This window comes from Leguminivora glycinivorella, chromosome 1 (genome assembly GCF_023078275.1).
Source record: "Leguminivora glycinivorella isolate SPB_JAAS2020 chromosome 1, LegGlyc_1.1, whole genome shotgun sequence".
Classification (NCBI taxonomy): domain Eukaryota; kingdom Metazoa; phylum Arthropoda; class Insecta; order Lepidoptera; family Tortricidae; genus Leguminivora; species Leguminivora glycinivorella.
The window spans coordinates 32,827,365-32,942,610 of record NC_062971.1 but is presented as its reverse complement, the minus strand read 5'-3'; the positions used below and the strand labels follow the sequence as shown (position 1 = coordinate 32,942,610).

The window sequence follows — 115,246 nt, the reverse complement described above, 5'->3', positions numbered from 1 at the left end:
AACATATTATAAACGGAAATAAATGCAGTAAACTAAAGAAAAGTGACCAAGGCCTTCAGTTACCCGCGGCTGGAATGCTGTCGTATTATGGAAGATTTTTTTGTCAATAATCAATATGTATGTTGTTGTATTGACGTATCATAAAATTTTAAACTCGAACCAGAGGGCCCTGTGGCATCATCAATGGCCGTATCGATAACCGGAACAAAATGTATCTAAATTATCATTAGATAATTCCTGTTTTAGTACTAAAACAAATTGTTTATTTCACAATGTACAATGTCAAAAGTACTAGCGCATTTTGGCCAGTAGTCATAAGCAGAGTTTGGCACTGTGGTTTGTAACGCCGCTTACTGACTGAGTGTAGTACTAGTATGGTCTGGGTTCGATTCTGGCCTGAGGAATATTTTTTTGGTTTTTTTTTTTCAAAACCGATAAGTTTCTACATTATAAAGGTTTATATCTCCCGTTTACAATATTTATGGCAAGATTCATTGTTTTGTATGTTTTTCCTGATGTAAATTAATTGTAGGTTCACATAAAAAGTATCTTTTTTTTGCAATAAAACAGAACGCGTAGCAATAAATATAGGTACCTATTATAAATATTCACTTAAGCTAATGCATGTGCCTTGTGTTTGGGGTTGCGTTGCGACTTGCGAGTTGCGAGGTAGGTAGTCCGCAGCGCCGAGCCGGCGAAAGACTGCATATAGTCTAGAGCCAATTTGGCCACAAGTCGTCTCCTTCACGATTTTCGTCGACATCTCTTCTAAATACCTAAAACAGGTATGGATATGTTCCTCGTTCTCTCCAGATTACGAATTGACCTGTTTTAGTTTAAGGAGGGGGGGACGGGTCGAGAAAAAGAGGGGGAAAGATGGCGACCGACCATCATAGATATTTATTCACATCTCGAGTCCTATGGCACCAATCTGTTCGTGCGAGGTGTCATTTGAAAGCTTATTAAACCTACTTTAATTGTTTTCAAATAACTATGCTCATAAAAGTAACCGTTTAGGAAATATTTGAAAATATGTGTTTTTTTATCGCGCATGAATTGCACAAGTACTAGTAAAAAATGCGTCTAACTCAATAAACAATAACTTTACCGCAATTGATGTTATTATAAAATTTTTGCGTCTATTCATGTTCTTTCTAAAAATATAAGTTTCATTGGTATATGATAATATATAACCATATAATTAAGAATTTTGTTTGGCAGGGGTTATCCTCCAGGTCGCATAAACGGGCGCTGACCGTAGTAAAGTATTCAATATTTTTGAGGTCTTATTTTACGGATCCATATGTGAGAGGTATCGTTTGAAAGATAATTAAACCTGCTATAATTGTTTACACATAACTATAGTATTTAAGGTAGTTGTTTACATAATATTTGAAAATATGTGTTTTTTATCGAGCATGAATCGCACAAGTACTGGTAAAAAATGCTTCTAAGTCAATAAACAATAACGTTACCGCAATTGATGTTATTATAAAATTTACGCGACTATTTTATGAGCTTTCTAAAAATATAAGTTTTATTGGTAAGTGATAATATAACCATTAAATTACGAATTTTGTTTCGTAGTGGTCATTCCGCCGGTCGCATAAAAATGAGCGCTGACCGTAGTAAAGTATTCAATATTTTTAAGTTCTTATTTTACGGATCCATATGTAAGAGGTATCATTTGAAAGCAAATTAAACCTACTATAATTATTTTTGAATAACTATAGTTATAAAGGTAGCTGTTCACAAAATATTTGAAAACATGGGTTTTTTTTCGAGCACGAGTTGCACATATACAGATAAAAAATGCTTCTAACTTAATAAACCATAACTTTACCGCAATTAATGTTATTATAAAATTTACGCGAAATTTCATGCGCTTTCTAAAAATATAAGTTTTATTGGTGTATGATTATATATGACCAAGTAATTACGAATTTGGTTTAGCAGGTGTCACTGCGCCCTGTCACGATATTGGGTGCTGACTGACGTCGCCAAATTTTCTACGTTACTCAGATCCTATTTTACTGATAAATTTGTGAGAGGTATCATTTGAAAGCATATTATGCGTACTATCTTTATTTCTAATATTTCAAGTCGAAACTGTAGAAGTTTACAAAATATTTGATTAGTAATATGTGTATTTTACTGTGCATGAATAGCATTGGCATTGATAAGACACGCTTCTAGCTCAATAAATTATATGAACAATTAATTTGAATTTGTTCAGCTCACCTACTGCGCACCATCATATAAATGGATGTCCACCGTCGTTGCCTTTTTTCATGATTTTTCAGATTTTATTTCACTAATCGTATATTCATAATAAATATAATCTATCACGTATCGAATTTACTTATATACTTAATTGATCAGTGAAATAAAATCTGTAAAATGATGAAGAAATTAAGGGAACGGCGGTTCACATCCGTTTATATGACGATTGACCGTGCGCAGTGGGTATGGTGGACAAATTAACATTAATTGTTTAAGCAAATCTAACAAAACTCATTTTTTGTAAAGGCCATACATTTTGCGGTTCATTTCGTTATTATATCAATTGCGGAAAAATATAATTTATTGAGCTAGAAGCATGTTTCACTCGTATCAGTGCGAATGCTATTCATATACAGTAAAAATACACATATTGTCAAATATTTTGTAAACTTCTACAATTACGACTAACATTATTAAAAAGTAACGATAGTACGCATAATATGCTTTCAAATGATACCTCTCACAAATTGATCGCTAAAATAGGATCTGAGAAATACATAAAATTAGGCGACGGTTAGCACCTATTTACGTCACGGGGGTGCAGTGACACCTGCTAAACCAAATTCGTAATTACTTGGTTGTATAATATCATACATCAATAAAACTTATATTTTTAGAAAGCATATGAAATGTCCTGTAAATCTTATCATAACATTATTTGCGGTAAAGTTATTGTTTATTGGTCATGCACCAAGATACAATCTTAAAAATTATGAAAACGGCAACGAAAATGGTCATCCATGTATATGACGGTGCGCAGTGAGTATGATGGATAAATTAACATTAATTCTTTATACAATACTGACAAAACTTATTATTTGAAAAGGTCATACATTTCGCCGTTTATTTTGTTATTATATCAATTGCGGAAAAAATATAATTCATTGAGCTAGAAGCATGTTTTACTCACATCGGTTCCAATGCATATTTTCAAATATTTTGTTAGCTACTACAGTTACAACTAAAATTATTGAGAACCAATGATAGTACGCATAATATGCTTTCAAAAGATTCCTGTTAAATAAAATAGGATCTGAAAAATATAGAAAATTTGGTGACGGTCAGCATCCATACGTGGCCGGGCGCTGTGGCCCCTACTTAACCATATTTGTAATTACTTGGTTATATAATATCATACACCAATAAAACTTATGTTATTAGAAAGCGCACAAAATTCCGCGTAAATCTTATACTAACATCAATTCCGGAAAGTTGTTGTTTATTGATTAAGAAGCATTTTTTACCAGTAGGTACTTGTGCGACTCATGGTCTATAAAACACATATTTTCAAATATTTTCTAAACAGCTACCTTTATGATTATAGTTATTTATAAAAAAATATAGAAGGTTTAATTAGCTTTGAAACGATACCTCTCGCATATGGATCCGTAAAATAGGACCTCAAAAATATTGAATACTTTACTACGGTCAGCGCCCATTTCTGCGACCGGGCAGAGTGACTCCTGCTAAACCAAATTCGTAATTACATGGTTATATATTATCATATACCAATGAAACTTATATTTTTAGAAAGAACATGAATAGACGCGAAAATTTTATAATAACATCAATTGCGGTAAAGTTATTGTTTATTGAGTTAGACGCATTTTTTCTAGTACTTGTGCAATTAATGCGCGATAAAAAAACACATATTTTCAAATATTTCGTAAACGGTTACTTTTATGAGTATAGTTATTTAAAAACAATTCAAGTAGGTTTAATAAGCTTTCAAACGACACCTTGCACGAACAGATTGGTGGCATAGGACTCGAGATGTGAATAAATATCTATGATGGTCGGCCGCCATCTTTCTCCCCCCTTTTTCTCAACCCGTCCCCCCCTCCTTAAACTAAAACAGGTCAATTCGTAATCTGGAGATAACGAGGAACACATCCATACCTGTTTTAGGTATTTAGAAGAGATGTCGACGACTTTTTGTAAAAGAGGTCGTTTGGTCCCTGACTAATACAGGCAGACTGCATATTTAGCACGCACAGTACAACTCAAGTACCTATAAGTTACATTTTGAATAACGAGACATTTTAAAATTATATGATAATTATTACGATCAAAGATTCGACCTACCATAGAAACGTTGAATTTTGTTACAAATATCATACAGGGAACCAAACTATACAGGCAGTAATTTTTATAACAAGCAATATTTTCTGCACATGGGCTGCCGGCTGGCTGTGTGAAAAAAGAATAGAACATCAAAATTCATCATCAATTTTGTTTATTACTTATGTACATTTTAAATCTTCGATTCTGTCTTCAAAACACTCTTCTCTCTCTAACGCTCCTCTATCACGAGGCTATTCAAATGAAGCGCCACTGACGGGTCTCTATTGGTTCCCATAATTTTTTAAGTCCGATTTTTACTATCCATAACGTTTTCCGTCATAATTTTTCTTAGTCATATTATCACTAGTCATAAAATTAAACGTCAGAAATTGTAGTTCTGATTTTTGAAAGTCATAAGTATTGTTAGTCATAAAATTTATTAGCCCTAATAATCAAAGTCCATAGATGTACAAATCCATAATGTTGAAGGAAATAAACTTATTCGGAATAATTGATCTAAGGATTTATCACAAGTCATAACGATGAATAACCGGGTTACCCTCATCTGGTAGAATAATTTTAGTCCGAAACACACTTCGCATAACATGTTTCGCAGAAACACTTTCAGTCGAATGGTAATTTTGCAGAAAATTTAGTTGGCATTATTACTACCATGCATAAGACACATTTGGCAGAATATTGTTTTACAGAACATTACTTTGGTCGACTTTGATTTAGCATAATTGTATGTACCATAATAATCTTATAGCATAATATTACATTAGCAGAATTATTACACGCTATCATAAGAGAAAAACTGCCCCAGAGTCACCGTTAGGTACGACGACGAGCGAAGCGAGGAGGAGTGTTAGGTATCTTGCATCCCCAACACATCCAACTCGCTATCAAATAGCAAATTGCAACTTTGTGCCACCTAAATATTATGCACAAATATTATCTGCAAAAGCAAATGTTCGACTAGAAGACTATTATGGTCATCAACATTATGACAACAGATGATTCGGTATTACAAAAATCTGCGAAATGATTTATGCCAAAGCATATTCTGCGTAAGGTGTTTCTGCCAAACATGACTTCTGCCAAGAACTATTATACGAATCAAATATATGCGTAAAAAGTTTCTGCCAGATAATAGTGAACCTTAATAACCATGTGTTTCTTCACTAATAGCATTAAATGGTTCTCTATTGTTTCCCATAAAAAATGTTGCAATGTTTTTTTCGTCTGCATTTTCGAAACTTGTAATTTGGCTTACTAACTTCCTCAGTGTTTATTAAATTTTCATGGCACTTATTAAACCATTTGGTCTCGCCAAGGAGCCGACGTTGACAATTTCTATATCCGCTTTTAAGGACAAAATATAACTAGCAAAAGGAAACTAACTACACGAGGTAAAGGGATACTTTTTGAAACAATTTTGTTCCGCCAATAAACCGACGGAGCCCCGCTACGCGGGCCTCCTATTTCCGCTCTAAGGTAACTAACGAACCTACACGAGGAAAAGGGTTATTTTTAAGACAATTTAGTTCCACCAATGAGTAGACGGAGCCCCGCTACTCGGGGCTCCTATTTCCGCTCTAAGGAATCAAAGGAAACTAACAACCTACCCGAGGAATAGGGTTACTATATTTTTTTTCTGTGTAATTATATGTATGTCTGAAATATAATATACTTTAGGAATTTTAGACATTAAATCTATATGCAGAAAAATCAGTAGGGCTTCAAAATATATGCCTAATAATATTTCTGAATAATTATTGTTATACTTTTCAATTTTATACTCATCAACTTTATGACTTTTGAGATTATGATATCCAATATTATGGTTTGTTATTGTTAGAACCATGAAACGTTATTCGTAACAAAAATTATGACTAGTGATGTTTATGACCACAAAATATGTGAATAACAACTTCTGACTAACGAAATTATGAACAATAAGTTTATGGGAAAGAAAGGGATCCCGCCACTGACATGTGTGCTTAGTCCGCCTGCGCGCGCTATGTATCTGCCCATTCCATGAATTTCACATTTTATCTTATTTATATTTTAGCTTTTAGAAGACAAACAAGCGGTGTACACCATTTGAGCGACGACTAACACCAGTACTGGATATTTCACAGAATGACTGATAGGATGCTTGCGAGTATCCATGATAACGCTCGCGCACAAAACATAGAAGGTTTTGAAAGAGATTTCTCAAGGAATTGTATCTAGCATAATGACGAATACATGTATACAGAGGGTTACGGTGATCGCTTTCCATCAGGCGGACCGTATACCTGTTTGCATATCTTTACGTTTGCTTTTATAAAAAATGATTATACTATTCTACATACGTTTTTTGCGTTGTACTTTCCTCGCTATAAATAGTGGAGGGGAAAAGTTTCGTGTTACAAACGGGTGCAAATGTATTTTACTTTTCGTGTGTTGAAAAACTCGCCAAGTTCAACTTTGCACCCTTGTATAACAAATAACTATTACTTATTAGCTTTTATCTACGCCTTACTTTTATTTGATTCTATTGATGATTTATATTGCTTAAAATTATCAAAATGGGTAATTATTCGCAGTATCCAATGCCTGGAAAAGGGGTGACACCACCTCCGAACCGAATCAATGTACAATATATTTAATCATGGGATAACGGTAAGCAAAAAAATAACATAGTGCAATACATATTAGGTTTCTTTGAGTTTGAAAGTATTATTTTTTTTTAAATCAATAATACATACTAAAACTATATTACATTTACTGTAATTTTGTTCTTTATACTCACTCCCTCGGCAATAGTTCCGGAGATATGACCTTTGAAAAAAAAAACGAACCACTGTCGACCACTTCACCCTACACACACAGCGCGCACAGGCGAGGCGGACGAAGCACAAAGTTCAGTCGCGTACCATCTGAATAGTCTCGTGAGAGAAGAGTGTTTTGGATACAGAATGGAAGGATTAAAGTGTATAAACAAACACGATGTAAAAATTGTTCTTGAATAAATAAACTGAAACTGAAACTATATAAAATTTAACGAAATATAATATTACATTTTCAGGTTCCATTATTTTTTAACATATTACTTGTTATAAAAATTACAGCCTGTACAATTTGGCACAATATTTTTAACTAAAAATGAATAATATTTGTAATAAAATTCTATGCTAGGTACCGTATCTTTGATCGTAATAATTATATAATTTTAAAATATTTCGTTATTCTAACGGAAACTACGAACACCTATCTACAAATTTAGATTTTTGTTAGTTGCGGCATACGGTACGTATTATGGTCACGTTATAATATAAAGAATAGTTCAAATTTATTTATATATCACCTTTCCTTGTTACCTATATCATTTCGTGCTATGTGCGCGAAGCCGCGAACTAAAACCTACCTGCAGGGGTTGCAAGGTCAACGACCCCACCCGAGCGCGCGCGCCGGCTCGCAGTAGGTACTGTGGGTACCTAACCATGCCTGCGCGCTCGTTTACAAGGCACATGCATTTTAGCTTGTGTGTATTTTATGTATATAAAATAATTATGTATTCATTTTCATATTTATTTATTGCTTTTTTTTACACAGCCAGCACATGTAAACTATACAGGCTTCCTGTATAATATTTGTGATAAAATTCAACGTTTGTATAAACTTTTACATATATATGAAGCTTCAAATAATTTTCATCAGCGAGAAAATACGAAACAATGAATTTTGCCATAAATATTGTAACCGGGAGATATTAAAACCTTTATAATGTAGAAACTAATCGTTTTTGAAAAAAAAACACAAAAAGATATCCCACTGCCCGGGCTCGAAACCAGGACCGCATTGATCAGTGAGAGCCGTAAGCGGTGATGAAACCCACACGGCCAAATTCTACTTGCGACTGACGGGCAAAATTCGCCAATACATGTCACATAGTACATTGTGAAATAATTTGTTTTTGTCCTAAAACAGGAATTATGTAATGTACACTCGTAATAATGAAATGATAATTTAATTTCATTTTGTTTCGCTTCTCTATTCTAAGAAAAAAAATGGCTCGGCGCAGCGAGCGGCACAGCCCCTCCGTCCGAGAGCCGTCAGGCAACTGGCGCACGGTGCGTGGCGCGTTCAAAGGTAGCCCCTTAAAGATACTGATGAAAATGCTTTACGTTAGAAACTTAAGTCCTTGTCGGTTCTTCTTATTGGTGTTATCCAGTTGTTAGTGACGCCTCGGGACGGTATGTTTACATTCCTTTTACTATAAACAGATGGGCATGACACGGCATGGTATTAGATATAAATACTTATGTAATTTATAAAAGTTCAGTTTAAATATGTTCACGAAAGTTAACCCCACGTATGCTTAGACACGGATCCGTTCGTGGGAATTTTAATCTATTGCTTTAAATGTCAAGGTCACTATTTCAATGACCAAAATTGACAGGCCACATACGAGGGGTTAATGAATAATGGTATTTTCGCTTCGGCCTCGAATGACTCTTATATACCTAATACTACATATATATCTGTGACCACAAATGGCTGTCCATGTCCGATGTTCGAAGCGAATATGTCGATTGTCTTTGCTATTACTGAATAATATGTCTGTCACTGCCATCTTCATAAGTACATAATATATCATGTATCTAACAATATTTTAAAATATTGAAAATATATATTTATTTCATGTATTTTAATTGAATCTAAGTCTTTGACTTGCATTATTTATGTTTATACAAATAATGCCATTGAAATAATCACGGTGAAATAATTTGTGTATCTCTAGATCTGTATGTGCTATGTTGTATTAGTTACCCACCTAGATGTATTATCCACGTATCGGACGCAACAATCAAGTCTAAAAGTTACTGCCAAATTATTCCTATATACAATTATGTATGTATATTCTTACTTTTCATAATATACAACTTTATCTTGTACCCATTATATTATGTGTATAGTTGGTCTCAAAAGTTGTTGAACATCTATCATTTTATAATATATTTCCGAAATGAAAAAAATCTCGTATCTCACGCTGCTCCTCAAAGTTAAAACGTAGTAAGTCTATATGCATTCCATACATACTTAGGTACTACAATTTTCTTTTCATTGACAGACGAAAATACGAGTTTTTTTTAACAGTAGTGACGATATCATTTATATCTACCATTTAGTTTTGGTAGTTGTCAGAGATTTTTGGTAAATTGTTATAAGCTATACCTAAAATAAATTATTATTAAATCAATAGTTTACAACTTAAGACAGATAAAAGAACTATAAGATAGCAAAAGTGCTCAATAACTTTCGACTCTTGACTATACCAAAATGTATTTCATATACGTTTTTTATTTAGTACATAAGAAACACATATCGTCATTTTATCAATGACTTTTATATCGTTTACTTTACCTTTGGACTCAAAGTGACTTAATTTTCTAAAGTTCTACGTGAAAATGAATAATTAATAATCAAATCAAGTTAAATGGAATTAACGAGACGACATATCAAGTGAACTACAACCATTTTGGATTTATAGTGATACTTACACAACAACACAACAATTTAGTTATTTTTAAAGCTTAACATTCCCTTTTATTTTGGTCGACTAAAGCATAGTTAATTTAGAATTGGTACGCGATGGGAGGAATTTAATTTTTAAATGAAAAGATAAAAGTAAACAATATTTTTTATTGCAGAATATAAAAGATCGTTTATTAATTTATAGCGTGTCACATATATTTCAATCATTCAGTATGTTTATGCACAAAATTACGGACTTTTCTGAAAATAGTATTCATCATCCTCTGAACAAGATTTTCATCCATCTTTTTGTCTGTTGATTCTGTGTGGACCGCAAGGAGTGGATATTTTGAATTATTTTGCCACTATTATTTAATTGTCCTTTAATGAAATAATGATGTGGGCAATAATTATTGCCTAGTAGTTTTCTAGAAATTCAACAATTTAGCAATCATTGACCCAGACCAAGGGGATTTTTCACGTATTTGTTCACAGTGCATTTTCGCCGGTCAACGTCCATCATCAATAACTTACAAACGCAAAAAGTTAGATCAACCAAATTTCTAATATAGAGTTATCAACGTATTAAAATTAAGATGTGATTATCAGTTTTTTTTAATTTTTAAATATATTTTTTTTATTCGTCGCTAAACGCGTGCCAATACTATGTTAACTATGCTTTAATGTGTATGTGTGTTGGACTACAGCGGTTATACATTATTGGCGCGTTGGCTTGCATAATTTTGATTCCCAGTGTATGTTGTATTATTATTAATAATTGATCTACTAACAACAATTTCTAGTGTCAATTTTTTGTTAGGCCTAATGAGCATTACCTACTGAATATTGAACACTCGGTTTTAATGTAAGTAATTTAAACACAGATTTCTATTGTTTTACGAACATGGATAATTTATCAATTAAACTCAAGACCGAGAAGTAAGAATGAAATAGGATGTCCACGAGTTTTTAAACGTGCCACACTAATCAAACCCGTTATACAAAGGAAGTCCGTCAATCGGAATGACCGAATTTTGAATTACATGACAGATATCCCACTAGCATTATACAGTTTTACAACGAACATTGAGCTTTTTGTTTCAATATAATGGTCAAGATTTCAGTCTCGTAGACTAGCATTAAATCGACGTCTGTGTGTACGAGGCTACGTTGTATAGTAGATAAACGTTATTCAAAAGTTCAATACGGATTAGGTATATGCGCTTCCAATTAAATAAATTGTTACATGCAATCATGCACAAAATGTTGCCAGATGATTGTTTCAAATATATCGGTAGATGAGAGGAAATATTTTTTATTTATATTAATCCGATTGTGAGTTTTAATAAAAATTTTAATGTTCATCGAATTGAGAGTGTTATCGGTAATTGTTAAAGTATAAATAATCGAAATGTACCTAGGTAATAAGAATAATAATTATGCTTCAGATAAAGTAACTCGAAAATTGCACCAATATTTATTAGAGTTACTAGGATGTATAGTTGATCACTGTACGAGTAGCTTAGGGAGAGTTGTTAATTAGCTTTGTACGAACGACATACGTACAGATACGAACATTTATCGTCAAGAGGTTTTACCTGCATGTTGACGTTGTTTTTGTTTTACAATATCTTCAACTCACCCTAAGCCTAATGATAAGTAACAAACTATACTGTTTGCGTTTTGAGAAATTATAACTATTATAATATAAGTCAAACATCGCATTGTGCGATAAGTACTTTAACAATTAAAAACCTTTAATTATAATAGCTCAAAATGTCACGTACTTAAGCTCATTGTTTGTAAACTGTTAGAGTAAATTCATTGCTATATATTCGGTGTTAACGTTAATCGGTTTATGAAGGTAAACGCGTAGATAATTTGTTGTTGAATTGGTTGTTTAGAAGGTTATTCTCAGTGGTTATCAACTACGCCTTATGCCACCAATCAACTTCTAGCTTAACTTCTTAAAGGGCCTCTGTTCTTTTCAGAAGTGCATTTCAGTAAGGTTCCGGTTTTAAACTGTGGGTACAAATGTAGTGCGAAAAGGGTTTCCTTCGTATTTTCCGGAAACGTTCGTGTTTGTCATGCTAGTTCAGTCAATGTCAGTACATCTTGTACTGAGACTGACTGAAATGGCAAGACACGTTCGTACGGTACGTTTCCGTAACAATACGTAGGCAAATATTTTCGTACTACATCTGTATATTCTGTGTGTAGTGAAGCGACATATACAATTTTAATACGCAACCGTGTTAAACTTGTATGTATATGTCGGTGGCCTATCATGGGATCTGGCAGATAGTGAAATTCTTAAACACGGAAAAAATAAAGTGTGAGCGAATCGGTCTCACTCGCCGACTAAAATTTAAAAAAAAAGTAAAATGGTGTCAGGTTGAAAACTACTGAAAATAATATATTTAGGATAAGGCTTCCGGACCTAAGTTGCCGGCGGGGCGGCGGAACCTCGGCGAACAAACAAGTTAGTAATAAGGCTATTATACCCGTGATATCGGACCCCTGAGCCATTCAACGGCTCTATGGAGCCCATATTATTTCTCATTAAATTAGTGTTCCAGCATTACAAGTTGGATCTACAGTAGGTTCTAGTGGGTTAGTAGTTTTCTCATGTTTGCATGATAAAACTACGTAAAACCTAGTTGCATCTATCAATGAGTTCAGTTAATGATTATTTGTTTATTCAAGGAATTGAGTCTTGAAAGACTAGCAAAATGTTACAATGAAAGAGTTAGTTCTTGTTTTATTTTTGAAGCTAGATATGAAATCTTGGTACAGGCGAGTACATGAATGTGAATGTATTTTATAGGTATTATTGAAGAAAAAATAATTATTAAGGTACCTACTTAACGTACATTTGCATTTCAGTATCATGGGCTCGCTTGTGCACTGATTGTTGTCTATCTATTAGCTGATTTTCCCATCTAAATAGTATTTAATGAAAATGTTTAATATCATTTTGTAAGCTTGTGATTAATTCTACCATTACCTAAACATAAATTAATTTCACTAGAATAACTTACCTACCTACCTATTTAAGTATGATCATTTATTGTATTAATAAATTTAATTTTTACTCCCTATGCCATTGTTTTTATTTAATTCCTATAAATATCCGTGTGTACTTAAATACTTTGTGTTCTTTGTGTTTGTGTTTAATTTAAATACTTTGTAGTTCTGACATTTAGGCCTGTTTTAGACGGCGTGCGAACTCGCATGCGATTTTCGTTATATTGCGGGCTGTTGAGAGTGTTGAGGTTTGGTACATACAATTTTGCCCAGCCATCAAATACCGCAATGTATTAAAACTAGTTTACGAGTTCTCGTGCCGTCCAAATGGGCCCTTAAGCTAGACTCTATTTAACACAACTTTGCAAAGTTGGATAGGACAAAATGGGAAAGTGTCTCATCATCTTGATGTGTATGTTCTGCATCCATCTGTTCATAGGAATTTGATGACAGTTATTGGCACACCCGTTGCTAATGCCATGAATCAGATTGGTTTGACTCTAATAGACATCCTGGGGAAAAGAAAACATTAACTCGTTCTTTCATATTTATTGGTTTCGTTTGACTGTACTTAAACTACCTACTTATTTTATCAGTGTGTTTAGGGAAGAAAAAAGAAAGATACATTTAAATTTGATCGCTTCCTTGATCTGGCAGGCAAGCATGGTCGCGCAATAAGTGATAAAACATCTGGGACGATAGGGACGGCCACATGTTTTATCATTTATCGGACGACCGTACTTGCCTGCTTGATCACAATTTCTAGCACAGATACCTACTTACGGCTATCTTAGTCTAAGGCAGTGACATTAAAAAATGAAGTTTCATGACAAATCATAATCGACTGAATGTTAGGTATGATTTCACTAATAAGTTACATTATATTCTATAAACATGTGAAATGTTGTCTATTTATTATTTACTTAAATATCTATTTATTTAAAAAATGGCACAATTCTTATAACGTATGCTCACATAACAGTTTTACATAGTTATGAGAGAGAATGTTTGTGCAATTTTTAAATCAAATCAATGAACGTTATAAACAAGGCGAACTACGTAATATTGCTTTACAAATGCCAATACCTAACTGCCTAATGTGAAATAAATACGCTACATGCTCACTGATAAAACAGCTATTACCTCCTGAATGTGGACGATATCGAGTTCCTCATAAGGCCTTATGTTCAATACAATGTACATTCCATGTATAAAAAAAAACTAGATTGACTTTTATAAGTTGGAACTATTTTTCCATCACTAGAACCTCGAAGTCTGCAAAGGGTCATTTTATTCATCATGTGTGCAAAACAGCGGATATAAAACTCATAAATGGGGGTCAGTCTTAATAATTTATAGAAGCGTTTTGTTTGAGCAAAGACGGTTTTTTTCCACTAATGATTATTATGATTAAGTTCCTACTACTTTTGGATAACTGACTTTTTAATCGTTTCACAAAGAATGTTCAAGACAGAACAGCGGCACACAGTATATTTGAATTGGTCGAGTAATACGTATGTATGTGTCGTAATGCGTGTTCAGAGCTGCAGGAACTTCATGAGCGCGTCGTAGATGAGGCGGGGGCTGGCGTCGCCGTCGGCGGTGTAGCGCACGCCGCGCAGCGCGCCGTCCTCGTTGCGCACCACGCCGTACTCGCCCACGATGAACCCGTCCGCCGTGCGCTCCTCCACGCGGTACTTGCGGTACTGCCGCCCCTCCACCACGTACCCCACCTTGCAGCTGTCGTCCTTGCACTCCTGACCGCCCTCTTGCACCCCGTGCGCTTGACCGTCCGTCAGCACGCTGTCCTTCTCGTCCACTTCGTAGTTCTTCTCCGGCCCGTGCTCCGGCTGTGCGGTCGTTGTGCTCGTCGCGGCATCTACGACTGTGGACGGGAACGTTTGTGTTTCCTGCCACGGTGTAGGGACCGGCGCTTCCTGCGGCGGCAGATTCAGCGAGGCGTGGGGACTGTAGAACTTGGCGGGTTCACTGTATATCTTCGCCGGTTCGCTGTATACTTTTGCTGGCTCGCTGTAAACTTTCGCCGGCTCACTGTAAATCTTTGCCGGTTCGCTGTAAAACTTGGCGGGTTCGCTGTACACCTGCGCCGGCTGGCTGTATATTTTCGGTTGCTCGCTGTATACAGGCCGCTCCGGAAACGCCGGGGTCGGTTTGCGCTCGTTATAATTAGACATCGGTTTGGGCGTGTTGTGTAGTATATTAAAACTAACAGTTGTCAATCTCGGACCCTGCCCCCTTTCACCGAGTGATAGACCTTGGATATAGTTTTGCGAGGGTGGCGAGAGAGCTACTGATCTACCTAATGGTATATTTGCAATGTCTTCGTGAGTGTCTGTGATTTCTTTTACTTCTGCGTGACTCGTGTGTGCGTCGGAGTCGTTCGTGGTGTGATGTTTGATCTGCAACTGGAATGGGTGAACTTGTTCTAGATGATGGGTTCCTCGAGCTTCTTTTTTCGAATGAAGTTGTTTGATGAACTCTATATTGGCGCCAGCTAAGGTGGGTGCTGGTTCTTCGTGAGTTTCGTTGCTGGGAGTGGTGGTTTCGATGGTTGCTATGGCGGGAGTCACTGAAGCGGACTCGTGGGCGATCAGATCGTCGTCCGGTTCCAGGATCTCCCTCGGCTTGCTCCTGCCCCTGCCGACCGCGACGGAGGACGTGATGCTCACGGATATCACTTCATCTTCGCCGTGGTCGAGCTCGCTGGGAGGGTTGAGATCGACTTTTTCCTCTTCTCCATTGTGGTCTTGCACTGGTCGCGGAGTCACAATCACCAACGGAAGAATCTGTAATGAAAACAAAACATGTGTGAGATTATTTATGGAATAGGTCTGCCCTGTAGCTTTAGACAAAGTACTTAACATAATAAAACTGAATTGCTTCAATAATTAATATATCTACTTAACGTCCTATTTATTTATTGCGTGACTTTGTCATAAAAATGATGAATAATGTATTGATTCAATTGAATGCATTGTTTTTTTTTTCAGTACTAAACTATTTATAATCTTGAACCAAATAAGTATGCTAGATTTTGCAAACTCACTACCTGAAGTTGCACGTTGGTCTTAATCATACCAAGTGACCTTGAATATGTAATACTAAGAATACAAAAAACTCATTCTTACAAAAAAAAATGAAACAACTAAGTAGGTGTAACTATAAAGTTGTAGTCGTAGGCATGTTTGTTAGTTTTCTAAGGGCCAGTTGCATCAACCACATTTGACAAACACATCATCGTCACGCAGCAGACGTCTATGGAACTTCCCATACAATAAAATTTAACGAACGCTTTAACGGTGACAGACGGTTTGATGCAACCGGCCCTAAATCCTTTACGTTAAAATAGGTACGTACCAGATCGGGTCAAACACGAAGACGCATGCATTGGTTCGTATTATTATGCCATTAAAGGTTAAATTTGTCGAATTTGCGCGTCATATTGAATCATCCGATTTAAGTACCTCAGCAATTCCCGTCAACCTTGTACAAAAATTAAGGGAAAAGTTAAATTTGTTTTTATTAATTCCTATTTTGTTACCAAGATTTTGTTGATTAATTGAGATTTTATTAAGTTTTATTTCGTCATTAATCTAGTATCTATATTTTCTTAATTATAACAATTATCCTGTATATATCTTACGAAAGTCGAATTATATTACTAAATGTTGGTAACAAAATAGGATCAATTAAAATTTACTGACGTGGCATTGTACAAAGTTGACGGGAATTGCTGACCTAATTAATTTTTATTTGTAGTGGTGAAGACGGTGAAGCATCATAATTTATATTAAATATTTAGTTATCGGGATGTATGTATATGTATACTGGTTTTATGATGATTATACTCTATTAGGACACTTACATAATTACTTACTAATTAATTAACAAAAACGATTAAAATACAATAAATAAATAATTATAAATATGACAATAATTGGTGAAGTTGACTGACATTTGGGTCATAGAGTATAGTATGAATTTTTTGAAACGAACGTTTCTAAACAAAGGCATTGTTCCTTTTGTGTTGAGCAAGAGCTTCTGTTTAGGCACGTGCTAAGACAACAAGTTAATTTAAAAAGCAACTGTATCCTGATAATTGTAAGGTTCAAATCTGTGCAGGAGCAAATTTGAGATAGATTGTTTTGGAAATGTGAAGCGATAGACCACACCGGTATAGTTGCAAGTACACAGCGCTTCTAATACTTTGATACTTGGTGGTGGTGGTGTAAGTAATGAAACACGTAGGTATATCACTGTTATTTTTTATTAATGATTTTGTTAACAATCAACAATTGTATATAGCAATATATAAATAATTAATTACATAAATATTAGGTACAAGTCTATAGACATACACATTTTTTTCGTACTGTATTATTTATACTTTGAAATTTAGATTTATTGTATGTAACTAAAGTATTTATTTTATTTGTTTTTACTGTAGTTATTACAATTTAATTTTTTTTATTGATTTTTTTATATTCCTAATTGTTAGACAAACATTCCTAATAATTTAAATTACGGTTTGTTTAGTTATTTATGTTATTTTATATATCAAGACTTGTACCTAATATTTATGTAATTAATTATTTATATATTGCTATATATAATTGTTGATTGTTAACAAAATCATTAATAAAAAATAACAGTGATATACCTACGTGTTTCATTACTTACACCACCACCACCAAGTATCAAAGTATGTATTAGAAGCGCTGTGTACTTGCAACTATACCGGTGTGGTCTATCGCTTCACATTTCCAAAACAATCTATCTCAAATTTGCTACTGCACAGATTTGAACCTTACAATTATCAGGATACAGTTGCTTTTTAAACTAACTTGTTGTCTTAGCACGTGCCTAAACAGAAGCTCCCGCTCAACACAAAAGGAACAATGCCTTTGTTTAGAAACGTTCGTTTCAAAAAATTCATACTATACTTCTATTAGATCCCGCAATATGAATCCTTATAACTTTACGATTACCACACAGTTTAAGCAGTAGATACATGTATTATATATCAATAACCCCATCCTACACTATTTAGTAGTACCTAGTGACTTCAAAAATATAATTATGTTAATAGTCCTTTAACAAACGTATCGTTTAAGAATAGATTAACAAATCATTCCGCCCATTTCAGGTTAAGAACAATTTCCACGAAGATCAATAGTTATAATTACAACAATCATCAGTTCTGTGCGCACGAGGCGGATGCGTGTTGAACAATTACTGTCAGAAAAAAGTAACCGCGGCTCGACCGGCCAGGTATGCTGGCATTGCTGGCCTGGCCGGCTGAAAGTGGATTTATATGTAAAATGCTGACGTAAGCGCACAGTTAGGGTTGCCAGATCGAATGACCCTATTATGGGGTTGATTTGACTTTGGAAGGTACAGAAAACAAAAAAAATGTTTTAATTAAAACTGTTTTTCAGGTGACCTGTCTCTGACTGATAAACAAGCGTACTGACTTGGTGACAAACAAGCGCACGGCTCGCCTGATGGTAAGCTATCTCCTTAACCTATTGACCTGCAACTCCATGCGTGTTGCTGACTCTGTCCATTTTCACATTATCCGATCCGATATCGGATGTCGGAAGGATTTCAATAGAAAAAATCCAAGATGGCGCCTGTAATGTATGGGATATCGGTCCGACATCCAATATCGGATCGGATAATGTGAAAATGCACTAACAGTCTGCATTCTCGGTGTGCTCTCACGAGCAGAAAAACGTTATATGGCTGCGGTTTTCTATAAACTGTGGAGGTATTTTCCCAGACGGGCTCTTCATTAGATTTGGAATGACATCCGCTGTTCTGAGCCGTCCAGAAAAAGCTGACATTTACATACCCTTAAAACATTCCGAATAATCCCGCCAAATCCCGACCATCTGGCAACCCTAACTGAAGTGCTATCGGTGTTAAACCGTGTTGATTAGCTGTCAAATTGGTCATTATGTGCAACATAATATTAACCCAACTGTACGATTTAACTGTCTAATTGCTTTTTACGTTTGCGTGTAGGCACTGTGCTTGATTGTACCTAATGATTATTCATTAAGAAAACATTAACTGAGGTTATATTTCGATCAAGGGAGTTTACTCTTGGTATGCGCAGACGATATCCATTTTATCTTTTAATCACGGATGAGTAACGGGTTATTTCAATTTTAAAGTAGGTATTTATATAAATTCAACGCTTAAGTATAATAGGCAAGTTTTAAATTTATTATGACGAGTAGAAGAGGGTTTTAGGATATTTGGGGCAACTTTGATAGTTTTAAAATTGAGCGTGTAACTAGTTACTTAAATGACTACTTTATAAATGTATTTACTCGTAGGTAGGTAAACCTTCGAGACATCTGTTGTAAAATAATCTGGCAGCAAAATATAAATAAGTATTAATTGACTGAAATTATAAAGCCTCGTTTTTAACGTTTTCGTAACAGTACCTAAATAATAACGACTTACTCCTATAGCATACGAGTATCTATACCTACAAAAAAATGCATAACAGACAAATGCAAGGATTTAAATGATTAATTGACGGCAAGGTTTTCGGGGTTTTCCGCGCTTTCAACGGTAATATGGTTGAGTCAACCGAGTTGCAGAATACTACAATTCACCGCATCATTGATGATCTAGTTGCAGGTTAAGGATAAAAAATATTTTCCTGTTGCTGGCTTCTTCATGACGTGTACCACTACCACTATCTACAACACCCATATTCTAAGAATTTCAATTTAATTGGTCACATTTTACCATATTCTCTTTATTGATTTTAATGTACTAGGTGGATATGGGGTAGGTAGGTAAGTAAAAAAACTTGCAATACTCAAATAGGTATATACCTGAGTCTATAACTACTTTAGTGTTTTAAGTGGTACCCAAATTAGTAGGTACTTCTCGTTGATGCAGTTTTTGCGGCTTTTCTTAAAAAATACGAATAGTTCCGGGTGTTGCCCCACTTATCAGGTGATTAAGTCCACAATTAAGTAGGTGTAGTTCACTTGTCCAGAGTCGGAAGATACCTATATTGAAAATTGTTTATTTTGGTTACAAGTGTTACAACACAATGTATCTGTACCTAGTGTTTTAAGCACCTAAATGACTACTTCTGGTGGTTTATTAAGCGTTTTTTGCGTCTTCACCCACGTTAAAAGAGTGCATAGTTCCGGGTGTTGCCCCACTTATTAAGGTGATTAAGTTCCCAATTAAGTAGGTGTTGTCCACTTTCCCAGTGTCGGCAGGTATCTATATCTGCACGTAGTGTTTTAAGCACCTAAATGACTACTTCTCGTGGTTTATTAAGCGTTTTTTGCGTCTTCACGCCACATTAAAAGCACACCTAGTTCCGGGTGTTGCCCCACTTATTAGGTGATTAAGTCCACAATTAAGTGGGCGCTGTCCACTTGTCCAGTGTCGGAGTGTCGTGGTCCGGGAGTAGCGCCCGCGGCGGCGTCGTTGACCGACGCGACCTTGTCGCCAACACCGTGAAGTGCACAAGAAAATGCTTTAACAAGAAAAGGGTGCGAAATCGGTCTTTGCTTTTCGAATTTCTAGTTAGGAGGAATATTTTCAAAAATTGTATGAAATCTGTTTTTGTCAAACGTACCTGCATTTTCTATAATGTAAAAATTAATCAGGGAGAAAAAATAAGGACACAAGTTGTGAGAAATCGGTGCGAATGGATTTTACGGTGCTGTTACATGGGCAACACAATTATTACCAGCAATCCACATACAATGCCGCGTTTGTTCAATACGCACCACTAACTATGGAGTAAACGCTGCAATGGTATACGAATTGCTGGCAATTGTGTTTCCTGTATAACATCACCTTTAGGGAAGAATAATGCCTAAATACTAGTTCACGCCGATTCCATACTCACATAAGTAAAAGAAGTGGGCGTACCAGACTATACGGTGAATGCCATTTACTAGACGGGTACTAAACTACAGTAAGTATTAGCAGATCTGATCGTGAACTATTAGATTATCTGATCAAGAGTACGTAGCGAGTAGCCCACCTACGCTACGATCTACGCTGCCGTCCTTGACCGCCGCGGCCTTGCGACAGATAGCGCATGCGCATGCACACCATGCACACACCGATCGAGACTCACGTGTTCGACACTCCTAACTTGGTGATCAATATATTATCGGCGTTCTGGGTAGCCGAATGGCATTCCTGCAACGCGAAACACCTCCGAGACGCCGCAGAAATGTAGTCTTGCTCTGTCGCGCCAATACGCAAGAGCGATAGAGATACTTAGATAGCTACGAAAGGGATATTATCACGTTTCGTGAGCGTTTGTGCATTCGGCTACGCACACTGGTATTGCTACCTGACACGTGAAGAAATTATACCAAGTGTGCATTGCGTTAACTTCACACCGCCGAGTCAGTAAGGGTTGGAAACTAGTGCATCCTGGACAGTGGACACTTTCAGAATGGGATTCATTCAAGAATTGGGTATGCAGTATGCACCTTCGTAGTGGGTATACATATGTAATTATTAGTTACCTACCTAAACTTGGGGTCACTAAATTAAATGGTCGGTAGCGCCGCGCCGGCGTCAGTGACCGCCGCGGCCTTGCCGCGACAATCAGCGCCGCACGCGCAGAAACTGAAGCAAGATCACGCACTATAACTTTATAATTTACACTTAGTTTACGTGCCTGCCGGTAACCACTGTCTATTTTATACCTCTAAGTGAAACAGGTAAATTTTATACCAATGGGCACCTGGTTTTAAAGTGCCGTCATGACCATTGCCTTGTCATTGTCATAAGCATGTAGATATTGTAGATTGTGTCTGATAAGGACACGCCTCTGGTTTTTATTATTTTTTATTGAATGCTTGGAGAGCACTGTATTCTTTTTTATTTGGTAGACAGAATGCCCTTTTAATGTCGTTTTGCTACATAAAAAAATATTTATTATCTAGGTACTTTTTAGGGTTCCGTAGTCAACTATAGTTTCGCCATGTCTGTCTGTCCGTCCGTCCGTCCGTCCGCGGATAATCTCAGTAACCGTAAGCACTAGAAAGCTGAAATTTGGTACCAATATGTATATCAATCACGCCAACAAAGTGCAAAAATAAAAAATGGAAAAAAATGTTTTATTAGGGTACCCCCCCTACATGTAAAGTGGGGGCTGATATTTTTTTTCATACCAACCCCAACGTGTGATATATTGTTGGATAGGTATTTAAAAATGAATAAGGGTTAACTGAGATCGTTTTTTGATAATATTAATATTTTCGGAAATAATCGCTCCTAAAGGAAAAAAAGTGCGTCCCCCCCTCTAACTTTTGAACCATATGTTTAAAAAATATGAAAAAAATCACAAAAGTAGAACTTTATAAACACTTTCTAGGAAAATTGTTTTGAACTTGATAGGTTCAGTAGTTTTTGAGAAAAATACGAAAAACTACGGAACCCTACACTGAGCGTGGCCCGACACGCTCTTGGCCGGTTTTTATGATTGCAAATTGCAACAAAGTTGGCTAGCTCTTGATCTAGATGCTTCTTGCACATTTACAATTGAAACACCTACCTACAATTTTTTGATAAAGTCACAGATCAAAGCTTATGTTGGTACAACCTAGTCAACACGTCACAATCGTTTACTCTATTGTCGTTATTGTAAGCAATTTTGACGTTTGCTAAGTACCTGAGCCGGATTCTAATTTCTTCTCCTTGTGGCAATTGTCTAGTGATCGATATTTTGATAGGCGGAAAGCCCCTTATGTACCTGTAACCACAATGTCTCACGTTTGCAATCAGTGATCAGACGCAGTCTAAAGCTATTAGCCGTCTGTGGAAAATGTTACAGTAATTATGTAAGCAGCAGTTGTTTGCATAGTCATTAGGAGCATAACACGGCCGACGTTAATTGCACTAAACTATTCAACAGTCAGTAGTCACAAGTAGGTAGCGTATCAAGTTACGTATCTAAAGTATCTACTGTTCTCTGATGTGCAGACACCTACTATATTTATTTGATAATAATGTGTATCAATCAATTTTATTTACATATTTATTTGTTTTTTCATTAAGTATGTCTTTGCCTCGTTCGCTCGCTTGCATCGAACAACAAGATTGTAGCCTTACACAGCATAAAAAAAAAAAAATTAGATACCTACCTATTGACTTTCATGAACAGACAGGGTAGCAAAAACGATGTTGTCTGAGCCAATTTTTTGTGGGATGAACACAAAATAACCCACTTAGACCATAACAAGTATAACGTCGTCAAATCACTCCATCATTGGAATGTGTAGCAAAAACTAGCATTTCAACTGACAGAGCGCATTAATATTTGGTCCAGTACACCCACCGACAGCGGAAGCAACGTCACTCGACCTTAGAAGGCTGTCAGTCTGTCTATTCACCATTATATCTCGACTAGAGCCACTGGTATTACTTGACCCTGACTTTCGTAGCAAGAATGAGAAATCGGAAACAAAGTTATGCTGGTATTCTTGTGGTGGGAATAACAGCGTAACACGCCCACTGTAGCTGATGCACGATTATGTATATTTTATTATTGTTCTAATTAAAACACAATCAAACTTTTATTACCACGTCTACAATTCATCTATGTCAGTATCGGATGGTCAATAAAACCTAAGGCCGGCAACAGATAGTCTTAAATTTCATAATCTTAAAAAATCATAATCTTATAAAATTATATCGACTGCCTTGCAACACACATTCTTATAATTCAGATTATTTGCAATCCGTCAGATCAATCTGAAAAAAATCATAATCTTAAAAAATTAAGACTGTGTGGACAGTTGCGAAATTCGTGGAAATCCGTGCACATAGGGGGTTACTTTTAGGGTTGTTAATTACCGTGTCCGCCGTTCTGTATTGCCATACCAGGGCCGATTTTTGAATGTCGATCATTCGATTTCGTGAATTTCCTTCAATAATATCTCCATTACTAACGATTTAAATTCTTCTATCGGTATCGAAAACAAGTGGTCATTAGCACTAGATTTAAAATTACTAGCCGTCCTTTGTCAAAAATAGCATTACGTCGTTTTTCACACATTTTCGAACGGCGAATTAGTGCGTACGAAATTCAATAATCGGTCCCCAGATTATCAGCGTAAGTACAAGGAATAATGTTATGCACCCACCCCGTGTGACTGGATGAAATAGATTAAACTGGTAACCCGGATCTGTTAGCTCTTCTATCTACATACATAGAAAAACGTACAGAAATCAAGAAAATACTAAAGATTTTGTTTTTGACTTTATTATAATATTAGTATGACGAGTGATGACGATGACTACCTAGTTAGTTACTATATGTTCTGTGAGCAGAGTTTTTACTCATAAAAACTATAGGTAGTAAACATTTCAAAATAGAAAAAAAATTATGATTTGAAAGTTTATTTATATACAGATCAAAAACAATTTATCCGCGTACATACTTAAAAAGTTTATTTCTATTAAAGTAGAACTTATTTGACACCAGTTGGTATGCAGTCTAGAACACGCGTCGTGAGGAAGTGATAGTTCGCCTTCAGAACGCTTGTCCGCGGCTTTGCTGCTATCGCCATCGCTAACCGAGAAGCCGCCTCGAGCGCACGCCTAAGGGCCCATTTATGATGCGAGAACTCGTTTGTGAGTTACATTGCGGTATTTGAATGTTGTGCTGAACTTACTGTACGTCTCTAACCATTTTAAGCTTCCTTTAGTCAAGATAAGAACGATTATCCACACCAAGGTTTGACTATATGGGTAGGTAAAGTTGGTATTCCTAAAGATACAGTCTTAACAATTAATGGCACGTTGTAAAATCCCTCCACTCCACTGGCCCTGGGGCCCGTAGGCAAGCCATCAACCGCTAACGTTCCGTGGCAAACAATACGCAACTGAGCGATAGGCGACTTGTCTACGGGCCATGCACTCTGTTAGCAATTGTAATGGCAAACATGTGCGCACGCCGTGACAGTGAAAACCAGAAGGTCGCAACGCATAACCCTCCCCGTCTCGACTTCGTACCACGTTTTACCAACCATTATTCACTTTGCGCGAACTATATACATGTACCAAGTAGGTATACATGATATAAAGCCTGACCCAAATTTTCTTCATACTATAGTGGCCGCATACATGAGAATAAATCCCGTCTTGATAATAGTCATATATTTCTGGTTTTACACACTTACGTATATAAATTGTGTCATGCTTCATGATAGATATTATTACTTACGCATTTTATTTTCATCAGTTCTTCAAAGCATACAGCTTAAAGGGACGAGTTAGGTACATACCTGTGGGACCTATAACATCGGCAAATAACGTATCGGCGTTAACGTAAAACGTTGGGAATGAAATAAAAGTTGGTTTATTTATTTATTGCTCCTGTTACAATGGTCCACCCTGTATATTATTTACTCCAGATGAAGAACTTGTACTCGTAGATATGTTTAATTGCCTTTTTTTACTAAATCATTAAACTTCAGCTACTTTCGCTAATGATAGTTACGAATTAATGAGATCAAACTATGAATGTTTTACTAAACAAGTTATACAATATGTTGGGGTTATTAGAGGTAATTACCTGCTTGATTGTTTTAATGAAGGTATAAGGATAGTGGAATATTTCACTTTATTTATATTTTGGCTCTATAATGAAAAAGGGTTGCGCGAATACTTAGAAAGTCAAAAAAACTCGGAAAATCGCAGAAAGCTTTTTCGTAGCTCGGATGATTCTGTTTCAGCATAGAAACATAATTATTGACAACAGTTATGCCCCATCGTCCATTTAAAATTTGTAAGTAGCCATTCGCGTAGAAAGTTATTCAAGTCATTAGATAAATATAAACAAATATTTTCATTATTCTTTTGTAGATGTTCGAATTAAGTTTAATGAGTTAACTAAGCAATCGATGTCGGCGTCTTTGAGCGGCGCGGATTCATTCCACGAGTGAAATAGAGCGTAAGCCGCTAATTAAATACATTTGGTTCGTTAGTCTTATCATCATCCACTTTGTCGGCCCAGTGCTCTCAGATGTTAAGAATTGCGGTTAATACTGTGGGCAAATTCAGCAAAAATTGTACCATTGGTCTATCCAAGCTTTTTTTACAGAATATTAAACAGCAAGGTAAGTACACCGTTTTGTTTGTTTGCTAATAAGTAATTGTAAATATTTCCTTCATTAAGGGCCACTTGCACCAGCCGCTTAACTCATAGGTTATAGTGGGCTGTCATCTGTCAAATTCCATATAAAATGGTGGGTTAACCTCGGGTTAACCGTCCATTTTCGGTGGTGCAAGTGACCCTAACACGATTAATATTATAAATTACCTTAAAAACAAACGAATTATGTTAATTATTCCATTTTATTAACCAAATAACCCAAATAATTGTCGCCTGCGGTATTTCCGGACCGATACGACCTTCAAATCTTCAAGAAAAGAGCGTACACCCATCTTAAAGGCCGGCAACGCACCTCCAACACCTCTGGTGTTTCGGGTGTCCATGGGCGGCGGTGATCGCTTAACATCAGGCGACCTGTCTGCTTGAGTCGATTTTATTTCAGATTTTTTCATAAATTACTAGTGTGTATTGTATCTAATTAAACACTACTGCCAATTATCAATCAGAGCTATTATAGTTGCAGTAATGAGAGTCATTACGTACAACTCACGTAACAACACCTTTCCGACCTTGACACGGATTGATAATGCAGCGTAGGAAGAATTCTGTTATCAGCTATTATCTTTACATCCGGATCTAGCCTCAATGTAGGTATAATTACTTAGAATTAAGAGTAGGTATAAAGCAAGTTTAAGTAAATAGGCTACTAGGCTCATATCGAATTTGGCAGAATAAATGATTAACATGACTGTGTTGTTTTCGCCTGATTACGTAAAAGTATACTTTAAAAATATTTTTTGCTGTTTTTAGGTCATAATAAAATATGGTAATATTTTATTTTGGTTAACTGGACAGATCATATAAGACAGACTTTAAAAAAGAGTCAAGTAGTCTATTAACAGAATTCGGCTAATGACGTCTCCGGCCTACCGGGCTTAAAATTTTAGTAGAGTTAAGAAAAAATTAGAAATGTTTACATGTAACGTCATAAATAAGTATAAAGTCAATCGACGTATTTTGTGTCTAGTGAGATAAATTTTATTATTTTGAAGATATTTTCTAAACGGAAAATATTAGATAGCCGTATATAAATTTGGTGACCATACATCTAACGTAGAGGGTTGTAGATAATAGTTCTAAAAATGTTCCGTTTAGAAAATATCTTCAGAAAAGACGCAATTTAACCCACCAGACGCAAATATCTCGGTTGACTTTACACTACTTCAGCTATTATTTTTCATAAATAGAAAAGACGCCAGTTTTACCGAACGTTTTCTTTCCTATATAAATCACTAGCTTTTGCCCGCAGCTTCGCTCGCATTAGAAAGAGACAAAAAGTAGCCTATATCACTCTCCATTCCTTCAACTATCTCCACTTAAAAAATCACGACAATCCGTCACTCCATTTTGCCGTGAAAGATGGACAAACAAACAGACACACATACTTTCCCATTTATAATATTAAGTATGGAAGTATGGATATCAAATCATAGAACAAAAGACATCAACGACTGACTAGTATTGGCAACGTGCGTGACAGAGTGGATTGTCATAAATACATGTCATCTTATGGACATGTCCAACAGTAATGCTAGCAGCGGCCGTTGGAAATAATTTGACATCATACAATTTTATACAATATAAGGAAAAGCCGATAAAATTGTTCGATTTGAGCCGATAGTTTATTCATTTCATACTCGTTGCCTCGAATAATCCCCGTCGACAGTATCTGACATTATACTACATAAATATCTGTATATCCTCGCTCGTAAGGGAGGACACTAAAGAACCCAGTTCTATCTTGATTCTTGATGTACACTCGTCACTGTATCTGGATTACCTTGCGATTTACTTTTACTTGGCCGTGCTGGATGCGGTCCGCATTACACTACGTATCTAAAAACATAATTATTTCCGATAAAGAGCGTTTCTTGCGATAGTATAAAAGGCTTCGAAGGCCGCCCTGTGCTGGCCCTTGTGCCCGTGGAGATTATTGTGAATTATTCGCAATTTGAACTTTACTGCAGCTTTTCGATATCGGAGGCAGTGACATTGACTTTCGTGGTTCGTGCAGTTATGTAACGCAACAGGTTCGAAGTGCAGCCGACAACGAGATCGAGCATGTGATAGTTGAACTCCAACTTTATCGCGAATTTATCAGATTGCAGTTGGTACCGATATGATCGTTTTTACTAAGTATTTAATCATTATCATCCCACTAAGTCGCGGAAATAAGCACTAGCCTATTACATATCCATACTAATATTATAAATGGGAAAGTGTGTGTGTCTGTTTGTTTGTCCGTCTTTCACGGCAAAACGGAGCGACGAATTGACGTGATTTTTTAAGTGGAAATAGTTGAAGTGATGGAGAGTGACATAGGCTACTTTTTGTCTCTTTCTAACGTGGGCAAAATCTAGTATTAGATAAATAGAAGATATTAAATATACTAGGTAAATAATGTATTTCTGGAGAATATAAAATAGGTGCAATTTCTTCATATGCATAGTCCTCGTATGCCAGAATTTACGTAAATTTTGCGTTATCTACAGGTTAAGATGATGGGCAACTTAAAAACTTCAATATGCATAGGGTATATCGTCACTACTTTAAAAAAATAACTTGTATCTTCGTCTGTCAATGAAAAGAAAATTGTAGTAAGTAATATGTATGGAATGCATATAGACTTACTGCGTTTTAACTTTGAGGAACAGCGTGAGATACGAGGTTTTTTAAAAGTAGTGACGATATGTATAATAAAATTAACAAACTCTACGATACCCGTAGGTGTTCATTTTAACAATAAGCTGTCAAATTATACCTACAATACTAAAAGTTAAGATAATAATCGTTAAAACTGTCATACTTAAACTTTATCACAAACGATAACAGGTAGGTATAAAATTTCACTTTTAATATAATATAGGTCACACGCTCCGGATTATAAAAATGTGAAATATTTTCAAAATTATGCACAATTTTAGCATATTAATAAGAACATATGTGGCTTTCAATACAGAAGGCTTCAATCACACAAGGGTTACTTCAAGTGCAATACAGTTTTTATTCGAAATGCCAACAATTATAGTTCTGATTGCACTTCAGCAAAGGATCCTTTTGAGTCGAAACGGAAAGTAACATATTATTTCTTTGTCTCAGTTTTTCTGCGTTTGCATTAAGCACCGACAGGGATAGGAGGGGTGCGGTGGGAAACCAGTTCTGATTTACCAGATCGTGCGGTATTTTAAAGTGCATGCAAATAAATCGGCCGATGATAACGAACTTGATCACCGCACAAAGAAATGCGGGCGGTCAGTGCAGTAGGTTAGGTATGGCCCTATTCGACTCGGCCTACCTGTCAATGACTCGAATACAATCGTGACAAAAGTGGTCAGAATTAAAAAACGGATATAGATGGGGTTGACAAACACTATGGCAAGAGTAGGTAATATTTGTAAGTACCTATGTATAGAGATTTCCATACCGTTTGTCTTGTCCCGGGCAAAATAAACCACAGGTACGTAGGTACCTACGAGTATTTCTCTTAACCCATATGTCCTTAACAAAATGAATTTGGACTAGAGCACAGTATAAATAATAAAGAGTACTAACGTACAATATGGCCACTCCCCTTCCCGCTGAAATTGCCGCCCACCCCCTCTCGGTTACCTCACAGTTACCGCATGTCAAAAACGAGAACAGTCGACCTGTCATATCTCACTCATACAAGCATGGTACGCGTTCACCTACACGAGCTTAGACTGTGTGCTAGGAACGCGCCTCTTTCATATATTTGATCGCCAGTCTCCTAGGTGTGACTAGAGTCTAAGGATTTTTCCAGATGATCGATAAATTACAGTCTGAACTGCAATAAAACATAAATCGATACATCGGCACGCAGGCGCATGCATGTGGGCGCAGTAAAGTGTAACAGGAAGTATACCAGTTTCGCCCTGCGCGGTGCGCGCCGCATCGCTCGATCCAGTTTGATAAAGATCACACTGACATTTTAGGGTTTAAGCATCCTGTAGTTAGTATTTACTGGTCCTGCTAAAATTACTATAGCTAGTCTTTAAAAATAAGGACACTCCCGTGGATGGAATATTATTTACCTACTAAGTACCTACAATTGATCAGAATTCTTGTTATAAAATTGACCTTTGCTAAGATAAAATTTCATTTGCTGTATTTATCTGAATACATTTTATTTACTTGTTAAAATAAGGTAAAGCTTAAGGATTATAATGATGTAAAAGAAATGTATTATTTATAGAATTGATTTTCAATTTTCCAGCAACTTGGTTGTCACTGCATGAAATCCGAGTTTGTGCAATTCTGGGTAAGAGCATTTTGATATCGGATGTAGGACCGATATCCCATACATTTAAGCCGCCATCTTTGATTTTTGCCTTTGAAATCCTTCCGACATCCGATATCGGATCGGATAATAACGATTCTGACGCTTTATACCAGGAACGCAGAATGTCAGATTAGCAGAATGCCAGATTCGCAAAAAGTCAGATTCTCAGAATGTCGGATTCGCAGAATGCCAGATTCTCAGAATGTCGGATTCGCAAAAAGTCAGATTCTCAGAATGTCGGATTAGCAGAATGCCAGATTCGCATAATACCAGATTCGCAGGTTGCCATACTCAATGCCAGGTGATTACTGTAGGGACCAGTGGGACCACGCGATGGAATACTTACTTAAACAGAATAGGTAACATTACTTAATTTTCCTATAAAATAATAGTTATTTGTTATACAAGGGGGCAAAGTTGTATTTTAACGCCGAGTGTGGAATTGAAAAACGAGCAAGTGAAAGGATTCTATAGTTGAACCACAAGCGAAGCGAGTGGTTCGAGAATAGAATCCTGAACTTGCGAGTTTTTTTAACACACGAGAAGTAAAATACATTTGCACCCGTATGTAACACAAAACGTTTCCCCTCACTATAGCGAGGAAACTACCTCTACAACGCAAAAAATGCGTTCCATAGGTGGTAAATCATCTTTATTACTAGATTCACCTACTTTTATCAACTTTAAAGCAGTTAATTTGACTTTATTCAAGGTCAAATTACTTTACCCACTAGTGGATAAAATGCGTTTTTACCCGCTGGTATTAAAGGACAAAACACGTGTTTCCGAGCAAGTGAGGGGAAAAATAATTTATTCCATAAGATTCAAAAGATACAAACCATCATCGAAATCCACAGCGCGGGCTTCGTCAAACGCGTAGATACAAAATAGCATCCGCAACAAACTTCGTCCAAACTACATCAGTCATACCTAATTATAATTCACCACAGTCTTCGTCAAAAGTGTAAAAGGTAAAATTTACAACAAGCATTAAAAAAAAATATTTCGGGCAATTAAAATTAAAATCCATATATCACATTACATTAAATTAAAATTTACAGTCTACATTTGGTCTACATCACATTACATTACTTATATTATAGTTATAAATTAAATTAAATTATGTTAAATTAAATTAAATGTATTAATTTGGCTCACATGCATGGAGCACCAATGCCTCAAAAGGCAACTGTCACACCGACTGGCTACTACAGTTAAGAGGCTGTGACGGCTACCCCGGACTCTACCGAACTTCGCGGCAGAACGCTTGCGAAGTGTGGCATGAAATCCGTCAACACTAGCGTCAGCAAACATACCGGACGCACTACAGTACCGCGGCAGCCGCAACAGCACCCTAAACGCATCGTTGTATTGGACCCGCAGAGCATTTAGCGAACGATGAGTATATCTTGTCCATAGGCTACAGGGATACAGCGATGTACAGTACGGTACGATCTAAACAGTGTTATTTTCTAATGGCATTCTCTATCAGTCAACCATTAGGCCACACAGAGACATATCTAGAGGTATACGAAGAAATGGTGCAATGGGAGAATTAAGTAATGTTACCTATTCTGTTTAAGTAAGTATTCCATCGCGTGGTACCTACAGTAATCACCTGGCATTGAGTATGGCAACCTGCGAATCTGGTATTATGCGAATCTGGCATTCTGCTAATCCGACATTCTGAGAATCTGACTTTTTGCGAATCTGGCATTCTGCGAATCCGACATTCTGAGAATCTGGCATTCTGCGAATCCGACATTCTGAGAATCTGACTTTTTGCGAATCTGGCATTCTGCTAATCTGACATTCTGCGTTCCTGGCATAAAGCGTCAGAATCGCACCACACAATATTTATTTGAATTAGATCATACTCTGCTGAAAAGACGTTTCTGTTTCTTCACAAGAAATTCCATAAACTATGTGTACGATCAAATGTGTCTTCAATTTCCTTGCACCTTTTCGTTATAATTGGGTTATAAGGCGAAATCCCTTAACTTTGACGTCAATAGTACATTAACATATGATATCAACTTATAGTACCTACTCAAGTACTAATTAGCCAGGTACCTACAATACCGATACAAAATACTTATTAAACGAAGATAAGCATTTTGATTTTTAATATCTTCATTGAAGTATCTTACTCCGCAATAACAATCATCGTAGGTATTTATACTTTTATCCCGAGAGCGAATCGCCATTGTTTATGAGAGTTTAAGAGTATTTACACTTAAGGTTTAAACGCTGTAAAGGCACTTCTGCAATTTAATCCGACCACTCATTGAAGGAACTTCATATTCATAATTAAATGTTTATAATATGGGTATTATGGATACAATTAAGTACCTACCTAGTTAGCGTGGTTGTGCTTTCAATCTAGATGTGCAAATATTTCAAAAATAGGTAACTTATCTCATGTCTACAATGAAAACTGTTACGTCACAGCTAAAATTTTGCTCTGAACATAAAAATTACGCATTCGCCCTATCAAATTGATTTCGTGTAACGGCGAGATATGTCACAAGGTTTGTCATGTCAAGTGCTGTCAAAAAACAATATGGAATTTAGTAATTAACTACTATCTGTTTGTCATTAGTTTCAAGGGACACCTTGCCCATGAATGGACATTTGGCGGTTACCTCACAACAACGGTTAGATCACGGCGGGCACTGCCGACCAAGGCTATATTTCATAATCTACCGCACTGATTATTGATAAGGTGTGCCCTCATTTGCCTATATCTTTGATTAGTGTAGAAATTAATATTTTTTTCACCACACCAACTGGTAAAGATCAATTTTGCTATTCGAAAACTGATAGCAAAATTGCATTTTATCCACAAGAGTGCAAAGTAATTTCATACAAATTTTAACTTGATGCCTTGAGCTGGCTGGTAGAATTTACCTATAAATAATTATTTTGAATCATAAATATTCAATAGATTGCTGGATTTGATTTAGTTTGATGTTTTATGGTCAGTATTTTGTTCGTGTTGGTGTGGTGAAAAATGTTGTGTTTCACTCGGTGGCAAAGTTTGTTTAACCTACGTGCCTTGAAACCCTCGCAACGCTCAAGATTCCACTTTTTGAACCACTCGCTACGCTCGAGGTTTAATATTGGAATCTTTCGCTTGCTCCGGTATCAATATTGGCACGTGCGGTTAAACAACAACTTTGCGCCCTTGTAAAACTAATAACTATTAATTACTCCAAACCCAAACTATAGTTAGGACATATGCATAATGCACACTATCCTCAGTAACTGTAGTGGATATGCATATGAACATTGCACCTATTTAAAAAAAAAACGTCCTTTGTCCCATTCCCATGAGTGCTCATGGCCCGATATGTTTAAAGACCTTGCGAATGTAGTGCAAATGAATGTCAAATATAGCAATATAGCTGTGTCCTACATTTGAATGTTATTGTACAGTTATTATAACCCGCGCCTGCAAAATATTCAAGCTAGTTTTCCTCATAATACTTTTGTGCAATTAATTGTAACCGAGCAGGCAATAATCGGATAGACGCAGCTGAACAAACCGATTTTAAACTTGTAATGTACCTAACTAATTATGGAACCTTGTGCAGATAAAGTAGGTAGCTCCCAGCAGTACCAGTCTAACATAATAAAATTAAACACTTTAGATTAGAGCATGGAGATGTGGGTTAGGTTAGGCGTAAAGAATTTCATTTTGTCCATAACGCAGCAATAATTATGTAATGTGGGTAAATTTAGGAAATAGTTATTTGTTATACAAGGGGGCAAAGTTGTATTTTAACGCCGAGTGTGGAATTGAAAAACGAGCAAGTGAAAGGATTCTATAGTTGAACCACGAGCGAAGCGAGTGGTTCGAGAATAGAATCCTGAACTTGCGAGTTTTTTAACACACGAGAAGTAAAATACATTTGCACCCGAGTGTAACACAAAACTTTTCCCCTCACTAAGTATAGCGAGGAAACTACAACGCAAAAAATGCGTTTATCACTGCTTCTAAGTAGTTCCACAGGTGGTAAATCATCTTTATTACTAGATTCACCTAATTTTATCAATTTTAAAGCAGTTAATTTGACTTTATTCAAGGTCAAATTACTTTACCCACTAGTGGATAAAATGTTAAAGGACAAAACACGTGTTTCCAAGCTAGTGAGGGGAAAAATGAAAAACCCAATATATACCTAACTGGTAGGTCGGATGAAATCCCTCCATGCCGAGGTTTTCGAGGTTCATAAGATTATATGCGAGTATGTACCTACATAATTATTTGTATACAAAGAACTGTAGTTAGAGGTTTGCCAACGTGCCGTAGTGCTATCGCTGGAGTTGACATATATGTTTCATATAATTTCAACATACATAGTGTAAAAATAGGTTACTCGTGATACAACTAAAAATAGAACAACCGAAAATGAATAGACATATCTATTATGTGTGACGAATTGGAATTTACGAAATAGTACATAACGATACAAGTGCGGAAAAGAAAAAGTTCGAAACGAGTGAAGATCAATTAAAACTCGACCGAAGGGTCGAAGGTGTCGTTTTAAATCGCACGAGTTACGAATATCAATACCGATAAAATTAATTACTTTATTAACATCCTCGAATACTACCGGTAACACTAATTTAACATCTCGAGTCTTATCCATTTTACTGCACACACATCTGTAATTTTACTTACTAAGTTTTTATAAGTTCTTACATTTCCATTTGGTGCTGTGTTTGGTAAATAAATATTTTTTTTATCTATTAGGTAAGTTATTATGTAAGGTGTCCTAAAATAATATTTTAAACGTAGGTACCTATCGCTTTACGTTGCAAAAAATTATCTTCCGGAAACTTCAATTGATTTTTTGAATATATTTAGGAAAGTATATACTCTGTTAATTAAAATATGAATGATGTTTTATAACCACAGTTACTTTACAGTAAGTATTAATAATTTTTAGAAAGAACAAACGCATTGTGTCGCTTAACTTCAAACCTGGGTAAATCCATGGCTTTGGGTTGGCTTTAAGGTTGAATATATAAAATAGTTATTTGTTATACAAGGGTGCAAAGTTGTATTTTAACGTCGAGTGTGGAATTAGTGGTTCGAAAATAGAATCCTGAACTTGGCGAGTTGTTCAACACACGAGAAGTAAAATACATTTTCAGTACAGATGGTGTTTTTTAAACGCACTAGTGCAAGAAGTGGTTCATTATATGCTAGGTCGAAACTTCGGAGGCTCATCTGTACTGAAAAACGTCGTACGATACACGTGCGAAAAGGAAATTCGTAACTCGTGTCGATTTAAAACACTCCCTTCGGTCGTGTTTTAATTTATCGCCACTCGTTTCGAACTTCCTTTTTTACGCACTTGTATCGTAATGTACTATTGCACCCGAGTGTAACACAAAACTTTTCCCCTCATATAGCAAGGAAAGTATAACGCAAAAAACGCGTTTATCACTGCTTCCAGTAGTTCCACACAGGTGGTAAAACATTTTCATCACTAGATTAATCCACTTTTATCAATTTTAAAGCAAACATTTTGGCTATATTCATAGTCAAATTACTTTTCTCAAACATGGTATGAAATATTGATGTTATGTGCCTTATATTGGCAGCGAAGTATGACGTTGCAGGTGCGGCTAGGACGATTGATAGATAATGGAATTTCATACAAACCTTGCAGGCCAAGGCCGGCAAAGTCCTCTTTTTTAATTTCCAAACACAGATAATTGTGACATAACATCCAGGTATTTAGCCAATTAAAAAAAAACTATAAGGGGCTTTATAGACGTGCCGACTGCAACTGGTACGGGCCCTAGACAATATTTGATTTTGGGTGCGTTTTCATACAAAAAAAATTTTTTTCGTTTTTTTTGAATTTTTTTTAACTTTGTTTTTTTTAGCGTAAGGGGACAAAGGGGAACGAAAATTGATTATTTTTGCGCTACGACGCACCGTTTAGGAGATACAGCCATCCAAAGTTATTTTCAGTAGACTTTATTTATTTCATACCATGTTTGAAAAGCACTATACATACCTCGGCGAAATGGGATTGCCCGCCAATATCGCTGATATGTCTTCGGCGGCAGCTTTGTCCCGGCCTCTGTAGTAATGTACTATTGTTACAATGGGGCAAAGTAGTTGAACCGGACGGCCAAATGATTGAGCAAGCGAAAGATTCCAATATTTAGCGAGTGGTTCAAAAAGTGGAATGTTGATCAAGGTATCAAGCCACAAAGGTTAAACAAACTTTGCCACCGAGTGAAACACAACATTTTTCACCACACCAACACGAACAATTTTTACTGACTATAAAACATCAAACTAAATCAAATCCATCAATTTATTCAATATTTATGATTCAAAATCATCATTTATAGGTAAAATCTAGCAGCCAGATAAAGACATCGAGTTAAAATTTGTATGAAATTACTTTGCCCCCTTGTGGATAAAATGCAATTTTGCTATCTGTTTTCGAATAGCAAAGAAAGCCTTTACCAGTTGGTGTGGTGAAAATAACTTAATAGTGGATAATTCCACTAGTGGATAAAATGCGTTTTTACCCGCTGGCATTAAAGGACAAAACACGTGTTTCCGAGCTAGTGAGGGGAAAAATATAATATGATCTGAAAGATAGTCAACCTTATAGCAGAATGGATTTACCCAGTTTTGAAGTTAAGCGACACAATTAGTTTTACCAAGTTTTAAAATACTTATTATTTCCGGCTCTTACCAAGACAACACCTATTTATGAAAACATCGCATGTTTTCTGATTGGTGTGCGCTATAAAATAACAAAAGATGAACTTTGGGTCCGTACCAAAAATAGCATCCAAGTGACTTCCCTCATCTCGCATCGGCAGCACAGACTCCTGGGAACTACTGGATCGACAGCGCCATGTCCACTCTCTCGGGCAAGTACAACAACGGCATCTCGAATATAATAAACTATCGTATGGGTATAATCCAAGAGTCCGCGGCTCCCGCACTTGGTACAACTAAGCGAAGTCTTCGAGTCCTATATTCGGATTTCGAACTAGAGGAAGCGGTTCACTTCTAGTACGCGAGTGCTTCGCGCGCGCGCTGCGGCCAACTACGCGGCTCGCTCCGAGGTGACCTTCCCAATTAAGAATTAATTCATTACTGCACTTTCTTATGACACGGCTCTGGCGAGAGAGAAAAACATTATAATACAATAAACTTTTTATTGACGCAGACATTTTTTATATTAAATAAGTTACATTTTTATGTTAAAATCGTTGAAAGCCAAAATGTAGCTGAAAAATATTTCATCATTAAAATAATTACATCAAATAAAAACTCTAGGCGCAATCTTGAATTCCAAATAATCCAAAAAGTATCAAATATTTTCACGATCTTCATTTACATAATTTCAGTCCAATGGAAAATTAAATGAGTAAAAAATCTTAAAATTTTCGGCATTTAGGTTTAGGCACTGGTCCCACCGCGAGCTAGTAAACTATGAGCTATCGGCTATAAAAACGAACAAAAGATAAGCACTCCCGTGTAAATAAAAGAGACACGGCGATGTTTATAGTTACTCGCCCAGCGGTGAGCTATCAATATCGCCTTGTCTCTTTTATTTGCACGGGAGTGTTTATCTTTTGTTCGTTTTTATAGCCGATAGCTCATAATAGCTTACTAGCTCGCGGTGGGACCAGTGCCTTAGGACCCCAAAATCACCCACTGTTGAATGTTGACAGTATGTCTACTCTGTCTTCTTACAGTAAAGAAGAAGAGAGAAGAACTAGGAATAAATGAAAATATGTATCTAATCTATTTACAACAGTCATTCATTCGCAAACATCGAAAAATCGTAAATCGTTATCTGCCTCTCAATAGATATTTCATATCGAGCGACCGAAGAATCTATTTTTCGATGTTAGTGATAGCCCTCAGATTTATCCTAGATGACGATGCGCCAGCGCTTAACGCCATTATACAGGGTGCCCGGTAATTAATGGACAATGGAATTTCAATACTACCTAAAATTTTAAAGTGTGAAAATCTCGAAAACCTGGCGACTTTTACTAAACCTTAATGTCGATTTTCTGGACCAGTATAAGGTGCCCTCTTGGTGGTTAAAAGGTTGTCCATTAATTACCGGGCACCCTGTATATGCTTCAGTCTCCGGTTTGTGCACTTTTATATACGTATCTGTATCTACCATAGAAATATTGCAGTCTTTTCATACAATGTGATACCTTGCTCAACCTGAGACCGACTACCTTAGGAAGTCCGAGGCAGATCGAATACGGGTAGTTTCCAGAGTCAGTGTCCGTAGTAAGGGTCGTGGTGGTAGGCGGGCGGCGGCGCCGCGTATTGCGGCTCATACTGCGGCTGCGCGGGGTAAGCGGGGGCCTGGAACAATGTTACTAAGTCAATATTTTGACTATTGAAATGGAAACTGAAATACCATCATTCATTAAGAAAAAGCGTCCGAACCGAGAATCGAATCCCGGTCACCGGGTCTAAAGCTTATGCGGCTAACGTCACATAACTACAAGTCAAAGACATATGTAACTCCGTATAGACAGATAAAGTCTAAGAAAAAAACGTACCTCAAACCATACAGAAAAAGGTACGGTGAGCTAGATGGCGATAAACCTTTGGGGAACGCTCGGCTAGATGGCGCTAATATTAAGATTTGACATTTAAACACATATCAAGCTAAGAATATGGTCCAAATTGTCAAAACTGAGGTTAAAAAAGAAAAAAATGTTTTAAGCTACATGTAAAGTGGGGGTGATATTTTTTTTCATTCCAACCCCAACGTGTGATATATTGTTGGATAGATGAATAAGGGTTTACTATGCACTGTGATTAACTTTTGAACATTTTACTTTGACAGTAACTTTCTAGGAAATTTATTTTGAACTCAGTAGTTTTTGAGAAAAGAAAACTCGGAATAATACTCGATCCTCTTTGCTACAAGTCCACCCTTGGCCGGTTTTTTTTAAATTGAAATTAAACCATACTGAAGCTTCAAGGTTTTTACGCTCGGAGTAGTTAGTTGGTGGATAGGTAATTACAAATTACAGCCCTTACATAAGTAACTTACCTTTCAGCCGCGTAATCTGTTACAACGTTACATATGGAAGCATACCTGAGGGTAGCTCTGGTAGACTGGCTTCTTCTTTTCTATCACCAGTTCAATGGGCTTCTTCTTCAAGTGGAACTCTAGGAGCTCCTTCAACTTGAGCTTGGTGGTGAGCACGTTGGCCGCCAGCGCCTTGTCGAAGGCCTTCAGCTCCTTGATCTTGGCCTTGATGGCCCACAGACCGTCCTTCAGGAGATCCAGCTTGCCTGGAATAGTGATAGTTTATTGACAAGTACAAATGGCACAGTCACAGTATAATTGGATGTAGTTACGCAATAACGTTCCAATCCATCTGAAATTGTCATTGGAATGAAAGACTTTTGTTTTTCACACAAGGTCTAAAACTTAATGACAATTTCATGTGGATTGGAACGTTCTTGCGTAACTACGTCCAATTAAGGTATTATAAATAAAATATTTATAAGTTAGTAACCCATAAAATGTTCTGCTATAACTATACCGACGAACTGTTTATCCCTTTTTTTATCGATACCTAATAACTTATGATCTCTGACTGACCATTCAACACAGGAAGTATCTATCTATGCACTATTCTTTATTTCTTTTTTAAAAGCTTTTATTCAACACAGTGGCAAACAAGTAAACAGCTTGATGGTAGACAAGTCACCGCGTCCCATGTACGCCTGCACCTGCAGCTCCGGGGGTAAACGCGTGTTAACAACCCTTTAATCTTCCATAGAAATATTATTTCATTGTCAGCCGAAGTCAACAAATGAGGCTCTCTTATTTCCTGGCCAAGGTGTATCTGTATGTGTATACTTTTTCTGTTCTCTTTATATTCTGTAAAGAAAATATTATTTTTGTCATACCAGTCTCCAGGTCCTTCTGGTACTCGTCGTGGTCGTAGGCGGCGCGGTACAGCTGCTGCTCCTCGGAGCGGGCACGAGAGCTATAGCGCTGGAACACCTGGAACACTGTCATACCCGGCTCCAGGTCCTCCTCTTGGTACTCGTCGTGGTCGTATGAGGGTGTGTCGTAGGCGGCGCGGTACAGCTGCTGCTCCTCGGAGCGGGCACGCGAGCGATAGCGCTGGTACACCTGGAACACTGTCATACCCGGCTCCAGGTCCTCTTGGTACTCGTCGTGGTCGTATGAGGGTGTGTCGTAGGCGGCGCGGTACAGCTGCTGCTCCTTGGAGCGGGCACGAGAGCTATAGCGCTGGAACACCTGAAACACTGTCATACCCGGCTCCAGGTCCTCCTCCTGGTACTCGTCGTGGTCGTAGGAGGGCGTGTCGTAGGCGGCGCGGTACAGCTGCTGCTCCTCGGAGCGGGCCCGAGAGATATAGCGCTGGAACACCTGGAACACTGTCATACCCGGCTCCAGGTCCTCCGCCTGGTACTCGTCGTGGTCGTGGGAGGGCGTGTCGTAGGCGGCGCGGTATAGCTGCTGCTCCTCGAAGCGTGCACGCGAGCGATAGCGCTGGTACACCTGGAACACTGTCATACCCGGCTCCAGGTCCTCCTCCTGGTACTCGTCGTGGTCGTAGGAGGGAGTGTCGTAGGCGGCGCGGTACAGCTGCTGCTCCTCGGCGTCCAGCTCGCTGAAGCGGGGAACATGCCGCGATAGCACTGGAAGGGGGAGGAGGGGGTTGAAAGTTAACCCTTAAATGCATGGTGATGTATATATGTATCATATATTTGATGGCCCGTGGCTCAATATGTAGCTATCCAAAATCACATTTATTGCTTAATTATTATTCGTTATTTATTATTATTTAATATACAATTAAATAAATTTGGCGCACTTTGGCGCAGAAATACAAGGAGACCCGACCCCAGATGAACAGGAAAGAGGGACAGGCAAAGAAGAAGAAGAATTAAATAAATTAAATAATATAATGATTTACTATTTATTATTTAAGAATTAATATGAAATGGCGGAAAAGTGTAAAAAAACAGGACAATGGCGATTTTTAGTATGTGATTTAGGCTGATTTTTTCGGAGTTAGTAATTAGTTTATGTTTAAACATTTTATCATAAAGGTTTCACAAATAGTGTACCTTTTAATAGTAGTATTTTTTTTTAATAAAACTTACCAATTACGATATATTTATATAAATAAGATTTGGCCTATTTAACTTCTAACACTGATTTAGTATAAAAATCGATCTTAAATATTTTTTTTTTATTATTTTTCCGAGAGTCAGAAAACCATTGTCTATCACATATATTAATATCTCGTTAAAAGAAAAATTCATGCATTTAAGGGTTAAAACGTACGAGTAGAATGTTTCCGGCATTGAACAATTGCTTCTCCTTCTTTTCAAGTGATATACTCTAATATGCTAATGACGTTAGTCGTGCTATCTGGTTTATTACGAAAATAATTACTTCAAAGAACTACCTGGTACTATTTAAACCGTATTTAAAAAGGACTAAAATGACTAGTTAGGATTAGGTAGTCTCCGTAGGGTAGGCTATTGACCACACTATTGACGCTATTACGTACGAAAAATGTAGGTACCTACCTATCATGAGTTCACGATTCACGACACGCAGGGTCAACGTAAATACTAGTAAAACTATTGGAAATGAGAGATTCCAGTATAGATTTTATACATATGACTAATCAGTAATCACTACTTAGATCACGATTTTCTGTCATTATTTTATTCCAAATACGTAGGTGCTAAACTGAAAAATAACACAAATACACGTACTTACTACAGCTTCAGCCATCGGTGAAAAGCTCGGAAAGAAATTCTATGTTCTGAAAATACCTATATCCCACTTGTTTTCTGCTTACGAAATTCTTACTTATTTAGTGAATAGAATTTCGTATACTAAATGTATACAAAATAGCATTTACCTGGAACGAGCACCAACAACACCACACAAATAGTATACCGCAACATTTTCAACATGTGGAAGCACCACGTCACCGGATCAGACTAGGCGGAATGTGAACACAAAGATTCTCGTTTGGAATGGCAGGCGGGAGCATTCATTTCTACCCTCAAATTTCGACAACCTCGAAGATATGAATGAGATTACCCGCCACTTTGGCTAATTCAGTGCTTGAGTATTAAAACGAAAAAAAGATGCTCGTTTAGGTAGTATTTTTTACTGGGTCGGATCTTTATTGCATTTGCGCGTGTTAGAAGGTTCGATCCGCCCCCTATGAACTACATAGATACGTAAACTTGACACTACTACAACACGCCTACGTACCTATGCGGAGCGGCGCGTATGTAATACACGCACACTCCTTGTAGTCGTGTACTAAATAACGCCATAATAGTTAGTTTTATAAGAAATAGGAATAGTTATTTGTTATACAAGGGGGCAAAGTTGTATTTTAACGCCGAGTAGTGTGGAATTGAAAAACGAGCAAGTGAAAGGATTCTATAGTTGAACCACGAGCGAAGCGAGTGGTTCTAGAATAGAATCCTGAACTAGCGAGTTTTTTTAACACACGAGAAGTAAAATACATTTGCACCCGAGTGTAACACAAAACTTTTCCCCTCACTATAGCGAGGAAACTACAACACAAAAAAATGCGTTTATCACTGCTTCCAGTAGTTCCACAGGTGGTAAATCAGCTTAATTACTGGATTCACCTACTTTTATCAATTTTAAAGCAGTTAATTTGACTTTATTCAAGGTCAAATTACTTTACCCACTAGTGGATAAAATGCGTTTTTACCCGCTGGTATTAAAGGACAAAACACGTGGTTCCGAGCTAGTGAGGGGAAAAGTAATTTAATTACTATAGGTATTTATCTGTTTTATCACATCGCTACTGGCTGGTGTCAAGTTTAATCAATCGCCAAATCTGGCAAGATGTTACTTTAAACGCATCTTATCGCTGTTTAAACCAGCAATATCCTTCACAAAGGTGTTGGGAGAAATAAAAGAATATAAACGTGATACATTACTTATATTTTTATCATAACTTCTCATCTTTGGTTTGTCAGCTTTAAATAATAACAGGTAACGAGGCTGCAAAGAGCGTGACTTACACCGTACCCATACATTTAATACGATGGGAGATTAAAGATAAATGAGTGCGCTTATATTTTAACATTTCTTCAATATTTAATACCCATAGGTACTGTGAGATCTTTTTTATTGGAGGAGCTACATTTAATCTTGTAGTTTTTCCACATCGTGGATATACGTGGGTATAGGTAATATCTATCCCATATAATAAATATGTATAGTCGATTTGAAGTTTTGAACACATTTTCAATTTTGTTTTTAACCCCCGACGCAAAAACGAAGGGGTGTTATAAGTTTGACGTGTCTGTCTGTCTGTCCGTCTGTCTGTCTGTCTGTCTGTCTGTCTGTCTGTTTGTCTGTCTGTGTGTGTGTGTGTCTGTCTGTGGCATCGTAGCTCCCGAACGGATGAACCGATTTTGATTTAGTTTTTTTTTGTCTGAAAGCTGAGTTAGTCGGGAGTGTTCTTAGCCATGTTTCATGAAAATCGGTCCACTATGTCGCGGTCGGGGGTTTTTTCAAAATTTTAATTTTGTGGTTAGGTTATAGAGACAAAATTACTAAGTGACGACTTACAACATTATTCACTTATTTGTTATAGTATAACAACTTACAACATTATTCACTTATTTGTTATATACTTAATATACATTATAGATAGATATGACAGGCGTTACTTAATAATAACGTTTTAACTAATTCATCATGTCTTTAGAGTAAAGTAAGGTTTTCTTGTTGTTACATTGCTCACAAGTGGAAGACTGTTAACATAATAGGAACTAAGTAACAACCAAACTAAACAACAACCACTAGTTTGACATCCTGCCTTAATAGACCAATAGACTTGCAGAAATTACAATTAGACTAAATTCACACAACAACTAATTAAGGACACTCTACGCGTGATATTACACATACATGCATACAATCACGCCTGTATCCCATGAAGGGGTAGGCAGAGCACATGAAACTATTCAAGTTTCAGTGCGTGATATTAAAGACCAATAATCAGAGGGCGGAATCGCTCATGGCAAAAATCAAACGTCAATAGAGTTCGAACGTTAAATTTTATCGACATTTTAAATTTTTCAGCTATCGATAAATTCAGTCACCTTTTACATTTCTGACTTTAACATGACCTCTGATTAGCTATTCGACCATTTGATTTTGACCTCTTTGATTAGATTGATTGTATGACCTTTGACTTTGATTATCATTTCTGTCACTAGGCTTCTTAATTCACGTTGAAAATAATTTTTGTGTTGTTGTATTGTTAATATCAAAACGAAACACAGACAACATATGGATAAAAATGTTATGGTTGACTTACTTACGAAAAAACCACTCAACTGTATACTGATAATTTCAGTTTTATCGACAGTCGATAAAAAAAGAACGTGCCAACTTTATTGACGTTTTATTTTTGCCATGAGCAATTCCGCCCTCTGCCAATAATACTTAGGTACATACAAATACAATGTAAATACATAATTAAACAGAGGTCACACAGATCCGCTTTCTTCAATAGACTTGCGTGCTTTTCCGAAATATCGGAAGAGGACTTTGCCTTATATCAAAGAACACGGAACATGATTTATACGAGTAGGTAACTGTATTACTTAAATCAAATACATTAGGTTAGTGGCTTTGTCGCATACCTACGCATGCCTACGCAAGGCAAACCAGTAAAATTACTTTTTAAGAACAATAACCATTAGACACCACAAAAAAATAATTGGCTGCATTTAATTACAGTTGATTCCCAGAATATTGACCAAAACCATTAGGTTCCGTGTAAAACATATGACGAATGCTTACCGTTGATTGTGTATTGTCATTATGTGAAAGCGTGATACTTGTAGGTATTTAAAATACAATAGTTCGGAAATGGTTTAGAACGATCAACGGGGACTTTGATTATGATTACTTGCCTATTTGTCTGTAAGGGTCGGTTGCACCAAAACGTCTGTCACCGTTACAGCGTTCGTTAAATTTTATTGTTTGGGAAGTTCTATAGACGTCTGCTGCGTGACGATGATGTGTCTGTCAAATGTGGTTGATGCAACTGGCCCTAAGTCTATACTTTAAAACACATTGACAAACAGTCATACACATCACTAAGATAAGATTAAAAACGATACTGAAGTTTTTGAGTTTTTTCGTAGTTTACTATTGATGTTGTTGCTGATTAGGTACCTACTTCAGCCAAATCTTGTCTCCATCGTTTCGGATACGATATACGTACTCAGACTTGATGTATTGTACAATTACTTAATACATTATTTATGAGGACATACCTAGGCAGTAGGCAACATAAAAATAGAACTAAGGAATAATAAATGATGTAAGTATTTGGGGCATATCTTAGTAATGCGTTTGATTATTTGTCTGTTTTTTATTGATTTCCACGTAAATGGCTAAAACTATTTCGTATTTTAGATATAAGCTTGTACTTCTATTTCGAGAAGCTTTACGGTTGGAGTTTTATAAATTAGATAATCAAATGAACTGCGATAAAAATTAGGCGCTAATGTAACAAGTCGATTGATTTCATGATTAATTAGCTTATATCTGAGAACATTAATGGAATGGGTTAATTTCACGTACCAGTAGTTAACCGATTTGATAATGGCCCACTTTATATCTTGTCATGGACCCCGCACGGCTTGTATATTTATTATTTATGCTAAGTTGCTACCGTGTAACTTTGTATAATGATGTATATACGATGTAAATAAATTTGTTGTTAATTTTTATTTTAAATTCAATTTGTAACTTTGTAGCTTGCGGTTATATTAGGTAGGTACATTATATTGGCTATAAAGCTTTTAAACGCGCATTAGGAGTAGGGTTTGCAAGATCCGCCGATTTTTCGGATCCGGATATTTCGGCGGATCCGGATATCCGGATATTTCGGATAAAACGGATCCGTGTTGAAAAGGTCACTTTTTATAGGGGTTTCGTATTATGTATGTAATTCGGGGAAATGTGGTCATTCGGGGAATGGGGCCAACAAAGAATTTTCACAGTGGCCGTTCGAAGAACGTACAACGTATTCTATGATGATATTGATGATGTATACGTTTACGATGTGAAAATAAATGGAAGCGCGCCTCCAATCCTTCTGGTGTTTTGGATGTCCATAGGCGGGAGTGATCGCTTACCATCAGGCGACCTGTCTTCTAGTTTAATCTTATTAAATACAAAAAAATTGGATCTGGATTCAGCTCACAAAATAATTACGTATATACATACATAAAAAAAACTAAGTGTTAATTTTTATTTTAAATTAATTTTTAGCTTTGCCTGCACTGTCTTTGACGATTCTATCTTTATTCTTCTTAGAAACGAAAGCAGTTTTAAAAACAATGATTTACGTCTTTGATGATGTATCAAGCTTGCGATTCTATTGTAATTATATTGACAAGCTATAAAGGTTTTAAATGCGCGTTAGCAGAGACATGACAGTTGCTCGACAAATAAAGTTTCGTCCGGCTTGACATGCAGCGTCTGAACCATGTTGATCGCAAGACCCCGTGTAGCTACAGGTCCATTTACGGCCATCCCCATCCATTAACAATTTAATAAAGATTTGGTTCTAAACTGAGCTCGGCGACGACGGGAAGCCTTGTGCAAAATCGTCTTCTAAATAAGTAACTGCCTGTATAAAGTGGAACTCTGCGGACGACTCGGCTTAGAAGAGCGTCAAGGAGCGCGTGTTAATACAGCACTAGCCTTGCATACAGGTCGTCCTCTAAATAAAGTGCCAGGTCAGCGCATCATTCACCAGCTGTCTGTATAATGCCGAATTTTACGTCTAGCACCATCCATTAACAGTGTAAAGATGCTTCTAGAAGCGAGCGCGACGACGGGAGCGCGAGGGTCACAAGGCAGCGCGCGCCTTGTACAGGTCGTCCTCCAGGTCAAAGGCCGGGTCCGCGTACCCTGAGTCATCGTAGCGGAGTGATCTGGAAACAAATGCTTTTTGAAGTGATCGCAATAAGTTGGGACAGCGTTGATTGGTGTGATTGAATTAGTATATGGTTTACGAAAACGTTTGAAGGTGAGGAAGTATCTCAAGTTGAATCTTGTCCTGCTAAATACTAAATGTCGAATAGTAGATAATGCCAGCACGGCGGTGTGCGTCTGGGGGGGGGGGGGGGACCATCTGTACAAGAGAGGGGTAAACCTGTCAGGGGTCCGCGTGCGACAGCGCGACGGGGGCGGCGAACGAGACGACGCCCGAAGTAGCGTCGGGTCGTCGTACCGACGCGACACGATTGTGAAGTCGTGATGGGCGTCTATTAGCTTCTGTAGTCGGGAGACCATCTCGAAGTCCGACACCGATGACGGCACCAGGATACCAAGGAGTTTGGCTATCGAGTTCCTAAATAATTGAAAATTTTAAATATTAGTTACAATATTTTTCTTTCACATAGGTACTACAAGCGATGCTTAGTTTGGGGCTAGGCCGATCTATGTACAGGTATTTAACACCTTGTATGAAGGAGCGAATTCCTCCTAACACAAGTCGCACCTTTAGTCATACAACTTGTATGAACATTAGGTCGGTACAATTCTAAAGGTGCGAAGTGTGAAACTTAAAAGGAGGATTCGACACCTTAAGAAACCATGTTTGATAAATAAAAGAATTTTGAATTTTGAATTTTTTTGAATGTAAGGTGTCCCCAAAAAATTAGTTATTATTTATTAAATATCAATTAGAGATAATAGGTTACCTAAAGCTGGTGAGTTGCGCCTCTCTCCTGTGACTTTCGGCCAGCGCTTCTTTAGTGCGGGCCAGGTCATCGCGCAGCATATTGATCTGGTGCTCTGACGTGGTCCGTTCTTGCTCGAAGGTCTCTCCAGTGTTCCGGACCTTGGATGTAAGTAAACATAGTAACAAGATAAACAATTCCACAAATTATGCTTGTAGGTCGAGCAAGGGCTCCCGAAATTAGGGCGCATAGGAATTAGGAAAAAAGGATTAGAGTATCTTTATTTGCAGAGTTGCTGTTAGTTAGTTGCTGATAAAGATTTAGTTGTTGCAGATTGCAAGAAATTTAGCTGCACGCCGATATGAAAAATTTAAAACAAGTTTTAAAGACAATTTGAGACTAGGTATAAATAAAGGGACTATCTGAACGGGCAAGAGTCCCACCTGGTCTTTGAGCACGTTGACCTTGCGGTTGTACCGCGCCCGCAGCAGTTCCGCTTCGTCCAGCTTCTTCTGCAGCTCCTCGATCTTGCGCGCTCGTTCTAGCGAGGTTATCTGTAGCCAATACATTTTACTAAAGCCTACATTATTTGGACCAATTACTTAATTCGTATACCTAATATGAATTTTATGTTTTTTACTTCTTTGTCCAGCAGAATATTGTAGCAAACTTTATAGGCGACATGTCATAATTAAAATTAAAGCTTTTATATATCTATAGCAGGTATAGTGCTCCCACACTGGCTGTTATAAATGTTAGGTAACATGGTGTGTGAGGGACAGCGCGATGGCGCGCTATCAGTTTGCCAGTGTGGGATCACCAGTACCTACAGTAGGTAGGTACCTAAATGTAAGGCTTTTTATCAGCTAGCAAGCTAGCAGCCGAACACGATACTTATTATCCGTTTATAAAGGTTGCCGACTCAAAAATTCCATCCAAGCTACGAACTATCTAAGTATGAAATTAAGGTTAGATATCTACCTACTATAGGTAATTCTACATCTATTGATTCATTGTGACTTCATAGTTAGTGGTTACTGTACTGAAGGATGAACAATTTATTGCCTAGAGCAGGTCTTATTTAGTTGGAAATTCTCAGCAATCTAGATCAGTAATTCAACTCGATGCATTATGATGATACACATAACTTCTAGTCTAATCGAGCACATAAATCAAGACAGAACAAGTAAGACAACACCGATGAATGAGATCACGGCAAGTGATGTTGATGTATAAATTCATCTAACCTTGCTCTTACATTTATTCATGCAAATAGGGTTGATAAATGAATAAGTTAAGTTAAAAAATACTGTTTACTTTGATACACATAACTCGTTAATCGATAGTTACAATGCAAAGACCGTTCTACTGATCTGATCATTTAGATCATCGTTTTATTTAGACCGACGTACGGATTTTATTATAATTCTTGCCATTCGAATTGTATCCGCAAAATGATAATAAGAAGGATGAAGAAGCCTTATCGCGTCTCATAGCATAGAGGCAGCTAGATTAGGTACCCGACTGGGCGTGAGTTCATTCTGCATACCTGCCTTGTTTGCAGTCGTGTCATCTTCTCTGCTGCGCCGGAAGTTTGTCGCCACGCTCGGCCTGCAGCACGGCACGCTCACCTTACCCGGCAGTGGTCCCACTCCACTCACCTTGTACTCGGCCGCATCAGCGACCTGCGCGTGCAGGTCCCGCAGCTGCGCGCGCGCGTCGCCGAGCTGCGCGGCCAGCTTGTCGCACTGGCGCGCGAGCTTCTTGCTGCGCGCTGCCGCCTCGTCGCGCTCGGCCTGCAGCACGGCGCGCACGCGAGATGACTCCTCCTGTCAGGGTCGTAAAGGCGTACTGATTTACGAAGACAAATGGTAATAATTCAGCAATTACAATAAGTAGATAGGTATATCACGATCACAATTATGTATGTTAATCGTGCGTGTTTTGGTAATTAGAAGCCTATCCAAATATACCGGTATAATGAAGTTAGTATCGATAATCAGATAATCACAGTCATTTGAGCAATGCATAATCGTATAACAGGTAGCTATCTATACAAATATGAGACGGGAAGTGCCTGTACAGTTATGCCCCGCGGCAAGGCTGCTACTAGTAGGTAAGTAACTACATACGAATAGTATCTAACTACGAACGATTTGGTTTCCATCGGTGAACATTGATGGAGAGGTTTCGCTTTGAATCGTGACGAGTTGAAGCGGAAATGTAAGATGAACGGACGTAATTTTTTCTAATGTTCAGAAATATGTATATGTAAAATGTACCTTGCTTCTATAGCGTTTAACAAGATTTTTTATGTTTGGATTACCTATCATTTGGAAATTATAAGATCTTAGCACTTCCGTCAGATTACTAAATACTCGTGGCGCTATGCCATGTGATATGGATAAACTGGTATAACATACAAATATGCAAATTAGTGGACTGAATAACTCGTTGCTGTACCGCATAGTTAGGCGCAAACATAAACAAATCACTGTCAAAACATACTAAAGCTGTCCCATTTGTTATAGTTTTTGACAATGATTTGTTTACTTTCCTTGTAAATCGTTAATTAATAAACAGGTATTTTAAAGTGTGCCTTGTATTGCTTGTACCGATTTACCTGTACACTCAGTTTGCGTCGTAACAGGTCCAGGTGCAGGTCCTTCCTTTGGATTTGTTCCCTGAGGATCCTTATCCGTCTTTGCAGTTGGTACACCACTGCTGTCTGTAAAAAGCACGCAACATCAGACAGCGTAAAATGGTTAAAGATGCATCCAGATTTAGCCATTGCACAGCGACATTTGCCTTTTAGGCACTGGTTCGACGACGAACTTTTGGGCGACGGTCGGCGACCGTCGCCTGGTCCCACCTATATCGAAAGGCTTGCGCTCGGCGACGAACTCCATATCGCCCACGCAAGCCACGGCGTAATTCGCTCGCGCTATCATCGCGTCTCTTTTATTTACACGGGAGCGACTATTGTAACTCTTGTTCGTTTCTATCACCGATAACTCATAGCTAAGGTGCTCGCTTTTGGTGAAACCAGTCCTTTACGAAGATGCGTGTTTGTTGCATTTCGCTAGATTCGGACGCATCTTTATACCATATCAGATTTTAATTTCTACCTACGGAATAAATGAAATAAACTTGCATTGCAATGTATGTATTGATAGAAATAACTACATTCAATGAGTGACGATGATGAAGGGTGATTCCAATGTAAGATAAGGCTACTTAAATGCACTAAATACGTTGTTATAGGTTGTTATCACTCAAATCGATTGATAGCCAATCGATCAACGTCCAACCGTGAAATAAATTTGACAACCATTCTAATTGATAGATTTATCGATTCTACGATGGTAATAAAGATACTCAATATCTTGATTACAAAAAAAAAACTGATCCGAGCGAAGTTCAAACTTTATACTTAGGTAGACGCTCCAAGAGTGCATCACGCTTGACGCTGATCGCCATACATTTGTTAAGTGGTCAACTTCAGCGTCGTCGGGCTTGCACGTTCGAAGCTTTTATCTTCATTATGATTATTTCTCCTTGGGTGCTTCTCCCGAAAACGGCACATCACTGGTCAGGGAATAGATATCGCTCGGAGCATTTTTTTTGTAACCTTTGCTTCGTGCCTCGATCTCGGTCTCAAAAAACGCTTTCGTTGGAGCGTTTTTCGCAACTCTTTAGAGAGAAAAAATACTTAATTGCGGTGCAGTCCCGATAGCTCATTATAACCGTTTTACACCGTGCTGTCTGCATATTACTGTGCGTGACATAATATATAAAATACCCAAGTCATTAAGTGCCCATTCGGTTCTAGTTAGCGGTCAATATTATTGATAAATAATGATATTCAGTGTAGCATGCCGGGTTGGAATGTCTCTTACTTCTTTAAGGTAAGGCAAGTCATGGAAAGATCGCTCCCTGCGCAGGCGAGGCAGCGTGCCATAGTATCCGTAATAAAGCAGCTACACAAAATATTAATTGTTACTTTATAGAATTGTCATGTATGTAAAGGTTCTAGTCTAGATCTGGTGAAGACGTAGGCAAGCATTTGCTTGATTCACGAGATTTAATTCGCCCGCGTTCGTCAAATGTATAGACGCGCCTTTAAACCTTCATCAGAAGTACCATCTTAGGATGGAACCACATCTATCAGCATTAAAAAGTTGAAAGCACATCGATATTCTTCAGATTTTTAGGTGTGATTCCACCCTTATTTGTACCACATAGCCTTGTTATTTTTTGTCAATTTGTAAAGACAAATTGGACCTCAAAATATATGTGTTGGCATAAATTTGGCTTATATCTTAATTTTTAGTAGGTTACTATTTTTACCAGATGGTAGTTAAATTCCTGTATATATTGGACCTTCGCAAATATTTAATTATCACTAAATGATAACTGGACTAAACTGGGCTTACGTCAGAACAGAATGTGTTTGCATGAAATAATGCGAATTTTGAGGACTTAGGCAATTTAGGCATGAGTCAAAAGTCGGACAGATCACGAAACCACAATCATGGCTATAAGTTGAAAATGATCTCACTGAAGTTGACTTTTGTCTCTAACGTTAATACCGTTAACTTTAACTATTAAATTATAAATAAATCGGTGTAGTATTATCACGACCAAAAATAGCCCCAGACTATTAATAAAACAAAAACATATTTTTTATTGTGATTGCTTGAAGTCGCTTCTGGTACCTCAAAATAAGGATGAAGATATGGATGTTCAACACCCGCGGTCGATAGGTAAGTACTAAGTATATATATTAATTACTAAAGACCGCAATGTACGGACATTTCATACAGCATACCGCTGCATACTACATACGAGTATACTTTAGGTACTCTTTTCTAGGGTGTTACTTAGACTTACTGCAGATAAAACGCAGTATCATGTAGATTAGCGCAGTGTATGACGGAGTCAGTGTGCAGTTCGACGCCGGTGTCCTGTCTCGCTCGCACACGCTCCGTCTTGCTCTCACCTTGTCGACGATCTTGTCGCTCTCGAGCCTAGCTAGTTGTTCCGCGCGGTGTATGATGGAGTCGGTGTGCAGTTCGATGCCGATGTCCTGTCTCGCTCGCACACGCTCCGTCCTGCTCTCACCTTGTCCACGATCTTGTCGCTCTCGAGCCGGGCTAGCTGCTCCGCGCGGTGTATGATGGAGTCGGTGTGCAGTTCGATGCCGATGTCCTGTCTCGCTCGCACACGCTCCGTCCTGCTCTCACCTTGTCGACGATCTTGTCGCTCTCGAGCCGGGCTAGCTGCTCCGCGCGGTGTATGATGGAGTCGGTGTGCAGTTCGATGCCGATGTCCTGTCTCGCTCACACAAGCTGCGTCCTGCTCTCACCTTGTCCACGATCTTGTCGCTCTCGAGCCGGGCTAGTTGTTCCGCGCGGTGTATGATGGAGTCGGTGTGCAGTTCGACGCCGATGTCCTGTCTCGCTCGCACACGTTCCGTCCTGCTCTCACCTTGTCCACGATCTTGTCGCTCTCGAGCCGGGCTAGTTGCTCCGCGCGGTGTATGATGGAGTCGGTGTGCAGTTCGATGCCGATGTCCTGTCTCGCTCGCTCTCGTTCCGTCCTGCTCTCACCTTGTCCACGATCTTGTCGCTCTCGAGCCGGGCTAGTTGCTCCGCGCGGTGTATGATGGAGTCGGTGTGCAGTTCGATGCCGATGTGCTGTCTCACTCGCACACGCTTCGTCCTGCTCTCACCTTGTCCACGATCTTGTCGCTCTCGAGCCGGGCTAGTTGTTCCGCGCGGTGTATGATTGAGTCGGTGTGCAGTTCGATGCCGATGTCTTGCGTCAGTTCGTCCATGTTCATTGTTCTGCTTAGACGCTCGAGGAATGCTACAAACTGGAACAATAAGATTATTTCTCAGAAAACAATCTGATTTTACAGAGACCATCCAATAAGCGTAGAGAAATCAAAAAATCTCATTGAAAAGAATGTTAGGTTTAATGTTCAGTGGAGTGAATTAAATAAAAGTGAAGTAAAACATTACTTTTATACAAAGAGATATATAACTCCGTATACAGAGTGGGGCCTGTAACCAAGGTGAAGAATTGAACTGTAGGCTATTCTCCTTATACTGATCAACATTTGTTTGGCGACTTTTAAAAATAACTTGTATTTTGATTTTATTACCCTTGAAAGTTTTTTCTAAGAGGTAATGTATTGCGAATTCTGTTAAGTCTAAAGTGTGACAGACAACGTCAATGACAACAATAATGGCGTACATTGAAGCTAATATTTATTTGTATGAAAAATTAAAAATTTAAAGACTTCATAATTTTTAAAAGTCACTGAACAAATGTTGATCAGTATAAGGAGAATAGCCTACAGTTCAATTCTTCACCTTGGTTACAGGCCCCACTCTGTAGACAGATAAAGTCTAAGAAAAAAACGTACCTCAGTACCATACAGAAAAAGGTACGGTGGCCTAGATGGCATTACACCTTTGGGGTACGCTCAGCTAGATGGCGCTAATATTAATATTTGACATTTTAAAATATATCAAGCTAAGTATATGGGCCAAATTGTCAAAACTGAGGTTCAAAAGTTTTAAGCCTGTGTCAAGAGATGGCAGTCTATGCACTGTGATTACACATTTTACTTCGACAGTAACTCTCTATAATACTCTATCGTCTTTGCTTTTATAGTTTTACTTTTGCATAAGCTGTCTAAAAGTTGTATTTGCAGTCGGTTGAGGATTACATTAGCTTTGTCCTTGCGTAAGTTGTCCCTGGTGAGCTCGATCGCAGCCAATTCTGCTTCTAGCTTGTGGACCTGGGAAATAAATAAATACATCTATAATAGTAGGTATCGATACATAATATAATAATATTAGTAATCGATAATACATTTCGTTTAGACTAGAGATGGGCCGAATATTCGGTTAATATCGGCAAGTTTTTCAATGTTCAACATTTACCGAATAAACAAAGTAAATAACTAATGAAGATCTTACGTTCCATTGGATAATAAGCTCCTATTTTAGTAGCTTTCTAAGGAACTACTAAAAAGAGATAACTACCTATGCGTCAAATCAAAATATAAATACAATGGTTTTGTAAAAAAGTTAGAACACCGTAGTTTAAGAGTTGAGAAGAGTTCAAACTTCATTTTGTTTTAACTAAGTTTTAGTTATCCAGTACATCATAAGAACATAGTTGTAGTAACATATGTAACCATTATAAATCATTTAATAGTTTTAATGAACATCCTCTTTAAAAATATGGCGTAACCGAATATTCGGCCGAATGTTCGTATTCGGCAAAGTCCATATTCGGCCCATCTCTAGTTTAGACCTACCTACTGTTTATTTATTTTGATATTTATTGAACAAAGAAACACAATATACAAACAATGTACAACAGCCAAACTTAATAGCAATAATAATTCTCTACCAGTCAACCTTTGGGAATAGCAGACTGTTCTTGGCATACTGTACCTTCGGACTCCATACCTCCCAAGCTTGCATAGCGCGGAATGGCTATATGAAGATTGACGACACAACTGACACAAGGTTGAATGATAAAGGTACCTTGCCCTCGAGCATTTGCGTTTAAAGGCCTACAATGTAGGCTTGTGCCGTTTCGTTCGTTGATCGGAGCGCTCCGATCTCGTTCAGTCGCTCCCACGAACTAGTACGCTCTTTTAGGTCTTTTGCTCATTTAGTTCAGCCAGACCAGCGACCGTTGCGGTAGGAAAGATCAGAACGAATGGGACCGAGTAGTGTCAAAATGATACGAATAGTCTACAGATAGTAACATTCCGGGCCGAAAGGTTGTAAGTAACCGAAGTTTAATATGAAAACTTGACTTTTTTTGTTACTCTGCTCTCACTCTCGGTCGGCGCAGTCACACATTCGTTCTCGATCCAAACCGCTCGTGTTCGCCGATCCTGTACTGAACTAAATGAGCAAAGACCGATTCTCAGAGCACGGTAAGATTCAGTTCATTTCGGTCATTGATGGGATTTTATTCCTAACAGTTCATAGTTCGTGAACGACACAAGCCTACTACAATGGAGTGAGCTCGCCCAGAAGATGCCTGTTTGAGCGGGTGTACGCCAATCCAAGCTTAACTTCTCGCATAGTGCGTCGCTTTGCTAGCTAATTAAAGGTAACATTCTTAACCTTTCAAGGTTAAGAATGTTAAGATACCTTGCCCTCGAGCATGCAGCGTCCTCCAGTAAAACGTAAAGGTGTCTTGGCCTCGAGCATGTTGCGCTGGTTCTACAGGTAGAGGTAAAAGGTACAGGGTACGTAGTCGAATGGCACAAACGCTCACGAAACGAAACGCTCGTAGATATCTATCTCTATCGCTCGTGCGTACTGGCGCGACAGAGTCAGACTACCTTTAACGGCGTTTCGTTTTCGTTTCGCGTCGCAGAAATGCCATTCGGTTACGGCACCACGTATCTTATCCTCGAGTATGTTGCGCTCACCTTCCAGTAAAAGGTACTATGCCATAAATCATGTTTCTAATATTCTCTCCGGTGTAAGGTAAATGTACTTTGCCGTCGAGCATTTTTTTTTTCTCATGTGAAAGATACCTATAGGTACCTTGCCCTCGAGCATGTTGCGCTCGTCCTCGAGGATGCGCACGCGCGTGGAGGCCTGGTCGTGCGCGTGCGCCGCGCGGCTGAGCTGCTGCGACTCCATGCCCAGCTTCTCGCGTAGCGCGTCGATTTGCTACGAAACAGGTAAACGTGTTCAATTTGTAAGTATAAAAACGCTAGGTAAATCTAACTTTGAATTTTTGTAGTATTATGTACATATACTGGTGGCCTAGCGGTAAGAGCGTGCGACTTTCAATCCGGAAGTCGCGGGTTCGAACCCCGGCTTGTACCAATGAGTTTTTCGGAACTTATATGTGCGAAATGTCATTTGATATTTGCCAGTCGCTTTTCGGTGAAGGAAAACATCGTGAGGAAACCGGACTAATTCCAATATGGCTTAGTTACCATTTGGGTTGGAAGGTCAGATGGCAGTCGCTTTCGTAAAACTAGTTCCTACGCCAAATCTTGGGATTAGTTGTCAAAGCGGACCCCAGGCTCCCATGAGCCGTCGCAAATGCTGGGACAACGCAAAGAGGATGATGATGTATTCTGTGGCATTACATATACAGGGTGCCCCAGAGGCCAGAAGTACCACGCCACGGTGACACTGACACGGGACTCAAACAACCTAACATGACCTCAGTAAATTGTTCACAGGTTTCGAGTAATTTTCAAAATAAGATTTATTTTTACTCCTCTTCCTTTTTTTTTAAATCCTCTAGAAGATATTTTTTGTTTGTATCAAATCATGAATCGGTAATTTAGATGGCAACTGTGTTGTTAAGTCAGTTCATGATAAATGCTAAAAAAATCATTCAACTTTGACCACCATCCATGCCATGATTTTTTGAGATTGATTTTTTTAAGTTAGAAATTAAACAAAAAAGTGACTGATATAGCATCTTATGCAGATTCAGAAATGGTCCTTTAGTACCGTTTCGTAACTAAAAATTGGCAACCAACCTTCGAAACGAGGAAAAAAATCCCAATTCATAACTGGCTTCAAATTTGTAACCACGTAATCGGCTTCGAAACGAGAAAAAGAATCTCGTGTTGTAATCGGTTACAAAATGAGACTATTTAATTACCGATTCGTAGCCATGGTTGGCAACCAGTGTCCAAACGGAAAAAATATCCCGTATTGTAACTGGTTACAAAATGGGATTTTTTTGCCGTCATGAATATATGATTTATTCGAATAATGCTGACATTGTGTAATTTGTTTAGGGTTCCGTAGTCAACTTGGTTGTCCAGGAACCCTTATAGTTTCGCTCTGTTCGTCTGTCCGTATGTACACCGTCCTAGCTTCAATTTGGTAGAAACTCCGATCAATAAATAACTCAGGCCCAATACGTAACCAGCTACAAACAGGGAATTTTATATTCCCGTTATGTAGCCACTTACAAAACTTAGTTACCAAACGGTACCACGCTGGCCCCATACGTAACCGGCTACAAAATGGGAATCTAGATTCCCAATTTGTAGCCAGTTACAGAACTTAAAATGAAAATGAAATATTTATTTTTCAAGTAGGCATATTACAATGCGCATATGAACGTCAAATAAAGCTACGCCGGCTCTAACCCTACGCCTCAGCCTCGAGAAGATTTCAGTCCCCCCTCAGTTGGGAGGGGGGTATCCACTATGGGACCGGCAAGAAACTCGGCGGGCAACTTCTTTTCAAAACATTACATCTTATAATTAACATGCATTAAATAACAACATACAATTTAACATGCAAAAGTATTCATCAAAGAATATGAACAGACTAGGTACTCTATGGAAATCAATTTCAATAAATTATATTATTGCTTAATAATACGTCGTTCTTCTTCAGAGAAAACATATCAAATTGTCATAGAAGAAAAAGATAATATGAATCTCAATATCATTAAATATGTAATTTACCTACACAACATAAAATATAAAATATTTGATGTGCTTTCTTATCTGAACTGTGTCCTCTATACATAATACAATTATTTTAATTGCTATTCGTTTTTTGTAGTTTCTGGTTCGGGCCATGCATGTTTGTCTGTCAAATAGTCCTCGACTCTGTAATAAGCCTTTAACATCAATGATTTTTTTAAGTAGTTCTTAAGAGCTGGGAGGGGTAATCTCAAAGCAGTGTCAGGTAACTTATTATAAAAATGAATGCATTGCCCAACAAATGACTTCTGTACTTTACGGACACGAAACTTCTTTATGGCAAGCTTATTTTTGTTTCTAGTGTTATAATTATGGATATCAGAATTCTTAGTGAAACAGTCTAAATTCTTAACAACATAAATTATACTATCATAAATGTATTGGGAAGCTACAGTTAAGATATTAATTTCTTTGAAGAGTTCTCTTACTGATTCACGTGTTCCTAAGTTGTAAATAGAACGAATGGCTCTCTTTTGTAATACAAAGATAGTCTGTATGTCAGCTGCTTTGCCCCAAACCAGAATACCGTATGACATTACACTGTGAAAATAACTATGATACACTAGGCGAGCTGTCTCAACATTAGTCAGTTGCCTGATTCTCCTAACGGCGTATGCGGCTGAACTTAATTTGCTTGCTAGTTTCTTTATATGAGGACTCCATTGTAGATTTTTGTCCAATGTTAAACCAAGAAACAGTGTTGTATCTACCATCTCTAAGCATTCATCATTCAAAAGTATTTTTGTATCGATTGGTTTAACATTCGGCAGAGAAAATCGAATACATTTGGTTTTCTTAGAATTAAGAAGTAAATTGTTGACAGTAAACCACTGCAGTACATCAGCTAACGTGCTATTAATTACATTATTGCTATTAGTTACCAGACGGTACTACTCTGGCTCCATACGTAACCGGCTACAAAATGGGAATCAAGATTCCCGGTTTGTAGCCGGTTACGAAATTTTGGCGACCAAACAGTACTAAACCGAATGGGTATGACCTTTTACCAGCTAATTACATACCACAGTTTTATCCTTGTTGTCGCTGAGTATCTCCCGGATCCTGTCCTTGATGGTGGTCTCGTGCGCCTCCACGAACCGCGTGGGCAGGCTCAGGAGGATCGCGATGGACTCCATTGTGTTGCGGAACTCCGTTTGCAGTCTTTGGTATTTCTCGTCGCGGTGACGGAGGTCCTCTGAAATTGGTTAGGTACTTAAGGTACTTAAGATGAAAATTTTGTACGGAGATATTTTATGAAAAGAATAGATACTAGATAGAGCTTAGCCATTTAAGGAGGAGAGAGTTGGCTTTCTACGATCACATTATTTTTGGCAAAGCAAGAAAGCTTGCAAGATTAAAATTAAAATTAATAGCCGAAAAATATACCTTTCCCTTACCTAACAAATATCTGATCGAAATGAGACAAGCTGCACGATCATGGCACACCTCGGACAATGGCGATCAAATATTCGTGTCGTTCGTCATTCGTGTTGACGTCCATGACGACGCTCAGGTTCTTGGTTGGTCACGTTTGTACGGAGTTATTGATACCTACTCCTGCTATAGTTTGTTCAGCTCAAGCAGCTAAGATATAATCACGATCTACTCACCTTTGAGCTGCACGATCATGGACTCATTCTGATTGACGTTGTCGGTGACGACGCTCAGGTTCTTGGAGCAGTGAGACAGCTTCTCGCGGGCCTCGTGCAGCTCGCGGTCCAGAACTCTTGTTTGTACGGACAGGGACTCTTTCTCTTGGCGCAGGCGCTCCAGGTCAAGTAGCTGAGATGTCACCTGCAAGAGTGTGAGTTGGTAAACAGACAGCATGGTTAATTGGTTACTGGCAGTGGCTCTGCTCTGGCTCTAGATATTGATCTACAATAGGTACCTGACGCTGCAGCATGTCCTTGTCCGCGTTAGCTCTCTCCAACGCATCCCTGCAACTTCTAAAGTCCTGTTCCACACTCGACAAGTTCTCCGTAGTGTTCATACATTTGTTCTTGAGCCTTGTTATCTCTTGCACCAACTCCGCCGCTTTGATTATAAGACTTTCAGGGGAATGGGTGTGTGTAGTGTCGCAGAATTCCGCGTCCAACGCGGCAGACAAGCGACGTACGAGATCGTGGAACTGGCAGCGGGCATTCTCTTTTTGCTGCTCTTCGTTATGACACTCTAGTTCAAGTGTGCGAAGCTTCTTTTCTAAATCTTTTATTTTATCATCGTAGTATCGATTATCCCTCTGTAAAGTCTGTACTGTCATGTCGCTCCTCCCCTGAGCAGCTTGCAGGTTACGCTGTATTTCTTCGAGGTCTTGTATCTTTTTTCGGAGAGATGATATGACTGCATTTTGCCTGGCATTCTGTTCGCGGAGGTGGTCAATTTCCACTTGCTGCTCCAAAATTCTTTGATCGCGGGAAAGCATTTGGTTTTTCAAATCGCTGACCTGTAAGATTTTTAGAATAAGACAAGTGTAGGTACCTAGTAATTAACAGGTAAGGTATATATACGGCGATTCCGATAAGGTACGTATCCTTATGTTGGCTCGTTGGGTCGACGACATCCGGAAAATAGCGGGTCACAACTGGATGAGAATAGCCCGGGGCCGGGAGAAGTGGCGTACTAGAAGAGAGGCCTATGCTCAGCAGTGGGCGAAAAAGGGCTGATATGTTGATGATGATGATGTAGAACTCAACATCATAGTGTAATAATGGAAAAAATGAATGAATGTGTTACATTTGCCTCCCAGCCGAGATTTGCCCCGCTGTACCTTCCATAGATAAAATAACAATGACTGTAACAATTTAATCCTGAGTAACTGATAAGAATAGAAGTAGGTAGTATCCCAATCATATTATGTTGCAAGTTTTATGAATAATAAACTTATTCTTATTTCAGTCACCATATATTCCTCTAGAACAAAGCAGACTTTGGTACCTATAAGAAATGCTTAATTCAGGAAGAGAAGGCTGGTACTTATTGCAAGTTTTTTATGGCCAAAGAGCTCAGTTAAGCCACGGCTAATAGTATCCATACCTATAAATGTAGGTAATTTAGACCTATACGTCGTCCAAGACCAAGTGATTTTAATGAGTAAATACGAGTAAATCCTTTCAATTCAGTGCCAGCTTTATTCCAAATGTATATTTTTTCTACTAAATAATATAACCTATATCTTATACTTACTTCAGACAACAATTTATCTCGTTTGTACTGCAGCCCCGCGAGATCGCTCCTCAAGGCGGTGACGACGTCATTCCCCACGTCCGCGTCCATCTGTACAAGTCCACGATAAATAATTCATCCAAGGTGCGGCTCCAACAGGCTATCAGTGCCACTATAATTACACTCATAACATTACTTACAAAATGCCATGGCGAGTTTTATCGTCAGACGGTCCTATCCAAGCGAGCAGAAGACAACTACTAAGCTGTACTTGTTAAAAAGTTTGCGTGACCCGAGTTGCTATTTCGAGCTCGCGAAAGGCACGATATTCTCATTACCATGAAAAGGAAAGCCCACCCAAACAAATTATGACTTTGTTGACATTATTTGTCAGATTCACGGGGGTTCTATGCAGGGTAACATACTTAAGGCTGCTCCGCTATCGACAACGTTACAAAAGGGAAAAACGAATTCCGTTAAGCTACTTTTATAGCGACGAACTGTATAGTTTCAGGGAAATCGCTGCATGGTACGGTCTTGAGCACGCTACTTTGCATCGTAGTAAAAGTACGATCATAATTGATTTAGCAAAAAGCGCAGCCTTTATTGAAGAATGCCGATACGAGTAACATGGCTCGTACCGATTAACTGCCAGGTACCGTTTGAACATGTGATGGATTACTTAAATTTTTACATCATTATGTAGGTACCCAATGAGTTATTAGGTACCTCTATTAAGTAGGTATTAGAACATGAAAGCCAAAAATATCCTTCGATTAAGAAATAAATAGACTCACGATGTGCAATGGTGCAAGCCGTGCAAAATATTGTAGGTATGTATCATGTGCTGTACATATATGAATACCGGTCTCCTGGTGAATACTTTTAAAAAAAACTTGTATCTTCGTCTGTCAATGAAAAGAAAATTGTAGTATGTATGGAATGCATATAGACTTACTGCGTTTTAACTTTGAGGAACAGCGTGAGATAAGAGATTTTTAGGGTTCCGTAGTCAACTAGGAACCCTTATAGTTTCGCCATGTCTGTCTGTCCGTCCGTCCGTCCGTCCGTCCGCGGATAATCTTAGTAACCGTTAACACTAGAAAGCTGGAATTTGGTACCAATATGTATATCAATCACGCCGACAAAGTGCAAAAATAAAAAATGGAAAAAATGTTTTATTAGGGTACCCCCCCTACATGTAAAGTGGAGGCTGATTTTTTTTTTCATTCCAACCCCAACGTGATATATTGTTGGATAGGTATTTAAAAATGAATAAGGGTTTACTAAAATCGTTTTTTGATACTTAATATCAATACTTTCGGAAATAATCGCTCCTAAAGGAAAAAAAAGTGCGTCCCCCCCTCTAACTTTTGAACCATATGTTTAAAAAATATGAAAAAAATCACAAAAGTAGAACTTAATAAAGACTTTCTAGGAAAATTGTTTTGAACTTGATAGGTTCAGTAGTTTTTGAGAAAAATAAGGAAAACTACGGAACCCTACACTGAGCGTGGCCCGACACGCTCTTGGCCGGTTTTTTTAAAGTAGTGACGATATTCATTCAACAAAGTCATGAGTGTTTAGTTGTTTACTATCATGCTGGCGTGGAGAAAAATTTGTGTTTCATTCAGTGGCAAAATTTGTTTAACCTTGTAACTAAACCTCCGCTCACCTTACTTATTTACTTACTTACTCGACTAATCATCAGTATAGCTAACCCCCCTTTAAATATACCCCGTAAATTTGGCCTTGTGATCGTCTAGCGTGAATAAGTAGAACCCTTCGATGTGAACCGCGATAACCTAGATCCTTTAATGAGTATCAGCTGTATTTTTGACTAATTTTTAAAATTTTATTTATTTATATTTTAAAGAAGAATAAAGGTTATTGTAGCATAATAATATAGTGTTATAGAAGAGTATTTTATCAGATTTAGGCCTAGAAAGTTATATGTGAGAAAATTAATGACGTAATGAAGAAATTTTTAAATAAAAGTTAGTGAGTGAAACATACATGAAATAAATATTAAAAATTATTTTAGAAAACATCGGCTACGCTCTATTTTCGATTCCGGTTTGGGGTGAGAACTTGCGATACCGTCTGGAATCCTTAGGCCCAATCAAACCACATTATTGGGCATCCTAAGCAAGTAAGCCTGAAGGGCTATCTATCTACAAACTAACCCCCTTTTTTATTTTGTTTCTTTTCACTAGCTAAACCCCCTTTTCCCCAATACTGCTAATAGACCATAACTTCTCGATCCTTCTAATGTATCATCAAGGCTCCGAGTAGTTGCTACTACTGAGAACGAAGTAAGTAAGTCTAGTAACTCCTTGAAGCTTTTGACTTGTCATCAGTGGACGGCGCTCGCATGCCACTGGGCCCTATAACAAACCTATGCTTTTTATTCCAAAGAATAGTTTGTTTCCCTAACCAACTTGATAGAATTTACCTTGAAAACTAGTTAGCAACACTCACTGGCTCGATGCTACACGAAGAATCAGAAATTGCTACCACAATTATTAATTTCACTCAGATAAATTAAGTAATAAAAGGTTTTATAAATTACCAGTTTTACCACATATTTTAAGATAATAAACACCACATTTAAAGTCCATTAAAACCATATAAATAGTAGTAGTTAAATTATTTCTCCACAATACACGTTGACCAATTATAATTTAAGACCAATCATAAAAGAACTCTACTTTTATAGAAATAGTGTGTGACTCTACCCTATTCCTATCATTTTCCCTATTCTAGCATATCTGAAACACAGACCGTCACTTACCATAGATCTTGTGTTTAAAATATGCACAAGTGTATCCCTACCATAAGCTGTACAGTTCAGCCAGCGAAGCTGAGATAGGCAACCTATAGGCTTGAGTTCTTATCCCCCCCTCTGCTCTTGCCCGCGGGCTAGGGTAGCAGAGAGTAGATCGCCCTATCCGTGTATATATCCAGTATTCTAGGACACACCAGTACCAGCCACATGAGAGACCCAGCTGCGATCAACTTTACTTAGATGTGGATCGATCACAACCGAAATCCCCAACGACCAACGCCAGCATGGACTAGAGCACCGAGTAAATAAATATATATATATATATATATAGGACCCCAGCCTCAAATACTGCCGACTTCAGTGAGCAAGGATTACTCCTAATGTCTTTCGTCAATCGTGAAAGTCCTCACTTCCATCTAACAGTTGGACTCTTTGAGACCGGTGAGAAAGTACGCCTTTTGTAAGTATAAATAAGGCGCCCAAGCCCTCCACTTGGAACAAAAAGACCCCTAAACGCCTCTTATTTGACACCGTAAGGGAAGAAGCGCCTAGCCGGACAACAGTCTGTCACAAACAATGATCTGGCTTATAACTTTCACAAAATAACCCCATAGAAAATTACTAAATTCAATTTTACTGACCAACTAAACAAACGAGTGAAGTTTCCTTTACGTGCTATAATCTAAGCTTAGTTTTGCAAGAATTACTCCCTACAAAACCAAACACAGACTTATCTCCAAGCACCAGCCATACATCGACCCAGTCTTTGTATTGCTTGACGGCACTCATGAAACAAAGCACAGAAAACTTCACTATACACATTAATTTAAATGTAACACTACACTATAAATAAACACTAATAAAATAAACCCACAACTGACGGTAAAGCAATTCCACCACAGGTCTAAGTCCAACTGTACGACGATATTGTCCCCGCACAATCAAACAAAGACACAATTTCAAAGTTTACAATCACTTAGAATAATTTCCAAGTAAAAAGAAACAGAGAAATAATAGTAGAACAACTTCACTCACCAGTATAACACACGAAAGCCAGAGACACTGTTAGTCTTATAGATATTTTAAGAATGACACGCGTCGGCTCGCTCCGACCCTTTTATAGATTCAAAGAGTGACAGGCGACAAAAAGGGCGACTGGCGACAAAAGGGGCGACTGGCGACAAAAGGGGCGACTGGCGACAACTATGGCGACAAAAGGGGCGACTGGCGACAAATATGGCGACAAAAGGGGCGACTGGCGACAACTATGGCGACAAAAGGGGCGACTGGCGACAACTATGGCGACAAAAGGGGCGACTGGCGACAAATATGGCGACAAAAGGGGCGACTGGCGACAAAATGGGCGACTGGCGACAAATAACAATGGATAGCCGCTAAATTACACTCATAAGTAAAAGGTCATAACTGTTTTGTTTACTAAGTCGTACGCCTTAGGCATTAATGTCCAAGACAGCTCAGCACGTACGTTTTTGCTTCTCAATAGTAACATCTGCATGACTGCACGTGTTCCAAAGTGATATAGGAATAATTTTATTGATACCTAGTTAAGCGACGAAGAGTTATGTATTGCGGTTAGTATAGGTATGCAGATATATTTTTTTGTTAAAGGGTTTTAGTTAGATTTGTAGATCAAATACGCAGTAAAATATCATTTTTGTTTCTAAATGCTACATTAAACACATCCAGAAAGTATACTACTAATCATTATGAACTTTTATGACCTGTGATTGAAATCAAGACATAATATTGGAACGCTACTCAGTTGACAACTGTCAGTGTCAGTATTTCATCCATGTGAACGTAGTTTGTTGATAAATATGTTTTTCCAACCTGTTTTGCATCGAATAACAGTGAATTTTATGAGTGAAGACGTGACTATACATGTGATAAAGCTTCAAATATATTATTTGTCAAAATATCCAATGAAATCCCAAAGGAAATATGCACCAAAAAGTTAGTCAAGAAAAAGTTGATTCGCCATAAGTTTTATATGTAATAACGAGTCAATTTCCTCGTCATAGACGCTTGTTCTGTTACAACTCGCCCCCAGATTGGATTTCTTTTATAAAATACAAAGTGGTTTGTAAAAAAATCCAATCTCACTTAGCAAAAGAAGCAATAAAATTGAATAAAAGAATAAAAGAAAAATATCTCTAGATCAGTCGGAAATATCCCCCCATTTCTAATCGTGTGGTGTGTATTCCAATACTATGCAACTGCTAGCGACTCAGTTTTGAAATCAGCTCATCAGAATCTCGACAATGAACCATGATAACCCCTTTCTCAGAGTCCACGCACCGCCAGGGATACCAGGTTGTGAATCTGATAGGTCCTATTAACCCGTTCTTGCTAGCTCGTTCCCCGGTCGCGGCGAATATTCATTCCATCCACACTGTTGGACCGGAATAATTATCGTAATAATTTCAACGAGTTCACAATAACTTCCCACGCAATTACGAAGAAACCTTTTGAGCTCTCATTATAAGTCCAGAGCCTTCAATCTCCATTGTCGGAACTCAAACCAATTCCTCTACCTAATCACTCCAGCCACATGTTTTGGCGCATGTCTCATACTTGAATAAAATATACAGACTTAAAGTTTATTTGAGTGTGTTTTTTTTTTTTATAAAACAAACCTTAAATGACATAAGCATGTACCTCAACTTGGTACCACATCCTTGATCAAATGAAGAAATGATTTGATGATACTAAACTTCACATATTTGAACAAATAACAAAGAAACAAATATTGAAAAGAGCCTCGTTCTCACTAGACGATATCGGCCCTTTTATTTATGTCGATTGTCAAATACATCCCATTCAAGATGAGGTGTGTGGATTCAGTGTGGGTCTTATTACCTTGTGTAGTTAGTAGTCACAAAAAACTACCCTTGAAATGGGTCGAATCCATTGGATTTTAACCTAACCAATAAGAATTTTATGACTAATGTGTTCCCAAAATTCCCCCCTTGTTTGTTCCCGCAAATTCCGACCAAACTAGTTTTGACCACTTTCCAGCGCTGTCTGTCTATATCAATCCAATCATTCCATAAAAGAATACATTCAAGACAAACTTCGTCCATCCATTCATCCTATCAAACATTCATACATCTATAAGCATTCATCACCTCTAATCTATACACACACATAATGTAACCATTCTTACTTCCTCATTCGCATTTTCACTCGATCTCAACAGAAAGCCAACGCTTTTAAAAGTAATCAAAATAACGAATAAAAATGGAAATAAAATTACACAATAACTTCAAAAGTTTACGTATCCCATTTTACTCCACTCTACCCTGACTCGAAGGCAAAGAAAATTTCAATTTATTTATGATAGGTTTCATTTTATACGTCTATATTTCATTTTTACAAAATATTTATTAACCGCAAACAATTTGACAATGTGTGAAAATTGTTTGCTGCACATACTAAAAATAAAATGTTCGTACGGACAAAATGTTACATTTTATGTAAACATCTTTTATTTCACAGTCAATCACTGCAAGGATTCTACCCTGTTTTCAATTTCCCTGTCTTTTGTTCATTATTACATTCCTCAGTGCAAAATTGATAGCATAAAATGCAAAAATTTAATAAAAGTAAATATAGTCAGCAAAAAAAAATAGTGGCCCTCCCTACTCCGATCTTTGTAGGATAAAATACTGACCAACTTATGCTTAGGAACGAGGATCTGCACTGGTGCCTACCGACATCGTACAGTGGGACGGTGAGAGTAAAAAAATAATGACTTTAGGGTGTCACCAAACTATATCATGTAAAACGATAACGCAAAATAAATATCACTGCTAACTGTAATAACTAAAATGAAAATTTGTTTGACAACCGCTCTTAATTTTTCTAATGTCCAGGTAGACTAGATACATTTATGGTGTTCAGCTATTGTTATATTAAAAGAATCTAAGCATACAATGCATGTTCAATACATTCTTCCTTCAAAATAAAGATTAAAAAAAAATGTTGTCCATATAATGAACCGACTTCTTAAATATATAATTAAAAAAATCCGTATTATAGATTTACATCCATCATACACCATTTTATAATCCTAGGAACGAAACTACTAAGTGACAGAGAAACTATACGATGTGCTAGCCAATAAAGCCCTTTACCACATAGATCACTATAGAAATAAAATTAATTTCAGACAAAATTTTGACTTCTACCACCCTTATAATAATAACACTGAATCTCAATAAAATTTACAAGAATTCATAACGTATTTCAAATAATGATAATGATGATGATGATAAGAAAGAAAATATAATAATGTTCCACATAAGTATGCCGCAATTAAAGAAAACTCTTTACTAAAAGGTCATTGACTTGTAACCAATGTACTCATAAAATTTACATTACACATCATGTAATGTTCATAATAAACGCATAATACAATTTTGCAAAAAAAAGTAATTGCAGTTTTGAAGTGGTTTTCATATTTTCAATTTTTTCCCGCAAAATATGATGTATCCTTAATTTTGATATGGTTTTGATATTTTTTTGTAAAATATAATGTAACATCAAATTTGATGTGATTTTGATAAAATATATTCCCTTTTTTTTTTTTTCAAACTATCTGCAAAATTTTATTTTGGTTTTAATTGCCTTATGATAAAATACAAAATGATGTCATAAGTAGGTTCAAAATACTTTTATTTGATTGGATAATAATATAACAAAATAATGAATTTTTCTTGAAACGAGCTTAAAACTTGTATTGTCCTATTCTATGTCCGTGTCTTCAATATTGTAAAACATGCCCCGACAGTCTTTTGTAACCTCAGACAATTTATTCCTTCTTCATGGCATTTGCAGCTGCAGCAAACTTAGAAAATTGTTAACAAACACGACAATGGGCTGAGAAACTTGGTCATGGTGTCTCTCTTCCTTTTTTCTCCTTCATACTTGGCTAGTTCTATGATGAGTTCTTGAGTAGCTAATGATGATGATTAAATCCTGCTGGCCCTCCTCAGAGGCATTTCCACTGACCCTGGTCCGACACAAGTAGGTAATATTTCAAAGTTTTCCTTAATAGCCCAGGACACCATGAAATCTCTTCTGAAGACACGCTGCAAACTTGATCACAATTAGCTTGAGAGCTTATTCTTGAATACAGCAAACTACTTTTCCTATTTTTTTTCTTTTCTAACTTGACTAGTCCTTATTTGACCGATCAGTAACAAATTTTAGAGCAATACCTACATCCAGTTTTTCTCTTTTTTTTTCCTTGTTTGTCATAAATAAAATATTACTTAAATTGAATATCACAAACACTTGTTATTTCACTAGCATTACTAAACATTTCACCAAATCACTCACTGAAGTTTTCACCGCATGTCTCCACTGTCCTTGCTGATCCACTATGTTCAATGACAGAAACACTGCTATGGTAAGAATCTATCTTAGGTTGAAACTAAAGCTAAATTATAGACGTTCCAATAAACAGAGGGAAAGATAAAATAAAAATCACAAGGTCAAAATATTTTCCAAAGATATTTGCCAACTAAGGTTGCAGGACCATCTAGGTACTTTAACCATATGAGACATACGTCTCATTTACGTTCACCTACAATTATTTTTTTTTTTTCATTTTCCTCAAATATGATGTCTGATCGCTAAGTGACTTTAATTTTTCTAACTCAAAAATTACTGCAGACTATAAAACTCCGTCTTGTTTGCTTGATAAAACAAAAATACTCATAGGGTAAATTAACTGGGGTTTTGAACACTTACATATATGTATTTTTCTTGATCCTCATTTTCTGTTCCATTCTTCTGCGTAGTGTGGCATAATATGGCACCAATAACAACATAATCATATTGAAAATCTTCAGTAACACGTTGGTCCTATGAGCAGGTGTGAGACCAGGCTCAAAAACTCTTACTCCTCCGTTAGTTGACATCAAAAGCCGGGTACTTCAACTCGAACGTCCCACGAAATATCTCAATGTTTACTTCATGTTTTTCGCGTCCAAACTGTTGCTAACTCTGTCTCCATGTACTCATGTCTTGCACTGTTGCACTGACACCTTTTTTTAACTAACTAATTATGGCCTAAAACTAATTGAAATTACTATGTTTTCACTAACAGAGCTCTTCGTTTCAAACCGTAGTTAACATTTCTCTTCGTGTGATAATAAGACGTCACTAAAAATCACACGTGCTTCTACACAATCAACTATACTAATTATTGGAAGCTACACAACACTGTAATTTCTGTGAAATCGTTTTCTTAAATAAAATTTAATAACTTCGCGCTCAGATTTTTTTCGTAAGGAACTGTCACTGTCAATATTGTCATCCTTAACCGTTTTTTTTTCTTTTACAATTGTCCTCATGGGCGTATTTTCATTGTAAACACACTAAAGTGTTTTGTGTAGTCACAAACATTAAATCAACAAAACAATTATTTGATATCATAAATTTAGCCTATCATAATGTTCAAATATTTGACTAGTTATTAGAAATATATAATTGATTTTTTTTTTTCATAATTTAATGAAATCGAACGAAAACTATCGTGTAGGTTTGCCTTTATGCGTAGGAAATTGCGTGTGCGCATCGGTTTACAAAAGTGTGACCAGATTAAAAATATATTGTGAGATTCTTTAAGGATCTAACAGACGGTCGGACCGCACTTGTAAGGGGACATGTGTTAGGCCCTATTTACAAAATACCGTTCAGAATCTACACAACTTGAATAGTTTGATGTGATTTAAGCAATAGAAAATTAAATTAACAAAATCTTTTGTATTTAAATACATCTATTGTATTTATGTTACTATAATGAAATAGAGAAAAATGAAGTAAAGTTTTGTAAATGACAACACCGGACAATAAATTACTGAATTACTGAATATCTTTTGTCGAAAATTGTATGACCGATCAAGCGTACCAACTTAAAAACAATGATAGTTTGTGTAATGTCACCGATAGAACACCTTTTGGCGAAGATATATGTTATCTGTGGTTAAATTATTTTCTCTAATCTATGTCATGCTTACCGCTAATCCGCTTGTTCGCGAAAAAATGGCAGATCCGTTTTTGTTTTCTATAAGCTCGTCATTAATTACGTGATCTACAATTAGAATTATTTAAATATCTGCTTTATTTTAATCGGCTTAAACAAACGACAGGCAATTCGGCGCCGACGCCGGTCATGTGCCGTCCATATTCGCCATTTTGTCATTTGTCCTTTAAGTAAGAAAATGCAAACAAAACATTATTTGCCCTAAACACGCGTTACTCTCAAATAATATTACCGAATGCCGACAAAGTGATCTTGTTTTATCAAACTGAACTCCGAACTGCAATTGCAATGTAATTTTCCGATAGCGAAAGTGAGGTTATGAAATTGACATGACATTTAGTGAATGCAATGCAATGGACATGTGTTTTGTTGTGTTTCTCATCAAGATAATAGAAGAATCTAGTGCTCATACTCATGATCTAATGAGCAAACAGCCCATGCAAAGGATGTCTTAACGGGCCATGTCTCCACTGATAAAATTATTAAGTTACCTACTTCAACGCAGCTTTTCAAGAAAGGTAAGTCCTTGTTTTATTATTTGATGTGTTTTCAAACAAGTCGTTGTTTTCGAAACCCAGCAGAACATACTTGCGAACTACAATAAATAGACCAAATATATATGGTGAAATGTTGCTTATTTCGTTGTTTTATCGTCAGATAAATTAATGATTAGTAAATTTCCCACGTTACTTTCTGACTTTCACATTCCCTAAGAGGATCTAAATGTACGTGAAATAGGCCTAACTAACAAAATATATTTGTTACTTTCAATGAGGTTTACATGGTTGTTCGATTTTTCAGTTTCAACATCTAATTGGAATTTCTCTGGAAAGTTTACAATGCCCGATATTTCTACACATCTGCCACAAATTTATGGAAATCAATATTTTTAGAAACTGAACATACCTTGGTTAAACGGTAAGCATTAAAAATATGTTCGACTAATTTATTTGATCTAGGCTACCTAACTGTTCTTGGAAATTGTAACGTTGTTTCCGTACCAACATATAAACTTCTCAATTATTTTTCTGAAGCGCTGGCTTATGGGCTATGGAAAATAATATTTGTAGGACTTCAAACGAATGTCATGGCATTTAAAAATAGGCATTGAATCTTGTCCAAACTTTAATTTTGTATTTTTCAAAGATAAAACTTGACGTCTGATACTTAAATAAAATTATGTAGACTAAAAATCCAGACTTAGCATAGATTTTATTTCTGCTACATTGAGTTTAAATAGTGTATGTATCAATTTTCAGTATATGAAATGGATTATCATCATTGAAGAACATCAACCAGCTGTCGGCAACATGCAGGTTGACTGAGGAATCCCCAGTGCGTGGTCACGGACCGTTCCCCATATATCTACTGACTTCATATAAATGAAAGGTACTTATATTTTATAATAGCTCGTACTATTTATTAAATTTAAAAGTTAGCTCATGGCATTAATAATATTATATTTAGAAAATTTAGTTGCGAGGGATAGCGATGACTATAGCGATGAAGTGAAAATTAAACTTATACTTACTTTATTGGCTAAGTAAACTCATTATTAACTCATTTATGTCCTAGCTCATGTAGATATGAACTGCTAGGCAGGGGTTCTCAAACTTTTTAATATTTTTTTTTCCTTTTGTACATTTTGCTGTATGCGTTGTTTTTTCTGACACAATATTTCTCATGGGCGTGTCTTAGTTCCAAAAATTAAGCGACGCGCCCCCGTGAGTAGATAAGTAAAATAATATTGTTCCCAATTGGCAGAACCCCACTCTAAACAATACCCCTTTTCTTATTCTATAATATATGAAAATTTCTAATGTCTGACTATTTCCTTTCAGTGTACTGAGGACTCACTAATCTGCACTACTAGTAACAAAGTAATCCGACAATCAGACTGGACCCGGTCATGTTAGGTAAGTTTACATACTTAATGCGTACCACATACCACATACTATTTCTGAACCTCAGTAAAATATGGTTTTATAATGATAATAGCGCTTATTACCTATGCCTATTTAACAGGAATATTACAAATTTCAATCAATTTTCATAAAATTATTTGAGCAATTGTGACAATGATCAAGCAGTGGTGGAGTTAAGGTATGGCGAGGTACGACCTCCCAGATGCTGGTAATTTCGTAGGAAATCTGGTGACGATTGTGTAGCTATTTAACTTAACTAATAAAATATGTATGTTGGCATATGCCTGATCCGTGAAATATTGCGACAGTGTAAGGTTCCGTATAAAAGCTGTGTACACAATCTAAGTGAGATAACATGTCATGTGTACCAGTTGAAAATTTTGTTCATACATACATACTTGTTTGTACTATAGCAAAAATATATACTTATAGAAAGTTGAAATTCGCACTGTGCATTTAATTTATTGAAATAATTGGCAGACATAGGCTACAGTGACCTCTCACCATCAAGAGGGACGTATGCTTGTTTACTACGGATGTAATATGAAAATATATGATGACTTATAAGCTAATGAACTAAATTAGTCCTAACATGATTAATACGTATAATCTAACAGACAGACATTTGTTCTCATAGTGAAAATATTCAGTATAAAGACTTTGTCAATTTATTGTATGATGTATGAAATCCTGTGAGACAATACGTAGATTATAGCGTGACAACTAAAATGCAAACAAACCATCCATCGAAGGATGTACTTGTCATAGTATCACATGCGTGTAGCTATTCAGCATTCATAGAAAAATGGCGGGACGCCCCATATAATATTGTACTTCAGCGCGACAACGAATAATCGCGCCCCCATAGCCATTAGACTAAAGCCTATCTTCTTGTATTACTAGGTCTTAAATCTAGGGCTTAGGTATCCTGGATTATTTTAGGAAAATAATCTTACATCTAGACTATGTTAGCGACCTACTTACTGACCTAACTAGTAGTTATCCTACCTATGAATGAAGTTCTGTATAACAGGCGCCTACTAAGAATATACATATCAGAGTATTCATGGACTATATAAGACAGCATCGAAGCTGCCAGACGCTGCGATGTGAAGCGCAAATGAGATGTAAAGCTTTCAAAATAGCCCTGGAGATGGCAGAACCTGCTATGAAAATGTACTAGGCCGATAGAGCACAATTTGTTTTAACATGAAATTCTATTGCTATTATACATAGTGTACACACTTATGTTTCCAATTCCGATTACTGGGTGGGAAACTCTTCTAAACTACTATAGCTCCGCGCCTTCTTTTATTTTAGGTACATGAATATTTTTTCTATAAGTACCTAGTATTTTACGTACTAGCCCTGCCTATACAACAACCATAAAACATACATTAAGACACAGAATAAATAATAGTACTACGCACAGGCGCAAGGGAACGTCAAGATGCGCCAATGCCAACAATTGCTACGTAGCAATGCAACCCGAATTGCCTAATCGGGACGATATTTAGTTCAACCACTACGATTATGAGCTAATTTCCTAGAAATAGATTTTGTCTAAGTTTACTACGCTACTTTAATTTTATTATTTTATTTTTACAGATACCAGAGGAAGACGAAAATATAATTGATTCTGTACTGATGCATGACTTCGCTCGGAACGCGGCAAGAATGAACAATGGAAGAAAATACTACAGACTTGTTTATTAACGATAAAGTTATTTTAGTTTTTATGAAATAGCGATTGAATAAAAATATTAGGTATATGAGTTTTATTTAGAGATGAAATAAGTCAAGAAATACAGCACACCCACTCGTTTTCACAACAACAAATGTAGCCTGGTAAGGCTAATTCCTATTATTTATTTATAAACCTTGGTATCCAAGATGTGTTCTACAGAGCACATCTTAGATCCCTTGGGCACGGAACCAAATGTAACTAAACCTCCGCTCACCTTACTTATTTACTTACTTACTCGACTAATCATCAGTATAGCTAACCCCCCTTTAAATATACCCCGTAAATTTGGCCTTGTGATCGTCTAGCGTGAATAAGTAGAACCCTTCGATGTGAACCGCGATAACCTAGATCCTTTAATGAGTATCAGCTGTATTTTTGACTAATTTTTAAAATTTTATTTATTTATATTTTAAAGAAGAATAAAGGTTATTGTAGCATAATAATATAGTGTTATAGAAGAGTATTTTATCAGATTTAGGCCTAGAAAGTTATATGTGAGAAAATTAATGACGTAATGAAGAAATTTTTAAATAAAAGTTAGTGAGTGAAACATACATGAAATAAATATTAAAAATTATTTTAGAAAACATCGGCTACGCTCTATTTTCGATTCCGGTTTGGGGTGAGAACTTGCGATACCGTCTGGAATCCTTAGGCCCAATCAAACCACATTATTGGGCATCCTAAGCAAGTAAGCCTGAAGGGCTATCTATCTACAAACTAACCCCCTTTTTTATTTTGTTTCTTTTCACTAGCTAAACCCCCCTTTTCCCCAATACTGCTAATAGACCATAACTTCTCGATCCTTCTAATGTATCATCAAGGCTCCGAGTAGTTGCTACTACTGAGAACGAAGTAAGTAAGTCTAGTAACTCCTTGAAGCTTTTGACTTGTCATCAGTGGACGGCGCTCGCATGCCACTGGGCCCTATAACAAACCTATGCTTTTTATTCCAAAGAATAGTTTGTTTCCCTAACCAACTTGATAGAATTTACCTTGAAAACTAGTTAGCAACACTCACTGGCTCGATGCTACACGAAGAATCAGAAATTGCTACCACAATTATTAATTTCACTCAGATAAATTAAGTAATAAAAGGTTTTATAAATTACCAGTTTTACCACATATTTTAAGATAATAAACACCACATTTAAAGTCCATTAAAACCATATAAATAGTAGTAGTTAAATTATTTCTCCACAATACACGTTGACCAATTATAATTTAAGACCAATCATAAAAGAACTCTACTTTTATAGAAATAGTGTGTGACTCTACCCTATTCCTATCATTTTCCCTATTCTAGCATATCTGAAACACAGACCGTCACTTACCATAGATCTTGTGTTTAAAATATGCACAAGTGTATCCCTACCATAAGCTGTACAGTTCAGCCAGCGAAGCTGAGATAGGCAACCTATAGGCTTGAGTTCTTATCCCCCCCTCTGCTCTTGCCCGCGGGCTAGGGTAGCAGAGAGTAGATCGCCCTATCCGTGTATATATCCAGTATTCTAGGACACACCAGTACCAGCCACATGAGAGACCCAGCTGCGATCAACTTTACTTAGATGTGGATCGATCACAACCGAAATCCCCAACGACCAACGCCAGCATGGACTAGAGCACCGAGTAAATAAATATATATATATATATATATAGGACCCCAGCCTCAAATACTGCCGACTTCAGTGAGCAAGGATTACTCCTAATGTCTTTCGTCAATCGTGAAAGTCCTCACTTCCATCTAACAGTTGGACTCTTTGAGACCGGTGAGAAAGTACGCCTTTTGTAAGTATAAATAAGGCGCCCAAGCCCTCCACTTGGAACAAAAAGACCCCTAAACGCCTCTTATTTGACACCGTAAGGGAAGAAGCGCCTAGCCGGACAACAGTCTGTCACAAACAATGATCTGGCTTATAACTTTCACAAAATAACCCCATAGAAAATTACTAAATTCAATTTTACTGACCAACTAAACAAACGAGTGAAGTTTCCTTTACGTGCTATAATCTAAGCTTAGTTTTGCAAGAATTACTCCCTACAAAACCAAACACAGACTTATCTCCAAGCACCAGCCATACATCGACCCAGTCTTTGTATTGCTTGACGGCACTCATGAAACAAAGCACAGAAAACTTCACTATACACATTAATTTAAATGTAACACTACACTATAAATAAACACTAATAAAATAAACCCACAACTGACGGTAAAGCAATTCCACCACAGGTCTAAGTCCAACTGTACGACGATATTGTCCCCGCACAATCAAACAAAGACACAATTTCAAAGTTTACAATCACTTAGAATAATTTCCAAGTAAAAAGAAACAGAGAAATAATAGTAGAACAACTTCACTCACCAGTATAACACACGAAAGCCAGAGACACTGTTAGTCTTATAGATATTTTAAGAATGACACGCGTCGGCTCGCTCCGACCCTTTTATAGATTCAAAGAGTGACAGGCGACAAAAAGGGCGACTGGCGACAAAAGGGGCGACTGGCGACAAAAGGGGCGACTGGCGACAACTATGGCGACAAAAGGGGCGACTGGCGACAAATATGGCGACAAAAGGGGCGACTGGCGACAACTATGGCGACAAAAGGGGCGACTGGCGACAACTATGGCGACAAAAGGGGCGACTGGCGACAAATATGGCGACAAAAGGGGCGACTGGCGACAAAATGGGCGACTGGCGACAAATAACAATGGATAGCCGCTAAATTACACTCATAAGTAAAAGGTCATAACTGTTTTGTTTACTAAGTCGTACGCCTTAGGCATTAATGTCCAAGACAGCTCAGCACGTACGTTTTTGCTTCTCAATAGTAACATCTGCATGACTGCACGTGTTCCAAAGTGATATAGGAATAATTTTATTGATACCTAGTTAAGCGACGAAGAGTTATGTATTGCGGTTAGTATAGGTATGCAGATATATTTTTTTGTTAAAGGGTTTTAGTTAGATTTGTAGATCAAATACGCAGTAAAATATCATTTTTGTTTCTAAATGCTACATTAAACACATCCAGAAAGTATACTACTAATCATTATGAACTTTTATGACCTGTGATTGAAATCAAGACATAATATTGGAACGCTACTCAGTTGACAACTGTCAGTGTCAGTATTTCATCCATGTGAACGTAGTTTGTTGATAAATATGTTTTTCCAACCTGTTTTGCATCGAATAACAGTGAATTTTATGAGTGAAGACGTGACTATACATGTGATAAAGCTTCAAATATATTATTTGTCAAAATATCCAATGAAATCCCAAAGGAAATATGCACCAAAAAGTTAGTCAAGAAAAAGTTGATTCGCCATAAGTTTTATATGTAATAACGAGTCAATTTCCTCGTCATAGACGCTTGTTCTGTTACAACCTACGTGCCCTCGGAACGATCAAGATTCCACATTTTATTGGAAATCTAATATTGGAACCTTACGTTTGTTCAGGTATCAATATTGGCAGGTGCGGTTAACCAACAGCTTTGCCCCTTGTAAAGCAAATCACAAATCATTTATTGTAACCTATCGTTTAGACTTTAGAGTTAAGATATAGCTATAGATACTACTCCCTTACCATGAAATGAAATGAACTTATAATTTCATCTCAATACATAGGTACATATAAAGTAAGCTACATAAGCAAATTTAAAGTCAACGTGCATATGAATGTCACGACAGGGCCAAGCTCACGGTATGGTGCCTAACTGGACCCATCAATAAATTCAATAATAATCGAGAAAAATACTAACAGCGTGACGTAGAATTTTTTTTTTGCATTCGTTTGAACAGCTCCATCTAGCGGGGAATCGGGTCAACAATTTGCGTCACCCAACACATTCCCTGTCAACGCGGAGCGGAGCTACGCGGCACAAGGCAAGCGGGGCCTATAACGATAACAAAGGAAAATACTGTTTGTAGCGATGTTTCTTTCTACTTAAATACAGGGGACCCGTGATGTGTTAGTGAACTACAGTATACCTACACCTACATGTGATGGTTTTTCAGAGATAATTACATATTATGTATGTCAGTTGTTGCAATGTTTTATTTTAATTACCTACTGCCGAAGAAGCAAAGGGGTCATCAAAATGCTTGAAAATAGAAAAAAATATACCGAAGATGTTTGAATTGCATAATTTGATGTAAATAATTATGTGAAATTGAAAGTTTACTACATTAGTTGTTGTTGTTACCTATATTATAAAACAAGGAATCAATCTAATATGGGATTAGGAATTCTGTAGTGACTCATGAAAATAATTACTCTGAAATGTACCTCACTAGCGTAAAATCTACCAAGTATTTCACGACCAGAAGAATCAAGGACATCAATGGGGAACTGATTCAGTTAAGCAATCTACCATAAATCCGAACACTACTTTCATTTCAATTCCACTCACCTCTGTTGGTGTTTTGCTGCACAGGGCCTCGTAGATCTTCCAGTCCTCGTCTTCTTTTCCTTTTTCGTCTTCCATAGTTGTAACACGACTCGCTTACTTGGAGCCCCCGCTTGTTTGCAGTCAGTTGACGGCACCTCGTTGCCAGGAAAGTGTCGTCATGTAAACACCAAAATCGATTTTGTACCGTCGTTTAGATTTGAAACTTTATTGTAAAGCTATAAAGTTTACAAATATCCAGTTAAGATTGTTGTCGGTCATTGTTACAGAGGTAAATTATACGTATACAGAGCAGCTTTCTTTTGTGACTTACTAGTTTCTTTACATTGGGTAAAAACGACGCTTATTGTATCAACTACTATAAAATCTAGGTTATCTAGGTACCTAAACTATTAGTAAAAAACCGGCCAAGAGCGTGTTGGGCCACGCTCAGTGTAGGGTTCCGTAGTTTTTCGTATTTTTCTCAAAAACTACTGAACCTATCAAGTTCAAAACAATTTTCCTAGAAAGTCTTTATAAAGTTGTACTTTTGTGATTCTTTCATTTTTTTTTAACCCTATGGTTCAAAAGTTTAACTTTTTTTTCTTCGAAAATATTAATTAAAACCGAAATAAATTACACATATGAAAGAAAAAGTGACCAAGTCCTCTGGTGCCTGAGGCTGGAATCGAACCAGCGTACTTTTAGTAGTGTGACTACTTTAAGACAGCACAAGTTGAAATATTTTCAATAGATTATAATTTAACTTGTGTTCATTAGAATATTAATATTATCAAAAAACGATATAAGTAAACCCTTATTCATTTTTAAATACCTATCCAACAATATATTAGAGTAAAAGTTGGAATGAAAAAAAAATCAGACCAAGTACCCTAACAAAACATTTTTTTTTTCACTTTTTATTTTACCCTTTGTCGGCGTGATTGATATACATATTGGGATATTGGTACCAAATTTGCCTAGTGAGGTTACTGGATTATCCGCGGACGGACGGACGGACCAATTGGCGAAACCTAGTTCCTAGTTGACTACGGAACCCTAAAAATTAGACTTATATTGACCGGGATATAGACCGTGATTACCTTTTTGATTTTTGTCGAGCTCCCGATATTTCGACGCAGTTGCATGCATCATGATCACGGAAAACTGACGAAGACTGACTAACTGACTGGTCAATATAAGTCTAATGAAAATAACCGTGAATCATTCAAAACTCTTACCCTAAAAATTGTCATACAATAATTAACTTTTCCCCTCACTAGCTCGGAAACACGTGTTTTGTCCTTTAATACCAGCGGGTAAAAACGCATTTTATCCACTAGTGGATAAAGTAATTTGACCTTGAATATAGTCATTTTTTCTGCTTTAAAATTGATAAAAGTGAGTGAATCTAGTGATGACGATGATTTACCACATGTGGAACTACTGGAAGCAGTGATAAATGCGTTTTTAGGGTTCCGTAGTCAACTAGGAACCCTTATAGTTTCGCCATGTCTGTCTGTCCGTCCGTCCGTCCGTCCGTCCGCGGATAATCTCAGTAACCGTAAGCACTAGAAAGCTGAAATTTGGCACAAATATGTATATCAATCACGCCAACAAAGTGCAATAATAAAAAATGGAAAAAAATGTTTTATTAGGGTACCCCCCCTACATGTAAAGTGGGGGCTGATATTTTTTTTCATTCCAACCCCAACGTGTGATATATTGTTGGATAGGTATTTAAAAATGAATAAGGGTTTACTCAGATCGTTTTTTGATAATATTAATATTTTCGGAAATAATCGCTCCTAAAGGAAAAAAAAGTGCGTCCCCCCCGTCTAACTTTTGAACCATATGTTTAAAAAATATGACAAAAATCACAAAAGTAGAACTTTATAAAGACTTTCTAGGAAAATTGTTTTGAACTTGATAGGTTCAGTAGTTTTTGAGAAAAATACGAAAAACTACGGAACCCTACACTGAGCGTGGCCCGACACGCTCTTGGCCGGTTTTTTTGCGTTGTACTTTCCTCGCTATAGTGAGGGGAAAAGTTTTGTGTTACACTCGGGTGCAAATGTATTGTACTTCTCGTGTGTTAAAAAACTCGCAAGTTCAGGATTCTATTCTCGAACCACTCGCTTCGCTCGTGGTTCAACTATAGAATCCTTTCACTTGCTCGTTTTTCAATTCCACACTCGGCGTTAAAATACAACTTTGCACCCTTGTATAACAAATAACTATTGATATAAATATTGAAAATTCAACGCCATATGTTAGGATCCTTATCAAACACAGACGAAGGGACAATACTTGAATCCTCAACCCCTCGGTAAGTCTAAGCACTGATAAGTGCATGGGAATTTCAATGTTTTAAATGTCAAGGTCACTTTTTCAATGATAAAAATGGACAGGCGACATAAGAGGGTTTAAGCGTAGTAACGCTCAAAATTTATAAATCAGTTATCCGACCTGTCGTCCTGTATGGAAGTGAGTGTTGGGCCACCAATGACAAGACTGGATAGAATTCGGAATGAGTATAGAGGAAGCCTGAGAGTAGCGCCAAAGACAGAGAAGTTGAGAGGAAGTAGATTAGCATGGTATGGGCATGTAATGCGGAGGGATGAAAGCTATGTTATAAAACGAGTAGTAAATATGAAGGTGGATGGATACAATGGTAGTGGAAGACCTAAGATGGATGAAATGTGTGAACAATGATATGAGAGTGAAAGGTATTAGTATGGAAATGACGACTGATAGACAGGAATGGAGGAAGATGATCTGCTGCGCCGACCCCAAATAATGGGAAATGGGCAAGGGAATGATGATGATGATGAAGCGTAGTGACGCTCAGGACTCAATTATAGAATCCTTGACTTCGCTCAAGATTCAATGTACGCCCTCGCCGCAGATGTCATTTGACACAACCTGCAATTTCTTCCATCAAGTGGCGACTAACTCAAACAGGTCGCGCGGCCTGTTTACTTGAGTTTGTCAAGTGATTGTCTTTTTATTAATTGTAGTTTTAAAATTATTTCACACTAAGAGCTCGCCGCGTCGTTGCCATTCCGGTGTGCGCCGACCCTAAGGCCGTTTTCACATTATCCGATCCGATATCGGATGTCGGAAGGATTTCAATGGAAAAAATCCAAGATGGCGCCTGTAATGTATGGGTTGTCGGTCCGACATCCGATATGATAATGTGAAAACACACTAACGAAGCACTATTGGCTGAATCCACGTAAAAGTAACGTCAGTCACGACTTCATTGACTGTTTATTTGAACTACAGCTGCAAATGAAAGGCTCTAAGCTACAGCGGGGCAATTGTAACTGATCAATTTTTTCCATTATTACACTATGATGTGGAGTTTTATATGTATCCACTAAACATGCCTACCATATAATAACCGGTGGACACTGATTTAATAATACAAACTTGTAAAACATGGAAAAAATGGACCTTATGCATATATGGGGGAAAGTAACACTTATTTAGAGACAGATTATCACTTGAACTTGCATCGTGAATAAATGGAACATGCCATAAAATCGTGACTCATGTTACTCTTGCCGCGGATTGACCCGATTATTTAGTTGTTTGTTATTTGACGCCTTTAGCAAAGGGAGAAATACAATTATGAGCTATATGCACCTGCCCATTTGGGTATAAGATGGTATGTTTGAAATTAAAGATAAACATCACATCAATTACTTTATTATTTAAATGAATAACAAACAGTTATAATGTCCTTATAGTTAAGGAGCTGAAAAGCACCGAATTTGTCTTCTGCAACATGAGCAGTCCGAAGACTAGAACGAAATTTAATACAAATCAAAAAATATGTTTTCTTATAATTTGGTCATAAGTTCAATTTTTTTCCACCTAGTGTTTAATTTTGTACATTACAAATTACAACACTTGAACTTTTAATATAATAATGAAAAAATAAAAACGTAATAAAGCCCAATGGCTGCGACGCTTCGTCCATGGACACAACGCACAGTATAAAAGTTACCTAAACTTGTATTTGTGTAGCGAGAAACTACTAAACTTTTGTATCAACACTACCATAATATTGCGTGATGTGTTTTGTCTACTGTGCTTAACATCGAGTGTCATTGTTAATACAGATCAGACGAAGCATCAAAAAACGAAACCGATTGTCATAAAAATCTCAAGGTCTACAACATACTTATTTAACATCTAACTCCGAAAATTCAATTTTATTCGCCTCGAAGCGAGTAATAATTCGAACAAACCTTCTGGAATGTCCAGTGTAAATATTCCAAAAAGTGTATATTAAAGAGATTCTCTTATTCTAATACCATCTCGATCTGCGCACACACTCTAAATGCACTCATACTACTACGTAGTATCCAACTTACACATAGTCTCACTCATTGAAATTACATTTAGCACAATTTACGTCAAAAACGGTAACTGGTCAAAACCACTTAAAACCCAAAATGACATCTTCAGAATCGATATAATTTGGTTAGATTTTGATTGACGCAACATAACCTAACTACTCACCGCGTCCCTGCCGAGCATGCGGCACGGGCGCCAAGCAAAGAAGGGATAAGGAAGACTGGACATTTACCCTTTAGTGGTTATAACATCTAGACTCGATAAGCTAACTTGTTAACTCTAGATGTAATATTACATCAAATAACGCTAACATCAGTAATTATCTCTTTAAACCTCAGTGGCTTACATAGAGGTAGTTCTGCTAGATGGCATTGGTTTAAAACAGTGGACTATATTTCACACGCTGGATACGTAATCTTATGTCTACTTAAGTTTTAGGCCTTATGTAAAAACAATAAAAAAGTGAGGAACAAACTAGCGGTGGTCAACATCTGACTAGTTTGTTTACCGAATTAAACACATTTGAGCATTCAAATGGTAAATTACCCAGTCACATTATCGGTGCAACGTACCAGCTATAATGCAGTGGAGCACGGATAATGTGACCAACAAGCATAACTCCCACACAACTCTCAATAGATTTAAATTAACGAGCCATGAGGCTATAATTAAACATAAGAATAATCAACAAATATAAGTCTTTAAACCTTACGAGTACAACTGTTAATATGTATGGAATAGAATATGTTTGTTCTGTCGACTTGAGCACGTACGATATCATAATGATATCTTCGTATCACAAGCATTTGTACGAAGGCACCATTCATTAATTACATAAGACGATTAGAGAGGGGTAAGGCGTACAAACGTGTCACATTTTTTTCTTAGGGGTCTTTAAAATTCTTATGAAAAATTACAATACTTCACGAAACTGTATCGTTCCAGAGATGATCCAATTGACGATCCACTTCCCAAGTGGGTATTTGAGCCCTTGATCAACTCTTACAAAAGATTTATAATTAAAATAAACTTGAAAACAGAAACATTACTACATAATACACGGAGGAAAAGGAGGTAAATTAATTTTTCCTTAAAAAAAAAAACGTTTCAAGTGTCAAAAAATCGTCTTGAGTAATAAATAATCGGTGCGTAAGCGGATGACTCGCTATATAAGTAGTTTGGTTGAGACTGTTTAGAGGAAGTAGAGGGTCTCGTTGAGCGAGTAGTGCGGCTGGTTGTGCAGCGAGTTGGCGGCGAGGAAGGCGAGCTTGTGCGCGTACTGGCACACGGACGGCACGCGCACGCATGACGAGTTGTTGAAGTACATGTGCGTCAGCTTGTACGTCAGCCGCTGGATCTGAGGGCCAGGAAGGAAGCGGTTAGCTCTACCGGTTACACTCATGTCGTTTAGAGAACAGGATCCGATCCACAAAAATCTCTCAAAACGATTGAACTTCTTGCTAGCCATCAATTTGTATAAAAAATATTAGATTTACAAACTTGCGAGAATTCAATATTTTGTGCGATTCGACTTACATCTTCCTTATTTTAAGTGAGGCACTACCAAGTAACATTGTTGCTGCACGCGCCAAGTAACATTGTTGAAACTAAACACTTACAGACGGTACAGTAGGTTCAAAAACGTAGGGCTTTTTGAATCACAGCGCAGATGCAATACGAGTACATTGAATTAACTCTTAAAAGGCCTTTCTCTATTAAATACAGAGTTTATGAATATTATTTTTTTATTTTATTTCGCGCTCTAGATAAATCAGGGTGTCCACTACTAAATCCAAAAAAAATTCCCTGACATTTCCCTGACTTTCCATGACCATTTAAGAAAATTTCCCTGACCAAATTTTCACTCTATGATGATATTTTTACCACGGTTGCTTCAAAACAGTTTTTTTTTTCTTAAAAAAAACCCGAAGAAAAAGCAGTTTTTTTAGGGTTCCGTTCCTCCAAAAGGAAAAACGGAACCCTTATGGGATCACTCGTGCGTCTGTCTGTCCGTCTGTTACAGCCAATGATTTTCTGGGATATGTTTGTTTTCTAAAGTACGAAATATAAAAAGTTGCAAGGGAGTTCATAATTTTAACTATTTTCCTTTATGTTAACTATTAAACTTGGCTATACCAGCGCCGGCCCGTGCACTCTCAATCAGGGACATCATGGTAGAGCGAGTTTGAGTTTCGGCTCCCTTGAATATCTCATGCAAAAAAATTCGCGAGCGCAGCGAGCGCGAAATTTTTTCCCTTTTTATACGTCCCGTAGTCGTTATTTGGTACTTAACTTAGCAAAACAAAATGGAGTACCTAGTCTATCTGAGCAGAGTCAGGAAAGCAGGCTTGAAATGAAAACGAGATTTCAAGTGTAATGTGAGCGTGAAGTATTGACCAAGTTACAAAAATATATTACATATGTAGAAATATTAAACGCGAGCGAAGCGAGCGCGAAATTTTTTCTCTGTTGTCAGCATCGGGATGCCCATTTAGGTGTTTTGCCACTACATGCCTTTAGGTTTCCGAGTGCTTCATCGTCACGCTAATTATACTCCTATGCTCCTTTGACTAATACAAAATTGCGCCTCTATGTGACGTTTTGCGCCATAGGCTTTATGAGGAACTCCGCTTTGGATTGTCGGATCGGATAGATACTTAGAATTTGGACAGCGACGTAACGTAACTTTGTCGTTTTCACATCGCCCTAGCAAAAGCACCTGCCTTATGAATTTTGTACATGGTGACATTGTGGTGCAACTTTCCAACTAATCTAAATCACAATAACTGAATTTATACCCGATCCCCCTCGCTATTTTGGAATATGAGGGTGGGATACGCAAAAGTAAAAAAATCTGGATTTTTCCGCATTTACGATTTTGGGCCGGATAAATTAAGGTTAAGCATGAAGATATCCCCATTAGCAATCACTGGGATGGAGGCCAGGTACTATACTTGTAATGAAAAGTCTGAAGTGTCAATTTTAAGTTGCCTTAAAATCACTACCGGGAATCCATCTGCTGTCATGGATGTGGCTAACCCAAGAAATCATATTATTTTTTGAATAATTTTTGATTTTTTTTCATGGTGCCAAATTTTTCCCTGACCTCCAAATCATTTCCCTGACTTTCCCTGACTTTCCATGACCACTATGAGCTTCCCTGACTTTTCCCTGACTTTCCCTGACTTTCCAGAAAGTGGACACCCTGTAAATATCAAAAATATTAAGTCGTCATTTACTAAAACTAATTGTAAGAAGATATGCAAAACGTGTCCCTTGCGCTTCCGGATACGAACTTTCATCTCGCTCAATGCTTAAACTCTGAGGAGAGATCACTCACTGCGCTTTAACATCTATTTCTTACCAAAATTTGTGAGTAAAACCTCGTTCACAGCTACAAAATTACCAGGTTAATTTGCCAATATAATAAACAAGTTACAAGACTTTCGATCTCTGTACGGATTTAAATGCCAAAATGTTTTTTCTCAATCAAGAGATTCCATGTTATGTGGAGCTAATTTAAGACACTACTTACATGATCAGGGCTCAGGCCAGACGAGTCTTCGATGACGTTGTAGGAAGTCGGTGCGATGGTTCCCTCGCGCACGTTTTGGGACACGAGGAAGAAGTCGTACCTGTGAATATAGATAACACATTGTAACTATAACAGGGTGTCCACTACTAAACCCAAAAAAAATTCCCTGACTTTTCCCTGACTTTCCATGACCATTTTAGAAAATTTCCCTGACCAAATTTTCATTCTATGATGACATTTTTACCAATTTTGCTTAGGGTAGCAAAAAAATGTTTTTTTTTTGTTTTGAAAAAAAAAACCTTAAAAAAAAAGTTTGTCCGTCTTTCATGGCAAAACGGAGCGACGAATGGACGTGGTTTTTTAAGTGGAGATATTTGAAGGGATGGATAGTGACATAGGCTACTTTTTGTCTCTTTCTAACGAAGCGAAGCCGCGGGCAAAAAGCTAGTACTTTTATACCTACGTTTTTTTTATCTTTAGGTTAACTATTAAACTTTAATTTCTGGTTTTATAAAACTAAACTTAACGAAATTTGTAGTTGGTACTATTTATTTTTGGCTACACCAGTTGCCGGCCCGTGCACTCCTATCAGGGTAGAGCGAGTTTGAGTTTCGGCGCCTTTGGATAATTTGCGGTAGAAAAAAATATCGCGAGCGTAGCGAGCGCGAAAATTTTTCCCCTCTTATACGTCCCTGGGGCGTGTGCATCAGAATGACTGACCAAAGTGGCAGATCGATGTTGGAGTACCATCAGCATTTACTACCTATTTGCTACTATTTACTACCTATATTGACATATTTGCTACCTAAGTTAAAAAAAAGATTTTCCAAAAATAATGTGGGCAGTCATTCTGACGTCAGGATGACTGCCCAAACTGAGTATGTCGGGGTTGGACCCCCTAATTTGCAACAATGTATATACTATGATTTACTACCTATTTGCTACCTACACATATATTTTTTTCAGATTTTTTAGGTAAAAAATAACGATTTTATGAGTAAAGTATTATTTTTAGAGATTTCTTCCATAAAGTGGGCAGTCATTCTGACGTCAGGATGACTGCCCAAACTGAGTATGTCGAGGTTGGACCCCCTAATTTGCAACAATGTATGTACTATGATTTACTACCTATTTGCTACCTGCACATATATTTTTTTTGGATTGTTTTTAGGCCAAGATTAACGATTTTATAAGCAAAATAGTTTTTTTGTAGAAATGTGTTTCATAAAGTGGGCAGTCATTCATACTTCAAGTTGGACCCCCTAATTTGCAACATTCTATGTCCTATGATTTACTACCCATTTGCCTACTTACATAATATATGTATGTTTTCAGATTTTTTTAAATATGAAAAATTGAATAAAATGAAATAAATATAGGCCCCAAGGCCCCATTTGCCTACCTACATAATATTATGTATGTTTTCAGATTTTATTTATAAAAAAATAAAATGAGAATATATAGATATTATATGTAGGTAGCAAAGGTAGTAAATCATAGGACATAGAATGTTGCAAATTAGGGGGCCCAACTTGAAGTATGAACGACTGCCCACTTTATGAAACATATTTCTACAAAAAAACTTTTTTGCTTATAAAATCGCTATTCTTTGCCTAAAAAATCCGAAAAAAATATATGTGCAGGTAGCAAATAGGTAGTAAATCATAGTACATACATTGTTGCAAATTAGGGGGTCCAACCTAGACATACTCAGTTTGGGCAGTCATCCTGACGTCAGAATGACTGCCCACTTTATGGAAGAAATCTCTAAAAATAATACTTTGCTCATAAAATCGTTATTTTTTACCTAAAAAATCTGAAAAAAATATATGTGTAGGTAGCAAATAGGTAGTAAATCATAGTATATACATTGTTGCAAATTAGGGGGTCCAACCCCGACAAACTCACTTTGGGCAGCCATCCTGACGTCAGAATGACTGCCCACATTATTTTTGGAAAATCTTTTTTCTAACTTAGGTAGCAAATATGTCAATATAGGTAGTAAATAGTAGCAAATAGGTAGTAAATGCTGATGGTACTGTAAGAGGTTTCGCATTCAGAATGAAACCTTTTACAGCAGTCATGGTCGCTGACTGGCAGTCCCTGATTTAAAATTGGAACAGTATAGGAACGTCAAGGAAAACAGACACTTCAATCGGGCATTCATATAGAAGCAGCGATTGAGAGTGAACGGTTGTACTTAGCTCCTAAAATATAAAAAAATATTGATTCAAAGCGTTGTTTAAATGTTTGGATGCTCTCCACTGATAGGCCGACTCTCTTACATGGTGGAGGCACTAACGTCTGAAAGTTTCCCCTAGTTTCGGTTTCAGAGTTTTCAGACAACGAACCCCGACCTCACAGCGCGAGGAAGCGCATGCCAAGCGATAAGCCAAACGCGCTTTAAGAAGAAGGATTTCATAGTGACCATCGTCGCCACTACATAGAGCTATCCCGGGTGATATACTTCTTATTATTTAATACTCATTATCACCCATTCCGTAGTTAAAATATAGCTGTGCAGAATTGACGTAAAAATGGAATGCGAGACATTCAACAGAGCAACGGGCGCTCAAGATTGTGTTATTCAAGAAACTCAACGACTCCTCTTCGGTGACCATGGGCGTCGACGCGAATTGCGTGAACATCAGCTCCATCATACCTATATACTTAATCATACACATATGCAGTAAATCTTCCTAGATATGTAGGTTACATTAGATAGGCAATGTAAATTTAGTTTCAATCTTTTAATTATACATTATATTGTAGAACTTACGGAATAATTGTGATTTGTGAACTAAAATGTACATTATTTCAAAGGAAAAACGACTTGTGGCAGAAAATGTCATTTGCCTATCCCTAATGTTAAAAAGGATAATTATTTGTAAATAACCACATAGAACTAATTATTTTGGCGCAATATATAACATGTAGAATACTATACATATTATTTATGCAATGTTTATATTAGAATAAAAACTATTTGATAGGCTTATTTATTCCATAATGTTTTCCTATAGCTACCAATAAGGTTAAGTTATATGAAAATATGTAAACTGTGGAATAAAACACACCCCAAACTGTAAATATTTAATAAATAGATATAATTGTTTGAAGTTATAGAGTAATACGTCACAACACCCTTATAATTTCCTGACTACAAAGAACAATGTTCATACACATTTCTTTTACATGTATCAAGACAAGGCCGACTAGATGACCAGTTGATCCAGCTGTTCACGGTGTGGCGAGATGGCTGGCGGTCATATGCAACCCCCACTTCGTCGTCATCACCAACGTGCAGCACACTGCAGCTGCAGCAATCTTCATGAGCCGTTCGGGCTCCGCTTCACTTCGCAACCGGCGCGGCGGGAAGATTGGCGGCCATGAGAAGCCCCCACTTCAACGCCACCGCCAACAAGAATCGGCATCTTCAAAATTTATTATGTTTTTTCATGTGAAATAAACGTTTTGCCTTGTTTTTTTACTGGAAGTTAGGAGAATTTGCTAACAGCTGTCATGTCAATGTCATCTAGTCATGGCCACAGACAATTAGCTGTCAGAAAGTTCAAAATAAAAGGGTTTAGTCGATGGGCAGGGGTTAGGTTTTTGCCATTGGTTTTCCTAACCATAGTCCATATCTGACTAATTTGCGAGGACCTTGGCTATAGTCCAACTATCCAAATTATGGCGGTCTCAACCGTGGACTAGGCAACCACGCAAAGAGCGTTAGATGTTGGCTACCTTGAATGAGGCTGTCACTATTGGGTGTTAGGAGATTTTTTTTTGTGTGTAGGGGGGCCTGGCTTAGGTAGGGCCAACCGGTAGTTAGGGTAGAATAGGATAGGATAGGGTGTAGTATTGTGAACAATGGCTGCTTCTAACATAAGGGGGAGGGATATGTAAGAGGTTTCGCATTCAGAATGAAACCTTTTACAGCAGTCATGGTCGCTGACTGGCAGTCCCTGATTTAAAATTGGAACAGTATAGGAACGTCAAGGAAAACAGACACTTCAATCGGGCATTCATATAGAAGCAGCGATTGAGAGTGAACGGTTGTACTTAGCTCCTAAAATATAAAAAAATATTGATTCAAAGCGTTGTTTAAATGTTTGGATGCTCTCCACTGATAGGCCGACTCTCTTACAGTACTCCAACATCGATCTGCCACTTTGGTCAGTCATTCTGATGCACACCCCTGGGGCTGATAGTAGTTATTATGTACAAAAAATAACAAACAAAATGGAGTACCAAAGTACCGAGGTACTATCAGGGCAGAGTCAGGAAAGCAAAAGCTTGAAATGAAAACGAGATTTCGAGCGTAGTGAACGCGAAATATTGACTAATATAAAAGTATTACCTATGTAGAAATAGTAAACGCGAGCGAAGCGAGCGCGAAATTTTTTCTCTGTTGTCAGCGTCGGGATGCCCATTTAGGTGTTTTGCCACTAAGTACATGCCTTTAGATTCCAAGTGCTTTAAAGTTTTCTCATCGTCACGCTTACTATCCTCCTATGCTCCTTTGACTCATACAAATTTGCGCCTCATGTGACGTTTTGCGCCATTGGCTGTATGAGGAACTCCGCTTTGGATTGTCGGATAGATACTTAGAATTTGGACAGCGACGTAACTGTCTTTGTCGTTCGGCCTCGCAACGTGGTTCGTCAAGGGTTAGAATCCGCCTTTCACGTCGCCCTAGCAAAACCACCACCTTATGAATGTTGTACATGCTGACATTGAGGTGCAACTTTCCAGTTAATCTGAATCACAATAACTGAATTTATTCCCTACCCCCCCCTCGCCATTTTGGAATATGTGGGTGGGCCACGCAATGTAAAAAAAAAATATCTAGATTTTTCCACATTTACGATTTTGGGCCGGACAGATTAAGGTCAGCTAGACCATGAAGATATCCCTCAATCCCTCATTCATTAGCCCATCACTGGGATGTAGGGCAGGTGCTATATTTGTCAAAAAAGTCTAAACAGACAATTCTAAGTTGCCTTACATTACAATCACTACTAGGAAGATTTTTGCTGTCATGGATGTGGCCAACCCAAGAATCATATTATTTTTTCAATACTTTTTTTTTCTTGGTGTCAAATTTTTCCCTGACCTCCAAATCATTTCCCTGACTTTCCCTGACTTTCCATGACCACTATGAGCTTCCCTGACTTTTCCCTGACTTTCCCTGACTTTCCAGAAAGTGGACACCCTGTATAATAATATATTCTAATCTAGTGCTCGAAACCATTTTTCGCTTTCATAAGCAAATTATGAATTTGAATTGGATTGCTCTAAGTCAGGACAATGAAGATGCGTTCCTCAACTGAAGCAGGTCGTTCGACCGAAGAAAACTCACGCGCTGCCTAGGCAAGTAGGCACGTTTTCATTAGACGTTTGCCACTGGGTCTAATTCCTAACATCATAAAAAGCGGTGTAGCAAAAAAGAAACAGAGTAATATATGTACCGCTCGGGCAGCGTGACGACGTCGTCGATGACGGTGCCGGGCTGCGGGTTCTCGCCGCGGCCGCGCGCCACGAAGATGCGCGTGTTGATGCGCTTCGACACGATGATGAAGCACAGCTTGTACGGCGCCTCCAAGTACACCTCGTTCAGCTTCTTCTTTATTTCCCCGACCTGGAAACCGTAAGAAAAAAAACTGTAACAAAGTACCGTTTAGTGTCGAATGCACATTAAATATCAAGTATAGCCTTCCTTATTCATCTTTCTAGACTAAAATAAAGAGGTAGTACTAAAATATTAACCAGGATAAGACTTACCTCATGGCTATGCACGTATGGGATTTGTCCGTCGCCCACGCCGTCACGGTAAATGATAATGTGCGACGGCAGCTTTTCTGTTAATAATAAACATATAAGATTTAAAACACTGTAAAATGTACCAATGTCACTGATTTAAACTTTCACGATTATTACACATCATTATTTTTAAAATCGGGACTTAATCGCGTATAACTACATATTAAACTGACCTCCAACGTTTCAAGGACAGGAAGGAAGGTGTATGTCGACAGAGTAACATCCCTAGTGCGCAAACAGTTCAAGTTGATAATCAAAACCAAGTGCGGGTAGTTCGAAAAACTCGCGCGGCTGTCAGAAGGTGTTGATGTCATTTCAAGCCAGTCTTCTCCGAGACCACGGGGACAACGCCGTCCTTGAAACGTTGGAGGTCAGTTTAATATGTAGTTATACGCGATTAAGTCCCGATTTTAAAAATAATGATGTGTACCAATGTCACTAATCTGAACACTAATTTTAAGAAGTGACGTAAAAAGTTAAACGATAACTTAGTGAAAGACAGATATGGAATTACCAGGAAATAAGGCTTCTAATCATACGCCACTGTGACAATTTCGACTTAAGCCTAATGTAATGCAGTAGAAAATATTTTATTAACGAGTTTAAGGCCTCAACAACACTGCTGCATATACCAAAATCTGCCGAATATAAAATGAGATTTTCCAACAAAAGTTGAAAGTTGTGGACACATGTGTGGGCATATATTAAATATGTAATGAACTCACGATTGATCTCGCGGTACTTCTTGAGCGCGACGGTGATGTTGAAGCCCATGTGGCTGGAGAGCTCCTCGCCCGAGGTGTGCGCGTTGACGGAGGAGATGTAGCGCGTCTGCTGGCGGTCCATGGAGGCCACGAAGGCGCCGAAGCTCTTCTCCTTGCTGCGCGTGTCGTGGCACACGTCGTATCCGATCACCATCAGGTTCGGCAGCGGGATGTCCACCGTCCAAGGCGCGCCGCCCAGCTGCACAACACAGTATAGCACTAATTACAATGTGATATACCCACAAACCGTTCACGACATTCATTTGTCGATGACATGCACTAGAACGTTTGTCATATTATACGATGCGATATCGGATGTAGGACCGAGTTCCTGTACATTAAAGGCGCCATCTTTGACATCCTTCCTACATCCGATAATCTGTAAACGCGGTTAGCCTGCCTCATTGGCGTACGTAAAATAGAAAAAAAAAACAAACATAAGGTACAGAAAAAAAGATTAAAATAAACAAAATCGCGTAAACGTATTCCCAAAAATGTAAATATCAAGGGAGGAAATGAGGTACATGGTTGTATGCAAAACCAGTTTCGCGGGGTGGTAGTTCCCTTTCGTCAATAAAATAACAAAGAACATGTAATGCGTATAAGACAACAAGTGTACCTTGCAGTTGATCTGTATGGCCACCTTGGTGGCGATGGACATGGCGGACTTGCAGGTCATGTTGCGGCCGCACACCACCTGCGTGGGTACGGCGCGGTCCACCGTGCACTTCTTCTTGATCGCTTCGTACCTGCCAAGGGAGACCGTCAGTCAAAAGGGAAGATGACCATGTCAGGTACAACCCTAATCATGATTTTTTGACACAAGTCATGAAGTAAAATGCACGTTCCTAATTCCCACAATCAGCAGGATAATTCATTATGTAAGATATATTTTGATATATGTCGAAACGGTTTCAGACCGTCCCTGGAATTCAAATTAATGAAGATTGAAGTTTACCTACAAATTTTGGAAAATTCGAATGCTATAAGAAAAAACTCTTTTATTCGGCTCCTTTTTCTATTGATAAGGTATTGTGCCGTAGATTTATTCATTTCCTAATTTCATATTAAAAAAATTGGTAACAATATTCACCTGTCCGCCATGCTCCTCGCCAAGACGCACAGAATGAGGGCCGGATTTTTCTTAGCGATGACGTTTTCGCACATGTTCGCGTATTCCATAGAACCGTCGCGCTGAATAGACACTAAAAGAGAGACATACATTATTGACGCTTTTATATTTAAAATATGTACAATGAAAACTGAATTCTTGAAATCTCAAAGGGTAGTTTTTATTTTATTTTAGAAAGGTCGTCTTACCAACTAACGAGGTTCACAAACTCGTTGTTGCATTTATAGAGGTTTTCATTATTAAAGACGTTCTGAAAACTGCTTTTATGCAAATAACCGTTGAAAAATGCTCAGTGCTTTATTAATCATGACATTACCTGCGGGATGAGATAGATATGTGGTTCCGTACCGATTTCAGGCTGCGGCATCCTGAAGCCCGCGCCGGCGCCCGTCTTCATGATGAGCCCCACGAAGCTCTCGGCGTCGCGCCGCTGCCGCTCCGGCGTGATCACCACCCACGACCCGCACGGCCCGAACGACAGCAGGGGCCGAGACCTGCAACGCGACATGCGCGCAAATATTTCACGAACACGCCAAGCCTTCATTCCTATTATCAGCAATTAAAGGTTACAATTGCCACATTCACGCGTAATCGTGAATGACTGGATGTATTTTTTAGTCACATACTGCACAAAAAAAAAAAAAGATAATACTGTTACTACTTTGAATACTTCTATCAATGAAAAGACAAATGTAGTAACTATGAATTAGATGCTTATAGAGTTACTGCAATTTTTAAATTTTTGCAACAAGTATGGGGAGATTTACATAGGGATACGACAACGGTGGGTCTCTTCATAGACTTTTTTAGTAACTCATAGTGAGACATAAAAGATTTTTTTAAGTAGTAATGATAAATGTCAGACTTCAAGTTCTGAGGCAATTTGTTATCACGGACTTTTTATGATTAAAAACAGGTTATCTTCTATAGTGACTAACCTCATGTCTTTGGTCCAGCCTTCAGTGGTGAGGCCGGCGGGGTACTTGCGGCCGTCGCCCTGCGTGATATTCTCCGGCGGCAGTTGACGGCCTTTGAACTTGATCAGATCATTGGCCAACTTCAGGTCCCACGTACCCAGTTCCTGAAAAAAAGACGTGCTTAGGATATTATCCACTTTTTTAAGATGTGAAAAATAAAACAAAAAAAGAATTTAACTTACCGCAACCACCTCCTTGTTCTGCGTAAAGCGCCTGTTGAAGGCGAGCAGCTTCTGGATCCTGGTGTCGGGGCCGATCTTGGTGTGCACGGCCATGGCCTTCATGAGCTGGAAGTTGGCGCGCATCTCGTCGGACAGGCCGGTCTGGCGACACAGCTCGGGCACGAGGTACACGAGCTCGGGCATGCCGGCGCGGATCTCGCGCGGCTTGGAGCGCGAGATCAGCAGCGGCTGGCGCGCGTCGTTGATGCGGATGTTGTATTTCTGCGAAAGTACAAGTGGTAAGTAATGTCACACAAGTCTAGAGCGCCGATCCCTTATTATTCTGAAGGAAATTAGTAAGGTTCGGTCGGACCTTATAAATTAGTATCTCTTTATGAACTGATGAAGCTGTAACTGTGGCCCGCCTGTTCTATGGAGGGTCCACTGTAGCGTCATAAAGATTTTGCACCTTAGCTCTAGCACTTGTACTTTTATATATTCTGTGGCTCTAGCTAATTAGTGAAATTGAGAAAAAAAATATTTTGGCTGGTCTGCAACACCAGTCTGTTGACTTCAGCTTTAAGAACTATTATTTAGAGTTTAGACAAGATTATTGGCGGGCGTGTGGTCTAGTAGTAAAGACGTTAGCCGCGTAAGCTGAAGACCCGGGTTCGAGATTCCCGGCTCGGCCACCAGTGGGCCTTGCCGTTTTTTCTTTCGTGTATGATATCTATTTCAATTTTATTATTATTATTTATTAATCAGGCAGGCAGTTATAACAACTGATAGTTGCCTGTATCCAACAATTCTTTCTTAAGATGTGTTCTTTAAATTTGTTAAGTAGTAGTAATTTATAATATTATTTGAATAATTTTGTTTTTAATTTTACGCTTAACGGTGAACAGAATGCCTATACAGCGACCTACCTGGGCTCAAATACTTACAGTCTTGTAATAGTCCATGTAGGATATGGTTTGGTCCTTCATTTGGAAAGTGGAGGACGGAGACTCGTTCCAGGCCACGTCGTCTACGCGGTAGGTGCGCTTGTTGTAGTCAGTCATCACGATTTTGCCTACAATTTTAGTTTATGTGAGTTAAGCCATATTATTTTCTATCAAGAGTGTCAAGTAACTTGTGGCATTTACTTTGAAGTTTAGAATTTACATTAGTGATGTATTTATTTACCTGCCACATCTTCTACAAATATCTTTTTGAAATTGGCGCCCTTGGTTTGAGCATACTCTTGCAGCATTTGCAAAACGGTATCCATGCGCAGCACTTTATGGGTGATCTCTGTCACCATAAGGAGGCGGTCCTCGTACTGATTGATTGTAGTCTTGTAGCCAGGCCAAATTTGGAGCTTGTATTCCGGAATATCAACCTACAAAATAACCATAGATGAAATTATAAAATGATCCTTCTTAAGAAGCAGACCTGAAGAAACGAATTGGTAACTCTCGTTTTGTCTGGCAAATGGATTGATGAAAAGTATATGATATCTTAAAGAATTATGCCAATTGCTAAGAAAACCTACAATTGGAACAAAGTGTTTAACTCACCTTAGCATCAGGGTCAAAGAAATCCCTGCCCATCAACTGCAAGTTCAGCTTGTAGAAGCATTTTCTGATGATCAAATTGAATATCTGGAGGTAATGATAGTCTCCAGGGGCGACATCTTGGGTAAGCTAAAACAAAAATTTTATATCAGTAGTTAATTAAAAAAAAAAAACCCTAGAAACGCATGTTGATAATAAATAGTTTTCCACAGTATTTTTTTCGGAAGTATTCGTTTTGTCATACTTGATCAAATACTGCTTGTACTGAGACTGACAGAGCTAGCATTAGAGTTTAAAAAAAACATACGGTGAAAAAATGTATAAGTAATTAAAGTAAGTAATTAAAAAGAAAGACTACATCTTACTATTATGCACTAACCTTTATCAGAAGTCGCATACGCTGACCATCAATCTTCCTATCGGAATACAGTTCAAGAGGATTGGGGTGAAGTTTCTTCACCGTGTACAAGACGCATCCGTCAAAAATGTACCTGTAAACATTTCATTTACGATTTGCGTTGCGGACTTATCATGCCAATTATAAGAATAAGAATTTATTTATTGCCTCTAAAAACTTACATTTAACCTTACATGCTAAGTACAGTACATATTATTATATTATGACCGTAAATAAAGCAGAAGGATCCAATAACTCGAAATTGTGTGTGACAAAATGAGCGGATGACACCTTGTGTGCATTGCTTTCTTAGCCCCGCCAATCTAGAAAGTTTTATACAAATTCTAACGTATATCCTAAGTATCCTGAATAGCAGTGTTTAGAGTGTAAGGCACTGGTCCCACCGCGAGCTAGTAAGCTATTAGCTATCGGCTATAAAAACGAACAAAAGATAATCACTCCCGTGTAAATAAAAGAGACACGGCGATGTTTATAGTTACTTGCCCAGCGGTGAGCTATCAAAATCGCCGTGTCTCTTTTATTTGCACGGGAGTGCTTATCTTTTGTTCGTTTTTGTAGCCGATAGCTCATAGCTTACTAGCTCGCGATGGGACCAGTGCCTAAATAGCGTTGAAACGTATGTGGTCGCTGAAACGTACTATCTATAAAAAAACGTTTTTTATCTCTGGCTTAAAAAAAAATCACGAAAAAAAAACGTGAAAAAAGAAACGGTTTTTTTTCCGGAGTATGTTTTTTTTTTAAAGTACGAAATCTCAAAATTTACAAAACAGTTAATACTTTTATACGATTTTTTTTTAGACTTTATGTTAACTATTAAACGAATTTAATCAAATAACTTAGTTTCTGGTTTTATAAAAGTAACATTTACGAAATCAGCTGTAGTTGGTAGTTATCGCTATTTAGTGATAAACACCACCGCCGCTCCACGCTGCACGCCGCATCGGGGATTCCCCAATAAACTTTTGTATACTGAATGTTAATCGAATTAAAATGTACGTTATTTGCAACCCTAAACAGGACTAAACAAAATGTGAGACGGGAGTATTGATGTATGATGATGTACTATGTAAGTGTCCGAGCTTTTGTTTAGTCTTACCCTCCAAGCGTGTTGGCGTGCACGCGCAGGAGCGCCTTGCGTGTGCCAGTGCTGTCCTCCTCGGGGTCCACGTCTACGTGGTACTGGTACAGGCGCCACTGGGGCGTGGAGTGGACAGTGAAATAGTTGGCCATGAGTTCCAGAGGGTCTCCAAATGCTCCTGTAGAAGAAAATTACGCGTGAAATTGCTTTGCCTGGACATCTACTACGAAATACAACCAAAGGCCATTTTTTTTATACTACGTCGGTGGCAAACAAACGTACGGCCCGCCTGATGGAAAGCGGTCACACGCGCGTTGCCACCCCATTAGAAACTTGTACATTCCATTTGTAGATATTTCTATTGTGTTGATTTTTTAGGGTCAATAAATCTAATTATGACGACTAGCTGTTGCTCACGACTTCCTTTGCGTGGATTTATTTCCCAATATGAATTTATTTTCCGATATAATGAATGAATTCAGAATTGAATTTTGATCTCCATACAAACTTTCTGCTTCTTAGAATTAAATTTTTTTGGGACACACACACACGTCAAACTTAAAAAGAGTAGACATAGAAGGGATTTTAAGCATTTCACGAGAGTTTTATTATATTGCCTGACATTGTATTATTAGAAAGTTAACTACAAAAAAAAAAAACTATGTGAATGAATATTCCGAACCATAGTTTAGGAAAAAATTCAACCTATTATGCAAGAAGTTATAAAATGACCCTGTTTACGACTTCGGAGTCGGTGAGAGTCATAATCATAAATGTCTTTATGAAATACGACTGAATCCTTATTATTAAAACCTATCCGGCGTAATTTTTTTGGGTTCCGTACCACAAAGGTACAAAAAAAAGTAAAATACCTTATGGTGGTATGAGTACTACTCTCTAACAATTTCAACTATGTCGAGAATGAAATGAGCAGAACTAAAATTTGGAATAGGTAGTTTTGAACAAGGCTCACCCGACCGCATTGAAATTGTTTTTCTTAATTTACTATTCTAACGCATGGAACCCTCGGTGTGAGTAAAACCGGTCTTTTATGTTGCGAGGCCCATGGCCGAATTGAATGATTTACTGTTATTGAAAATCTTAGTTGTTTTAATTTCCGGCACAAAGTATTTCTTTACTCTAAATTAAATCTCAACTAGCTCCTTTAAAAGAAACTCGGGTCAGGTATAACTAACAATTATTAACAACCCGTTTTTTGTATAATAATAACAGGGTACAATTACTAATTTAAAGAAACTCGCAGCTGCGCGGTTTTGTTTGTTCTGAGAAGTGGGGAAAGTTTATTGACCACATTTATTTTACTGGTTTGCTGACTTCGAGGCAACAGCAACTTGCTTGGCTGAAGCGTGAATTATTGAGTTGAAGAAATTTCTTCACATCAACAAATCGATGCAAAAAGTTTCATAAGAATTTTCTCGCGGAGCTGTCTTCATTTTGTGATTTTTTTGATCCAATATGTTTATCAATATTATCTTTCTTTAACTGTTTAATACGAATGTCACATGCTGTACCAATATTTCCTCGATATTTTTCTGGTAGCAGAGCTCGGGGTAGTCCTTAATCCACTTATTAATTGTATTTATTTGCACCATATTTAAAATATTTAGAAATAACCATAATTAAGCAAATAATCGTATTAATTTAAATTGTCATCACAAAACTATTTCAAGCATGCCACTGACAAATCCATGACAGATACGCGGCTAAAAAGGCCAAATGTTAAAAATTATAAATTACGATAATATCAGCTTTAGATAATAATAATAATCTTAAGTCTCGACACTGAAACGGTCTTGTCCCATGTCCATATATGTTTCTGTGATGACTTGTCCGAGCACTGCTAATTAATTACACATATTTATTCAAAAATCTTTTTCTGGGGTCATGGCATCACACCTGAAGAGTTTTGCTAACTTTCCTGGTTATCATTATATTTGTTAATATCAATGGAAGAAAGAATCCAGTCGCACAAAACAGGGGTAGGTTAAATCAATTTTCACCACACCAACTGGTAAAAGCGCTCTTGTTTCTTGAAGATTAAGTATATATATATATTTTCACCACACCAACGGGTAACGGCTTACTTTGCTATTCGAAAACAGATAGCAAAATTGCATGTTATCCACAAGAGTGCAAAGTAATTTCATACAAATTTTAACTTGATGCCTTAGACTTTGACACTTAGAGACTCTATAGATCTCTAAATCTCTTATTAATCATAGTAGCTTTGTACTTCGTATAATTTATTGAAATTAATTTCCATAGAGTACCTAGTCTGTTAATTTTTTTTTTGATGAATTCTTTTGAATGTTAAATTGTATCTTGTTTTTTAATGCATGTTAATTATAAGATGTAATGTTTTGAAAAGAAGTGGCCCGCCGAGTTTCCTGCCGGTACCATAGTGGATACCCCCCTCCAACTGAGGGGGGACTGAAATCTTCTCGAGGCTGAGGCGTAGGGTTAGAGCCGGCGCGGCGTAGCTTTAATCTTATTGACGTTTATATGCGCATTGTAATACGCCTACTTAGAAAAATAAATATTTCATTTCATTTAATTTCAAAAATGGATGAGAATGCATTTAATTCACAACAGTACAAAGTAATTTCATAAATTTTAATTTGATGCTTGAAGCTGGCTGGTAGTATGGTATGGACTATGGACCTTTAAATTATTTTAAATCATGAATGTTCAATGAATTGATGGATATGATTTAGTTTGATACTATAGAATTTAGACTTAGTACATATTATTTTCCTTGTGTTACACACAAGAACGCGATTGACTATATTCTCACGACCAAACCTAAAATGTTTCATGACTGTCGAGTAATAAATAAATTAAACTTTAACACCAACCACAGGATGATAAGGGCCAAACTTCATTTTACAACTTCCAAAAAAGACAGACCCTTCATGTTGAAACCAATTACCACACTTATAGAAAACAGCCAAAACTTGATGTTTAATACATACTAAAATGTAGTACCTATTTGATACTATTTGGTACCTGAGGAGGTTCTCTCAGGAGGAAAATGGAAAACTAGTGTAATTACACTAATTACTTTTATATTTCGACTATATTAATGCCACTAGTCAGTAGAGATGATGTGCGAGTGCCTAAAACTAAATTCCTATTTAAGTTGACGCGCAGGAGGGCAGGCGGATTTGCCTCTATTCTTTTGACAGGCGCTACATACTTCAACGCCACGGCTGGTCTCACAACTTTAAATTAGTAGAGCGGCGAGAGGGTCTCGGAAAAAGTTGATGTGACTGGAGAGTATACTGCTTACAAGTGGTATCGTTGTGATAGGTAGACTTTACTGAGTACGAAATAATGACTTGTCGCATTCTCAGACTGTGGGGGGGTTAACTATGACGTCACAAAGATCGCGGTCCCGGGTTTCAATTTTTTGCCAATTTTGTCTAGAACCCCTTATCCAATTTTAAAAAATGAGGTGTCGATTGAAAGCATATAACATGCTGATTAGAATTTCTTATATGTGAAAAGTATAGTTAAGTTAGTTATTTTTTAATTAACAATAAAGCAAAAAATACTTTTTTTTTACTCTCTTTTTTGATTTTTGTGACTCAAAAAGGCAATGAAAACGGCCACTTAGCTAAAAAATATGTTATATAAATCATTTAGCTACATTATTAAGCTATCTGTTGCTTTTTAAATTTCTACGATCGGATAATAAATAAGCAAACTACAAGCAGATACCTGTAGGCGGGGAGTACCGCTTGACACGCGTTCCCATACATTCGGCGTCTACCAAATTACACCTCGCGCAAAATTCGTTTCAAGCAGATATACCTCTAATCTTATTCATCGTAACCTATCAATATTGGTATCATTTGAAAGAACAATTAAAGTACTTTAAGAAACAATGTCAATCATTTTCTTAAAATCAATAATCGCCAGTCTGCGGTGGTTACAAAGGAAAAAGTGGGGATGCAATTTGACTGGTTTCCTAGGTTTGATACCCTAGACGAGTTTAAAATGGGAGATAAAGGTGACATATGGGTTGTTCTCTGGCCTAAAAGCTACACAGGGGGTCAGGGGAGAAAAAACTAGGGTTTAAGTTTAGTTTTAAGTTATTTTTTCTTTTATTTGTTGATTTTATTGTGTTTAATTTTTCTGTAATTTTATCAAGAATACACGTTGGTTTCTTTTGCTGAAAATTCCCTTTTTTATGAGAAATGTGATGAATTTCATGGCATTTTCCGATAGAGACTAAAATTAACTTTCAAATAAGGCCACATAGTCATACTTTTACTTATATAATATTAAGGGTAATACCAAGTATCTACTTAATACCGTTTCAACTCAAACGACTTAGAGGTGAAAACAAAACAAAAAACGATTGGACTTCGGTCGTTATACACATTAAATCACTAAAATAAAGTTACCTATAATGTTTTAGTAATTATAATCATCACTTTTAGACACTTTTCTCAAAACATAATTATTCAACAGAAGTCAAGATAAGATTAAGAACATATTTATTATTAACAATGCGTTATAAATATGAAATAGTTGTTGGGGTACACTTGTTAAGTACATGCAGCTCCTGCAAATACACTCAGTGTCAAAAAAATCACACATCTCAATCGTTTGCGTTGAAGCAGTATTGACCCACATATTAGAGAGCAGGGTACGCAGGCCGACTCGTAAGACTATGTGTGGGACTGAGGAACCAGTGAAGTCAGGTCTATGGATTGCTACACTGCTGTCCCGCTTGCACTACTCCGCCGGGGCTATTACCCTTAATATTAAATATGTAAAAGTATGACTATGTGGCCTTATTTGAAAGATAATTTTAGTTTCTATCGGAAAATGCCATGAAATTCATCGCATTTCTCATAAAAAAGGGCATTTTCACAAAAAGAAACCAGCGTGTATTCTTGATAAAATTACAAAAAAATTTAACACAATAAAATCAACAAATAAAAGAAAAAATAACTTAAAACTAAACTTAAACCCTAGTTTTTCCTCCCCTGGCCCTCTGTGTAGCTTTTAGGCCAGAGAACAACCCATATGTCACCTTTATCTCCCATTTTAAACTCGTCTAGGGTATCAAACCTAGGAAACCAGTCAAATTGCATCCCCACTTTTTTCCTTTGTAACCACCGCAGACTGGCGATTATTGATTTTAAGAAAATGATTGACATTGTTTCTTAAAGTACTTTAATTGTTCTTTCAAATGATACCAATATTGATAGGTTACGATGAATAAGATTAGAGGTATATCTGCTTGAAACGAATTTTGCGCGAGGTGTAATTTGGTAGACGCCGAATGTATGGGAACGCGTGTCAAGCGGTACTCCCCGCCTACAGGTATCTGCTTGTAGTTTGCTTATTTATTATCCGATCGTAGAAATTTAAAAAGCAACAGATAGCTTAATAATGTAGCTAAATGATTTATATAACATATTTTTTAGCTAAGTGGCCGTTTTCATTGCCTTTTTGAGTCACAAAAATCAAAAAAGAGAGTAAAAAAAAAAGTATTTTTTGCATTATTGTTAATTAAAAAATAACTAACAAAATTATACTTTTCACATATAAGAAATCTTAATCAGCATGTTATACGCTTTTAATCGACACCTCATTTTTCAAAATTGGATAAGGGGTTCTAGACAAATTGGCAAAAAATTTAAACCCGGTACCGCGATCTTTGTGACGTCATAGTTAACCCCCCCACAGTCTGAGAATGCGACAAGTCATTATTTCGTACTCAGTAAAGTCTACCGATCACAACGATATCACTTGTCAGCAGTATACTCTCCAGTCACATCAACTTCAAAACTAGACGACTTTTTTCAATTCCGCCGCCTTACTAAATTCCATCATAACTTTTTTCTGGTACGCCAAAAAAATTTGAAAAAAATATATTGACAGGTACCAAATAGGTACTAAATATTGACTAAGATATCAATTAGTAGTGTTGTCTAGAACTATGTAAACCAAAAATGGTCCAGACATCCTGACGTCAGAATGTCTGGCCACTTTATTCGCTCGATTTTTCGATATCAGTGGAGGTACCAAATATATGTACTCAGGTACCAAATAGTATCAAATAGGTACTAAATTTTAGTATGTACTAAACATCAAATATCTGTAGTGGTCCAGGGGTCCTGACGCTCACTGAAAATTTTGCAAGATTAACAGAACACCTAGATACCCAAAATAAATATGACAAATTTGAGGAACTCTTACAAACAAAGGAAAGCAACAAACCTAAAATAACCACAAAATTAAAATTTTGAAAAAACCCCCGACCGCGACATAGTGGACCGATTTTCATGAAACATGGCTAAGAACACTCCCGACTACCTCAGCTTTCAGACAAAAAAAACTAAATCTAAATCGGTTCATCCGTTCGGGAGCTACGATGCCACAGACAGACACACACACAGACAGACAGACAGACGGACGGACAGACAGACAGACAGACAGACACGTCAAACATAACACCCCTTCGTTTTTGCGTCGGGGGTTAATAAAATGTAACTCAGCGAAATGGCTTACAAGGGAAACAAGGGAACTACTAAAAATAGGGCTGAACTAATATCTCTACATGGAAAAACGAAACAAGACAGACAAAATATCACTAAAATAAGTAACGAAATAAAGCTAAACATGAGAAAAGACAGACAAAGACACAGGCTGGCACTTCTGGAAAATTGCATTCAAAGAACAGGCGGGACTAAAAAAGCGAAAAAACAGTTATTGGAAAAAATGGACTGGATACCCAATATCTCAGATAAAACAGGAAAATGCAAAACCAGTCGTCCAGAGATTATCTCTATAGCGACAACTTTCTTCAGAGATCTATACATGGGTGATTCTAAGTTAAGAGGTAATACGTTGTATGGAGAGACGGCGCGAACTTTTTTGTTGTTTTTTACCTATTTGTTTATTTGTATTAGTTAAAACTGTCAATTTGAAGTGTTTACAAAGAGGACCAGTCAATTTATTTGTTTTATCGTGTTTTATCAGCGACCAGGGGAAATACTCAGTCCAGGGGAGATACTGTTGCACAGGGGAGGATACTTTGTGACCAGGGAAGAGACAGTTGTATGAAAAATTTAGTTTTATTTTTTAAGAAATAACTCTATTTATTGTTTTTATTATAATTATTGATTATTTATACTCAGACTTTACATTTCATAACATTTTTACAGCAAGAAAAGTGATAATTCCTTAATGAGTTGACTTATTTTTCACTTCTCCATATTATCCATTAAAACAAAAATAATTTTAATGTACAATCAATAGGCAACAAGTAAACAAAAGCCTATCCTTTTAATATCAGTATTAAACCTTTTTATTAAACAGCTTCACGAAAATTTCATATGAAGTTGAATGTGAATGTGTCCTCTTTTTTTCTTAATAGTTGCGTTTTTCTGGAAAGAAAACCTTCTATCGTAAAGCTAGAATAAAAATAGGTACAACGCTAAACAAAGGTTAAGAGAAAACGGAAATAAAAATAATCAAAACTAGTACAAAAGTATCTCCCCTGGCTTTTTTGATACGCCAGGGGAGATACATTTTCGATGAAAATCAAAAATAGCTGTAAAAGTGTTTCTCGTACGCAATTCATAAATAAACGTAACAATATATTCAACATTTACAGTGGATATTGTTATATATATTAGTATTTAAACAAATGATTGTGAAATAAAAGTGACCAGAGGAAAGACTGCATTCACTCAACATTTCTGTACCCAGCGAGTGCCGTGGCCGAAATAATCAACAAAACGGATGCATAGTTGCCTTACGCGCCTCTTGACGGTAACTTCACATAACACCCTGTGTATTAGACGACAGAACCTCCACAGATTAACAAATTAAACCGACTTTTGAACGAAAACTAAAAAGCCAGGGGACGAGACACGAAACACGTAGGACAAAGTTTGGAGTTCATAATTGTTGTTAAATACAGTAATATAAGAAATTCCACTCATAAAATACTGTTCCTTAGTTATTTATGTTTGTAAAATTAAGGCTATTAAAATAATAAGTGAATTTTAACAAAGTCATAATTACTTGTTGACAAATAAATTCGGTTGGGGGACAGGCCAGGGGAGAGACATTTTTCCTACATTAGAGCTGATTGTGACTAATTTACATGAATTTCTGTAATAATTTTGAGTGCCCAGGTAGAAAACATTTAGTTTTATAAAATAAATATGTTATTATGAAGTATTATCCTGAAAAAATATATTTTTTGTCAGTGCCGTCGAAAGTACCTCTTAACTTAGAATCACCCACACAAAGAACGATAACAATCACCCGACAGACACAACAGGTGAAAGCGTGGTTCCAAAAATATTACCTGCAGAAGTGGAAAAAGCAATAAAAACACAAAGAAGAGATAAGGCCCCCGGAGCGGATGGTATTAGCAACGAATTTCTGACTGCTAACATAGAGATCCTTGTACCACCTCTCACCACCATATTCAATGATGTGCTACAAAGAGAGATAATCCCTAATCAATGGACTACTTCGACAATCATACTACTACACAAAAAAGGCGACAAAAACAACATTAACAACTACCGCCCTATTAGCTTGATGTCAAATATATACAACCCTGTATCTTAGTTGCTTTAATTTCCGGCACAAAGTATTTCTTTACTCTAAATTAAATCTCAACTAGCTACTTTAAAAGAAACTCGGGTCAGGTATAACTAACAATTATTAACAACCCGTTTTTTAGGGTTCCGTAGTCAACTAGGAACCCTTATAGTTTCGCCATGTCTGTCTGTCCGTCCGTCCGTCCGCGGATAATCTCAGTAACCGTTAGCACTAGACAGCTGAAATTTGGTACCAATATGTATATCAATCACGCCAACAAAGTGCAAAAATAAAAAATGAAAAAAAAAAAATGTTTTATTGGGGTACCCCCCCTACATGTAAAGTGGGGGCTGAATTTTTTTTTTATCCAACCCCAACGTGTGATATATTGTTGGATAGGTATTTAAAAATGAATAAGGGTTTACTAAGATCGTTTTTTGATAATATTAATATTTTCGGAAATAATCGCTCCTAAAGGAAAAAAAAGTGCGTCCCCCCCCTCTAACTTTTGAACCATATGTTTAAGTATGAAAAAAATCACAAAAGTAGAACTTTATAAAGACTTTCTAGGAAAATTGTTTTGAACTTGATAGGTTCAGTAGTTTCTGAAAAAAATACGGAAAACTACGGAACCCTACACTGAGCGTGGCCCGACACGCTCTTGGCCGGTTTTTGTATAATAATAACAGGGTACAATTACTAATTTAAAGAAACTCGCAGCTGCGCGGTTTTGTCTGTTCTGAGAAGTGGGGAAAGTTTATTGACCACATTTATTTTACTGGTTTGCTGACTTCGAGGCAACAGCAACTTGCTTGGCTGAATCAATGGACTACTTCGACAATCATACTATTACACAAAAAAGGCGACAAAAACAACATTAACAACTACCGCCGTATTAGCTTGATGTAAAATTATCCTTAACAGAATGACCAAGATCCTAGATGAAAGCCAACCGAGGGAACAAGCAGGATTTAGGAGCGGATATTCAACCCTGGACCATATACATGTAGTTAAACAACTCTTTGAAAAAGCGAAGGAATTCAATATCACGATACACTGCTTTTTTGTGGATTATAGCAAAGCCTTCGACTCTCTTGAACACGACAAAATCTGGCAAGCCCTAATAAATCAAGGAGTTGAAATCAAGTACATCAGAATCCTAAAAAACATCTATGAAAATAGCAAGGCCAAAATTAAGTTGGACAGAGAAGGTGAAGAAATTAAAATAGGAAGAGGAGTCCGTCAAGGCGATCCAGTGTCACCAAAACTCTTTACGGCTGTCTTAGAAGAGATATTCCGTAAATTAAATTGGGAGGAATGCGGATTATCAATCAATGGCGAAAACCTCTCGCATTTAAGATTTGCAGACAATCTCATATTAATCTCACCATCTAAAGCCAGACTAAACGAAATGATATGTGACCTAGATACAGAAAGCCAGAAAGTAGGATTATGTATGAACACTCTGAAGACCAAAGCCATGACCAATGGGAAAAAAAAGAACCCATTTACGTCAACAACAACATGATCGAGTATGTAAATGAATACTTATATCTAGGCCAAATTATATCCCCACAAGACTTGACTACGAAAGAACTAGACAGGCGTATTGGAAACGGGTGGAAGCAATATTGGAACTTAAAAGAAGTTATGAAAAATAAATAAATGAGTATGACCATAAATTTCTTTCTTTCTTTCTTTCTAACTTATGGTTGCCAAACATGGGCACTAAACAAATCCCACTACAAAAAGCTAGAGATATGTCAAAACGCTATGGAGAGAAGCATGATGGGAAAGCAGTTATCCGATAAAGTTAGAAACATAGATATAAAGAAATGTACTAAAACAAAAGATATTACTACAACAATTAAAAAGTTAAAATGGCAATGGGCAGGACACACAATAAGAGGGAAAGAAAAGTGGTCTAAAACGATAATGTACTGGTTCACTAAATACAAAAAGAGGAAACGTGGCAGGCCAAGAAGAAGATGGGAAGATGAGATAAAGCGTGCAGCAGGAAGTTCCTGGACTACAATAACAAAAGACAGAGACAAATGGAAGGAGTTAGGGGAGGCCTTTGCCTACAAAAGGCATAAAGCATCAGACAAAAATTAGGAAATATAATATATGTGTGTTAACAACAAAATGAAATGTAACAAAACATCTGAAATAAAGGCTATTTTATTTTATTTATTTTCCTTGTGTTAGTGTGTTGAAATGTTTTGTTTCAGTGACAAAATTTGTTCAACTTTTATGTCTAGAAACCCTCACAACACTCAAGATTCCTCTTTTTGAACATCGGAATGTTTTGCTTGCTCGAGCATCAATAATGGCACATGCGGTTATAAATAACTATTTCCAGGGGCCCGTTTCTCAAAAGTTACAAGCCTTGTATTACAAGTGTGTTTCCATGACAACCCATACAATTTGACAGTTCGCGCACTTGTAATACAACAATTGTCTCCAGGCAATTTAGAACTGGACAATGCAAATGAAAGCTATATTTTTAGCAATTCAAGCTGATATATGCAAGTATGTTTATTAAAACATCCCAATTTGTCGATTGCTATAAAGCTTTGGTCAGTTTATTAAATCTCGTCTATGGTGACAAACTGGGACTTTTACTAAACAGTTTATAAAAAAATATATCAGTTCAATAATAATGCAGAGAGATATGACTTTCAAGTTTCATTAATTCACATCTAAATCACCGACCTCACCCGGGGTATGGTAATAATAGTCTGCTAGTGCATAATTAAAGTAAAACACATCAGGAGGCTTTTCCTTCATTTTTATAAATCAGCTTCATTCATGTAATATAAAACGTATGAGACGTTCGCTCGCTTAGATGTATTAATTTGAAAGGAATGAGAAGAAATAGGATCACTCACCCTTCTTGGATTGGAGCTGGTCGGGACGCGTGCGGAGCACCATCACGTTCTCCGGCAGCACCCGGCCGCCGCCGCGGCGCGAGCCGCGCCCGCTCGCCGCGCCGCCGGGCTCGCCCGAGGCTCCCGGGACGCCCTGGCCTGAAAATCAAGCTTCGGTCAACAAAAGTTTCCGCCTCACGACGGCCGACAAAGCCCTCGCAAAATATGGATCACCCCAGGAAACGAAACGAATCGAGAACTCGTCGGTACCTATGTCCAACGTCTGCATCCTCTGCTGGATGTCGACGTCCCCCGGGTGGGCGTGCGTGGACGGCGTGGTGCGGTGCGAGGCGCGGCCGGCCGACGAGGGCGCGGCGGGCACGCCGGCGCGCACCGGCGGCGCGGCCGTGGGCGGCCCCCAGGCGGCCGGCGGCGCGGGGCGCGGGGCTGCTGCCGCGGGCCCCGGCGCCGGTGCAGGCTCCCCGGCCGCCGCGGCGCCTGCCCGGCCTCCTGCGACCCGCGCCCGGCGCGGCCTCGCGCCTTCCCCCTTCCTCGCGGTTGTTCAGACATCCCTGCGAAAAATTATCGAGATGACAAGAATTGAGCCGCCTCGACGATCGAAGTCTCGATTGATCGGAATCGACGTGACCTCGAGTCCCTAAATTTGCAAAATGGATGACCGATATATTCTTTGCACGGGAACAAAATGATGAAATTTAAAATAAAATTATATCCGACGGTGAGCCCGAGCGGCAAAATTTGGAAATGATTATCATATAATTCGTCGAAACTTTTTAACGCGACTTCCATTGAAGGTCGGGTACGATTTCAAAATAAAAAAGCTGACCCAGTCATTTTATTTATCAACAATGGCGGGTGACGCGCACTGTATTTATTTTGGTAGAAATAAGTTGTCGTTTTTGGGACTGCCTAACATAGTTCAATATTGACGATGGTCGTGCTTTATTAGTTATTACATTCAGATTATACAAAATGACTATTCATACAAATTTCTACATAATACATTAATCCAAAATATTTTACAAGAATGCACACGATTTAAAATCGTTAGCAAGAACGTGTGCTAGCTGAAATACTTATCATTGCAAAACATGATATTTTCGTTTACATAGATAGTTAAACTAAAAATACACATATTCATTATTTTCACTTACTTGTTAGTATCTAAATTATCTAAAATGAAGACCGAAACGAATAACGACGTCCACCATCCATATAGCGCACTTCAAAATGTGAATGTAAAAAAAAAAAAACTATGACTATAACCGGAAATACTACGCGTGTTGCCACATATAACACTTCTAACAGACGATCAACCGGTCAGAAGGATCGTTTACGGCATGTTTACGCCGTACCTGACCTCGTTTCTGTCAAGTTATTTTTATTAATGCAATTTATTAGCATTCATATTTTGTTATTTTAATAATCAAGTAAGATTTAAGCTAGGAACGTACTACGCGGACGTCCTTCCTAAATCGACCGCGACCGCGACCGCGACCGATCAGTGTGCACGGAACAAAACATCCAGCGAGCCAGGCAGGCAATTATGGTCGCGCGATAAGTGATAAAATAGCAGGCCGTCCCTATCGCACTATTTGTAAGTGCGATAGGGACGGCCTGATATTTTATCGTCTATCGCGCGACCATGCTTCCCGTGCAGATTTCGATCGAAATCGACGAATTTACGACAGACGTCCGCGTAGTATGTTCCTAGCTTTAGGCTTCCCACAGACAGTCTTAAGCTAGGAACATACTACGCGGACGTCCGTCGTAAAACGACCGCGACCGAACAGTGTGCACGGAACAAAACATCCAGCGAGCCAGATTTCGAATGGACATCCATGCGCTCAAGGCCACGTCCACGTCCGTCGACCGATAGTTTGCACGGTTATGTGTATTTCCAGCTTATAGCTTAAGCTAGGAACACACTACGCGGACGTCCGTCGTGAATCGACCGCGGACGGGAATCTGGACAATGACATTACACATAACCGTGCAAACTATCGGTCGACGGACGTGGACGTGACCTTGAGCGCGTGGACGTCCGATCGAAATCTGGCTCGCCGGATGTTTTGTTCCGTGCACACTGATCGGTCGCGGTCGCGGTCGATTTACGACGGACGTCCACGTAGTATGTTCCTAGCTTTACCCAAGCTTTACCCCCGCAAACTGCCTAACGACTTGTTGTCGTAAAATGTATAAGTAGAGAGCGGATGTTAGCTAACGATTTTTAAGGCTCCGTACCAAAAAGGTACAAAAGGAACCCTTATGCTGTGACTCTGTCCGTCTGTCTTTCTGTCTGTCTGTCTGTCTGCCACATTATTAATATCTCGAGAACTATTTACGCTGTCGCTCTGAAATTTGGAATACATATGGAGATTGTTAACCTCTACCAATTTAATGTATTATTTTTTTAAATTTATTAATATGAATTACAGAAAATGGCCTGTAATGGCATGAAAGGGGGGCAAACTGTAAATTTTAAGTTACTCGGTCTAGTGGGGTATCGCCAGAAAGAGCTCAAACTGTACATATCCAAACTATTTTTTATATTTGTATTGTTGTGGAAAAAAAATGTTTCTTGAAGGAAAATGTAAAATAATACCTTCCCCCCCTTATTCCCGAAGTTTACCAACTAGTTGCAGTTGTACAAGGCAAAAAAACGAAGAATACGGCTTTTGCTGAACCAAAGATTTCCTTTGGTAGGATTGGTCCTTACCTTAGGGCCCAAGAATGGATTTTCGAAGATGATTGATTGATGACCACCGTGATTTTTGATGTTAGTTTTTTAAGGTTTTGGTAGCTTCTGCTCTGGAGGAAAATAGGGTCTCAATCTATATAGTGGTATTCATTATGCTACTATTCCAAGTTGGTACCATATTTCTATGACTTAAGGATGTCAAATACATTATAGGACCCATATATATGTGCACGAGGAAGATGTTAAACTTCGTAAAATAAAAAAATAAGTAAAGATTACAGTACCTATTTATTTAAAAAAATCTAACACAAAAAAATCCGAAAAATTGGCATGATGGTTCCTAGGATCCTGCCCTCGTCTTCGAATAACTCTAAATCCAATTCTATATCATCTTCGATGAATGCTTCGCGGTCCATTACACTGTAACAAAAAATAAAACAATGATTATTCAAAAAAGTTGAAACAAACCAGCAAGCAAACTAAAAGTGACAGTTATTCAAACACTAATATACCTAGAATTATCACAGTTGCCATTACTGGTCTTGCATAGGAGTGTGCATGGCATTCGTTCTCGTCTACAAGAACAACGGCCTCTACAGCTGTTCTTACATCCACATTTTACCAGCTCTCATATGGACAACCCAGCACATTATCTGGAATGCGGCGCGAGAGTTGGTAAAATGTGGATGTAAGAACGACAGATGTAGAGGCCGTTGTTCTTGTAGACGAAAAAGAATGCCGTGCACACTCCTATGCAGGACCTGTAATGGCAACTGCGATAATTCTAGGTATATTAGTGTTTGAATAATTTTCGCTTTTAGTTTTCTTGCTGGTTTGTTTCAACTTTTTTGGATAATCATTGTTTTATTTTTTGTTACAGTGTAATGGACCGCGAAGCACTCATCGAAGATGATATAGAATAGGATTTAGGGGTATTGGAAGACGAGGGCTAGGATCCTAGAAACCATCGTGCCAATTTTTTGGATTTTTTTGTCTTAGATTTTTGTAATATGTAAATAGGTACTGTAATCTTTACTTATTTTTTTTATTTTACGTAGTTTAACATCTTCCTCGTGCACATATGAGTCCTATAATGTATTTGACATCCTTAAGTCATACAAATATGGTACCAAACTTGGAATAGTAGCATAATGAATACCTCTATATAGATTGAGACCCTATTTTCCTCTAGAGCAGAAGCTACCAAAACCTCAAAAAACTAACATCAAAAATCACGGTGGCCCCACTTCGAAAATCCATCCTTGGGCCCTAAGGACCAATCCTACCAAAGGAAATCTTTGGTTCAGCAATAGCTGTATAATTTACCCTACTTACAGACGCAACTAAACATAAATGTACCTATAATTCACCACCCTGGCCCCACCATAAACACCCATTGTAAGTGTATTTTTTAAAGAATAATA

The 115,246-nt window shown here is 37.6% G+C and overlaps 4 protein-coding genes and 1 long non-coding RNA gene across 6 annotated transcripts; 1 reads left to right on the top strand and 4 right to left on the bottom strand.

Annotated features, from left to right (window-relative positions):
• Positions 1–13,434: 13,434 nt before the first annotated feature.
• LOC125232577 lies at positions 13,435–37,491 on the bottom strand. Its single transcript, XM_048138303.1, has 2 exons — positions 37,229–37,491; positions 13,435–15,707 (listed from the first exon to the last, which is right to left on the bottom strand). The coding sequence occupies exons 1-2, from the start codon at positions 37,256–37,258 to the stop codon at positions 14,439–14,441; spliced, it is 1,299 nt and encodes a 432-aa protein (XP_047994260.1). The 5' UTR covers positions 37,259–37,491; the 3' UTR covers positions 13,435–14,438.
• A 990-nt stretch (positions 37,492–38,481) lies between these two features.
• Positions 38,482–42,508, bottom strand: LOC125233806. The gene is made up of 4 exons (XM_048139932.1): positions 42,363–42,508; positions 40,999–41,121; positions 39,536–39,735; positions 38,482–38,790 (listed from the first exon to the last, which is right to left on the bottom strand). Exons 1-4 carry the CDS (start codon positions 42,415–42,417, stop codon positions 38,701–38,703), a joined length of 468 nt encoding a protein of 155 aa, XP_047995889.1. The 5' UTR covers positions 42,418–42,508; the 3' UTR covers positions 38,482–38,700.
• Positions 42,509–47,277: 4,769 nt separating this feature from the next.
• Positions 47,278–80,007, bottom strand: LOC125229880 (coiled-coil domain-containing protein 170). Its single transcript, XM_048134851.1, has 15 exons — positions 79,839–80,007; positions 61,910–61,999; positions 60,615–61,169; positions 60,337–60,520; positions 59,749–59,921; positions 56,802–56,930; positions 54,950–55,021; positions 53,945–54,088; positions 52,110–52,190; positions 50,834–50,938; positions 49,872–50,039; positions 48,654–48,764; positions 48,232–48,371; positions 47,682–47,879; positions 47,278–47,460 (listed from the first exon to the last, which is right to left on the bottom strand). The coding sequence occupies exons 1-15, from the start codon at positions 79,911–79,913 to the stop codon at positions 47,376–47,378; spliced, it is 2,310 nt and encodes a 769-aa protein (XP_047990808.1). The 5' UTR covers positions 79,914–80,007; the 3' UTR covers positions 47,278–47,375.
• LOC125230425 lies at positions 71,590–75,442 on the top strand. 2 transcript variants are annotated; one of them, XR_007177523.1, is made up of 5 exons: positions 71,590–72,269; positions 72,553–72,669; positions 73,011–73,140; positions 73,593–73,667; positions 75,285–75,442. It is a non-coding gene; the product is annotated as an uncharacterized LOC125230425 (long non-coding RNA). The 2 variants fall into 2 exon arrangements; XR_007177519.1 differs by having other exon boundaries at positions 71,590–72,669.
• Positions 80,008–83,512: 3,505 nt separating the features above from the next.
• On the bottom strand, positions 83,513–111,670 carry LOC125229802 (piwi-like protein Siwi). The gene is given in 18 exon segments (XM_048134771.1): positions 83,513–85,539; positions 87,718–87,817; positions 93,192–93,361; positions 93,505–93,581; positions 94,269–94,506; positions 94,927–95,056; positions 95,401–95,512; positions 95,788–95,933; positions 96,378–96,520; positions 96,599–96,859; positions 97,522–97,649; positions 97,763–97,958; positions 98,137–98,262; positions 98,513–98,624; positions 99,648–99,807; positions 111,122–111,259; positions 111,371–111,547; positions 111,550–111,670. Coding segments are annotated over 18 exon segments (2,700 nt in total). The 3' UTR covers positions 83,513–85,374.
• Positions 111,671–115,246: the final 3,576 nt, after the last annotated feature.

What these genes read in the sequence shown, in the direction of transcription:
- LOC125232577 (XM_048138303.1), bottom strand. Translation starts at nt 37,258, where the DNA reads ATGAGGGAAGTCACTTGGATGCTATTTTTG. An exon ending in TCACTTGGATGCTATTTTTG is followed by an intron (nt 15,708 to 37,228) that starts GTACGGACCCAA and finishes TTTTCATTACAG; the next exon opens with ATTCTTCCGTTGGTGATTGT.
- LOC125233806 (XM_048139932.1), bottom strand. Translation starts at nt 42,417, where the DNA reads ATGTTGAAAATGTTGCGGTATACTATTTGTGTGGTGTTGTTGGTGCTC. An exon ending in GTTGTTGGTGCTCGTTCCAG is followed by an intron (nt 41,122 to 42,362) that starts GTAAATGCTATT and finishes TCCCCCTTCCAG; the next exon opens with TGCTATCGCGGCATGTTCCC. An exon ending in TCTACCAGAGCTACCCTCAG is followed by an intron (nt 38,791 to 39,535) that starts GTATGCTTCCAT and finishes ACATTGTTCCAG; the next exon opens with GCCCCCGCTTACCCCGCGCA.
- LOC125229880 (XM_048134851.1), bottom strand. Translation starts at nt 79,913, where the DNA reads ATGGAAGACGAAAAAGGAAAAGAAGACGAGGACTGGAAGATCTACGAG. An exon ending in GAGATAAATTGTTGTCTGAA is followed by an intron (nt 61,170 to 61,909) that starts GTAAGTATAAGA and finishes AAAATCTTACAG; the next exon opens with GTCAGCGATTTGAAAAACCA. An exon ending in TACGCAAGGACAAAGCTAAT is followed by an intron (nt 54,089 to 54,949) that starts GTAATCCTCAAC and finishes TTATTGTTCCAG; the next exon opens with TTTGTAGCATTCCTCGAGCG.